Consider the following 144,179-nt stretch of genomic DNA (forward strand, 5'->3'; position numbering starts at 1 on the left):
GAGTTCCCTTACTCCTTGTACAATGAGGGTTACAAGAATTGGAGTAAGAGGTCTTCCAGCTTGACAGTATTTCAACATTATTTCAAAATAACTTCCTGCTATGTAGACGCAGACTAAGTTATTTCAAAATAATGCTAGTTATTTCAAAATAATGTTGCTATATAGATGTACCCTTATTGACTAATTGATGGAAAATCCATCAAGTGGTCAATTAGTTGATTAAACTAAATTTAACATCCCTAATTTGCATACTCCCATGTGATTCTGAGCTGATAATGTTAGGGAAAACACGTTGTACTGTGTTTATTTGGTCTGCCTTCCGCATCTTGTGGTTAAGGCACTGTTCTGGAACTCATGAGAACGCTATCTATTCCACAAACTGCCTGTATAACTTCTGTTTTCAATCTGAAAAGTATTACAAGGATGCATTAATCAATAACAATGAGCAATCCTGTGGTACCTTAGAGACTAACAAATATACTAGGCCATGAGCTTTCGTGGGTAAAATCTACTTCATTGGGTGAGTTGGAGTGGAAATTACAGAATCCAGTATATATTTAACAGCAAAAACCGTTACCTATCAATTGTAGGACAGTGCTAATGAAGCTAATTAAGTCAAGCCGGATGTGTTCCATACATATAGCATTTGGTGTGGAAATGTGAATATCAAAGATGGGGAAAATTGCCTTTGTAGTGCATTAACCAGTTAATATCTTTATTCAAGCCCAAGTTGATAGTGTTGAACTTTATACGGTTTCCCTGCAGCTCCCCTTGGCTGGAAACAACAAACAGGAGCCACTGGGAACCACAAGGCTTCATAGCTATGGACTCTTTAAGTAAACGAAGTGATGTGGGCCCGCTAGCCACTTTGAGGGACATTGTCCTAGACAGAGCTATGAGAATTGAATGCTAGTCCTCTGGAGCTATTCAGATCTGTCAGAAAGTAATTTCAAAGCAGTCCAAGAAAAGCAGTTGACAATATGTATAAAGACCAATTCATTCCTTAGAAAGAAGGGAGAAGGGCAGATCTTTCCCACTTGGGAATTTCTGTGGGCCAAATTCTTAATGGCTACGTCTACACTGCAATGCTATTTTGGGATACTGGAGTATCCCAAAAGAGCTATTCTGTGTCTTCATAGTAAGCCCGTTATTTTGCGCTAGCTAATCCAATGCCCCTGGAAACTTCATTCTAAGGGTATGTCTACACTGCCACCCTGGTTCGAACTAGGGTGGCTAATGTAGGCATTCCCTAAGAAAAGCAAGGGACATTTTGGAATAGCACTTTATTTCGAAATTTGGCACTGTTTGGAGAGCGCCAAATGACGAAATAAGCTATTTCAAAATAACATTGAAATAAGATACGCAATTTGCATAGCTCAAATTGCTTACCTGATTTCGAGTTACCGTGCAGTGTAGACACACTCTATGGCTACCTCTAGACTCACATGATTTTCCGCAAATGCTTTTAATGGAACAGTTTTCTGTTAAAAGCATTTGCGGAAAAGAGCGTCGAGATTGGCACGGACACTTTTCCGCAAAAGCACTTTTTGTGGAAAAGTATCCATGCCAATCTAGATGCACTTTTGTGCAAAAAAGCCCCGATCGCCATTTTTGATATCGGGGCTTTTTTGCGCAAAACAAATCTGAGCTGCCTACACTGGCCCTTTTGTGCAAAAGGACTTTTGCCCGAACGGGAGCAGCATAGTATTTCCGCAAGAAGCACCGATTTCTTACATGAGATCGTCAGTGTTCTTGCGGAAATTCAAGCGGCCAGTGTAGACAGCTGGCAAGTTTTTCCGCAAAAGGAGCCTATGGGTGTAAATTCAAACTGCCTATTGGAGACAACTGGCTGGATTTTAATTCCACACCAGCTAAACAGCTCTGTAACAGCACTGTTTTTAGTTAGAGGAGATGGGACTCAAGATTTGGGCAAGGAATAGTGAGCCCTGGTGGTTCTAAGGCCTCTCCCCTTGCATTGTTGCCTTCCTCTTCTTGCCTTGTCACTGCGCACCACTGCATTCCTTCTACCTTTTTGAAAGATATATTTAGTCAAGCACAAGTTACTAGGTTCAATACACTTGTAACTGGACGAAAATGGAAGGACTATGATATACTGCAGGGCAGACTAGATAATCTTATGGTCCCTTCTGTGCTTAAACTCTATGAACCTAGGAATGCATTTACATTATAATATTATATAAGCAAAACCTAAAATCAACTGTGTTCTCTTTGACCCAGACCTCTCCCTCCTAGGAAAAATGAAATGTGATATGGTCCTCTGTTTATGAGTGAACAGGTATTCTTCATTGAAACTGGGCAGATTAACCATAATGATTACCTTATAACACTTATCAGATTTCAGTCTTTTGTCCCCTTGCAGAACTGGATTTTCAGAACAGACACTAGAGATCTACGTATACTTAATGGAGAGAGCGTGCATAAACGTCATCATGGTTAAGATAAGCAACCCCTACATAATTCTTCAACCTCACAATTTCTGGAGGCATAATTCAGCTATTTGAAATTCATTATGCTTACGGGTCTTTAGGTTTGTAGCCCAGAAATGTAAGATTTTTTTCATCCTGAAATCCTGTGATTGTCAGAGAACAGTTTTAAGAGTGTAGCATTCTGTGAGTATTTAGGATTGTAATCCTTAAGTGTATAAATTAATTTATATATTATTTGTTTGCCAAGGTAGCTAGACAACTTGACAGCTGAAGTGCAGCAGTGTACACTTCTTCATTTTCACTTAACTGTTATAACAATTGGGAAGGTTATTATTGTCTATTTACAATTTATGCAGATCTGCCTGGGGGGAAGTGAGTACTAAGGACAATTTAAAGTAGTATCATTTTTCTTCCGTTTGTATGAAGGCAACAGTAGGGAGATAAAGCAGCATTGTGCAGTGAACACATTGCTAATGGTTCATATCAGGCTATCTGATTAAAAATATCTTCCTAAAGTGGCCGAAGGGCTATACTATAAACACGCCGCGCAGGCGCTCCCTCGGCCCCACACAGTGCCCTGGCTGGCACCAGGGAATTTAAAGTGCTGGTGCCGGGCTCAGGCTGCAGCGTGCCGGTGCCCTGCATATCTGCCGCCAGCTGACCCTTTGGCAGACAGCCCACTGGGCCAATCCGCCCCTGCCCCAGTCAGCACGCAACCAGCCCCTCCTCTTCCCTTCCCTCCAACACCTCACCCAACCCTCCCTCCCCCTAGCATGTGGATGCTGCTGCTGGTTTGGGTAGGGTTACCAAGTAGACCCCCCCCAAAAATGGACACTTGATCGTGGGTGGGCGGGAGGCAAAGCTGGGGGGCCATGAGGCTAGTGGGGGGCGGGAAGCAGAGCTGGCGGGGGGGGGGGGGTGTTTGCAGCGGCGCTGGCCGGGGGAGATCAGGAAGAGGAACAGGCTGGCGGAAAGCAGAGCTGGGGGATGGTACAGGGGGCCTGGCTGGGGAAAATCAGGAGGGAAAATGGGGGAGAACCATCCCGCTGGGAAGGCAGGAGTTCGGGGGCTGAGGGCACAGGGTTTGGTGCGGGGCATTAGGGTTGGAGTATAAGGTTGCAGGGCTGGAGTCAGGACAGAGATATGGGGGACTCTTGGTAAGGGGTAGAGGTTAAGATGTGTGGGCATGGGGCTGGAAGGTTTGTGAGGGCAGCTCAGGGCAGAAGGTGATAGAGTGAAGGCAGGAGGGGTGGATTCAGGGCACAGGGTCTGATTGGGGGGCTCAGGGTAGGGAGGTGGGAGAGCAGGAGTCAGGGCAGGAGGTAGAGGGTGCAGAACTCAGGAGGAAGCTGGAAGAGATTACGAGGCTTACAAGGGTGACAATGCTGTGCTGACAACTCCTCCTGGGGGGACAGAGCTTCACTTCCTGGGACTTCCCGCACCCTCCCACCTCCTCACAGGATGGCATCGCAGAGGTAAGTTGCTGGGGTGCAACAGCCTCCGCTGCTCAGGCAGCTCACACACCAACTGTTTGGGGAGGAGGAGTGCAGTTGCACACTTGCCAGAGATGCTGCAGGATTGCCAGGTACTAGTCCCAGCTGCCCCTGTTCCCTGCCCAGACCCCCCCACCAACACTGTCACCAACACCCAGCACCACCCTGTCCCTGGCTCCAGCACCCTGACAGCTGTTCCAGCATCCTTGGGACCGCATTAGTGAGGCTTGGGGTTTTTTTTTTTTTTTTTTTTTTTTTGGCATCTCACTTGTGTGGCCCCAACTGACTTTTCTGTGGGTCAGTGACCTTTGACTCAAAACAAGTTCCCTGCCCCTCTCGTATATAAAGACAATGCTAAAACCTTTTGAGTTTGACATAATATTTTATTTAAAAATGAAGCCCGGCCAACATCCCCCCAACTGGGGCCAAATCCCCATCTCACTGCAGCATCATAACACTCCTGCACCACCTGACCCCAAATCTGAGCCTATTATACACTGGAACCCCCTCTCCTGAGCCTCTCACATCCCCAAACTCCTGCAACCCCACTTCCTCAGTCTTCTGCCACAACATTCCTGCACCATCCCCACATGGCAAATGTGTGTCCTGAGTCCATCATACTCACAGCATCCTTGCCCTGAGCCCCACACATATCCCACACAAACTCCTGCACCCTCACATCCACAAGCCTGTGGCTTGCTCAGCACCCCAACCTTCTACCTGAGCCCAACACTCTGCAGCCTGGAGACCCCTCCCCGAGCCAGCATCCCCTTCTCCTGCATCCAAATTCCCTCCCAGAGCTTGCACTTCTCACCTCTTTACACACCCAAATCCCTCATTCCCACCCCACAGCCTTCACGTCCTCTCTCAACCAAGTGAGAGTGTACAATGGCTGGGGATAGCAAGTGATGGAGAGGAGGGGAACAGAGAGGACGGGGCCTCAAAGGGGTGAGGTCTTGGGCAGGAATGTGATTTTAATGTATTGTGGGTTCCTTTTTTTTGCTTGACAAACCTAGGCATAGGGGCACCAGTTTAATAATCCTGCATAGGGCACCATAAATCCTCCTCCTCCTGGTGACCCTGGTCCTCCTCCTCCGCTGTGACCTCCAGCCAGATGATGATGGGGGTCTCGAGGCTGGAGTCCACGACAATGGGTGGGGAAGATATTTCCCCACCCCCCAAGAATTGGTGAAGCTCCTGGTAATAGGAGAGGTGTGGGGTCCTGCCCCGAGCATGAGCTGCACTTTCTGGCCCTGACATATTCCTGGCAGAGCTCCTTTACCTTACTCCGGAAGTGTTGCAAGGCCTGGGGTGGGTGTCTGCGCTCTGCCAAGGACTTGGCCATGTGCCCAAAGATGACCACGTTGCTGTGCTTGGAGTAGAGATCTTGCAATGTCTCCTCCTCGCACCACAGCTCTAGGAGGGACAGGATCTCCACTTTGGACCAGGAGGGTTCCTGCCTCTTGGTCTCCCTTGATGGGACCTGGGAGCCCTGCTAGTACTCCCTTTGAGGGCCAGGAGGGTCGCGGGGGGCTTGTGGCTCTACCATGGGTGGCAAGGCCTGCGGCAGGGAAAGCCGTGCAGTGAGGTGCTGCTCTCAGGCTGGCTTCCTGCCACAAGGCTTGCCCAGGGTGCCTGCAGCTTTAAGAGCTGGAAGGAGACAGGAGCTGTAGAATTGTTATTTCCTGTTGGTCTCTTCTTTCAAAAGAAAACTCTCCTCCCTGTCGACACACGCCTTTTTCCAAAAGAGCTCTTTCAGAAAAAGGCTTCTTCCTCATAGAAAAAGGATTACCAACACCAGAAAAAATCCTCCTTTCTTTCGATTTACTTTCTAAAGAATGCGTTTGCAGTGTGGACAAAACTCAGATTTTGTTGGAAAAACATTTGTTTTTCCAACAAAGCTCTGTAGTGTAGACATACCCATACTGTGGCCAGTTTTGGTTCCTACTATTAAAGAAAGATGTTGAAAAACAGGAGAAGATTCAGAGACGAGTCACAAGAATGCTTAAAGAATTAGAAATCATGCCTTGTAGTGATAGTAGACTCAAGAAATCCATCTATGTAGTTTAACAAAGAGAAGGTTATGGGGTGTCCTTACAATGTCTAAGTACCTATACAGAAAAATATTTAATAATGTGCTCTTCAATATATATGTATAACATGACTCAATGTCTGGAAGTTGAAACTAGGCAAATTTAGACTGGAAATAAGGTGAACACTTTTAGCAATGAGAGTAATTAACTATTTGGGACAACTTACCAAGGTTTATGGTGGAGTCTCCATCACTGACAATTGTTAAATCAAGATCAGATATTTTTCTAAAAGATATATGATCAAGGAATTATTTTTGGGAAAATTCTGTGGATTGTGTTATAAAACGAGTTAAACCAAACCAGATAACAATAATACCCTCTTCTCTCCTATGAATCTGTTAATACTGTTGAATATCTATGACTGATAATTCCAAAACATTCACATGACTCTGGATTTTTCAGTTTATTTTGACACATTTCATTCAGGCTTTAGATTGTCTCATATAGTGATTGATCTCCATATACAATGGATAATAAAAAAATACCGGTACCCATTATGATGCATTTTTCAATTGCCATTGATATTACTGGCCATCAGCCACTATTGATAAAACAGGAGTCTCTAGTGGTCCCACATCTTAAGAGGGAGTGTATGTTGGGGTATACTAATTACATACTGAACCCAAAGGAGTTTAAAAGTCAGTACAGGGTCCAGATGCTCCACTGCCTGAGGCCTGTTGTGCATCCTCCCATTGGAGAATCAGCACGTTAAAAGGAGCTCAGACACCCAGGAAAGGCGTGGTGGACAGGCTTCCAAAGAGAAGAATCTTCCAAAGAGAAGAAGTCAGACAGATGGTAGAGCCTAAGAGGGGACCACAGAATATGTAAGGCCCCAAGCAGTGCCTTCTCGAACTACTGTCCACTTTGAGAACCATGGGTCATTTGGACCTTTTTTAATGACACTTTTTTACTGTTTGGACTATAAAAAGTCATACCACAACTGAAATTTAGAGAGGAAATAGCCTTTGTCAGCAAACTTGAACTCTGTATGGGGAGCGCATCTGGCACTTCGGAATGGGCCCTGGACTGGGTCCTTGTGGAAAGGCAAGGCCTGGGTCCCCCTTCCATGTCCCACTTAAGGGGAAAAGCCCAGATGCAGATGGGAAGTGCCAAGTATTGTATGCCTGTCCCAGAGGTCAAAAGTAGGCACTGTTACTCCTCCTTTCCCCTTTCGACTGACAGTGAATCATGGCGTTTGAGATCAAGTGAATCAACCATGGGCCAGCTAGCTCTCAGAGGAAGACTCGGAGCGTGATTACACTATTATCTTTCCTAGTTCTCTTTCACTTAGCATTCCCCATCTTAGGTAGTAACCTGTACTATGGTATCATATCCTGTTATTTTGCTATACGTATATGTGCAGCTAGTGAGGCAGACCATATAAAATATTACTTGAAGTTTTATCATTATGTTAGAGACATCTAACTTTATACCTTCTTTTTGATTGTTTCTCAGCTAATAAACTGCCTAGATAATAATTTTAATTGAATGAGAGACAACTGGATAAGTGAAAGCCTAGAGAAGATTGAGGTGTTCATGAGTGGAAACACTGAGAATCATTTGAAGGGGAAGCACTGAGAAGTTTGTTTGTCGTTTGTACATTCTTTTTATTTTGCTAGTATGGACATTAGTGATACATTCCATAACATGTGGGAGGGTATTACTCACATCTCTCATAGAATAGGTCCGTATCTGAGGTCACTGGGCTGAGAGAGGCTATTATATCATCACTAACTTATCTGGAAAAATCTTATGTATAGGTCTCACATGCCTCAGTCTTTAAAATAAGTTCTCTTTAAAGTATCTCTAGTGTGTTTTCTTTTGTTTATTAAAAAAATGACTTTGCTTCTATAATATTATTAGATCAATTTAAACACAAATTCAGCGTAGAAAATATTTACTTGCATCTACTGCGGGGTTGGGCAAAATACAGCCCAGGGACCAAATCTGGTCAGCGAAGCCACTGGATGCAGCCCACGGACCACCTTTGCAGGACCCTCAGGCACAAAGCTGCCTTGGGTTTAAGGCGCAGTCCAGAGGCTCTTTGCTCTGGAGGGAGGGGGATGCTTTGTGTGATCTTCCTGCCCCCAGCCCAATCCTCAGCTCCTAATGGCTAGAAACAACCGGCCAATAGGAATTGACCCCAGCCAGTCTCTCAGCTCCTATTGGCTGAAAACAACCTGCCTATAGGTGCTGAAAGATCGGCCTGGGGGATGAGGGCAGCTCAAACCTCTTCCCCCTCCTGGTGCTGAGAGCTACATAAATGGAATAGCCTACAGCTCTAAGGGTATGTCTACACTACCCCGCTAGTTCGAACTAGCGGGGTAATGTAGGCATACCGCACTTGCAAATGAAGCCCGGGATTTAAATTTCCCGGGCTTCATTTGCATAAGCGGGGAGCCGCCATTTTTAAAACCCCACTGGTTCGAACCCCGTGCAGCGCGGCTACACGGGGCTTGAACTAGGTAGTTCGAACTAGGCTTCCTATTCCGAACTACCGGTACACCTCGTGGAATGGGGAATAGGAAGCCTAGTTCGAACTACCTAGTTTGAGCCCCATGTAGCCGCACTGCACGGGGTTCAAACCAGCAGGGTTTTAAAAATGGCGGCTCCCCGCTTATGCAAATGAAGTCCGGGAAATTCAAATCCCGGGCTTCATTTGCAAGTGCGGTATGCCTACATTACCCTCCTAGTTCGAACTAGGAGGGTAGTGTAGACATACCCTGGGTGATCTGGGGTTGCAGCAGACCATTTGGAGCCCATTTGGGGGTGATGGCCAGGAGACGCTTAGGTAAGCTCCTCCTAGCTAGAGCATACCTCTGGCATCCCGGCCCCTCCTGCACCCCAACTCTCTCCCCCAGGTCACCATCCAAACCCTCTGCTCTCCCCTGCCCCAGTTCACAACTCCGTCCCAGGTCCTGTATCCTCTCCTACACCCCTCCCCCTGGCCAGAATCCTCTCTTGCACCCAAACACTTTCCCAGACTCTGCACCCTAATCCCCTGACCTCCTTCACCCAAACTCCCTCTCAGACCTCTACCGTCTCCTTCACCCCAGTTCTTTACCCCATGCACCCTTCTGTACCTAGCCTCCATCCTAGACCCCTCATTTCCTCCACAGAAAAGTGCGGCCCTTGACCACTTTCTAAAATCTAGGAGTGGCCCCCCACTAACAATTATTACCCATCTCTGACCTACTGTCACTATCTGGTATTGTCCCACTTTTTGAACAAACATCAATCTGCTGTGATAACATCTAATGGCTGAATCTAGGGTGATCAGATAGCAAGTGTGAAAAAGCAGGACAGGGGTTGAGAAGGTTGATGGTGACTATATAAGACAAAGACCCAAATATCAGGATTGTCCCTATAAAATGGAACAATTTGCATAGAGAGGGTGTGGAAACTTCTTCACTGGAGGTTTTCAGGAGACTGGATAGCCATATCTCTTGGATTGTTCAAATGCAACAAATCCTGTATCTTGGCAGAAGGTTAGACTAGATGACCCTGGTGGTCTCATCTAACCTTAAGATGCTATGAAAATTGGGACATCTGGTCACCCTACATGAATTCCCATGGGTCTAGGTAATGACTAGTCATTGTTCCTATGTCTGGGTTGCTAAAGTACATATGTCAGGTGTAGACCCTGATCTCTCTTAGCAGTGGGACCTCAGAGTCTGGCTTCCTAGATCTTGCCTCTTGTGTCTCAGCCTTCTCAAGCTCTCCAGTTGTTTAGACATGTTCTGTCCAAAGTCCACCTGGCTATGGGAGCTCTAGTTTTGACCAGCTTCCTGTTTTAGGCACAATGGCAGTACAGCAAGGACACATGGACTTGGCAAAGAAGTTTCTTTAAAAAAATCACCCACACATACTTGACTCTTTAAAAGCCCAAGAAAGCTGTAGATTTATTTAAAACAGCAAACTCTTGAAGGCAATTGCCTTCTGCTTGACCTTGCCTTCTTTCACAAACTCTTAGGTTTTGTCCACATTCTTCTCTACTGTGTCAAGATCTTTCTAAAAAATGGGTGATCTAATTTACACTGATGGTTACAATAATAAATCATGTTCATAAAATCAATGGAATTCATAGTTCAATACAGAATAGTGATAGAGATGCAGCTGTGTTAGTCTGGTCTAGCTGAAACAAAAGACAGAACTATGTAGCACTTTAAAGACTAACAAGATGGTTTATTAGGTGATGAGCTTTCGTGGGCCAGACCCACTTCCTCAGATCAATATGTAGAAGAAAATGGGCACAACCATATATACCAAAGTGATACAATCAAAAAAATGAACGCATATGAAATAGACAAATCAAATTTTAGAACAGAGTACGGGTGAGGGGGGAAGGTTAGTGTCTGTGAGGTAATGACATAGGGGTGATTATAGGGGAAGTTTCTGTGAGGTAATGATGTTAGGGGTGATAATTGTGGAAGCTAGCTTTGTAATGGGTGAGATAATGAGTCTTTGTTTAAACCCATATAGTCATAGTGCCCAAACTGTCTTATCTATTTATTAAGAGGATTTATTATCTAGACCTACAACTTTGTTGTTTTCTGTAACCAATGTAAGTAATTGCTATCTTACTGTCCAAAATATGACTCATTGATTTGATTCTTTGTGAAATTCCCCATTCTATATTATTTCTAGGTCCAGATACAAGGTACAGGCAGTCCCCGGGTTACGTACAAGATAGGAACTGTAGGTTTGTTCTTAAGTTGAATCTGTATGTAAGTCGGAACTGGCGTCCAGATTCAGCCGCTGCTGAAACTGACCGCCAGTTCTGACTTACATACAGAATCAACTTAAGAACCCCAGGAGTCCCCAAGTCAGCTGCTGCTGAAACTGATCAGCAGCTGATTCCAGGAAGCCCGGGGCAGAGCAACTCTGCCTGGGGCTTCCTGTAGTCAGCGCTGGTCAGTTTCAGCAGAAGCTGACTTGGGGACGCCTGAGGCAGAGCAGCTGGGGTGCTACTGGACCAACCCAGCAGCACCCCATCTGCTCTGCCCAGGCGCCCTGATTCAGCCGCTGCTGAAACTGACCAGCAGCGGCTGAATCAGGACCTGGGGCAGAGCAGCTGTGGTGCTGCCGGGTTGGTCCAGTAGTGCCCAGAGCGGCGCTGCAGGACCAATCGGCAGCGCCCCAGCTGCTCTGCCCCAGAGTCCAAAACAAAAGCCTGGTCTGCTGGGGGGGGGAGCACACTAGCTGCGCCCCCCCCCCCCAGCAGACCAGGGACACAGGGAGCAGAGCCGCAGCGGCAGCGGGGTGCCGCGCCTCTGAGGCTTTGCTCTGGCAAAGCCTCAGAGGCGAGGGACCCCGCCGTGGCTGCGGCTTCAGTCTGGGTGCCTGTGGTCTGCTGGGGACGGTCCCCAGCAGACCACAGGCACCCGGACTGAAGCCGCAGCCGCGGGGGGTCCCGCACCTCTGAGGCTTTGCCAGAGCAAAGCCTCAGAGGCACGGGGAACCACTTCTGCTGCCGCTTCAGTCTGTTGATGGCATCTGGCTCAGATGATGAAAATGAATGTGTATCAGTCTTCACTGATTTGTATCATTATCAAGCAGAAGCATTCATCAGCATGGAAGCAAGTCCCCTGAAATGGTGGGTGAAGTATGAAGGGACATGTGAATCTTCAGTGCATCTGGCACATAAAATATCTTGTGATATTAGCTACAATAGTGCCATGTGAAAGCTTGTTCTCATATGACACTGTAAACAAGAAGCTAGTAGCATTATCTCCTGCAAACTGAAACCAAACTTGTGTGTGTCAGTGATTGGCTGAAAAAGAAGTAGGACTGAGTGGACCTGTTAGTTCCAAAGTTCTCCATTGTTTTATTTTTTAATGCAGTTATTTTTGTACATAATTCTACATTTGTAAATTCAACTTTCATAATAAGGAGATTGCACTGCAGTGTAAGTGAAAAATACTATGTATTTTGTTTCTTTTTTATTGCACAAATATTTGTAATGAAAATAGTGAGCACTGTGCACTGTGTATTCTATGTTGTAATTGAAATCAATATATTTTAAATGTAGAAAATGTAACAGGGCAGCTGCCCTGTACTGGCCCCTTAAGAGCCAAACCCCAGCCTGGAGCAGGCCCGGCGAGTTCAGCCCAGCTGGGCGGCGTTGGCCAATTAAGGCCCAGCTGGGGGCTATAAAAGGGAAGGGCTGCTTCAGCTAAGGCAGTGTGAGCCTGGCTGCTGAGGGAGCAGAATGCTCTCTGGAGCTAGGGCCGGGCTAGAGAGTTAGGCTGGGCCAGGGCGCTTGGGCAGCCTGCGGACAGGCCTGCTGGAGAGACACCAGACCCCCGGAAGGGGGGCTCAGAGCGAGTGACTTGGGCACTGCCAGAGGGCAGTGTGGCAAAGAGAGCAACGCGACCGAAGATTCCAGAGGGGGAACGCCACATGAGCGGAAGCCGGTGCGGGTGGAATGGACTGATTCCGGGGACAGACGACGGACCCCCGCTACGGTGGTGAGTGACCCCCTCACAGAAAACATCCAAAAGTATTTAAATAAATATAATTCTATTATTGCTTAACAGAGCCATTAATCATATTTAATTAGCCATTAATTAATTTTTAAGGTCTTGACAGCTTTAATTAACAGTACTTGTCCATTTTCATTCATTGGTTTGAGATCATTGAGACTATAGAAGTGCTAAGTATTATTTTTATTATTCATAATTATGCAAGACCAAACATATATATGCTTTTTGTAATGTGTGTCAGAGGCAGATTATCATATCCTAAATTTTAATTTCACTGAAAATAATTGATTTGTGTTTATTTTCTATTAAATACATACATGATTTACTAATCACAGCTAAAAGACCTAAGTAAAACCAGCAAAATAAATGTCAGATCACAAAACCTTTAGTCCAGACTCATAAATTATTTTAAAGGCTAATCAGTAAAACTCCAGACAGAAACATCTATTGTTAAGGATTGGTTATAATTTATGACTTTGTACTGGAAGATTTGTGTTGCTTGGCAGTGTTGCAAGTGATACAAGCTAACATTTACTGAATACAATTCAAATTCTGGTGTGTTGGTGGAGCATAGGGAGATTGGGGAAGGGAGAAGCGCACTGAACAATTTATGTGCATTATTCCTCTTTTTTTTTTTTTTTCCCTGTCTCATTTTCCATTACTTTTCAACATGCTTTTGTGAACTCATGGGAAGGAAGTATAAGCATGGTAAAATCTATTTTTATGTCTTTTCTAGAGTTTTGTACTGTACAGTGCCACTCCTGACAGGGTTAAAATACATTACAAAGGAGTGTGAGTGACCTTTCCTTTGGTAGCAATGTTTGTCTGTATGCTTTAAAGTTTGACCACATACAGGGGAAAAGCTCCTTCTTAGAGTGCTTTATAGAGTGGATTTGTTTAAATCAGCTATCTAAATTACCAATTTTAATCCTGGTTTTAAAAGTAAGCAAGAAACTTTGATTAAATGTTCAGTTTTGGTCATGTTTTGTATTTGTACTTTTAAAATATTTTCCTAAGGAAGAAATAATCGAGGAAGCAATAAAACACATTTTCCACCTAAATACAGTGACGCTTTTAGCTAATATTACTTGTGGTATTTTTAGCTAATATGAAAGATACAATATATTTATATGCATTTAATTAAGCAATTCTGTTGCTTAGCTTACACTTATTCATATTCTTAATTTTTACTTTTTAAATTATTCTAGCCAATGGTGAATGTTGTATTTCTTACTAAGGGCATGTCTACACTATAGAGAAGAGTGACTCTCTGGAGTTTAATCTTCTAGCATTCGATTTAGCAGATCTACAGGAGACCTCCAAATCGAATGCTGAGAGCAGCCCTCATTGGCAGGGCTCGCCGTGGCGCGCTGTCCAGCGTTTTGCGCATGCGTAGATCGTTCTGTGTATGCGCAGATCACCCAAACCTGGCTCTTCCAGGATGTAATCTACTTGCCACGGGTGAGTAGATTACATAGATTGTCGAGCCCTGCTCATTGGCATCTATAATTGCCTGGATCACTTCTAGAGCCCTTTTAAATATTGGCATCACTGTAGCTATCTTCCAATTATTAGATACAGAAGCTGATTTAAAGGATAGGTTACAAACCAGTTAATAGTTCTGCAATTTCACATTTGGGTTCTTTCAGAACTCTTGGGTGAATGCCATCTGGTTCTGGTGACTTGTTACTGTTAAGTATTTATCAGTTTGTCCCAAAACCTCCTCTAATGACACCTCAACCTGGGACAATTCCTAAGTCCAGTTATAATTATCTCTTGGACCATATCCTGTGCTTCACTTAGGACTAAATCAAGAATTGTTCTCACTTTGTTGATCACAGAGCCAGTGGCTCCAAGAAGTAGTCATTTAAGGTATCAAGAAACTTTATCTCTGCATATTGTCCTGAGGTGATGTGTAATTCTGGGAATAGTTTAAATCCTTCACTATTATTGAGGCTTTTATTTTGATAGCCACTCTAATCTCCCTTAGCATTTCATAGTCACTGTCACTATCTTGGTCAGGTGGTCGATAACATATCCCTACTGCTATACAGGCAGTCCCTGACTTACGCGGATCTGACTTATGTCGGATCCGCACTTACGAACGGGGCTTTTCTTGCCCCGGAGCTCACGGGCGGCGGGTCGCCTCCCGTGTCCTCCAGGGCGAGAAAAGCTTCTCCCGGTCTCACTTCTCCTGGGTGGCTTTGCTTCTGTCCCCCTGGTCTGCTGGGGGGGGGGGGGGTCCAGCAGCTTTGCTGGACCCCCCCAGCAGACTAGGGAGACCAGGAGAAGCTTTTCTCACCCCGGAGGACACTTTCTCACCCCGGAGGACACGAGAAAAGCCCCGTTCGTAAGTTATTTTAAGAGGAATAAGGGATCTTCTGGAAAAGGCTTTATTTTCCGAAAGATCCCATCTAGACTGGTGCTTTTCTCCGGCAAAGCCCCAAGCCGGAAAAAAGCAGCAGCCATGCTCATGCAAATGCCGCGGGGGATATTTAAATCCCCCGCGGCATTTGCAATTCCGACTTGTCTCATTGGCACCCTTTTCCGGAAAAGGGATGCTAATGTAGACACAGCCGTTGTATTTTAATAATTTGAGAATTTTGAGCTTTGTGGAGGGAGCTGAGAAGGGGAAACACCTGGAATTATTTCCCTAATTTCTTTCAGAGATTCTGGATTTACAAGAGGATTATGCCTTTGTAAATGGGCATAAAAGTCCCTTGCCTGTAGGTGTGTGTCTGCAGATAAACCAAGAACCAGTATTGTCTATTTCCTGAAATGTATTGTTAACAAGTTTGTTATGTAGAAAACTAGGGAGAAGAGAACTCTGATGTGCTTTGAATGTTAATATTATGATTTTTCAGGCTCTCACTAGATGTGTTGAGTGCAGCTTTCCCTTTAATAATGAAAGAAGCATAGCAAGAAAGCCCTATATTCTATATGGAGTTTTCAGCCATGTCTCTCATAAATTACTGAGAGGAGACAATAATTGGTAAAAGCCTCAAAGGGTAGAGGGCTCCAACAAGATTAGCTGCCTTCTCTCTCTGTATGCTTGTTTTTAAAAGATTGACACTTGTGATCTCTAATGAACTCCTAACAAATTTAACTATCCTGAACTAATGGCCCATGGATTAAATTTCACTCCTTATTTCCTTTTTTGCTGTTGGGTTCCTAGAATTCTAAATGTCTAATGTGCTCTCATTTGTAAACCCATGGGAGAAAGTGCTGCAATTTACCTTTGCAAAGAGAGCACAGAAGATCCTCATCTGTCCAAGATTGCATCCTATTCTTTTCTAGCTCTTTAGGGATAATCTATTAAGTGCCATAATCCAATTCATGTCTTTTTTTTTTCCTTTGAACACTCCTCCGTAGCTAAAATGCGCTGTTTAAATTATACGAGGGTCGCTATCTAAGGAGGAGGACTTGAGATTCTTGATCTTCGGCTGCTTCATTGTCAGGAAGCCCAGCTCCCTCAATGTAAAATCCAGCACATATTATGCAGGAACTACCCAGTAGTAGCTAGACTGGGTACTACCAGAATCTAGGAGTAAGGTTTTTTAATGAACAGAATGGATTCCTAGCATTTAATATTTCTTCTCTGGTGCTATATCCACAAACCCATTCCCTAGTCAATACAGAGGGTGGCAGTGATACCCTGGGGTGGCCACATTGGACAAATGGATTCTTTGAGTGTACCGATTTCCCGAAAATGCTGTTCCAAAGCTTTTGGTCAGCTAGTCATCATGTAGCATGCAATCAGTGGCTTTCCGTGCATACAAAATTAATGTCTGCTATGCTCTGCATGTTTAAATTTGATTATTTTTTCCTTTGCCACCATCTTCTCATCACTCCTCTCCTTCCTCCCTTCCCACATTGAGTTGCTCACAGCCAGTGTTGATAAGATGTCCAATGTTAAGAAAATATATTGGAGGTATACACCGGGGCTGTGTCTAGACTGGCCAGTTTTTTCCGGAAAATCAGCCACTTTTCCAGAAAAACTTGCCAGCTGTCGACACTGGCTGCTTGAATTTCTGCAAAAGCACTGACTTCCTACTGTAAGAAATCAGTGCTTTTTGCGGAAATACTATGTTGCTCCCGTTCGTGCAAAAGTCCCTTTTGCACAAAAGTTTTGCGCAAAAGGGCCAGTGCAGACAGCTGAGATTTGTTTTGCGCAAAAAAGCCCCGATCGCGAAAAAGGCGATCGGGGCTTTCTTGCACAAAAGCGCATCTAGATTGGCCCCAGACGCTTTTCTGCAAAAAGTGCTTTTGCGGAAAAGTCCATGCCAATCTAGACGCTCTTTTCCGAAAATGCTTTTAACGGAAAACTTTTCTGTTAAAAGCATTTCCGGAAAATCATGCCAATCTAGACGTAGCCCAGGGTTGTTAACAGGTAACTGGTTACCCAGTAAGCATCTTTAATGAGTGATACTTGCTGGGTAACAGCTACCCAATACCCAGGGAGCAGCCTCCTACCCATAGCCCACTGAAGGCAGAGAGCTGCTCCAGCACTACCAAACCCCCGTGCAGGGCTGCTGATTCTCAGCTCACATGGGCTGAGAGCCGGCAGCCCCCCAAGGGGCAGAGAGTAACAGCTCCTTGTGAGGCTGCTAATTCTGGCTGCTAGCTTTGCCAGACCCATGCGGGGCCAGAAGGAGTCAGGCTGGAGCAGCCCCACCCCCCACACTTGCCCCGTTTAATCAGTTAACCGGTTAAATTTAACATTTACCTAGTTAACTAATTAAATGGGATTAAACATCTCTGTATGGCCTGGTATGGTATTGATTGAACCTCTCTGTTAAAAGATACCCTGCAGATATTGTCTCAGTCCTTGTCTTCTGGTCCAAGACTTGTTGTGCATTATGTTGTGGTGCATATGTGCCAACTCCATGGGTGCTCCAGCTCCAGAGGACCCTCAGAGATAAAATGGTGGGTACTCAGTCCTCCCTGGCAGCCAAGCTTCCCCTTCTCCTCTTTCCCCACAGCACCTCTCACCCACTGGCGGGCCCACTGATCAGTTCCTCCCCTTCCCTCTCAGTGCCTCCCACCTGCGGCGAACAGCTATTTCATGCATGCAGGATTCTCCAGGAGGGAGAGGGAGGGGCAAGGATGGAATGCATTGAGGTTGATTAGGCCTCCAGTGGAGTATTGTTTCCAATTCTGGGCACCACATTTCAGGAAAGATGGAGAAATTGGAGAAGGGCCAGAGAAAAGTAACAAAAATGATTAAAGGATTAGAAACAGGCCCTATGCAGAGGGAGTGTCAAGAGTGTAAACGCACCCCCCACTGTGGTCTTCCTGAGCCCAGTCCAACATAGCTGCATGCCGGCTCCTGCAACGATGACCCTCATGCCTGCTCCTGTCCCCCGCCTCACCCACAGCCCAGCTGACCTGAGCACTAGCTTCCTGCCTCCCCCCTCAGTCCAGATGAGCCACGTGCCAGCTCCCTGCCTGTCCCCTGCCCAGATGAGCTGCATGCCAGCACCTGGTCCCCTCTTGCAGCCCAAACCTGTTTGGCCCCCAAACCTGAAGGGGGAGAAAAGGTTTATTTGAACTTAAGAAATCGATGAGTTGGGATTTTTTTCAAAATTTGAATAAAAATGTTTGAGTAGACCAAAATTAATTTTCTTCAAGTTTTTTATTTTCTTCTGGTCGTTTTGGGTGTGTTTCACATGGGTATGCAAGACTGGATATTAATTTGGTCAAATTTCAGTAATGAAAACAAGCTCTGCTACACTCCAAACTTTTCCAGGGACCACCTTCACACTTGAAAAGTAATACTAACTTTACCTCAGCAAATAATTTTAAAATAGCTTTGTAACCAGAGTGGCAGACATTTTAATAAGGAAAGCTATAAGTTTCTCCCTAATATTTTTTTACATGTCTTGATGATCTTCAGAATTACTCTCACTATGAAATGCTACAGAACATTCATTTAAAAAATACTAATGGGGATAAAATCATCATTGAGCTATGGAGTTTCATGGTCTAATTCCTTAGCTGAAGTCAAGAGCAAATGGTCAAAAAGTCATTTATGATCTGATGGTTGTTCAGTCATGCACTCTTGTGGAATGAGATGGTGGTCTCAATTCACTTCCCAGTGCACATGTCTATATCAAACATGCCAACTCTATATTTCCATCTTGCACACATCACTGGAAACACCACATGAACTTCCTCTCATGAGTCTGAGGGTTGTATTTTAAGTGGTCTACCTTTCACAAGAAATAAATATAGGAAAGTTCTCTTCCTGAAGAGAGCTAATAGGTCAAAGAGTACCTTCTGCCCTATATCAGGCAGTGCTGACTGGTCCCAGTTTGGAGGAAACAGTGGGTTTGAAGTAGGTTAGTAGTTTCCAGTTGTCTGTTTTCAAACAAAAGAAATGACTAGCAATGAGCTTATGGAACATCCACACTGATTATCCCTCCCCAGAGCGCCAATCAGCTCTACACACCGTCATGAAGACGCAAGCCACATTATCCTAAATTGACAACTAATGTCACCAAGATAAAAAAGGTGCTCATGCATACAACAGTGCCAAGCCATAATTTCACTGCAACAAAAACTGGAATATTTTGGAATATTGTTTTTCATTTATGAAATTCCAGCAAGATCCCAGAAGGAAATATCTAGAAAACCTTTATTACTATATAAATATTTTTAGTATATTAAAATCATTTTACCAATCAGTTTCCACTCAAATTTTTCATTAACCTCTTACCAGCACTCATTGCATAAAACTCCTATATATTTTAAAAAATTGCAGTCTGCATTTACCAAAAAAAAGGACCCCCCCTCCCCCGCAGAAATTCCTGCGTATGGGCCAGAGAATACATGACCTTTTAGGGAAGACTGAAAGAACTGGGTTTGTTTAGTTTGGAAAAGAGAAGACTGAGAAGGGTCATAACAGCTTTTAAGTACCTAAAAGGGTGTTGCAAAACTATTCTCCTTAATGTTTGATAGGACAGGAAGCAATGGGCTTACACCGTGACAAGGGAGGTTAAAGCTGAAAATTAGGAAAAACTTCCTAACTCTCTCAAGCTCTCCATTTCTTTATCGGTGACCATAACTACCATTTGCAAACTCTGTAGAACAGTGGTTCCCAATCATTTTTATACTGGGTATCGGCAAACCCATTCATAAACTTTTGGTGGCCTGATAACATTTTATTTGCATATGCATTATGGTAATTCAATTTAAGTGGTCACATGTTGTTTTACATTGCTTAGGTACACACACAAAATCACACATCCCTGTTCCCCCTCACCCTCCTTATCTGGCCCCACCCCCTTCAGGCCCCTTCCAACACCCCTCAAGGCTGGTTCCCCTCACCCCGCACATGCTATGAGCTGGTGGCAGCTTCCCTAGGCCCTGGGCATGGATCGCAGACAGCTTTGCTGGGAACATCCTGGGGACAAACCCTCCCCCTACAATCCCAGGGTACCGGGGGCCCTGCTCCCAGTGAGGAGGGGATGAGAGGGGAGGCATTTCTTACCTGCCTCACAAGCACTGCCTGCACTAGGGTAGGGACTAGGCCAGGCAGGGGCTAGCCAGGCTGAGGATGCTGCCCTGGGAAAGGCTCCTGGGGGGCGGTGTGCCTGGCCCTGCTGAAGATTGTCCCTCCCAGCTGCAGCCTGAGCTCCAAGGGCCAGTAGCAGTCCCCACTGGGACTCAGATCTGGCCCAGAGTCCACATGAGCAGCGGCTGTAAATCACTTTCTGCTGATGGGCCTCAGCTAGTGATCACTTCCCCCAGCTCCTGCTGTTGCTGCTGGATCCTAGTGTGACCCCTGCCATGCTGCAAAGTGCTGTGGCCCAACAGCCAGCGGTTTGTGGCCCAGCATTGGTCTGCAGACTGGCGGTTGGGAGCCAATGCTCTAGAGTAGCTGTTTTTTCATCTTCTTGTTTGAGGCTCCTGAAAAGATCCCCTTTTTCATGTGTTTTACCCACTGATCCCAATGTTCATTCCAAGTCCCATAATGGCATCAAGTCCCACAAGGACGCTTTCCAAGTTTTAAAATTAAATTTTCTAACCCTGTCTACCTAACTCTCCCTTTTATGTTGTCTTTCCTTTTTTATCTACTGTATTCCTGAGTCCTACATTCCTAAGGTAGCTCATGACTAACACAGGAAGAAGGTGATGATCCTACTTCATACCCGTCTGCCAACTGCTGGATTTCTAGTAGTATCAATCATGCTCTTCCTGTTGACCTCTCCTGCTTGGCCCACCAAATCTGTTACCCTTCCAAGGATTTCACTATGCTATGGTAATCAGTTTTAGGAATTTCCCAAGGGCAAGGCATCTCCATCCAACAAGCAGTTCAAACACACAACACCTTTTATTAACATCTGGACTATTGCATCCAGTTCTGCCCCCCCCCCCCCCCCCAGAAAGGATGTGGACGCATTGGAGAGAGGCCAGCGGAGGGAAACCAAAATGATTAGGGGTTTGGAGCGCTTGACCTGTGAGGAGAGGCTGAGGGATTTGGGCTTATTTAGTCTGCAGAAGAGAAGAGTGAGGGCGGATTTGATAGCAGCCTTCAACTTCCTGAAGGGAGGTTCCAAAGAGGATGGAGAGAGGCTGTTCCCAGTAGTGACGAATGGCAGAACAAGGAGAAATGGTCTCATGTTACAGTGGGGGAGGTCTAGGTTGGATATTAGGAAAAACTATTTTGCTGGAAGTGTGGTGAAGCACTGGAGTGGGTTATCTAGGGAGGTGGTGAAATCTTTATCCCTAGAGGTTTTTAAGTGCCATCTTGACAAAGCCCTGGCTGGGATGATTTAGTTGGGGTTGGTCCTGCTATGGGCAGAAGGCTGGATTCAATGACCTCCTGAGGTCTATTCCAGCCCTAGGTTTTTATGATTCTAACACAGAAATCTTTATTGCATACGTTAGATGCCAATCACTATTATATACAATCAAAGGTGATGCTGATTGTGCACTTCTGATGGCCAATCATCCATGGGTCATTTGGAGAAAATGATTTGTGACAGTGGCTCTTGTTAGCAGTTTTAATCAACATCTTCTCTTACTGAGCATCTTCCTTCTCTCTCTTTTTCTTGTTTCTTTGCTCTTATTTATCTTTGTTAAGACTTTGGATGTGTGCCATCATTATGGTTAAGTACTTGCTGCTGCACTCAGTGCCATGACCTGCTATCTTATCACTGTCATTTTTCACAGAATTTGGGGTTTTATTCTGCACCAACTTGATGTCTGTGTGATCTGCCCATTTTCAGTTAATGGAGGTAAGGGTTTCCAAATGGAGTAACTTTTGTTTTATGCTATCCAGGAGCAGCCCTAGACAAGCTGCCAGCAACTGGCGCCCTAGGTGAAATGCGTGATCGGCACACGATCGGCCCCCCCCGCCTCCAAAGCCTTCAATGTCCGTTTATTTTGGTGCCTTAGGCAACCACCTAGTTCACCTATATTGACGGGCCACCACTGACGCTATCTACAGCTGTCCATTAATAAACAATTTGAACAATTTCATTCCAATTATATTCAACTGATTTAATGACTGATGCAGATGATTTAGGTGACGTTCAAAAATTGATCATTGTCACAGCTTTTAAAGGCTTTGGGTGCCCACTGCAAAGTACCAGGCACAGATGGGCATATCATTTAATTTCATAAAGCAAATTCTGAGACCCTAACACCAGGTTATTGGGAATATACAGTGCAGCCAGGAAAAATAGAACGCCCCTTCACGCTTTAGGGAAGTTGTCATTTCAGTGCCAAATCTGGTAAATATCCCAGGCCATATGGTAGCTATAGGCTAGTTTTTCCCTTATCAAATGTGACACCAAAATATTAACTAAAGTCTTTGCAGACAGGCTTGACAAGATCCTATGTCAAATTATTCAAGTCAAGTAGTTTGTGTTTCTCTCACAGACATGGATCTGACAATTTGCAGCAGCTGAGTGACAGAGGAGCTTTGAGACAACAGAATAGCAATGAGCAGCCTCAGCTAATGAGTAGGCTGCATGAGTGACCCTCCTTCATGTCAGTGGCTGAAAGATTGCTGTAACCCAAATGGTCTGCCAGGATAAGGTAGTTTTGCTAACTGCTCTTACATACCTAGAATTGATGGGGTACACCATTTGAAACATAGCAGCACTTTGATTGGCTGAAGAGGGAACATATGGCTTTCAGTCACGATAGTGTGCAATCAGCATGCTCCTCAATTCAGGTACCCTTGCTTTACACATATGCCACTTTAGTAATATTGGTAGGAAAAAATGTGTGGATGGAAACCAGCAGAATCTGCCAACTCTAGAGTGGGCAAAGGTGAACTAACTGTCTTGCAGGGCAGACATAGAGCCCTGATGAGCAGTATGTGGTCCACAGACCACAAGTTGCCCACCTCTGAAATAGAAGGAGCTCTTGCTGCCATTACCTTGGATGCAGAGGAGGCTATTTATTACATATGCCTGCTGAATTTAGATTTGGTATTCACTTTATTTCCTGGACTGTGAGTTCCTCTTCCAGGGGGAATATCAATGGCACTATTTCAGAACCACTCCTGCTTACAGGAGAATGAGTCAGGAATGGGTGGTGGGTGAAGCTGCCGCTTGGGGAAGCAAGTTCCCCAGTCCACCTCCTCTGCCTGAGGCCCTGCCCATACTCCGCTCCTGTTCCATCCCAAGCCCTGCCACCACTCGGGCCAGGCCCTGCTCTTCCTCCCTTCCTCCCCCCCACCACCACAGTCTCCCTCTTCTCTTCTATCCCACTCCTTGCTCTTTCCCTTCCTGCCATATACCTCAACCCAAATGAAGCAAATTATATTTGAAAAACCCCCCTGCTGCTTAGCATTTTCTTTCTCAAGAAATTGTACCATGTTTTTCACGGCATGCCAGATGGTGAATACTGGACATGCAGAAGGTACTTAATTAAGAGCACTAAACTTGGGAATAAAAAAATGTCAGTCACAGGTGTTTTATATACCATGAAAGTTCTCAGATTTATTCGCAAAAACTTTGAATACAACATTAAATGTTCCGAAATACATAATGCAGCTCTTTTCTGTTTTACATTTTAATTGAGTTGATTCTATATTTTAAGTATATTAAATCTTAAGCCTTCATAAAGTAATCATTCCAAATTACTACATATTTAACTTTCTGAAACAAAGACATTATTTTAAATTACAGGCAGTCCCCGACTTACGCGGATCCGACTTATGTCGGATCCACAGTTACGAATGGGGCTGCCCCGGAGGACACGGACTGCGGGACTTCGCGGTCCTGCTGCCTGTGTACTCCGGGGCTTTCTCCGCGTCTCCCTGGTCTACAGACCAGGAAGATGCGGAGCAAAGCCACGGGGGGGCTCAGGCAGCGAGGCAGCCCAGGCGCGCCTGGGCTGCTCCGCTGCTGGCTGCCCCGAGGCTTTGCAAAGCCGCGGGGGGGCTCGGGCAGCGAGGCAACCCAGGCGCGCCTGGGCTGCTCCGCTGCCGGCTTCCCCGAGGCTTTGCAAAGCCTCGGGGAAGCCGGCAGCGGGACAGCCCAGACGCCCCATGGCTGTCCCGCTGCTGGCGTCCTCAGAGGCTTTGCTCTCCGTCTCCCTGGCAGACCAGGGAGACTGGGAGCAAAGCCGCAGAGGACCCAGGTGGCGGGACCGCAGTGCATCTCGGTCCGCCGCCAGCATCTTCCTGGTCTGCTGGGGTGGGGGGGGGGCGCAGCTAGTACACCCCCCCCCTCCCCAGCAGACTAGGCTTTTCTCCAGCCGCCTGTGGCAGAGCAGCTGGGGCGCTGCCGGTTGGTCCTGCAGCGCCGCTCTGGGCGCTACTGGACCAACCCGGCAGCACCCCAGCTGCTCTGCCCCAGGGAGGCCAGGCGGAGAGGCAGGGGGCTGATGTGCACCAGTTGGTGCCAGGCAGCCTCCAGCCATTGCTGGCAAGCTTGCAGCAGCAAGTCCACAAACTGCACCAGAAACTGCAGGGTGAGCTCTGGCTCCATGTTGCCACCTGCAGCGGCATCCCCAAAGGGAAGCGCCAACACAGACGGGAGCAGAGAAAAACGCTTTGCTGTCCCTCAGCGAGGTAGGCAAGCAAGCGGAAAAGCTGAGAACCGGCTGTCCAGGGGGGTCCCTTTAAGCACGAGCCTCAGACAGCAGCCACACAAAGCAACTACTGACCTGATGCCCTGCCAGAACTGGTTTCAGCCGCCCTTAAATGTGCCCCTGCGTCCAATCGGTGTGGACACGCTAGTTTGAATTAGCAAAACGCTAATTTGAACTAGTTTTAAGTCTGGATGCGCTAATTTGAATTAGCTTAGTTTGAATTAGTTAATTTGAACTAAGTTATTTCGAATTAGCGCTGTAGTGTAGACATACCCTGAGTCTCCAGGCTGCTTCCCACCCCTCATGGTCATGACAGTGGGTCACTGGACACTTTCTTCCATTAGAAAAGGGCACCAAGAGCGGAGAGTGCTTCAGTTTGTTTGGAAAGAAAAACCTCCGTGAAAGCTGGAGATCCCAGCCAAAATGGGACAATCTTGGAATGAGACAAAATTTGTCAAACAGTTTGAACTCCAAAAAATATTTGACATTTTGCTTCCATAGTAAAACTTGAAAACAGATGATTTTACCTATTTTCAGATATTGCTATGATAATGCTGTGGTTGCCCTCTGGATCAATCTCTCTCTCTGTCTCTCTCTCGTGCGCGCATGCGTGCGCAGAACTGTAAATATACTCCAGGAGGCTTGAAGACTCTTCCCACACAATGCTGGAAATGAGCCAAAGTCAAATGCTGTATTTTATAATTGCAATTGTGAAGTGTATCTCATTCCAGTTCCATGTATGATTAATAATTGGATTGCTCATATATTGGACATGAAAGAAACTGCCACCTGGGTGATGAAAGAATGACTTATTTTCCTGTTTCTTGTTTTGTTTGAGAGTCTTTATAAAGAGCAGTATGTCATCCAATATATAAAGTCATCTGCTAACTTTAAAAAAAAAAAGAGTAGTTAAGAGGAGGAAATGTAGGCTAATCTGCTTTCCTTTATGAAGTAACATGATTTTGGATTGTTCATTTTAAAAGGAAAAATTCCTTTTGAAGAACAATTTCCCATGGTTTTCAACTATTGCATGTTACAATGTAATGACTCCTCCCCCCCCCCCCCACACACACACACTTTTCTCTGTAATTCTAACCAAGAAACAAAGGAATGGCCCTACCAGATCTGTGTTATGTCTAATATAGTATACTGCCTCTGACAGTGGCTAATAACAGATGTTTCAGGAGAAGGTGCAAGAAACCCCATAGCGAACAATAGTGGAATAACTAGCTTTCAGGTACCATTTCACTCTGGTATCAACAATAATAGTTTTTATCCATCCATAATTTTGTCAGCTTCTGTTCAGCATTTGTGGTTAAGACACATCTCTTTTAACCTCTGCCTCAATGTCTCTGCCAACAGAGAGGAGCAGCATCGGCACTGCTCAAGTTGCTTATGTACACATGAAGTTTTGATGACTTCATATTTCAATGCATTTTTCAGAATGTTACTGCTTTGTTGTCTTAGTATTTATTGTAAGTCCAAGAAGACAATACCAATTTTCTAAGACAACAAAGGTGTTACTTTGTCTGGAGTGGTGTATGACCATGAACCTCAGGGAGATTGTCAATATTTAAGGCAGAGACAGTGAACTGGTTATATGTTCTATAATTAGGTTTTGCCAACCCAGTAACAAGTGTGAACTCTGAAAACACTGAAACAGTCTAACCACAGAACCACAGACAGTCCTCATGAGTATTCCAGATTTGCTTGCCAAGCTACACTTAGTGATAGTTGGTTGTTACTTACCAAAGACCACAAAATGTTCCATTTATCCAAGTCCTAAGAGACCATCCAGTGATTTGTCCCTCCTGACATACCAGAGTCTGGAGGGATGGTGCCAGCAGAGAGGGTCAGCATGTGAAGCCACCTACCTGCCCCTGACCCCAGCTTCTAGGGACCACAGGGGCATGTTAGCCACATCCTGGAGTGGTGTGAGGCCAGCGCAGGCAAGAAATCTGCCTTAGCCTTGCTGTGCTGCCAACTGGGAACCATCCATGGTAAGTGCTTCCAGGCAGAAGGCCACACCCCAACCTCCTACCAGAGCCAGCATCCCATTACCCTCTCCAGCCCTGCATAACCACTGTACCCTGAACACTATTCTGTATCCCGTGCCCCAGCCCTGAGCCCCCTCCCAGAGCCAGCTCACCAAACCTCCTCCTTCATCCCAACCCCTTTCTGCACCCTGATCCCTTTCCCAGATCCAGCACCCCTCATTCCCTCCTGCAGCCCAAAATTCTGCCTCAACCTAGAGGCCCCTCTTGAAAACAAACATCATCCCAGTACTTGCACTCCAGTACCCTACCCCAGATTCAGCTCAGAGCCCCAGGCCAGAGCCTGCACCTTCTCCTGAACCTCAACCCTCTGTCCCAGGTTAGTGAACAGGAGTGAGGATGGGGGGGGGGAGTGAGTATGGAGAGAAGAGGGGATGGAGTGAGTGAGGCTGTGTTTCAGGGAAGGGGGAGGACCTCAGGAAAGGGATGGGTTAGATATTGGGTTGTCCTTAAATTCGAAAAGTGATCCTGGGTGTAAAAAAGATTGGAGACCACTGTCCTAGACTATGTGTTTTCTGGATACTTTAGCCAGGAGGTATAGGCTAACTTACACCTGCTTGCAGCTCTGCCTTATACAAAGCGCCAGAGCTTTAGACTGAGTGTTTGCCGGCTGCTTTACCCAGGAGGATTAAGCTAAGCTTGCTTTGTGCTCCTCCTCACCCAAAGAACCAGAGCCTTGGAATGTTAATTTGTGTTTGCCACAGTAGGAGGTTGTAGGCTAAAGACTGCATGTTGCCGTGGACATGAGCCCAAATGCTTTTACTTGACGCAACAAGGTAGGGTTGCCACTCGTCCCATGTGAGAGCAAGAGATCACTACATTTGATGGAGAATGCTGGCATTTTCCCTCCCCTGAGACAAGAGAACAAACCTAGGATAGAATTAGATTGAGCCCCTCTTCCCCGACCCTGCTCTGAGAATGATGGAGGTCAAGAAACTGATCAAATGGCTCACTGAGAGGCAACAGCAGTTGGCATTGCTCTAGCAGTAGCAACAGCTACTGGGATGGCTAGCAAATCAGTAAGGGTACGTCTACACTAGCCCCCTAGATTGATCTAGGGAGGCTAATGAGGGTGACCAGAATTGCAAATCAAGTCCAGGATTTAAATATCCCACACTTGATTTGCATGTTCCCTGCTGGTCACCATTTTAGAAATTGACTAGCCCGAAGAAACTGCCCGCGTCTACATGTGGCAGTGAAACGGGCTTCCGATTTAAAGCCCCTAATTTGAATTAAGTGGTAAACCTCATTGCAGGAGGAATACCACCTAATTTGATTTAGGGCTTTAAATCAGAACTCCATTTCACTGCCGCGTGTAGACGCGGGCAGTTACTTCGGGCTAGTCAATTTCTAAAATGGAGACTGGCCGGGAGCATGCAAATCAAGCCCTAGACTGATCTAGGGGGCTAGTGTAGACCCAGAGGTCTTCCTTATTACCATTTGAGGGCTGACTTGGTTGCTAAGTGACTCCTGGAGTAATAAACCGCCTTAGAGCAATGGGTTACCTTATTGGCCCTGTATTTGACAGGCTGTGCCCAGACTGCCTACCGGGGGCTCTCAGCAGGGGAGGCCCAAGACAATGGGCAGTTGAAGCCCATTGGCACACTCAAGATCACACCAGACATTCTGGTGGCAATGTCAGGAGAAGAGCTGCCCACCCGGGGCCAGACTGAGGCCTGTAATTAGCTAGCAAGCTAGTTAGGCTACTGTTTTTTGTTTTGTTTTGTCAGTGGAAAATTGTGCAATGTTTTACAGGTTGGATGATGACATAACCTCCTGCCAATGTCTGTCACTAAGCTCGGAAATGTTATCAAGCGTCCATCCTGAAACATGGTGGTGCCTACCCCTGGATGGGAGCAGTCTGGGCCCCCTCTGGGACTGTGGGGGAGGCAACAGTGCATGGACTAGCACATCCACTGGTGTTGGGGAGAGGTATTGGCAGGGCAGGCAGGCTCCCTACCCAACTCCTCCCAGCACCTGAGAAGGGAAGACTAGTCCTTCCCTCCAGTCCTAGTTCCATGTGCTGCCCCCACTCTGCGCCCCCCTCCCGCCCAAACATTGGCTCTGCAGCTACCACTGGCCGGGAACTACAGTCATTAAGAGCTGCTGGGTTGATGCCTGCTGGCAGAGGCAGTGTGGAGAGCTCAGAGCTGTGGGGAGGGACATGCTGCTCCCAGGGAGCCCCCCATTGTAAGTGCCACCCAAAGCCCTCACCCTCTCCTGTGCTCCAACCCCCAGTCTCCTCCCACACCCAAACTCCTGCTGCTACTGCAGGGTGGGCTGGTTTTGAATGTGCTTTGCCACCACAGTCAGCTTTTTTTTGGTAGGATGGGGAATTAAAATAAGTACTTATTCTAAAACCATATATCCAGTATATTGTCACTACTTTTTGACTGTTCTTGTTTAAATAACATGTCCTATTGTGATCCTCTTTAAATAAGAAACCTAATGAATGGGAACTTTCATGTTCAAGTGTTATTTTAAAGGTATATTTAAAAAACCTCACACTGAAGCTCAGATACATTCAAAGGCGTAAGCCTGCATCCATTGCTGTTAAGAACAAAACTCACTGAATTCTATGACTGTAGGATCAGGCCCTAAATAATAGTCTAGTGGTATTGTCAGCTCAAGCATTGTCACATCTGTACTTTTCAATGAGCAGCTGTTGAGGTTAGAAAGGAAAATAAATCCATAAATAATTTGAATACATAGTCAGAATTTTATTTATGGAGTTATGTATGGATAATTGTAGTGTAATGCCAATGTATTTTACTAAATGTATGCAACAGCTTTTTTATGGGTTATTTTCAGATGTGTATATAGAGAATACTACATATTGTATATACCACTGACTAAATCTTGTGGGGAAGGGACAAGGGGGCAGCATGGAGGTGTCACAGGTGTATGGTAGGAGGGAAATCTCTTTGATATCAGGGAAATTCATCTTTGTGTGTGTGCATGTCTTTAGACTGGAGGAATGGGGGTGTGTAGACAAGAGGAGTACGAGTACCTCCCACTGACCAGGATACACCTCTTACCCCATGAAGGGTTTCTCTTTCCCTCACTGTGACTAGAGTGTACGCACACTCTCCACAAAAAGGGGTTACCTGTGGGAATCTCATCTGCCTTCTGACCACTCCAGCTGCGGGTGGGGGACAGCAAGCAGGAGTTGGGGGTGGAGCAAATTCTTAGGAAGACTCACCTCTGGCAGTTCCCCAAAGCAGCTCCCTGCAGTTGCTCTCTGAGATGTGGCCATGGCTCCTCATGGGGCACATTGCCCCTGTCTGAAGGTGCAGCCTCTCGCAAATCCTATTGACTACAGTTGCCAGTCCCAGCCAGTGGGCTAGCTGGAAGCCATGGAGTCAAGTGTTGGGCAGGGGGGAATGGAAGCAGTGTGCTGAGCCTCTCCCATAGGCCTCAACATTTTTACCATGGACAATTGAATCTGTGTACAGACATATTGCCAACCCATGCTTCCTCTCGAGCACTTGTGATGTTCCCTGACCTCCCCCCACCATGAACACCTATGACACCTCCAGGCTGCTTCCTCCCTCCCACCCCCCAATATTTAGTCAATGGTATATAACATGTCATGGACAGATCACAGGCCATGACTTTTTGCTTACTACCTGTGACTAAAATGTAGTCTTACTTATTGCCCTTACCAAAAAAGACAGGTGTGACAATCTCTGGGGCTAGCAGGGTATTACCTCCACTTTATCTCCAATTTTGCCTCAGTTGATGGCGTTCCTGAGAGAGGACACCCCCGATACATGCATTGGACAAATGTCTGTGGATGGGACTTCCGGACCCTCAAAAACCAGCTGTGTTGAGCCAATGCTCTTCAGCCAGGACTTCACCAGGAGTTCCTTTTACAGACTGGTGCCTTGGAGGTGGGATTGGAAACCATCCCCTCCCTGGAGGTTAACAAGGAAGAGCAGCCCATCTTGCATATCAGCTGCAAATCATTCCCCTAAGAGTAGAACTTCTTGGTTATTGAGGAAGCTCTGGTGTTGAAGGGGATCATGGCTGCCTTGAGATGCTCCCTTCATGCTGTGCTTGACTGTGTCCTTCTGAAGTGACTGAACGCAATCAAGGAGACGAACCCCCAAGAGATACCTTGGTACCTCACCCTGCAGCCCTACACTTTTAGGCTGGTAGGGATCACACTAATGCTAATGTCGTCCCTCATTTGGGAGAAAGGTACTTTGCCATTTCCAGATTCCTAAGATGGACTTGAGAGAGTGTGTGTGGTGAGGCAGACTGGCATTTCTCCAGACTTGAGAGCAAGGGACCACTATCCTCCCTGTGGTGGGTAGGCAAGACCTACCTTGCCCTTCTTGCCACAGATACTGGGATGGGACAGGAAGTATAGAAGGAGAGCCCTGCAGCTCAGTTGGGTGAGAGCCAGAGTAAGAGACAAACCTCCCCAGTCATCTGCTGATTGCTGCCGCCAGGCTCCATGCCTCTGGAGGAGATCGATCCTAGAGAGATGTGGCCAGGCCTGCTGTCTGCAGGGCACTCTGAGAAGGTAAAGGCCCTCAGACTATGGTGCTCCCTCACCAAACAATGGTAGGAATCAACCCAGGGAAACCAGACTTCAGCCTGTCTTGTTGCTGGAGCAGGGGACAGCATGTTGTAGCGGAATTCCCTGCTGACCCTGTGGCAGAGCACTCCACTCCTGTTAGAGTCTTCAGCTAGGACATGGTGGACTTTGGTGGATCTGGGTTCCCCTACATCTCCACTGCCAATCCCGCTCCTGTGTGGCAGCTGATGCACACCTGTGCATCGCTTCTGGCTTGCTCCCTTCAGAAGATTGTGAACCCTAGATTGGGTGCCTTATCTGCCTTATCTAGAGCGGTTCTACTAAAGCCTGCTCTCTGCTCTGTTCCGCCCAAAGGACGAGAGCCATAGACTGTTAGTTACTGCCAGCCCCAGCCAGGTGACTATAGGCTAAAGACTGCTCAGGCCTCTGTCCCACCTAGGGGAGGGAGGGCTAGAGCACCAGATTGTTACTGGTTGTTTGCCAGAGGGATCCAGAACTCTAGTGGGACCTGAGCTTGAGTGCTGTTGTGACACAGTAAGGTGGAGTGGCCGTCCTCCTGACTTGAAAGTGACAGACAACTACAAACCATAGAAACTGAAAACAATTTTAGTCTCCATTTTCAATTTTTGCGAATCACCTGTTGAAACCTGAATATGTTATTAATGCAATTTTGGCCCAAAGTCGCTCAATTCCCTCACCCACTACTGCCTCTAAAACTGGCCTTCATCTGTTTAGTTTCATCATGTTCTTCCCAACATAAATCTTATATTTCTATGATTATTTCAATTGGCAAGCTCTTCTTTTTTCAAGATTGATGCAACTGTTGTCTTTGGCCAGTCTGGTATCTCCTCTTGTTCCCATATCCTCTTGTATATCTCTATTTTTCTAATGCTCTGACAGTGCTTGTCCTGCTGGCTATTTGCAGTTTGGGTGTGATATTGTCTATTCCTGCAGCTTTCCTATTTTCCAGTGCTTCTCTGCTCTTTCTGGGTATGTCTACAGTACAAAGTTAATTCAAACTAACGGATGTTAGTTCGAATTAACTTTCATAGGGGCTACACTAGCGCTCCGCTAGTTCGAACTTAATTCGAACTAGCGGAGCGCTTAGTTCGAATTAGGTAAACCTCATTGTACGAGGACTAAGTCTAGTTCGAACTTACTAGTTCGAATTAAGGGGTGCGTAGCCCCTTAATTCGAACTAGTGGGAGGCTAGCCCTCCCCAGCTTTCCCTGGTGGCCACTCTGGCCAACACCAGGGAAACTCTATTGCCCCCCTCCCGGCCCCGGACCCCTTAAAGGGGCACTGGCTGGCTACGGTGCCAGTGCCAGGTGCAAGCCTGCCAGCACCCAGCTAGCAGACCCTGCACCTGGCACGGCTCGAGCCAGCCACCTGATGCCCCCCAGCCCTCCCCGTCTTCCCGGGAGCAGGCTGGCGGCTCCCGGGAGCTTGCCCGGGACCGCAAGAGGCGGGCACCCGCCTGGTCCAGTGCGGACATCGTGGACCTCGTCCACGACCTCCGCACTAGGCACAGGAAGGTGGACGTCTAGGGCAGGAGAGCTGCCAGCCTGGCCACCCAGGAGCAGGTGTGCATGAAAATCAAGGTGGTCCACTGAGACTCCTGACCCTGAGCCCTGAGCTTACAATGGCCGTACTGGGTCAGACCAAAGGTCCATCTAGCCCAGTAGCCTGTTTGCCGACAGTGGCCAACCCTAGGGACCCTGGAGGGGATGGACCGAAGACAGTGACCAAGCCATTTGTCTCGTGCCATCCCTCTCCAGCCTTCCACTGGGCAAACTTTGGGCAGGGACACCACTCCTACCCCCTGTCTATTACCACTCCATGGACCCAACCTCCATGACTTTATCTCACTTCTCTTTAAACTCTGTTCTAGTTCTAGCCTTCACAGCCTCCTGCAGCAAGGAGTTCCACAGGTTGACTCTTTGCTTTGTGAAGAAGAACTTTCTGTTACTAGTTTGAAGCCTGCTACCCATTCCTTTCCTTTGGTGTCCTCTAGTCCTTCTTTATGGGAACTAATGAAGAACTTTTCTTGATGCACCCTCTCCACCCCACTCATGCTTTTATAGACCTCTATCTTATCCCCCCTCAGTCTCCTCTTTTCTAAACTGAAAAGTCCTAGTCTCTTTAGCCTCTCTTCATATGGGACCTGTTCCAAACCTCTGATCATTGTAGTTGCCTGACCCTCTCCCACCCTCTCTTTTCCCCTCTCCCACCTCCTTTTCCCAGTCTCTCCCAGTTTTGTTCAATAAAGAGAGATTCTATTTTTGACCACACGTTTTCTTTATTTTGTACATCAGGAAGGGGGGCTAGGGAAGGGTAAGTGGAAGGAGGTGAGGGAGGAATAGGGTATGAGCCCCCGATGGGGAGGACTGGGCTGGCTCTGCGGGCTTCTGGCGGTGGAAGCTCTCCTGCAGCCCCCCAATTACCCCCTCTCCCCAGATGGCAGCCTGCGGCAAGTGCAGCAGGTCTGATGTCCGAGTGCTGTGATGTGCCCAGTGTGGGCACTCAGGGCACTCAAAGGCAGGACTGCTTTGCAAGCTGAGCACCCCTGAGAACTGTCTGTCCAGGGTGGGGGTCGGGTCCCTTTAAGCACAGCCCTCGGCTAGCCTGAGGCAGCAGCTCTAAGTCCTCATCTGATGCCCTGCCGGCACTGCTTCCGGCCATCCTTAACCCCGGTTCAGGGTCCACTTAATGTGGACATGCTAGTTCGAATTAGCAAAACGCTAATTCGAACTAGTTTTTTTAGTCTGGATGCGTTAGTTCGAATTAGCTTAGTTTGAATTAACTAATTCGAACTAAGTTAGTTCGAATTAGCGCTGTAGTGTAGACATACCCTCTGTTTCTTCTGATGGTGATTCAGAGCTGACTTCCATTTTACCTTGAAAACTGCTCGGTTTATCTAGTGTGTCTAGAGTACTTGCACCTGGATCAACTTCAGGGCTTGGCACTTTATCAAAGTGCCTCTTTATTTGTCAGTTCCTCAGAAGCCATTTTGACTGCTTGGCTTCTTTCCATAAACTTACACACAAACGTTATCTTTTCTTGATGCGGCTTCTAGTTGCTTAGGCTCTTCTTTCCAAAACTTTTTGCATGTTCAATCTTTGAGTATTTTTCTTCCCCACTTTGTGTAATGCTTTTTACTTTTTCTGCTTTCCCAGTAATCTTACACTTTTCCCGAAATATTCTTGTTTCATTCTTATTTTTTTTTCCCTTGCAAAATGATGAGGAAGCTAGTAGATCATTTCCTTGAATATTTCACCTCTGGTCTGTAGTGATATTTGTTTACCATCACAGATTAATGGCCTGAAACATACCTCAAGCATTACCCTGTTTGCCTCTCTGACACAGCAATCCTTACTTTATCAGGATCAAATTTAGCTCCATTTGCAACCATTTTTAAAAAAATGTTAACTAATCTTAATCTTTCCTATTAGTAGTTCATGATCATTGCCACATGTGGAATTTTTATAGAGTGTAAAAGCCAGCAGTTATTGTCTTTTGTTTAATGTGGTCAGTCTGTTTTTCAGTCTGACCCCAGGATGAGTTCCATGTAACCTTGTACATATTTGGTGAGGAAACCAAGAACCACTAATAATCAGATTGTGCATCTGACACATTTTTAACCTTTCCCCGCTATTATATGCCATCCTGATGCCTTGTAGTCCAACATTAATCATTTGCTTACTGTGTTTGCTACTGACCTTTATATTTATATCTCCCATTATGGCACTCATATCATGATCAGGAATCTTATCTACAATTCTATTTTGATGCTTTGGGTTTTTTTGACCCGCTGCTCCTTCTGTTGGTGCTCAACAGCAGATCACTAATTCATATATATTGAAGGCAGTAGTATACTTTGCTCTTACAGTCTACTCAGAGAACTGTTCAGTGAATTGTTCTCCTGTCCACTGGTGTATCAACCCATCTCTATGCTTTTCTTGACCACTTGAATGTCTGGAAGCGGCTGCGGGTCCGGCCCCGGGTCCTCCGCCGCTTTGCTCCCCGTCTCCCTGGTCTGCTGGCTCCCCCAGCAGACCAGGGAGACGGGGAGCAGCTTTTCTCGCCCCGGAGGAGGCGGGCGGCAGGACCAGGCGTCCTGCTGCTCCAGTCCTCCGGGGCGAGAAATCCCCGTTCGTAACTGCGGATCCCATGTAAGTCGGATCCGCGTAACTCGGGGACTGCCTGTAGTAATGGTGCCAGTTTGGCCAGACAGCAAGTCTGCCATAGAAGTATTTTCAAAACAAAATTATATTTCTTTTGTCAATAAAGCCTCTTCAGACTGCAGTTGCAGGTCTCATTTCTGAGTGGGCTGTAACATTTAATATTATTCTAGGGGGGCAATAAAGTCTAACATACAGTGATAATTATTTAATTCTTTAGTAAACTTTTGACAACATGTTGTGCCATCTTGTTTTTGAATATGCAGATAGTGTTTTGGGATTTTGTTTTTATTAACGGTATAGAAAACAAAAGTACATGCAAAAAAGTAATAGTTTACAGAACACTCAAGTAGTTTAGGCCACAAATTGCAGTCTGCTGTAGGGCAAAATAATGATTTGATGGAAGTACACCTGTGTATTCTCTTCTCTTTTCCTTGCATTTTAAAAAGTCTGTTTTATCAATGGGGAATTTTTTTAAGTTAGTCACTGCTTCTCATTGGGTGCTACAATAAGCAAGGGCCAGATTCTGATTTTGGTCATCGAGGGGTAAATCTTGGTTAATTTAATTTTAATCAATGGAGATTTTTTAATTACAAAAATGGAAACCGTCAAAATCTAGCTCATTGTTTAGATTTCCATCTGCTGATTCTACAAACAATGTAAATTATATGCTGTTTCAAGAGTGGCACTTATGTTAGAAGTTGGATTCTGGAACACAGGCAAAGATTGCTGAGTATGATAAAATTAGCTGTTGCATCTGTTGCTAGTAGCAAAGCAGAGAGTTGCCTTTGAAACAAAAAGCCTGTTAATCTTCCCTCCATGCATGATAATTAGGAAGAGACAAAAGAGAACATTCACCCAGGCTGTGGTGGGCCTACCCCCTACTAGCTACTTAAGGAGGAAAAAGAATAAGCAAGGGTAGACTGTACTACGAGGCTCTACTTTGTATCCAAAAACACTAAAAGGAGGTGAGGGGTGTTGACCCAAAAAAAGGTTTATGCATAATTAAAGTACAGGTGATAACTGCCCTTACATAGGTTGTCTATCACTTTGCTTTTTAGGGGGGAGAGCATGGACAGCGGGTGGAGCTCCCTTTTGGGAAGGCTAGCCCCCAACTTGGTCTTTTCTGCCCACACTGTGCCCCCCTGGAGCATCATGCGCCTCTCCCTCTCAGCTGGAGGAGCCTCCGGATGGCCCAAGTGCCTGTCTTCAGACAGAGGCATCCCAAGCTGGCCAGGGGCACCAATTCAGATTTTGCTAGAGGGATAGAGACCTGAGCATGCTGTGATAATGGTAGGGGCAGAGTGAGGGCATGGGGAGGAGCAAAGTTAGGACAGAAGCTTCCAGGGATTTCCCTACACCTCCCCTATGGGGGTGTATATTCCCCCCCTCCCCGAATTTCCCCAACACATACACCCCAGTTTCGTGAGCCAGTTACATGCCAATTTAGTGATTGTTTGGAAATTTGAATTGAAATTGAAACATTAATACATACTTTAAAAGCATATACAGTGTATGATATGTGAATCTAAAAATATATAATAGATTTGAAAAGTATGAACATAGACTAGCTTCCTTATACAGCTGTTGTTTTTTATGACAATGTCAATGCATTCATTTTGGTGATGTTGGCCAACTTAATAATTTCAAATTATGATTTGTAAGCAAAGTCAAAATGAGCTCTCCCTGACAGCTAGTGATGAGCTGGGGGCTGCAGAGAAAGGCTTCAGGACCAGATTGTATTTACATTATCGTGGACAGTTCTCTGAAAACTTCCATGCAGTGTGCAGCGGCGGTCAAAAAGGCAAATAGGATGCTAGGAATTATTAGGGAAGGGATAGAAAATAAGACCCAGAATGTCTTACTGCCCCTGTATAAAACTATGGTACGCCCACATCTTGAATACTGTGTACAGATGTGGTCTCCTCACCTCAAAAATGATATTTTGGCCTTGGAAAGGGTTCAGAAAAGGGCAACTAAAATGATTAGGGGTTTGGAACGGGTCTCATATGAGGAGAGGTTAAAGCGACTGGGACTTTTCAGTTTAGAAAAGAGGAGACTGAGGGGGGATATGATAGAGGTCTATAAAATCATGAGTGGTGTGGAAAGGGCCGATAAAGAAAAGTTATTTATTAGTTCCCATAATAGAAGAACTAGAGGACACCATATGAAATTAATGGGGAGCAGGTATAAAACTAATAACAGAAAGTTCTTCTTCACACAGCATGTAGTCAACCTGTGGAACTCCTTGCCAGAGGTGGCTGTGAAGGCTAGGACTATAATAGAGTTTAAAGAGAAGCTAGATAATTTCATGGAGGTTAGGTCCATAAAAGGCTATTAGCCAGGGGATAAAATGGTGTCCTTGGCCTCTGTCTGTCAGAGGCTGGAGAGGGATGGCAGGAGACAAATCGCTTGATCATTGTCTTCGGTCCACCCTCTCTGGGGCACCTGGTGCTGGCCACTGTCGGTAGACAGGATACTGGGCTTGATGGACCTTTGGTCTGACCCAGTACGGCCGTTCTTATGTTCTTATGTTATGTTCATGGCTTTAAATAAGGCAATATGATATTTTCTGACTTCTTATTTAATCCATTCCTAATTATTCCCGATATTCTGTTAGCTTTTTAGATTGCCACTGAATATTGAGAAGATGCTTTCAGAGAACTATCCACAATGATTCCAAAATCTTTTTTGAGTGGTAACAGCTAATTTAGACCCAATCATTATTTTATGTGTAACTGTGATCATATTTTTATGTACACTACTTTGCATTTATCAATATTGAATTCCATCTGCAATTGTATTGTTGAATCACTACATTTTGTAAGATCCCTTGGCAATTGTTTGCAGTCAGATTTGCATTTAACTAGTTTGAGTAATTTTGTATCACCTGCAAATTGTGCCACCTCACTGTTTACCTCTTTTGCAAGATCATTTATAAATAAGTTGAACAGTACTGGTCCCAATACCCGTCCCAAGGCACACACTATTTATTGCTACCCTTTGTTTGCTGTCTTTTAAGTGTAGTATCTGGAAATGTTTTCATGATCATCTAAAGATCCTTGAATAACTTGAATAGCGAGCCCTTTGTTATCTTAATCAACCTGCATCCCTCTGTTTATAAACGAACTCCCTGCTGTAAAGGCAAAGCTGGAAGCAGCACAAGCGCTGTTGAAGTTGTGGTAAAATTCCTGTGTGGAAGAATGACTATTTATTTAAATAAGAAGCCATTCTTCTTCAAAAGAATTTCATTACCCAATTATAAAAAGAGTCTGCAGAACTATAATTCATCTACAGATTTGAAACTGTACCCCAGGCTTGAATGAAGACATTAACTGGTTAATGCGTTACAAAGCCAATTTCCCCTGGCTTTGACAGACACATTTTTGTATCAAAACCTATGAATGGGACACATCCAGCCCACTTAATTAGCTTCATTATCAAGGGCCCTACACTTGACAGGTACTTCTTTTGCTGTTGTTTCCACTCCAATTCATCTGATGAACTCATGAGACTATATTTGTTAGTCTCTAAGCTGCGACAGGACTACTCATTTTTTAAAGTTATAGACTAACACAGCAACCCCTCTGAGACTTGTCATTAAATAATTACCTGCAACTCTGAATATTTAAATAAGTAAAAATTGAAAATAAAACTTAAAATAAAGTTTTGCTCTCAATTATAAAGCAAAACAACAATTACAGATTAATCCTGCTAAACCTAGCTACACTGGTTAGAAATTCCGAGGATGTTTTTATACTAGCCACATGTGACCTCTAGCATATGTCACTCAAAAGTCCCTTATACACACACAACTTTTTTCCCTTAACACATCATAGGTAGGATCTAAAGGATGCCATTCATCCTATATTGTAATTTGATTTGGTGGTCTGCAGGAGATATCAGAAATATACCCATTGTGTGCTTTATCTGTCAGGACATTGAGAATAACTTTCTTCTGAGTTATCTGTGGGTGGGAAACAAATACAGTGAACCCTCGTTTATCGCGGTAGATAGGTTCCAAACCCGACCGCGATAGCTGAAAATCCGCGAAGTAGGGACACCATATTTACGTATTTATTTAACATGTATACAGTGAGCCCTCGCTACTTCGCGGTTCGACCATCGCGGATTCACGTATATACATACGTAATGAAAAAAGTCCGCGAAGTCGTGAATCCGTGATGGTCGAACCGCGAAGTAGCGAGGGCTCACTGTAATGGCATTTTTGACATCCAGTGCCGCTCCTTTGGCCCATTTGATCCTTCCTAAATAGTTTGACCATTAAGACCTATCAAAACAGTCCTGTGGAAAATACAAAAACATATTGCATTTCATGTCTTCATTGTAGAGTGGTGCCTCTGTGGAGGTCGTTAAGTCTAATCCCAAAGGATGCTATTTTATTATGCTTAATTGATTGGATTTATGCATTTTTAGGACTGCATTTTTGCACTGCTGTCTTATTTTATGATTTTTACATTTTTAAAAAAAGTTGGTGGATTTTTGTGAGTAGGTGGAAGGCTACCGCAATAAACGGTTGAATCCTTTTCATTGAGGACTTTAAAAATTTACGAGAACACTTAATTGAATGAGTGGGTAATTAAAAGCAATAGTAGACTAGTTAATTTTTTTCCAAAGATGGTAAGGAGTCTTCCTCTTAGGCAAAATATTCAAATCTGAGTGTCAAAAATTATCTCTTAAATCTATTAGATACCTGTGTAGAAGCAACCTGACTTTTAAAAGTGCAGCGCATCAAATAATGGTCCCAGTGATTTTAAATTACATTTTTAAAAATCAACTCATTTTTCTGATTAAGCATAGATTTAGGTGCTTATCAGTTCACTTAGATTTTATATGTTGGTCTTACATCCCAGTTCTTCTGACCTTTAGTCATAGATGTAATCTTTGTTTACACAAGTGTGTCTACTGAATTCCATGTGTTGTTTGTATTAGTTCCTTAGAGTAGGTTGACAAAGACCACCTCCAGTATAGAAGTATGTTAAACCATTTACTTTTATCCCAGAACAACCCAACTATTAATAATTTCCATTAAAATATAATGCTAAAAATTATTTGAGAAATGTGAATACGTGACCTTCTTCCCTTTTGTTCCATTATTTTTTATCTTTTCACTATGACAATCCTTTGACTTTCCTAAAATTTGCCATAGAATTAGACTCCAACAAGCCTCATAATCTGTATTTAGAAAGGAGAGGTCATTTAGTGCAGCAAATGTGCCATTTTATTTGTTTCTTTCAAAAAGCATATTCCATAAAACTATGGGGGAGTAGCATCACAATTGTCATGAGTAATGTGCCATTAAGTTCCTTGAATATTATTAATGGTCTTTATTAGCACATCTAGCTATATAAACAGGTTTATACTTCATTTTCCTAATTTCAAATACTGGACGGATTATTTTTTTATTATTAGTCCTCTTCGCTCCTGATGGAGCATAAGGCACCAAAGAATCTTCTCCAGCCTTCACAGTCCTGAGAAAGCCGTCTGACTTCTTCCCAGGTCGTGCCCTTCCTTTTCATGTCCTCCTCTACAGTCCTCCTCCAGGTGCCCAACGGCCTCCCTTTTTTACGCTTTCCAGGTGGAGTCCATCTGAGTGCCATATGAGGGAGTCTTGTTTTGCTCATCCGAAGGACATGCCCCAGCCATTTCCAGAGTCTCTGCTTGATCTCGTCCACAACATTGTTGATGCCAGTGCGTTGGCTTATCTCCTTGTTGGTAACATGCTGTTCCCAGCGGACTCTCAGGATGCGATGAAGGCACCGTCCTTCAAAGCCTCTGAGTCTGCTCTCAATATTCTTGTTAGTCCTCCAAGTCTCTACGGCATACAGCAGGACTGAGCGCACATTCAACCTATAGAGCTTCAGTTTAGTCCTGGTCTGCAACAGTGACAACTTCCAAATGTTGTTAAGCTTTTGGAAGGCATGCACTGCCAGGGCAATTCTAGCAGAGATCTCTTTGTCGATGTTGCTGTCCGCCGAGATACCTGAAGTCATTTACTTCCTCTAACTCTTCACCCATGACTGTGGTTTTATCGGTGTTAGTTGGTCTCAGTTTCATCACTTTGGACTTGCCAGGGTGAATTCTGAGCCCAACGCTTCTGGCTATCCAGTCAACAATGTTGGTCTTTTCTTGGATGTCTTGCTGATCATGTGCAAGAAGCGCCAGGTCGCAGTCCTCAAGCCAAGCAGTTGGTCCCCATAGCACCCCCCTTGATCTGCCCTCAGTGGCTCTGTGCATCACCCAGTCGATGACCACAAGGAAGATAACAGGTGAGATTACACAGCCCTGTCTGACCCCTGTCTTCACGTGAAACCAGTCACTCTGCTGTCCTTCATGTTGCACACAGCATTGATTCTCAGCGTACAGGTCCTTCAGGATGTTAATGACCTTCTCAGGGAACCCGTATGCTTGTAGAATCCTCCAGAGTGACGGGTGGTGGATGCTATCAAACGCCTTCTCAAAATCGATGAAGTTAATGTAGAGCAAAGAATTCCACTCTATTGACTGCTCCACTATTGTGCATAGGACGAAGATCTGGTCCATGCACGACCTTCCACTTCTGAAGCCAGCCTGTTCTTCCCTGAGGATTTTCTCAATGCCCTTTCTCATTCTATGTAGCAGGACTCTACAGAAAATCTTTCCCGGCACAGACAGCAGATTAATGCCTCTCCAGTTCCCGCAGATGGACAGATCACCTTTTTTGGGGTAACTTCACAATGATGCCCTTCTTCCAGGCCTCTGGTACCCTCTCTTCTTCCCAGACCCTGTTAAAGAGACCCTTCAGAACTTGCGCGCTTGCCTTGGGGTCTGCCTTAAGCATTTCAGCAGTGATCTGGTCTTCCCCAGGTGCTCTGTTGTCCTTCGTCTGTTTGATAGCGTCTGCTATCTCCAGCTCACTGATGTCCCCACATTCCATGTCTACTTGGAGGTTCATACTTCTAATGTCAGCCTCTTCCTCTGGATTTGGTCTGTTGAGTCTCCCTGAAGTGTTCCATCCACCTGCTGAGCTGTTCTTTTGCTGTCACCAGCATTTTCCCGTTCTTGTCTCTTACTACAGTAGACTTGTTGGTAAAGTCTCCTATAAGAGTCTTGGTGATCTTGTATACTGTCCTACTAACACCTCTATCTACTGCTGACTGGGCCTCCGTGGCAATATTGTCCACGTACGTTCTCTTATCTCTTCGTACACTTCTCTTCACGGCAACGTTTAGGTCCCTGTAGACCTGTACAGCTATTATTTTATCTTCGTCACTGCCTGCAAGTGTGCGCTGTTTAACCGCCTTTCTGTTCTCAATGAGCTGCCATGTAGCATCTGAAATCCACTCCCTTCTTTGTTTCTTCTTGTATCCCAGTACAATCTTGCTGGTTTCCAGGAATACCTTCTGGATCTCCTCACAGTGGATATTAATGTCATCTGCTATCAGATCTTCGAGCAGGCTGAATCTTTTGGACAGCTCTAGAGTGAACTGGATCTTTACTATTAGATGTTTTAGTCTACTGGAGTCTAAGAGCTTGCCACCAGTCTTTCTGTCTGTTCTTTTCAGATGTTTCAGCTTGAGCTGCAGCTTGCAAAGAAGAAGATGATGATCGCTGTTGGCATCTGCTCCTCTCAGCGCTTGGACATCTCTCATGGATCTTCTCCACTTCTGGTTGATAGCAATGTGATCAATTTGGTTACAAGTCCTATCTGGAGATATCCAGATCAACTTATGTATTGTCTTATGTTGAAAGACAGTGCCTCCTATCACCAGACCATTCTCCAGGCACAAATCTACAAAACGCTGTCTATTATAGTTTCTTTTGCCGACACCCTCTGGGCCGATGCAGGATTCGTAGCCTTCATTATCCGACCCGACTTTTGCATTCAGATCCCCCATTACGATCAAAACGTCGTGGCGAGGTGTCTTGTCTATCTGCTCTTGTAGGTTGCTATAGAATAAATCCTTCTCCCCCCTGTAGCTTGTTCTGTGAGTGCATAGCATTGAATAATGGTGGTTTTGGCATAGCTGGAAAAGAATCTTGCTCTGATGATGCGAGAGTTGACTGGTTCTCATCCCAGAAGGCTCTTCTTAGCCTGAATATCCATGATGATGCCAACTCTTTCTTGATGCTGTCCATCTGACCTTCCAGAGTAACAGTCTCCCCTGAACCAAGTGTTAGCATCCCTGAGTCAGTCCATCTCATTTCACTAATGCCCAAAATATTGATCTTGTACCTGGACATTTCTCTCACCACCTGTGCTGTTTTTCTGGTCTCATACATGGTTCTTGTGTTCCATGCTGCCACTCTCACTTGTTGCTTGGGTCTCGCTAGGGACTGTATCGGAGCAGAAACTTCCTTTTGGCTTTCATCTCTGCTCGTCATGCTAGGCATTGCTGCCTCGATCCTCAGCTGATCACCCCTTTGATGGCTTTTTAAATTTTTCATTGACATTTCTGTAGCAAGAGTTTTTTTTACGTAGTGGGTTGCTAGCCCAACGTACAACCCTCCTCCTTTCACATCCTGGACTTGGGACCAGGCAACGGCGGAGTTACTGGACAGATACATGCACACAAATAGAATATGCACATTTAGTGAACTATAAGCTTTTTAATGACAGGTTACATGTCACATTTTGCATAAAGCATATTTGAATTAAGCATATTCATATTCAAACACATTTCCATAAAGAATATAGAGGTGAAATATTACAGATATATCCTAAGCTGAAGAGGTTGAATGCTGCTCCCATTGAAGTGGATGGAAGTTTTGCTGTTAGCAACTGAACCAAAGCCTAATGGCCTAATCATGAGCCTGTTGAAATCAGTGGCAAATTGACCATTGACCACAGTAGGAGCGGGTTTAAGCTGATAACTTCGTTGATTTAGTTTACCCACACATTAAATATGTTAAGGCTTTTTACTGACTTTTCTGGGCTTTGACTCAAGCATTACAACAAGTCATTGGCAGATCTGGGAACAGAACTCAAGAATCTGTCTCTAGTCCTTTAAAGTAATCACTACAGTGTCTTACCTCTTGTGATGTAGGGTAACACAAGTGGGAACAGTGAAAGTAAGTTGCTTTTTGGTGAGACTAAAATAGAAAATAACAAATTCATTTTGAAAAGCTGTCTATTAATATGAATGGTTGGTATGCATCTTAAATCTGTTTTTATTGTGATAAAACAATGAGATTAGTTGTGAAGTAACTACTCATCATGAAAAGGTTGTCTGATTTTCATTCTCTTAACTTGATAAGCACTCATAATCCTGAGATAAAAGGCACTTTTGCTCTTTATCCAATACATCTACACGTAGAATGATACATTTAAATATTATTTATATTAAAATAAAAACAAGTAAAAACTGAAAGTTACAAAATGAGACAATTTCAAATTTTAACAGTGACCTTTATATTTTTTAAATCCATAAAACTCTTTAGTAAGTTTGTCAGAGAGGAACAAAGTTTATACTTATTGTTTAAAAACTATAATACAAAAACAGGAGAGCACTTGATGCATTTACTAGGCAGCAGAAGCAAATTTAATACAAACAAGAGGATCTACACTAGCTGAGAGTCTGATGTACAAGACACTAGCAAAGGGTCTGTTCCAAATTATTTAACTTCGAAAAATACAACACTTCTTGAGGGACCAGACATTTTGCAGTTTACCTTTCAAGGCCAGAGACCCTAAACAGTTCACTGTCAGAAGCAGGTAGAGGAAAATGGGTGAATCATGGCATAGTTATCCTGTTCCCTGCACCCTTCTGAAGCAGCTGGTATGGACCATTGTGTGAGACATGATAAAGAAGAAGCTGGATCATAGTTTGACATAGTTTGACCAGTTTTATGTTCTTATGTAATTAGAATTATATTTTAAACCCCATTTTAGAAAATTATCTCCTCCTTAATTGTCTGAGAATTCAGGGCTGCAAACTTCCCAGTTTCTCTGCCAAAGTGGCATGACAAGGACTATTACATTTTAAAAATTAAAATTTTAATTAAAAAAACCTGTCATGTCAGGGTAAGATTCACTTTTTTCTAACACTAAACAAGGAGCTTCCTATCCCTACAAGTATCACACTCCAAATGTGGCTGCCCAAAGTCATCCATAGAAACTGCACTTTCTGCTGCAGACATAAAAGCACAGTGCGCATATCCCCCCACAAGAACTGCTCCATTAACTGCCTGTTATCATTGCTTTGATTTTATGGTATTTGTGACTTCACTCTGGTGAGACAGACTCTAACCAGGAAATCTGCAGTTCCTATTTTCAGATATTCTTAAAAAAAGAAACCGCCTTTTTCCTCTTTTGGAATTCTATAAACAAGGTGACAGACGCTCAGCTAATGTAAATTGACAAGCTCCATAGCCTGCAATGGATGTGTGCTGATCTACACTAACTTCTGTTCCAAAGTATTTACCTTTGAAAAATACAGAGCTTTTTGAGGGACCAAAAATTTTGCAGTTGACCTTTCAAATTATGTATACACAAGGCTGAAGTAAAATGCCTGTAATTGTCCTTAATCCCTTACTGGTCTCATTTTTAAACACATGCTTTAAAAATATTAAATACATTGATGGGTTTGACATCATTTTCACATTGTTTTTCTCTGCTACCACTGAGTTTCCTTTTACTGATATTCTTTCCCTTAAGTTTGAAGTTAGTTTTGTCTTGGAAAACATAGTAAGGCTAATATTATTCCTGTTTTGTATAAAAATTTGATAGTTACTTTCCATATATGTGTCCAGATAAGGGAGAGTTGGTATGGAAAAAAATTAGTTAAATCACAGAAATGTCTTGCAAGTTCAATCATAAATTTAACATTTCAGTATAGTTCAGTTTAATTTACTGGATATTTCCTTAAGTCAGTCAAAATACTACCTGGTAGATGAGTTCTTCATTCATTTTTTTTAAAAAGAAACAACTAGAGAAGAGCAACACTGTTCTCAGAGTTGACTGAACTCCCATCAGGAATGAAGGGTGTCTATTCCAGTTAGCTATCATAACTTTTTCTATACAGTTTGCTGGGTGAGTTGATCCACTCTGAGTGGAATACATTTTTCCATTAATGCACAAACTGTTGAATTTGGTAACAGCCTTTTCATTGACTTTAGTGTGCAGGAATGATGTGAAATATGAAAGCCTTGTAGGTTGAGCTCTATTGTAGGAAATACTGAGTGCTTTTCATTTTTACTGAGTTCAGTTGCGTTTTATTTTTACTGAGTTCATCTGTCACATGAGTGAATTATTCTCTTTACCTGGGGAAGTGGGCTGAGACTCATCTCTCTTAAGAAGATCCAGCCACCTTATCACTGGGGCTTGAAGTAGTTAAAGGTCACAAGTTATTATGGAGAATCAGATGTCAATGACAACTGAGATCAAATCTTTTATACATTTTATTACTCATTTTGGGTATTACTAGTTATCAGGTTATCTATACACATATCACACTGATTTGTATGGGTCTTGTAAACAGTATAGCATAAAGCTACAACTGACATTTCTTTGACTCCGTTGTATTTCAAGTGATCTCTGTTTTGATGGGCTTCTTTAAGGCTTCTTATAAGAGCCTTTAATCAAAATAGGTTAAGTTTCATTGGCTGGGACAAATTGGGAAGGTTTACAGTCACTGGACTGGCACCTACAATTTACTCTGATTTAAGGCTAAGGCATGCCATGAAACTTCGCTCTGTGGAGGTGAATTTTGGAATGTCTGTTAACATTTTAAGACTGTGTCATAAAGAGCCATGAATGAACATGATGTTGAGGAATCTAGGAGGGAAGTCTGACAAAGTAGTTTATTAAGAAGGAGTCAAGGCTGTTCCCCATTTTGGCACTTCGAGTGCAGAAGGTGGAGGCCTGCAAGAGACCTTAACAATACTTTGCCTCTACAGGCTTCTGTTTAAAAAGCTCTGCAAGGTCACAGATTCCCTGACCTTGGGAGATATACTGCCACCACCTAAGTGGGGGAAAAAAAACACTTTCTTCTTGAACCCAAGAATATTCACTTGGGAACTTCTTCCAGAGGGGTACATCAAGCTCTTTTGCCAGGAGAGAGAGCATTAAAAAAAACCCCAAAATAACAACAAAAAGAAAAAAAAATTGTAATCTCCGATAGCTGACCTCTTAGTCTTAGGCATACATACACAGACCTCCTAGTACCTTCCAGGACACAGGAATCAAATCATAGCTTTAAAAAGGGTGATTTTATTAACAACACAAAAAAATGTACTTGGCAAAGCATACTTCGTTGTTGGGTATTATAGAGCAATTGACAAAAAACAGCTTAAAGCACAGAGAATTGCTTCTCTGGGATTCAGCTTTAGTTACAGTGTAGGAGGGAGGGACACATGAACTCAGCAAAGGACTTCCTCAGAAGAGGAATTTAACCAAACTACAAAACGAAGAAGATAACCTGATCGGGTCTAAATAAACATTCCCTGTCTGCTTACATCTGTTGCTTCGAGCATTTGTTCTCCTAGATACGATTATTACTGCATATTTCATATCTGCCTGCCAGGCTTAATCCATCTCTTTCACAGTCCCTCTTAATACTCTCACACAAAGGAGACTGAAGCTGGCAACCTGTTTTTCAATTCAAATCTTAACACTTTCTTCCCATTGACTCTCCTGGCTTCCTGCCACCACTTCCTGGATTTTTTTCAGGGATTTTTCTGAGTTTAACCCTTCACAAGGCTATAAACATGACCCATAAATATTTTTGGCTCAGAAGCGAATAGCTTTCAGTAAAATTTCCCAAGTAACTTTTTTTAACAGGTCCCCTGAAGAGGAAAAATAATGCTCACTTTAGTTACAGTATCTGACTGCAATGGCAAGAAACCCCCCAGCACTATTAGGCTATTTCTGCCAGGTATTGTATTATTACAAAATGGCAGAACACATTCACCTAAAATCTAGATCTAGTTTTCAACTTAAATATTTTTTCCAGCAAAAGAAAAAAATTATAACTAGTAAAATAAACTCAAATAATGAATTTAAGAATTATGATCAGATTAGTACATGCCTGACATCAGTGAGATGTTTTTCTTATTTTTCTTCTTGTTTATTACTCCAAAGTGATGTATATTTACTCCTTATGTAGCAAATGTAAGCAGGTTAATAATGTCATAGAATATAAACTATATATTGAAACAGTAATAGTCAATCCTAGATATATCATAGAACATTTTAACAAATTCTGCTTTTAAGTAAAGCTTATATGAACAAAAATCCCCTTTCAGTTAAGGAAATAAGTGTTGTTTTACTGATGTTGGCTATGATGTAACCACTATGCATTAATTGCGTATTTGTGGCCAATATGCAAATAAAATGAAAGTAATTTCAATTTTATACTGATTGATTGACTCTGATGTCAGGACTGTGTACTCAATGTAGTATCTGATCTTACTTCTGAATAGAGTTGTTCTCAGTTGTAAGTAAGTCTGTTTATATGAAACCCACATAGCAGCCTTACAACTCATAAAATACTAGGCAGGAAATCCCCAACTTATGAACCAATTATGTTCCAAAAGTTCATTTGTAAGTCAGTTGTTTAGAGCTTGGAATGCAGTTTCTCATAGAAACATTGACATAAATGGTAGCTAGGTTCCCAGGCTAGCCCACAAAAGCTTATTTAACCCATAATATGTAGCTGAAATGCTGCATATTTGCAATAAAAAAGTAGATGTTTTTGTATTTAACCTTGAATGCTGGTGCTTGAGGAAAAGCAAGTTTAATTAGAGGAGGATGAGGTGATAGGTGGACATTCTGAAGGGAACTTCTGGGCATCCCCTACCCTTCTCCCCTCACTATCCTGTGCTCCTCCAGATTCCTATGGCCAGGACTTGTACTACTTGCTGCCACCTATGCCTCTTGGCTGCTCCCCTGAGACTGAAGGTGAGTTTTTGTTTGTATGTGAGGATGTTTGTAAGTCGGATGTTTGTAACTCGGGGACTGCCTGCACTCATTTCCCATGCTCTAATGCTGTTTGATATGTAATGTTTTGGACTATTATTTTAAAATACAATAGTGTATTTGTACAGGAAACTTTGGGGACAGAAACATGCAGAGACAAATCAGAAAATGTCCTGGCCCCTGCAGAACCAATCCTGAATTACTCTGATGCTGCAACCCCTGCATTTTACTGGAGGTTCCAGTGCATTGTACTTTTGAATTAGACAGTCTCTGAACAGTTCATTTCTGGCACATTCTAGCGTGAAATTCAGACCAGTAAGAGGTTGGGTCACTTTCTGCCTTGTAAGCCTGGGTGCCTCAAAATGCTTTGCTGCCGCAACTCTCTTGATTGGATGCTTCCAGATGGCATGTAAGCATGCACTGAGTGTCAGCATGATAAGCCCTGGTTCAGTGCTCTGACCCCAGCAACATACAAGATCCCTACTCTTGTTATACCTTTTGCTCCTTGGTTCCACTTTTCCACAACGCCGTATCTAACAAAAGGAGATAGGATCTTAAGGACGTTCAGATATAAAGGTCAGAGTAAGAAAGGCTTAGAATATAAGTGAAAAATGTAGAGGTTTCAGAGAGGTAACCATGTCAGTCTGTTTCTGCAAAAACAACGAGTCCAGTGGCACTTAAAACACTAACAAATGTATTAGCGAGTTAGGGATTAAATGTGCTCTACTACCCTAAAAATGTGTTTGTCTTTTAAGTACCACTGGACTCCTTGTTTTTAAAGAGGGTGAGCCTAATAGATTACAGCCTCTATTCAAGGTCATTTCCTCACCAGTCTGACTTCCAGCCAAATGACTGACCAGCACCTCTGATTAGAATCTCCCACAGTGTTTAAATTGCTCCGTTTCTTGTGTTCTTAGGTGAAAGATAAGTTGAAGTTATATGCTGTTTTCTTGATAGTTCAGTGAATGTTGGAAATGAATTTCTCTGACGGGTATCCCCTAAAGTAAAATTAATTGAAGCTGTGAGGAAGGCAACATAGAGTCTTTTGCTGAAATTAATTTCATGCTGTTTCTTCCCTCCCAGTGCAAATTGATCTATTTCCTTCAATCTCCTTCTCCTTTTGGTTAATGGTCTCCTTTACTTTTTATATAATTTGCATTTGCCTTGTCTCTTAATACCTTCCAGGTGGCCAAACCACATTCCTTTGTTTAGGGTGGAGTAGATTTAATCCTGCTTGGCAGACGCACTTTACAAACATATTGGAAACTGTATTATCTGTTTTGAATTTGCACTACAGTCACACACCAGACAATAATATTAACGATCCATATATTACTAGCTTTCTATTGATGTCTTACATGACACCTTTTCAATACAGATTATGAAAGTGTTGGGGGACACTGAGCTGGTCAGTCTAGCTGAAGCTTATTGTTCCAGATATCAAGGAGTCTTTTGCCCCCTTTGGATTTGTCCACACATGCTATAGAAAACCAGGATGGTTTCAAAAAGGGCTTGATTCTATTCTTAAATCTATTCAACTCATAGCTAATAGCTCTTTTTACTTCCATGTTAAATAATCAGGTCTTATAAGGCTCACTATGGGCTTTTGGAAAAATCAAAAGGGCAGTGGTCTATTTTAGAGGGAATTCCAATAGTATCTTAAGGATTTGCTTGAAGAAGAGATACCACCTCGAATTTATGAAAAAAGAATTGTAAATTGATGATGAGCTACATATTAATGATGGAAAAAGACAAGTCAGATTTCATAAAGTATAGTAAGTATTCTAAAATTATAAGAACTAGGCAAACTGCAGATGCTGTATTCCTCTACAGAGGTTTTTGCTTCCAGCCATGATATTTCCAAGGGTATGTCTACACTACATGGCTCCATCGACAGAGCCATGTAGATTTGTTTACTGGGCAAAGGGAAATGAAGCAGCCATTTATATAATTGCCGCTTCATTGAAATTTAAATGGCTGCCGTGCTGAGCCAACAAACAGCCAATCAGCTGTTTGTTGGCTCAGCGCGCTAGTCTGGACGCTCCGCGGTCGACATCAAAGCCCTTTGTCGACCTCTCCGGTAAACCTCATCTCGCGAGGAATAATAGGGCGGTCGACAAAGGGCTTTGATGTCGACTGCGAAGCGTCCAGACTAGTGTGCTGAGCCGACAAACAGCTGATCAGCTGTTTGTCGGCTCAGCGCGGCAGCCATTTAAATTTAAATGAAGCGGTGAATATTTAAATCGCCGCTTCATTTCCCTATGCCTACAACCCTAATCTACATGGCTCTGTTGATGGAGCCATGTAGTCTAGACACAGCCCTAGTGAGCAGATTGAACATCTCCAGCATGAACTGCTTGATCTTGTCCAGTTATTTAGAATCTTCATCAGTTACATTTCCAAGATCCAGGCTACTAAGTAAAGCTGTTAATCCAGATACAAATTTAATCTTCCTATTGAGAAGGATGATGATGCTAAAAAAATAGGAATAGCAATTTTATCAGAAAAAATCGGAATATTGCATCTAACCAGACTAAATTAGGCCTATCAAGATTATGTTCATTTAGTTTTCTTCCACTTTTTGAAGGAGTCATGGCAGCAGAGAAAAGAGGGGAAAATGAACATTCCAAGAATGGTTCCACTGATATCAATAAGCCTACTCAGTGAATAAAGTACTATTCACCATAAGAAAATCAGAATATGGTCTTCAGCGATTCAAGGTTCCTTCATCTTGCTTCATAAATTCTCTGATCCAGCAGAGCACTTAATGAGTCTACCATTCTCTTCTGAAAAGGTTTTAGGGGATGGCAAGATCAGAGATAGTGAATCATGATAAGAATGAGTAATTCTTTCAGACTATTCCCTTGCAGAACTTGAACACATTCTTGAAACCTAGTGGAAACAAGGCTTCAACCTATGTCAGATGCATGGATTAGTTTCAGCCCACAAAAGCTTATGCCCAAATAAATTTGTTAGTCTTTAAGGTGCCATAGTACTCCTCGTTTTTCCTGAAACAGACTAACACGGCTACCCCTCTGAAACTTGTCAACACTTTAAACTCAAGTTCTGCATTTCTTCATTTTGGAGCATATACTTTTTTAACCTTAAAATTGCATTAAAACAGGTTGAAATACCATTGGGGTAGTTGGAGGGATTTATATTCAGGCTGTGACTGTAGGAAAGTCACCTTTTTATTCATGACATTTGACCTCTGTGTGTATTCCTTACTTTACTTTAATGGCAGAACAACATTCTACTATTTTTTCTTTTATAATTCAGTTCAGACTTCAAATCATCTTTGGTGCACCGGTTGTCAACCACCACTTTCCATCTTTTGCAATTGCAACAGAGTGGTAAAACTTCTCCTTCCCCTTTGGATACCAATCTATTTGGTGATGTTTCTAACAGAACTGGAGCCAGGATCAGCCGAAGAGTTTGTGGGGCCCAAGGCAGCATGTTGACTGCAAGGCCAGGCTAGTAGATGCCGCAGTGCAGGTGGAGCCCTGGGGAGTGGGGCCAGCGAAGGAAGCAGCAGCTGACAATGAGAACCAGGAGCAACAGATGGAGCACGGACCACTTCATGATAGGGGAGCGGAGAGGAGGGAGCACAGGGAGAGTGGGGTCCAGCAGGGCTTTATCCCCTTTGAGCATCATAGGAGCTGCTGGCGCTAATCACCACTCGTGGGCCTAAGCCCCAACACAGTGCTGCCAATTTCAGTGCAGAGCCTTGAAGATACAGGGCCTTGCTTGCCCTGCCCTAAGGCCAGGCCTGGTTGGGGTTCTCTTCCTCTTACCAGTTTGCCTGTGATCTTGTTTTATAGCATGCAAAGCAACTCAATTTCAGCACTCAGTCAATCAGCAATGTATCCACAGAGGGTATGTCTACACTACAGCACTAATTCAAACAAATTAGTTAATTCAAACTAAACTAAGTCGAATTAGCGCATCTAGACTTAAAAACTAGTTCAAACTAGTGTTTTGCTAATTCAAACTAGCATGTCCACATTGAGTGGACCCTGAACCAAAGTTAAGGCTGGCCAGAAGTAGTGCCAGCAGGGCATCAGGTTACAGCTTAGAGGGTGGAGCTGCTGTCTCAGGCTAGCCGAAGGCTGTGCTTAAAGGGCCGGGACCCCTACCCCGGACAGACAGTTCTCAGGGTTCCTCACTTGCTTGTCTACCTTGATGAGGGACAGCAAAGCAGTCCTGTCTTGGAGTGCCCTGAGTGCCCACACTCGGCACGGCACAGCACTCGGCCATCAGCCCGGCTGCACTTGCCTCAGGCTTCCATCCGGGGGAGTCAATCGGGGGGCTGCAGGAGAGCTTCCACCCCGAGGAGCCTGCAGAGTCCCCCCAGTCCTTCCCATCGGGGGCTCGTACCCCATTCCTCCCTCACCTCCTTCCACTTACCCCTCCCCAGCCCCCCTTCCTGATGTAAAAAATAAAGGACACGTGTGTTCAAAAATAGACACTCTCTTTATTTAACAAAGCTGGGGGGGGGGGGGATTAACCCCTGGGGGGACTGGGAAAAGGAGGTGGGAGAAAGGGTGGGGGAGGGGGAAACCTGGAAGGGGGAAGTCAGAGGAATAAGGAGGGGAAATATAAAACTGTATGGTATGCCCACATCTTCAGTACTGTGTACAGATGTGATCTCATCACCCCAAAAAAGATATTTTAGCCTTGGAAAGGGTTCCGAAAAGGGCAACTAAAATGATCAGGGGTTTGGAACAGGTCCCATATGAGGAGAAGCTAAAGTGACTGGGACTTTTCAGTTTGGAAAAGAGGAGAATGAGGGGGGATATGATAGAGATATATAAAATCATGAGTGGTGTGGAGAGGGTGCATAAAGAAAAGTTCTTCATTAGTTCCCATAATAGAAGAACTAAAGGACACCAAATGAAATGAATGGGTAGCAGGCTTCAAACTAATAACAAAGTTCTTCACAAAGCAAATAGTCAACCTGTGGAACTCCTTGCTACAGGAGGCTGTGAAGGCTAGAACTAAAACAGAGTTTAAAGAGAAGTTAGATAAAGTCATGGAGGTTGGTCCATAGAGTGCTATTAGCCAGGGGGTAGGAACAGTGTCCCTGGCCGCTGTTTGTGGAAGGTTGGAGATGGATGGCATGAGACAAATGGCTTGGTCATTGTCTTCGGTCCATCCCCTCCGGGGTAGCTGTTGTTGGCCGCTGTCGGCAGACAGGCTACTGGGATTGATGGACCTTTGGTCTGACCCAGTACGGCCATTCTTATGTTCTAAGCTCAGGGCTCAGGGTCAGGGGTCTCACTGGACTATCTTGATTTTCACGCAAACTTGCTCCTGGGTTTGCATGTGGCCTTTGGTGGCCAGGCTGGCAGCTATCCTGCCCTAGACGGCCACTTTCCTGTGGCTAGTGCGGAGGTCGTGGATGAGGTCATTGGAGGCCTCCCCCCAAACCTGGATGACGTCCACGATCTCTGCACTAGACCAGGCAGGTGCCCACTTCTTGCAGTCCTGGGCAGGCTCCTGGGAGCTGCCAGCCTGGTTCCGGAAAGAGGCGGAGGGCTGGGTGGCAGCGGGTGGCTGGCTCATGCCATGCCAGGTGCAGGGTGTGCTGGCTGGGTGCTGGCACGCTTGCACCTGGCATGGGCACAGTAGCCAGACCGTGCCCCTTTAAGGGCTCCGGGGCCGGGAGGGGGGCAGAAGAATTTCTCTAGTTGTGCCCAGAGTGGCCACCAGGGCAAGCTGGGAAAGGCTAGCCTCCCACTAGTTCGAATTAAGTGGCTACACAGCCCTTAATTCGAACTACTTAATTCGAACTAGGCATTCATCCTCATAGAATGAGGTTTACATAGTTCGAATTAAGCATTCCGCTAGTTCGAATTAAGATCAAACTAGCGGTTTGCATGTGTAGTGCCTATTAAAGTTAATTCGAACTAACGGCTTTTAGTTCGAATTAACTTTGTAGTGTAGACATACCCAGAGAGATATTATTCTCTTATCCTCAGAGCTCAAGTAATTGTGCTCTTTAAAATTAATCCTTCTTATCACCTCATCCATCTTAATTTGAGTTATTCAGCTAATTTTAACAGTCCTTTGTAACATCAATATTTAGAGGGCTCAGGTCATATTTTTAAAGAGTCCAAGTTCTCTTTCTTTAAGTGACCAGAATCTCCATATAGGAAGGTTGATTATATATTGCATTGAAGAGGCACTATAATGGCATAAATAGGAGCTGGGTTCTAAAAACACATTCATGAAAATATGAAGTATGTATAGATTTGTTTCCCTTTCCTACTATCTTTCATATTCATGCCTTGGTTTAGATCATAAATACTTCAGGACAAGAACTGAAGTGCTCATACATTGCCTAGCATAGAAGGATATTTATCCACAGTTTCATAAATAATTAATATTTGTCTTAAGCAGCCTCAATAGACACTTGAAGACTGTTGAAGTACCCCAGCCAAATTCTGCTATTTAAAGTTGTGCATCCCAACAGCAAATAGTGGAATTATTCTGTTTTAAATTTAGCTGTCCAAAACATTTCTGATGGTTTCGAAAACTGATAAAAATGCACTGAAGTAGATGGACATATTTTTGTTGAAATCATATAGCTTTGAAACAGTTTGGTAATGTGTGAAGCAGAAAGAATAACTCTTGATTTCCAAATCTAAGGGTAAGTTTGCAAGACTGTCAGAAAAACATCTTGTTACTTCTAAATTGAATACATATGAGAGAACAACTGAAATAAACCATTTTTAAAGAGTGACATTCCAGGGAAGAAACTTATTTCTGAGACAAAAATTCTTATTTACCCATGAGGCCAAAAGAAATCTGATGAGGTTCAAGAAGTATAGTGCAGAGTTCTGCACTTGGAACAGAAGAATCGGAAGTATTGTTACAGACTTGGAACTGATTAGCTAAGTAGCAGTTCTGCAGAAAAGGACTTGGAGATTGCAGTGGATGAGAAGCTAGATGTGAGTCAACAGTGTGCCCTTGTAGCCAAGATAGTTAATGGCATGTTAGGTTTCATTAGGAGGAGCATTTCCAGCAGTTCTAGAGAAGTTATTATTCCCCTCAACTGGGCACTGGTGAGGCCACGTCTGGAGTATTGCATCCAATTCTGGGCCCCCACTATAGAAAGGATGTGGATGAATTGGAGAGGGTCCAATGGAGGGCAACCAAAGTTATTAGAGGGTTGGAGCACATGACCTACGAGGAGAGGCTGAGGGATTTGGGCTTATTTAGTCTGCAGAAGCGAAGCGTGAGGGGGGATTTGATAGCAGCCTTCAAATTCCTGAAGAGAGGTTCCAAAGAGACTGGAGAGAGGCTGTTCTCAGTTGTGACAGATGGCAGAACAAGGGGCAATGGTCTCAAGTTACAGTGGGAAAGGTCTAGATTGGATATTAGGAAAAACTGTTTCACTAGGAGGGTGGTGAAGCACTGGACTCGGTTACCTAGGGAGGTGGTGGAATCTCCATCTGTAGGGTTTTTAAGTCCCAGCTTGACAACGCCTTGGCTGGGATGATTTAGTTGGGGCTGGCCCTCTTTTGGGCAGGGGGCTGGACCCGATGACCTCCCAAGGTCTCTTCCAGCCCTAGGATTCTATGATTCTATGTCTGAATCTTTTCAGTGTTATCTTAGCATTAACTATTCAGGGAGGATTTTAGTAGCTACTCCCCCAGTTCTCTTTTGGTGGGCTCTGTGAGACTGTTGATGTCATCAGTGTAAGGAATTACTTCAGTTCCTTCCTCCTAAGATGGGGGAAGTAGAGGAATGATAAATATAGTGCATATCCCTCCAGCTAATCAGGGGAGAAGGAAGTTACACCTATTAGCAGAGTAAAGGGAAACATATTTTTCTTCAGCTTTACCACCCTGTAAATTACTTCAGTGTTCAAACCACTTATAATTATCTGGAACTTTATACCAATCCTAAGAGAGATTATGTTTGTTAGTATATTTCTCATTTGTTTGTCTAGAGCCATGCACTATAATGCAACCCAATAAGAGATCTTGCAGAGAAATACTAATATAAATGCCCAAAGAAGGTAATATATTGTGCTGCTACAAGTAAGCCATAATACAAAATGTTTCTTTTAAAATTTTTAAATACCCCAGCCAAGAGTTTAGTGAGGACAATTCAGCAACATTCTGTTTTAATCATTTGTTTATAGTAAATTGAATAGTTTTTCCTCTTTTCTTTATATATTCATATATGAATGCCAAAAAAATATGAACACATCAGATGACTATGTAACTTTTATAGATTCTACAGGGGCTGTGTCCAGACTCAGGGTTTTTTTTGAAAAAAGTAGACTTTTTTCGAAAAAACTTCCCCTGCGTCCAGACTCAAGCCGCGTTCTTTCGAAATTAATTCGAAAGAACGCGGCTTTTCTTTCGATGGCGGTAAACCTCAATTTACGAGGAAGAACGCCTTCTTTCGAAAGTTCCTCTTTCGAAAGAAGGCGTTCTTCAATGTAAATAGGGCTTCTTCAAAAGAGAGCATCCAGACTCACTGGATGCTTTCTTTCGAAAAAGCAAGCCGCTTTTTCGAAATTTCTCCGTGCAGTCTAGACGCTCTCTTTCGAAAGAGGCTCTTTTGAAAGATGCTTTCGAAAGAGCCTCTTTCGAAAGAAGCCTGCAGTCTAGACATAGCCTTAGTGGCATACACAGGATTTCATACATGTTTATTTGAGATTATATAAATAAAACACAAAATGTATGCAGAAGTATTAAGAGTGAAAAATCAAACACTTAAAAATTAGAAAAAGGTCTGAAATAAAGTTGCCTGCATTTTGACTTCACTTTTTGAGCACTCAAACTCTGTAAATCTGACCCTGGATTATCATGTTAGGCTCTCAGGCTATGTCTAGACTACAGAGTTTTATCGGAAAAATGGCTGTTTTTCTGACAAAAGTGGAGTTGTGTCCACACTGCAAGCATATTCTTTCGACAGTAAATTGAAAGAACAGAGGGCTTTTTGCACAATTGGTAAACCTCATTCTATGAGGAGGAAGCCTTTTTGCAAAAGAGTTCTTTTGCAAAAAGGCATGTGTGGATGGGAAAGAGGGAGTTTTTTCAGAGGAAGAGGGAAAAGGAAAAAGCATGGATGCCCTGGTGGCCATTCTGTCCATAGCAATCACTGTACACATGCGAGATAGCGTCCAGGCAGTCTGGACACTATCTTTCAAAAAAGCTCATCGCTTTTTTAAAATGAGTTTTTGCAGTGTGGACATGCTCTTGCACAAGACTATCTTGCTGTGATTAATTTTTAGGATTATGAGATTTGGTGAGAATATTTTAAGTCCATGATATAAAAACATTGCACAAGTGTTGCTTACTTTAATGCCTATTTTGTATTTCATCATGTAAATAACACAGGAAATGTGATCTGGCAGTTATGCAAACAATAACAGATGGTCATGAAGACTAAATAAGTTTTTAAAATTTTATTCTGTAAAGCACTGTGCTGTTTGTAAGTAGCAGCATATGTAGCCTGATCCAGAGACTCTCATTTATCATTTTGAGGGTTGATGGGTTGTAGTCCCAGAATTGAACCCAGTTAAATTATTATTGCAATTATTGTGTGGCTGGGAACTGCAATATGACAGGTGAAACACTCACACTATAGGATTTTTTTTATATTTACAAATAAATAATTGATTTACATTTTTAGTAAAGTTACATACATTAACTCAGCAAGGTAGATAGAGATAATACAAAAAGTACATTTGGACATACCATCCTTTGATCCCTTTCAGAAGAAATGAAATGTTAGCCATTCTCTTCCTTGTCACTGTAAACTTCCCCATCTCTACCAATGACTCTCATTCTGGACCTCCCCTCCCTCTCCCAAGGTCTATGTCCCTCCCTTTGCTGCTCTGGGATGCCACTTTTATAATATACTATTATTACCTGTCTCATTGTGACGGTAGACATACATGTAGCTTCTTCCCTCCCTGCTGTTCCTGGGGGCAGAGAGGCTTGGGCCAGCTCAGGCCTCACGGCTGCCTCCTTTCCCACTACTCCAGGGCCAGGAATAGGGTAGCCAGATGGTTGCAACAGAAATACCTGGACACACTTGACTTTACCTCACAATATACATTACATCTTATTTAGAAAATACCGGACATTTATATTTTCTCAATTTGTTTCCTGAACAGAAAGCTAAAATACTGGACTGTCTGCTTCAAAACCAGACACCTGGGCTACGTCTAGACTGGCCCCAAATTCCGGAAAAGGGATGCAAAGCAGGTAAGTCAGCATAGGGAAATCCGCAGGAGTTTTAAATATCCCCCGCGGATTTAAATAAACATGTCCACCGCTTTTTTTCCGGCTTGGGGAAAAGCCGGAAAAAAAGCATCTAGACTGGCGCGATCCTCCGGAATAAAGCCCTTTTCCGGAATCAGAATAAGAGATCCTCCGGAAAAGGGCTTTATTCCGGAGGATCGCGCCAGTCTAGATGCTTTTTTCCGGCTTTTCCCCAAGCCGGGAAAAAAGCGGTGGACATGTTTATTTAAATCCGCGGGGGATATTTAAATCCCCTGCGGATTTCCCTATGCTGACTTACCTGCTTTGCATCCCTTTTCCGGAATTTGGGGCCAGTCTAGACGTAGCCCTGGCAATCCTAGCCGTGTGGCCTCTTCCCTCCCCGCTGCTCCCAGGCGTGAGGTGTTAGGGCCATGCATCCTCTTCCTTCACTGCTGCTCTGGGATGCGTGTGCGCTCTTCCCCTCCCCATGGCAGGGAGGGGCACACATATGGTCTCTTCCCCACTGCTGCTCATGGGGCGGGGAGGCTTGGGTCAGCTTGGGCCATGTGGCCTCTTCCCTCCCCACTGTTCTCAGGGGCAGTGGGGGGTTAGGGCCTCTTCCCTTCCTGCTGGTCCAGGGTTGCTTGGGGGTGCATGTGCATACTCTTCCCCTCCCTGTGGTGGGGGGTGGCATGCACATGCTCAGTTTTCTGCTCCTCCTCCCCTCCCTGTGGTGGGCGTAGGGCCTCAGTGGACTGGACGGGACTGTAGGTGGGGCTGGGGGCCTGCCTCCCCTTAGAAACTTCTCGAGTTTTCTCAAATGTTCTCTGTGACAGACAGTGTGACAGACACCTCTCCTTTTATAATAGCATAGATTACACTGATGTTACCATGTCTAATGAATATTCAGGTAGGGTTTTTCCTCTCTTCTTATTTGTATTTCCTCCCCTTACCAATGTTAAGGTTCCTTTTTCTTTAGATTAGTATATCTATGATTTCTCTTCATTATCATATACATCAATTCATTGCATGACACATAGGCAGTTGGATTTCACATCCATAGCCTTCCAGAAGTTGGTGTCCGCTCATGTTCTGTTGTCAGCTGATGTCATATGTACAAAGCTCTCTTTTACATTCTACTTCCAGTTCCATATCACTTATGAGTTACCAAGTTTATAAATACCAAATTTTGTAGGCCTCGAGCCTCATATTAACTGCTAAAGCCAATGTCTCACTGGATACAAACCTGTAGCTTCCTTGAATTGCTGCTGACTATAATGAAGCAGAATATGTCGCAAAGCAGTGAATTTAGTGGAGGTTTGTCCACTGGACTAAACATGAAACCTTCGAGCTAGTTTCTTATACTCTGACATGCACTGAAAAAAAGTACCTGAGACAAAGGACTTTTCTACACTATATAGTTTGGTAGCAAATGCCGCCTTTTGCCTACAAAACGGGAAGTGTACACACCACAAAGCTATGTTTGGCAGCAAAACTCTGTTGTTTTGCCAACAACATAAAACCACCACAACAAGAGACATAAAGCTTTTGGTGGCCACGTGGAAGTGACAAAGCATCAATGAAGAAGCTGCTGTTCGTTATGTTGACATAATTGGCCTCCCTTAGTATCTCACAATGCCCACCACTGTTGAGCTTGGCTGCCCTGCATCTAGCTATGCAGGCATTCAACCCTCCCCTTTCAAAGCTCCAGGACATGGAGCTGCTGATGATGTTGCTCTGGGAAGCTGAGGAGGCTGCGTGAAAATTCAGAGGAAAACTGCTTCTATGGGGATGGGGGAGTGAGACAGAAATATGAGGGGTGGGGAGAGCAAGAGATAGCTCAATCTGCTGAATGAACTTAAAGAGACAGCATGGCAATATGCTCTCCCCCAACACACACTTCCCCAACACACACACTGTTTCTGTCTCTCTCCCTCACACACTCACAATCCCTGTCAGAGGCGACTGTTCAGCGGGGATATGGGGGGGGGAGGGGCACACCACCTCAGTTTCTCCACCAGGGAGACTTAACTGTCTCACATGTGCCTGAGTCTTTACTACTAGATACCAAGAGATTTCAAGGTCCCAAGGGCACCTTATCTCCAGCTCTCACCTCCCCCATTATGCCTCTCCAGTGAGGCAGAAGAAGACATTGAAAAGACACAATATTATTTCTCTGTTCAGACACATGCTACTGAGGGGACGTACTAATGCAAGATCCTCATATCCCAGGAAATGGCCACACTGGTACAATCACCCCTGGATGGGATGCTTTCCTGGCCACTGGCCATACCGGAATCCAAGGGACTATTACAGGAGACCCTCTGGGGTCCATCTTGCTTCCCAGAGAGAGGTTAAATCTCCTGCCTCTACTTCTTTTGTAAAACCAGAGCAACAAGCTGACGAGTCTGATCAGCCAGTAGAAAACATGGCTTTCAGTACCTCTCCTATGCTAAGCAATCACCCATTTTACAAAAGGAGGCTAAATTACCTCTCCCACCTACATCTATGGACGAGCTCGCACACTTCCATGACCTCTTCAACAGGATAGCTGATGATCTCAAGATGACTCTTGAGGAATACCCGAAACCCAGCATGAACTCACTGATGTCCTACAAGCCACCGCATCTTCCAAAATAGCACTGCAAATTAACAGTGCCATCATGAAACCAGCTAAAACTACTAGAACCCCCACTAACGAGAGTGGACAGGAAGTATTTTGTTCCATCTAAGGGTTCTATATTCCTACATACATACCCAACACCCTGTTCACTGGTGGCCAACATGGAAAATCAGAAAAGTAAACAACAGTATCCCTGGTCTGCCTGATCTGACAAGGAAACCAGGAGAATGGACTCCTTCAGCCAAAAAGTATATTCATTTTGTACCTTACAATTTAGAGTGACAAATCTTGCTATGCTATTAGCAAAATATGACCACAGAAACCACTCCAAAATCTTGGAATTTATTGAGCGCATCTCAGAAGACAATTAACTATTTAAAACATTAGTCTCCAAGGAACAATTGATCTCCCATACAGCTCTTCAGGCGACCCTTGATGCTGCAGACTTGGCCACTAGATCCACAGCCACAGCTGTTGTCATTCAACGGGCCTTCGGGTTTGTTCCTTTCACCATCCCATGTTAAATACAAAATATCATTGAGGAGCTCCCTTTTGAAAGTGATAAGCAATTGACAGCTACAACCAGTGATCTGCTGCACATCACAAAACTCATGTGCCACACTCAAATCACTTGACATTCAACCACCTACCACAAAAAAGACAATATACATATCAGCCATACCGACAGCCATGGTATCCCGCCTACCCACAAAAACACCGAAGCCAATATGTTACACATCAGCAACACCACAGACCCAGAACCCAATGACATCACCCTCCACAATAACAGTGACCCAACCCCATACCATAAACAAATAAATTTGAAGCTTTAGTTGAGGATATAGAAGACATCGTTCCTTACCCAGCATCTACTGTAGCCATCCAGTCATTTGGACACCATCTGCACCCATTCCTCACCAACTGGGCAGCTATCACTATAGGGTACAGTTCTTCATACCAGGGGGGCAATCAGGCTGTGACATTTATACACTACCACCCTTAAAATGTTAAATAATAATAGCAGTCTCTAAGAATTATTACCACTATCTACAGAAGCAAATTTTTCAGATGCTACTCATTTACAAAATCTCTAGAGTTTTCTAAATGATAACTTCATCAATACATAGGGTTGCCACGTGTCCAGTATTGAATGAGACAGTCCAGTATTTGGACTTTGTGTCCAGTAAACAAATTGAGAAAATACCAGACATATAAATATCTGGTATTTTCTAATTAAGTATGTTTTTCTGCTTTTCCTGTGCCCAATGGAAGCTCGCTGGAGACACATGGCAATTAAAGGGGTCATGACATGAGGCTTTTTTTTTTTTTTGCTCGGCACATTTTTTATATTTTTAAAAACCATCTGGCAACCCTATCAATGCAGGAAAACAGACTGTCACTGCAAAGGTCAAAGTGTGGGTTTACAAATGAGTGGCTAACAAATAAGTCCCTATCTGTTGTCTTTCCCTTTCTCTATAGCAGTGTCAAAGGCTGTGTCCAGACTCAGGGGTTTTTTCAAAAAAAATAGCCTTTTTTCGAAAAAACTTCACCTGCGTCCAGACTCAAGCCGCGTTCTTTCGAAATTAAATCGAAAGAACGCGGCTTTTCTTTCGACGGCGGTACACCTAATTCTACGAGGAAGAACACCTTTTTCGACGGAGATCCGTCGAAAGTAAGTGAGTGTGGACGGGGGGAGCCCTTTTTTTCAAAAATATTGGCCTCCAGGAAGAAGCCCTGGTGGACAATCTGGGGCATGGGTTGCATGTCTGTGGTTCCTGTCTGCAGCCATTCCTTAAAGGGACAGGCACCCTCACAGCCACTTGTTGCAGAGAAGGAGCCAGAGCACACGGCTACTTTGCTGCAGCATGTCCCAGCCCCAAGACCGTCCTGGCCCTTCCACAGAGCCTTCTGGGGACCCAGCCAAGGGCTCCAAACGCCGGGCACCATCCTGGTCTGGCCCAGAGATCAAGAGCCTGCTGGAGCTCTGGGGAGAGGAGGAGGCCTTACAGGCCCTCAAAAGCCGGCGGCAAAATGCCGATATTTATGGCCGCATGGCTGAAGCCCTGGCCCAGAAGGGCCACTACCCCCGCACCCAGGACCAGGTGCGCTCCAAAGTGAAGGAGCTGCGCCAGGGCTACGTCAAGGCCAGGGAGGAGAGCTGCCATTCTGGGGCAGCCCCCTACTACTGCCCTTACTACACGGAGCTGGACCAGATCCTGGGTGGCAGTGGCGAAGCACGCACACCACGGCGGTTCGTCCAGTCTGGATTGGCAGACCCCGTGGTGGACGCTCCCGAGCAGGACCCAGAGCAGTCTGGAGACGGGGACATGGTGCCAGAGGAGGACAGTGAGGAGACGGCGACCCTCACCCTGGAGCCAGTCACCCAGACCTCAGAGGCCTCCCAGGCATCATCTGGCGCAGGAGAGGAAGCAGCAGGTGAGTGCAGTGAGGTTGTGTAACACCCGGGGGGGGGGGGGGAGGTAAGTGGGTGCACAGTGGGTGATGCACAAGGGAAACCTGTCATGCTCAGGCTGATGCCCAGGTCTCACATACACAGTGTTACCTTCAGAATGTCTGATTCCCCTGTCTCAAGGGAGAGGGCATGCCCTTTTGGACAGCTGTTGCACACATGACTGATAGTGATAGAAATGTAGCCGTGTTACTCTGATCTGAGGAAGTGGGTCTGGCCCAGGAAAGCTCATCCCCTAATAAACCATCCTGTTAGTATTTTAAGTGCTACAGAGTCCAGTTTTTAGGACTGATTGTGTCTTCTTCTTTTCGTCCACAGCCAGACCAGCCGTGGAAGAGGGCCGCAGCACCCCAGCCCCACCTCCATCTCCATCTCGGGGACATGGGAGCTGCAGACACAGGCGTGTCTATGCGGACATCCTCAGGCAGCACGTGGAGGCCGTGCAGGAGCTGAACTCCATCCTCAGAGAGAGGGCGGAGGCAGAGGATCGCTGGCGTGACCGGCTCATGGAGGAGCTAGTCCTGCAGCGCACGTCCCTGTGTGCCACTCAGGGAGGTCTGCGGCTTGCCTGCTCCTGTGCCTGGTCCTGCTCCTCCAGCACCCCATGACCCCACCCCACCAAACCCCCCTTCCACAACAGCATCCCTTTCCCCCCTTGGACCTCCCTCTCCCCCAGCCCCCACAGTTCCCCAGCCCCTCTCTCCCCCGGCCTTCCTCTCCCCCAGGCTTCCACGTCCCAAGAGCACCCCAGCCAGCCAACCGACAGGTGCACCATCCGATCCCGTAGCTATGGAGCACCCCGAACACGAGGCCCAGGCAGGAGAGGGAAATCAGGCAAGCACCGTGCAACCTGATCCCCTTCTCCCCTCCAGGTTTCAAGTCCCCTTCCCCCCTCCAGGTTTCAAGCACCCCTATCACCCCAGTTAAAGCACAAAGAAAGGGTTCAACAAGATGTTTATTGTAAATAGTTTTTTCAACAACAAAAATGAAAAAAAAATTTGTTATGTTTGATACAGGTATACTATTTTTTGAGAATATGTAAAAAAATTAAACAGAACATTTTATTTTGCAACACACCCTGGTGTTACTGATTTGTCCAAACAGGGTCAGGAGATGGGTTGTGGAGGGAAGCTTCTATTGGGCCAGGGCCCAGTCCCCAGGCAGAAGCCCCTCAGTACAGTCAGTGGCCTCCACTTGAGAATTGCTCCCGGAGGGCCTCCCGTATGCCAACAGCAGACCGGTGAGCCTGGCGGATGGCAGCTGTCCGGGGCTGGGCAAAGTGCCTCTTCTGGCCATCAGCACCTCTACCCCACCCTGGTAGGAAGGCCTCCCCTTTCCTCTCCACCAGGTTATGGAGAACGCAACACGCGGCCACCACCTCAGGGATGTTGCTCTCCCCCATGTCTAGGCGTGTGAGCAAGCACCGGAATCTGCCTTTTAAACGTCCGAACGCACATTCCACCTGGTTGCGAGCCTGGTTAAGGTGAGCATTAAACTGCTCCTTGCTCGCATCCAGGTGGCTGGTGTAGGGCTTCATCAGCCACGGCATCAGGGGATAGGCGGCATCAGCCACTATGCACACCGGCATGTGCACATCCCCAACCGCAAACTCGCGATGCGGGAAAAATGTTCCTGCCTGAAGCCTCCGGTAGAGGTACGAGTTCCTGAAGATGCGGGCATCATGTGCCCGCCCTGACCACCCAACACAAATGTCTGAAAACTGGCCACGATGGTCGACCAGGGCCTGGAGGACCATAGAAAAGTAGCCCTTTCTGTTGATGAATTGGGCTGCTCGATGGGGCGGTGCACGGATTGCAATGTGTGTCCCATCGAGCGCTCCTCCACAATTCGGGAAGCCAAGGGCAGCAAAGCCGGCCATGACGCTGTCCAGATCTGGTATACAGATGAGCCTGTTGAGCAGCTCCGAATTGATGGCCCTCACCACCTGCAGAACGAGACAGACAACAAAATGTTAGAAGGGGTGCCTTATCTCTTAGGAGGAGAACCCACCGCCCACCTTCCCTCTCAAACACCCCGGGAATCCCCTCCTCAAACCCCCCCCCCCCAACAATTCAGGGTGAGTGGAGGAGCTCCCTCCCACTCCCACTCCACTTGGCCCTTCCTGACAGTCTCCTTTCCCTCCACCCCAAACTGTGACTGTCCCCACACAATGACTTACCTCCATCAGGATGGATCCAACGGTAGACCTGCCCACTCCAAATTGGTGTCCCACGGAGCGGTAGCTGTCGGGGGTTGCCAGCTTCCAGAGGGCAATGGCGACCCTCTTTTTCGGGGGGATGGCGGGCCGCAGGTGGGTGTCTTGCCATTGCAGAGCAGGGGCGAGCCAGGTACACAGCTCCTGGAAAGTGGTCTTTCACATCCTGAAGTTGCGTAGCCAGTCTTGGTCATCCCAGATCTCCATCACGAGCCGGTCCCACCAGTCAGAGCTGGTGTCAAACCTCCAAACACGCCTGTCCACAAAAAAGTTTGGAGGCAAGGGCAGTGCGGCTGCTTGACGGAGGAGCCCCTCGTACCTCTGGTCTGGGTCCAGCTCGGGAAGTAGCCTCATGACTGTGTCATGCAGATGCAGTAACAGCTGCAGTATGGTGGTGTGGGGCCATCGCCTGCCCAGGGGCAGCTCTGGCTCCATGCCACAAAAATGGGTCTAAACCAGAAAAACCTCCAGAGAAAAAAGCTGCTGGGGTGTCCCAGGAAGCTGAGCACTCCAAACCAGCACTGCAATGCCTTGCTTACCTCCTAGAGGGACAGCAAAGGCAGCTGCAGGAGCAGAGTAACGGGTGTTCAGGAGTGTCCCTTTCACCACGCGTCTCTGCAAAGGGCAGGCAGGCAGCATCCGGAAGGAAATGCTGCCCCCTTGCCCTGGCAGAAGCAGTTCCGGGTGGCTTTGAATTTCGAAAGAGCGTCCAGCAGTCAGGACGCTCTTTTTCAAAAAAGCTGATCGATTTTTCCGATCCGCGTATTGTAGTCTAGACGCGCTCTTTCGAAAGAGGCTCTTTCGAAAGTATCTTTCGAAAGCGCCTCTTTCGAAAGAAGCCTGCAGTCTAGACATAGCCAAAGAGTAGCCCTGGCTTGACCACCAAACTGTGGCAGGCTGGAGCATGACAGGCAGGCCTGACTGTTTCCCTCCTTCACAGTCCCTAGAAATAGTCTAAAGCATCTTTCTGAGTACAAAGAGCTGTTGTGTGATTAGTTTATTATGAAAGAAAGTCCTCTGCACATAAAACCATAAGAGAAAAAGCCCCAGCATTAAGAGTCATAGTCATAGTCCAGCACAGCCACAGCATCCCTTGCCTCTCCTCTAGGTTTCCAACTTTTGTACCTTTCCAGCTGCAGTCCACTGACTCTGGAAGGACCGCTAGTTAGCTACTCCACTAGCTCCTAGCTCTCACCCTGTTCCCACCACCCAACATTAGCGTTGACTCCTGAAAGTCTTGAGATTAACCTTTCTAGATGACTCCTTCTTCATTCCAGAGAGGATTTACAGCTTTTCTTAGACACTTTCTCAAGTCTTGGGCAGCCCTATCTCATTGGGAGCGGGTGCCTGTGCCGCAGGGCTAAGTCTGGCTTTCATTTTCATACACACTAGCTCTCTGTTGCTTAGTGACTCTATCCTATTCATATTCTCCATAATCTTGTATAGCCCCTGGTTGCTGGCCCAGACTACCCTCTTAATCAGCCAAATGAGAGCACCATTCCTGCAAGAGGGGGACTTGACCTGCTTCATTTACGTGTAACTAGCCACCCTGTGATCGTTCTGCCTCACCAAGCTCTCCATCCATTTTCAGATCTTATCTGAAAACACTATGAAGATACAATACAAAAAAGGTTCCAATCTTACCCTTCGTGAAGTCAGCAAGAGCTGGAGCAGGCCCTAAGCGGCATTGTCTTTAACTACCTTGAAATGTAGCACTCAACTACGAACCATTTGTCATGCTCGTGCACGGGATCAACTCTTACTTTCCTGCCTGGCTCCCTCATGTTGCCAGCTGGTACACGGAGAGGAGAGCAACCTCTGTAAAAGGTCTGCTGTTCTCCCTTCTACATAAGTGACACGCATTGAAAGTTCTGGCCAGCTCAAACAAAAAAGGAGAAATAGAGACCAAAAAGTGATTCAGAGTAACTCCTTGCTAATTAAATGCATATGTGATCGTTACAAAATCTCTATGGCTATGATCCCACAAACACTGGTGCACTTGTATAACTTTACTTATGTAAATCATCAGACTCCAGTGGTACTACTTCCGTTAACACAAGCATGCAGATATTTGTGTTCGTATGACAGGGACCCATGATTTATACAAAACTGATACTTCAAATTTCTTATTTTTGAAGATGTGATGCTTTCATAATTTTGCAAAGGGGGTAACTGTCAGGAGATATTTTTGTCACTACATTTGAATGGCATTTGTAAAATTCAGAAAATGACAAGTCCCTTTGATTGTTCCCATCACAATTCCAGTCCCATATCTGGTAGGCCATACTCTTAACCACCTGCACTTGTTCTCTAGATTCATCTCATCCTGCTTCTCCATAATTACACGGCTCTTCTGGGGAAACTTAGTAATATCATTATTGCAATAAGGACAAGGGATAGGTTGAAAAATTGAAATAGTTTTGGAAATAATTCACTTTGTGACTTATGTATCTTCTCTCAGAAACATCAGACAGAACCCTGGAAAAAGCATATTGAAGAAGGATGTGTAAGGCTTGAAAACATGTTGCTAGCTCAAGCAAAATCCCCATGCCTGTCACTATTCAGTTGAATCACATAGCTAGACTCAGGCTGGCTCACCTACATGTTACTGTGATTAAAATAGATATTAGAATTATAAGAATGTAATTAGTATTTAGACTTCATGGAATACTTATAAGTTGCTTCATTATTATTCTCACTTATCCATATTATAAATTTATATCTGAATGTTTGCATTTCAAGCCATACTTTGTAACTGTGTAAATCACCACATAGGAGACAGATTTTAACTAGCATGAAATGCTAGTCTCCAACAAAAGGTGTTCAGGAAGGACCATCAACACCAGACAGACTACCATGGAATATGAAAGAGGACAAAAGATTTTGTTGTGAGATCATAAGTGCAATTGACTTAGTGGAAATGACTGGTCCTTTGAGACGGGGGGTAACCTGAATGTTGCTGTGATCTGTAGTGTAAGAGATCGTCTAGCACAAAAGGTAAGATTAGTTGTGTGGCAAAACAGATCAGATTCCCAAGAGAACTGTTTGTGATTCTATAGTTATCTTGTGATAACCCCTGAGAAGTTTACACTTGATAATTGGTTGGTAAAATCAAAGTATGGAATTCTCAACTGATTGGGGGTATGTACCCTGTTTCCTTAGACTATGTCTACACTACCAGGTTATTTCAAAATAAGTTATTTCAAAATAATAACTCCTGAAATAACTATTTTGAAATAAGCTATTTTGACAGCAGCTCCAGACTCCACCTCCCGGTTGTGAACGTCACTGCCCCGGCCCCCTTCGCCTCCCACAGTGGCACTCAGTAGACTTCTGCGCCACTCAGCCAGGCCGCTGCGTGGGAGCAAGTGGTGCAAGTGACTGTTTGGGCTCCACACTCCCCCTGCAGCACAGGGAGCATGGAGCCCAAACAGCCATTGCGGGACCATGGTCCCTCAAGTGAGAGGCAGGAGGGGGAGGAGAAGAGAAAGAGAGAGACAGAGAGAGAGGCAGGAGGAGGAGAAGAGCTGAGAGAGAGAGGGAGGGAGGCAGTAGGAGGAGGAGAGAGAGAGAGACGGAGCGAGAGACCAGAGGCTCAGGAGAGAAGACCAATGTAGAGGAGAGACCTGAAAATTCCATCTTATGACGGGCTAATTGGCTATTTTTGCAGTGTGGACACTCACCTTGTTATTTTGAAATAAAGGGAGTTATTTTGGAATAATTCCACAGTGTAGACATACCCTTAAAGTCTTCCCTGAGGCTGTTGCTCATTTTCTGAAGTCACTGCGGGACAACCTGATAGGATGGATGACAGTTTATGGATTTGATGTTTCATAAAAATACACAAGAAGACAACACTGGTTCTTTTGTGATTTTAATATTGCTAGATTCTTATATTTAAAGCACATCCAAATATTCTAGGCCCTGACAATCAAACTAAAAAAACCATAAAAGAATTGCATGATTTCAAGTATAAAGAACCCACCATTAAATTCTGGATATGATGCAGTGAGAATAACCAAATAACCAATAACCTAGGGACATAGGTTAAAGAGAGACCAAGAGTTACTATAATAACACAATTATAATATTGTATGACAAACTATAACAAGGGACAGGCAATATTTATTCTGTATCATAGAATCATAGAATAATACGACTGGAAGGGACCTCGAGAGGTCATCGAGTCCAGCCCCCCACCCTCAAGGCAGGACCAAGCTCCGTCTACACCATCCCTGACAGATGTCTATCTAACCTGTTCTTAAATATCTCCAGAGAGGGAGATTCCACCACCTCCCTTGGCAATTTATTCCAATATTTGACCACCCTGACAGTTAGGAATTTTTTCCTAATATCCAATCTAAACCTCCCCTGCTGCACTTTAAGCCCATTACTCCTTTTCCTGTCCTCAGAAACCAAGAGGAACAAATTTTCTCCTTCCTCCTTATGACACCCTTTTAGATATTTGAAAACCACTATCATGTCCCCCCTTAATCTTCTTTTTTCCAAACTAAACAAGCCCAGTTCATGAAGCCTGGCTTCATAGGTCATGTTCTCTAAACCTTTAATCATTCTTGTCGCTCAGTAGTAGCCTAAATGAAAATATTATGAAACAACTTTTATATTTTGGCTGCATAGCCAAAACCTGTTGTCAAGTTCAAAACCATTATATTTCCAATGGCCTTTCAAACAAGTCCTTGAAAAACCTCTGATAAAGAAGACCCTCAACTTGTCTAGCCCTCTGGACATCACGTAATTGGTTAAACCGAATAAGATGATGTTATTCATAGGGGATAAAACATTGCAAGCATTTGTCTCTGCATTTCAAGCTGAGCTCTGTATTTGCTTTGTGTATGTTTTCAATATTGGATTTCCGCTAGTAGTTACATACTGCCAAAGTTTTGCACAAAATGGATGGTGGAGGAAAGTAACTCATGCATATGTCAGGTTTCATAAGTTTCCCAGCCCAGGGAATTTGAAGTGTCTTTGTGGAGTCTGAAACCAGGAGCATATTATACAATAGATTATTTTTAAAGCAGATTTTTAAATTGAAATGTCTGTGATTCATTAGTGATTAATACAGCAAATGACCAGTAGTGCTAGTTTTACTAAAGCAGGCCCTTTGCAAGCTCACTCGCATAGATTTGCTAATGCTCCTGAGTCTCAACCTGGCCCATAATAGACCTGCTCACTCTAGTATTGGGGACAGAGGGTGAACTGGGCCAATTTATAAGCAGGTTTTGTGATGCAGACTTATCTTGGGACTAAGATGAGAACTTTGGACACAATAATTAAAGATACAAAGCTATTTCTTAGCAGAGAAGTTAATCTGTGTATTGTCGATAAGCCATGGGAGCATACTACTTACATAGATATTGGAATATATAATTGTAAGGCATGTTAGGGCATTTCTAGTTCCACCACTAGTGTACAATATTAGTCAGATCCTATTTAATTTCACTTAGGATGAAGAGAACTGCCATAGTAAAAATATGAAAGGTTAGTGTGGAAAATAAATGAAATGTTTTCATTATTTATATAGTTCAAAAAAGTGCACTTTAGATAAATATAAAGAGTTTAGCAATCTAAGAAAGAATGGCAATTAAACATGTTCACGCTCTTTAAATTGGAAAAGTAGTTTTGGGGAGGTACTTTACTATGTTTCCTAAGTGCTCATCTACTGATACTTTCCACTCCTCTTTCTCACTCCCTGCCCCTTGCAAATACTTGGATTTCCAATATTTTGCTTCACTTTTTTTCTTTTAAATGTTCTTTAAAATACATGGTAATTGCATCTTCCCTACACAGCTCTCACAAATTACCCTTGTAATTACCCTTGCAGGAGGGGAAGGGGAGGAGAAGTGAGAGAGACAGAGAGAGGCAGGAGGCGGAGAAGAGCTGGGGGGGGGGGGAGGAAGTAGGAGGAGGAGGAGGAGGAGAGAGAGAGAGAGAGACGGAATGAGAGAGCGGAGGCTCAGCAGAGAAGACCGACGTGGAGGAGAGACCTGAAAATCCCATCTGATGACGGGCTAATTGGCTAGTTCATAATAAGAACATAATTACTGGGTCATACCAAAAGTCCATCTAGCCCAGTATCCTGTCTGCCAACAGTGGCCAATATCATAGGTCCCAGAGGGAGGGATCACAACAGGTAATCCTCACATGATCCCTCCCCTGTCTCCCACCTCCAGAGAAACATAGGCTAGGGACACCTACCCACCCTGGCTAATAGCTATTAAGGGACCTAATCTCCATGAATCTATTTAGCTCTTTTTGGACCCTGTTAAAGTTCTAGCCTTCACTGCATCCTCTGGCAAGGAGTTCCACAGGTTGACTGTGCTCTGAATAAAGAAAAACTTCCTTTTTCTGGTTTTAAACCTGCTGCCTATTAATTTCATTTGGTGACCCCTAGTTCTTTTATTGTGGGAATAAGTAAATAACTTTTCCTTATTCACTTTTTCCACACCAGTCATGATTTTATAAACCTCTATCATATCCCCCCTCAGTGTCCTCTTTCTGTCAGCCGACGGTCAGGGCAGTGAGTGGTGTGTGTGTGTGTGCTATACACCCGAGACTTCAACTGCTGAGACCGGGGTCCCTTGCAGCGGGCAACCTGGAGGAGGTTGACAAGCGCCCCAATAAGTTTACAGGGAGAGCTTATTACACTTCAGATTTTAGCTGCTAGAATCCGTGATTCCTTCGCAGCGGGCAGCCTGGGGGAGGCTGAGAAATGCTCCAACGGATCTGCCACCTGGGAGTGACACAAATCCAAACACCCAAGCTCTCCCTATATCTGTCCCTTAAGACCGGCTGAAGTTCTTTTAAATTGTGCCTGGTTCTGTTACAGCAACTGAAGGAGTCAGGTTAAAGCTTAAACAGTTACAGGTTTATTGAGGAAGCTTATAAATCATATGGTTGCAATGGCTATTGTTCTATTTCTTAACTGCTAGCAAAATATAGATCTTAAAAATGGTTACAAAGAAGATAAAGATAGGAAAACAGAAATAATAGTACCAAGTAACAGCTTAATCTTTAAAGAGCTCTAAGTCTGTGTACACTTAAGACAGAGGACCACATCCAAGTACAATTTTTATCCCCTTCTGTGCCTCTCGACTCCAGCGTGTCAGGCCAGGGCCAGTCCCTCAATTCCTAGGAAAGACAAAAATACGAGGTGGGCGTCCTCATAGAACCTCGGGAGGTCAAACACCTAACCCGACCAGCAGGTAGAGGGTAGAATGACACTCAAAAGTGAGTGTACTGCTGTACCCATCTTTATACCCATGGGGTCACGTATTTCTCTTTCTTATCTGTGATGCCAAATAGTACTGGTCTGCCTTTTGTGAGACCAGTTCTTACAAGGGAGTTATGAACTTAATTTACACTTGTAAGAGAGAGTTGAGAGGATTAAATTGGAAGTACTAAGCATCTTTTCTCAGTGGGGGATTCCTCTCCCAGGGACGGCTGTGTGTGTTCATATCAACATGGGTCACTTCTTGTAGCCTCGAGCTCAGCTTATTGCCTTAATTGTTCTCTCCTCATATCCATGTTTTCAGCTTCTCAGGATCAGATGAGCCAGCATAGACTATGCTGCTTTTATTGCTCCTTCTCTATCCTGTATGCTTCAGGAACCTCAGAGAGGCAAAATAAGATGGATGAGATGGGGGGGGCTGTCTGGCTACACTTTCTAAGCTGAAAAATCCAAGTCTTTTTAATCTCTCTTCATATGGGACCCATTCCAAACCCCTAATATCTGTGTTGCCCTTTTCTGAACCTTTTCAAATGCCAATATATATTTTTTGAGATGAGACGACCACATCTGTACGCAGTATTCAATATATGGGCATACCATGGTTTTATATAGAAGCAATAAGATATTTTCTGTCTTATTCTCTATCCCTTTTTTAATTAATCCTAACATTATATTTGCTTTTTCGATTGCCACTGCACATTGAGCGGATGTTTTCAGAGAACTATCCACAATGACTCCAACATAGAATCATAGAATACTAGGACTGGAAGGGACCTTGAGAGGTCATCAAGTCCAGTCCCCTGCCCCCATAGCAGGACCAAATACTGTCTAGGCCATCCCTGATAGACATTTATCTAACCTACTCTTAAATATCTCCAGAGATGGAGATTCCACAACCTTCCTGGGCAATTTATTCCAGTGTTTAACTACCCTGACAGTTAGGAACTTTTTCCTAATGTCCAACCTAAACCTCCCTTGCTGCAGTTTAAGCCCATTGCTTCTTGTTCTATCCTCAGAGGCCAAGATGAACAAGTTTTCTCCCTCCTCCTTATGACACCCTTTTAGATACCTGAAAACGGCTATTATCTCCCCCCTCTGTCTTCTCTTTTCTAAACTAAACAAACCCAATTCTTTCATCTCTCTCTCGAGTAGTTGTAGCCAAATTAGTCCCCATCATATTGTATATATTTGTAAGCAGGGGCTAAACTGCTACTTGCTGTCAGCCAGCTAAAAAGAGGGGTGGGTGTGCCCACTCCAGTTGTTTAGCTCTACAAGGTAATTAACTGTTAACTGTTGACATGTAAATACTGCTCAGGAGAGAATCCAAGGTGTGGCTATGTAAATCCCATTCAGCCAGGGCTGATGGAGGGTCAGTGTTGGAATGGAAAGTGGAGAATTGTATATAATTTGGGACTGTTGTGGGGGTAACTAATCATGCTACCCCTAAATGTGGGAACTGTAAAACATGCCACCAGTGCTTGCAGGAGAGACACCACCATCATGGTAAGAGGTCTCGGAAGAACAAGCCTCCCCCCTTCCAGAGTTGAGTGAACAGAGCTGGGGGAAAGGGTTAAAGGACTTCAGTCAGCCTGCTTCACACCTGCCAGGTGTGAGCTATAAGACTGGCCCAGCCTGCACCTTTCCCCCTTTGTTTTAAGGACAGACCTAAAGCAGACTTCCTGAGGAGTCTTTTTGTTTACTAGTCCAGTAAAAGCTGGAGTCATTTGACAGCCCAGCTGGTGGCTAAAGAGTTGAAATCACTGGTTTGGCTGAGAGTTGAAATCACTGAGCTGAAACCACTGGTTTGGCTGAGAGCCAGACCTATTGCATCCAGTAAAGATATTTTCAGGCAATCAGTGGCCTGGCGTGGAGCAGTGGCAGGTGAAGAGCAGCCATCAGCGGCATGGCGTGGAGCGGCGGCAGGCGAGGAGCGGTGACCAGCGGCGTGGCGTGGAGCGGTGGCAGGCGAGAAGCGGTGACAGGTGCCCAGCGGAGGTCCAGAGGTCTGGGACGAGACAGCTGGTGAAGCGTGGCGGAGTTTCGTAAAAGGTGCCCCCTATCTTTCCCCCCACCCCCATTTCTATCCTGGTTGGGAGGTGAAACCCTGCGGGTGAACTTTGGGACTCTGGGTGGCACAGAGACTTGTGGGGACAGAGACTTTTGGGGAGTCGGATTCTGTGGACTTTGGGCGATTCTTGGCTGGGGTGGGGGCTTGGCTCATGTTTGGGTTATGAACTCTGTTTGTGGTGTTTTCCCCAAGCTAATGCCGTATGAATTTTCTCTCTGTTTCATTAAATGTTCTTTTCGTACACTCAGACTCAGTGCTTGCGAATAGGGAAGCATTGCTTCTCAAAGGCACCCATGGGTGCGTGAATTTCCCAGATCACTGGGTGGGGGCTCGAGCCGGTTCTTTGTGAGATTGACCCCAAGATATTGAACCCAGCCCTGGTTACTGCCAGGCCTACCCGGCAGAAGGGTTACATATAGTTGGGATTATGTTTTCCAATGTGCATTACTTTACATTTATCCACATTAAATTTCATTTGACATTTTGTTGCTCAATCACTTAGTTTGGTGAGTTCTTCACTATCTTGAGCAGTTTGGTATCATCTGCAAATTTTGCCACCTCACTGTTTACCCCTTTCTCTAGATCATTTATACATAGGTTGAATAGGATTGGTCCCAGGACAGACCCTTGGGGGACCCCACTAGTTACCTGTCTCCATTCATTCCTCCATTCATTACCATTTATTCCTACCCTTTGTTTCCTGTCTTTTAACCCATTATCAATCCATGAAAGGACCTTTCCTCTTATCCCATGGCAACTAACTTTACTTACGAGCCTTTGGTGAGGGATCTTGTCAAAGGCTTTCTGGAAATCTAAGTATACTACATCCACTGCATTCCCCTTGTCCACATGTTTGTTGACCCTAATGTGCACACTTCATACTGTTCTGGTTCTGGCTCAGTCTTGAGCAGTGTTCCCTGTAAGTGAAGTGCTTGGGCAGCCAACCAGGAAGAGTCAAATTCTGTGCAGCTGATTAGGAGAGCTCCCACAAGCCAGCAGCATGTGTTCCTATTGGTGGAACACCTCTGCACATGCCTCGGTGCATGTAACAAAATTTATTCTGCACATGGATGGAAAAAAATTAGAGGGGACATTGGTTCTGAGCATAATTGTGCCCAATACTGTTACTCTTTGTGGGGGGCGGGGGAGGTGCATAAATGGAAACTAGGATGAGAATCTTTTTCACTTGTCCCATAAATCAGAATCAGATTCTGAGGCTGTCTAAGATGAAAATGGAACTCTCTGAACTAAATGTGCTACGTAGCTGTTTATAGAGGTCAGGTTCAGCCTTAGGGCATGGCAGTTTCCTTGCGTCCTGCACCTTCAGGGCCCCACACTGCCCTGTACCTGCCTGCCTGGCAACTTACTCGCTGCCCTGGCTGGGAGTCTCCTAGCCACACAGCGCAGCCAAACAAAGCATGCCACCTTAGGCCTTGCAAACTCTTTGGTTGGGCCTGACAGAGATGATCTAGTCATACTGGAGTGGGTTGTTCTCTGAGGCAGCATCATACCTTTAAATTGCAGCCCTTCACTGGATGTGGGGCTGAGCTTCGCCACTCAATCAAGAGCTTTGGAATTCTTTATGGAGTTCCCTGGCACACAACAGAGTGCACCTGCTGCTGTATCCGTATTTAGAGTGTTGCATCCCACCTCACTCTGCAGTCTGGTCATGCTCCACCATGGACCAGGGAAGTTACTCCACAGCCCCTTCTGCCTTGCCCACTTTCAGATTCTGGGTACCCATGGGAGAGTTTGGGTGGAATAGCAGATGTATTCCCAGGCTGTCATTGTGATTGGCTCTTACATGGCCTGCACAAGGTTGGGAGGACTCCTTTTGCCCTTTCCCCTGTCTTCAATGTTCTCTATAAGGTAGCAAGCCCCTATATATATATTATAACTGAGAATTGTTATGTATGATATGCCTTTTCTATCACGGCTGTGATGCTTGTATATCCATTCTGTCTGGCAAATCAATTTCTAACTAAAATTTACTAGGATGTAAACTACTTTAAGCGGTGAACTTCCATAGTGCTAAGCATCATTGCTATGCTTGACCTGCTGAAATTGGCCTAGCTTTAGCACAAAGAGGAGCCCAGCACATAATCTGCTTATGTGCTCTAGACAAAAGACACTAAGGATGTTAAGTATCAGGTAACTGACTAATCAAATAGTCAATGCATTTTGCATCGACTATTTGATTAGTTGATAGGGCACCTCCGCCTTTGAAGTGTTGCAACAGCCCTAGGGCTGTTGCTATTCTTCAAAGGCGAAAGCACCACATGGAGTCTCCAACTGATCCTGGTGCTGCCATTTTGAAGTCTCCCTTCTTTTCTTCCCCACCTCTTGCTGCCTCTATTTGATAGGGGGGAGAGCAACTAGTTGACTAGTCCTTCACATCCCTAAAAGACACAGAACATGTCTGTTTTCTCCCCAGTAGAATTGCTTCCTATATTTGAAATGTTTTATCTAAGAGAAAACCTACAGATGTTCAGTAAATTACATTTTCTTTCAATCAATATGGTTTACAAAAGGAGAGAATACATTTACTCTTCCATTTAAAAGGTAACACAGTCATCCCCCAAAACACTCATCTACCTTTTATTCAAACATCACTGATTCCCTCACAGAAAAAGTGTAAAGATACCCAATCCTTGATTCCATTTTTATTAGGTTTTTTTCCAGTATTTTATTACATATTTAAAGATCTAAACATTTTTCTCATGGACAGTGAAATATTGAGATTATATATAGTTTAAATAATTCATTTAACTTCTTATCCTGAAAGTGAAATAAAAAAATTGCTGTGGGAATCTGGAAAGCACCTTGTTATTGGTTGTGTAAAAGATGCTTTCCCATTTTACTGGTTGATTCTTACTAATTAAGGGTCCAGTCTTGCAGTTCAAAAGTGGTTAGCATACAAAGGTCATGATTGGATCCAAAGTGTCTTGGTGATTTCCAAGTTCTGGTCTCTCTAAAGGCTAAAGTTCTTAAACAGATGTAAAGCGAATAAGTGCAAAGACAAGTCTTTATCTGGCATCAGCTGAAGCTTGATCAATCTGAATTAATGAAGCTTCCCCCAATTAAAGTTGCATTGTCAATATTGATAGGACATAAAAATACTTAAACATGACTTTTGAAAGAATTTTGCTCTGATTTCTAAACATGACTGTCCACAATGAGAACCAGAAACATGTTACGAAAGAGTGAATTAGTCTATTGCTTTTAATTAGGAACCACTGTAAGGGATTATAAAACGCACCATAAAATCCAACTAAATCGCTAAATATGTATGTCACATCCTGAAAATTAAGTTATTTAGAATCTGTGGTATTTCTCAACTTGTTATGTTCAATTTGCTTTTAGCATGGCACATGAAGTGTATTTTTTTATTGCAAAATGGAAGTGCAAATACTTTATTAAAACATGTGTATGTAATTCATCCACACATATGCCTCACATGCTTGAACTTATTAAAAATGTTGTGGCTTTGTATATGACAGTAATTAAGGAGTCACATTGGTTTGCATGCAAAAATCCACGTACTGTTAATAAGATTTAAATAAAGAAGTAATTTCTGGGTAATTATAGTATGCCTTGTATAGCATTAAAAGCATGAGACCAAAGGTACAGACATTTTAAAGATATAAATTGGGAGAAGTAAAGTGTATTGGCAGAAACTGGTCCAGTAAAAGGTATCACCTCTTCCATCTTGTCTCCTTAATTTTCTGGGATTAGCACAATTCCAACATCACAAAAGACTTTTCAGAGCTTATAAAATGGGGGTTCTCAGATAGTGGGTTGCAATCCCAAAGTAGTTCATAATCCCATTTTAATAGATTTGCCAAGGCTGGTGTTGGCTCTGGGACCCAGCAACTCTGAAGCTAAGCACCATCGCTCAGAGCTAAGGTTACATGCCCTCACCCAGGGCAGAAACTTTTGAGCTTCAGCTTTTCCCTCTGCCCTGTCCAGAGCAGCAGGGCTCAGACAGTGTGGCTAGGAGAGGCTCAGTCTTCTGTTCCCCCTCTGGGGCTTGTGTAGTAATTTTTGTGGTCAGAAGGGGATCACAGTGCAATGAAGTCTGAGAACCACTGATCTAAGAGTTTTTATAGTAACCTATAATGTGTTTTGTAGACTGGATTCCAGCTTTTTTATAATTGCCTTTGACTGCACTTAATTATGCTGGAGGAACCAACAGCTCTGTAGAAAGAAGTTCTAAATTATTAGCTACATCTGTGCAAGTAGTTTGCACTTGTTGCCATGGGTCGGCAACATGTCTGTACATGGATACAAGTGTCCGTGGCAAAAATGATGAAGCCCATAGGGCTGGCTCCTCACACGGCTTTCGTCCCCCCTTTCCAACGGCTGACTCCACAGCTTCCAGCCAGTCCATTGGTCAGGATTAGAAATCATGGCCAATGTGGGCCGAAGTGCGCAACTCCTGCAGATGGAGGCATCATACTTAATGTGGAGCCATAGCCACCTCTCTCTGCCATGAGCAGCATGGAGCTGCTTTGGGGAGCCACTGGAAGTGAGGCGCTCCCCTTAAATTTGTTCTACCCTGTCCCTGCTTGCAATAGACCCTTGCCCACAGCTGAAGCCTGACACGTGGGGAGATGCCATGGTCAGGAGGCAGAGGAGATTCCCAACCACCCTAGGATTCCCCCTGCTGTGGATGGAAAGGTGCCCTGGTCACAGTGAGTGGTAGGGAAGACTGCTCCACTGAAACACTCTTCCCCCACTTCCTGTATATATTAAAGAGGGAAATGTAATTAGAGTTTTCTGCTCTGGTTTTAAATGTAGAAATGGGCTACTGTAGTTTCTCCACCTCCCAAAAATCAACCCTAAGCTCTTCTTAATTGAAAGAATATGAAATTATTATTGTGGAAAATGTATTGTTACTCAATTTTAAAACTTTCTGTACCCAGTTCTGCATTTTCTGTAGATCAAAACCCTATTTGACTTTGAGCTACAATTAAACAGAGGAAATCAAAGACTAAATTCCAAGCAAGTCTTGCTATTAATCATTGGAAAAGAACTAATAGGCCAAGTATTTTTATTATAGTTTCTTTCTGCCTGAAAACTACATTTTAATTTAAAACTTCCTTTCTTTAATACAGACTGAATTGCAGATGAAGCAATTTAAATAATTTATACTACAATAGTACGGAGGAATGACCCTGTTAGTCTGTAACTGTAAAAACAATGAGCAGGCCTATGGCACCTTAGAGACTAACAATTTTATTAGGTCATGAGCTTTCATGGCTAAAACCTTCTTCATCAGATGTGTTGAAGTGGAAATTACAGAATTCGGGGTATATATAAAAGAGCCCAAAGGGATTGCTGACATGGTGGCTGATTAAAACTGACTCTTTAGACAAAGACTCTTGTTTCAGAAACCTTTCTCACAAATTTTGTGTTCATATCCCCTCAGCATCCATTTTGATAGAGCCCAACCATTTTGAGCAGCCTGAGACTGCAGGAGCTAGGAGCCTACCTTGGGGTCTTGCAGAGCTGCTGGCCAGAAGTCACCTAGGTAAGCACCTCCCGGACAGAGACTGCCTCTGGCATGCCAGCTTCCCCACCTTCCAACTCCCTTTCCCAGGCCACCACCAAAACCCTCTGCATCCTCCCCTTCAGATCACAGGTCCCTCCCAGACCCTGTATCCCCTCTAACACCTCTCCCCCAGCCAAAATCTTCTCATGCATCCATATCCCCTCCTGGGTCACCCCCTCAAAGCCCTATCCCAGATCACAATCTCCTTTATCCAAACTCCCTCTCAAACCCCAAAACCCTTTCCTTCACTCCAATTTCCTATTATGAGCTCCCTTCTGCTCCTAGCCTTCATTCCTGACCCTGCACCTTTTCCACTGAAAAACCCTTGACTTCTTACCAAAATCTTGGAGTGGCTCCCCATCAAAAATTATTTCCCATCCAGTGATAAACCCTTCAAACTGCACCACTCAGTACATCATATCTTTATATGGGGGATAGATGGGTACATCAAGGAGAGGATACACAATAGAGCAGAAGCTTTAAGAGTAGCAAGAAAGAGCTGAAATGGACCTTATTCATTGCCTGCAGCTATAACTATGAGAGATTTTTCAGATGGTCTGAGTGAACAGGCATAGGTGCAACTGTCACTTCATTTGATCAGTAGGAATTACCGGTGCTGACACCATTTTGTGGTAGCAGAGATCATTTAGGCACATATGCCAAGATTGTAGGAAAGAAGAAATAACCTTACCTATAAGCTTCTCTTTTTAGTAACGTTACAAACAACAATCCAACATTCTCCCACCAAGTTCTTGGTCCTCTCTAGGATCTGTAGAATCAATAACTTTTACAGTTTTGAATTAAGTCTACATTATTCACTCCAAATGGAATTTCTAACTTCAATAAGACCATTTACTTATATGAGAAGATTACAGGATCAGATCTTTATGGCAGTAAAGATATAACTAGCAATGGCTATTCATTACAATTTCCTCTAAATCCCATTCACTTTTTGAAAGATCTCATTTGTGAAATACAAACAAAAGCAAGAAAAATATATGAATGTCACCCCAATACACTGTTTCTCCACCCCAATCCTTTCTCCTGTTCTCCATTGTGAGTATTTTTTTAACTTTCATTTTATATTTTCTGATGTTTTGCCAGCACATATGTTCCCAGGGCAGTATGATGGTTGCAGTTAGGTGATAAAAGACAATAGACTGAAAAGCAATCTCCATAAAAGGGAAAGAATAATAAGTATGCTGTGGTAAGTCAGTGACAACTTAATAAATAGAAACATATTTTTAATATTACAACCTTATTATAAAAGAAACTAAATTGAATTCTGCCCTGCAGCATTGATGAGATCAAGAATGTTGTGTTTTCCCTGTAATGTTAGTGGTAAACAAAAATGTCCCACTTCTACATAATTCATCACCTGTGCCACTGTCTTTCATTGATTCATTATTGTAGTATTAATAATCAACTTGGTTCTGGTATTAATTTAGAAATCAGATCTGTATAAATCCTCCAAAAATGTTTTTAAAGAACACTCAACACTCTAGTGAGCTGGAGTATTAAGTTCCAAAGACTGCTTTGTTCATCTGCCCAATAAGCTCCATTTGCTTTGCCATTGCCAGAGCCAGCTTGCCTTGCATATTTCTTATGTGTGCTAGGCAATTTCCCGTGACACTGTCCAGGCCTTTCTTCTTTTAGGAGTGCCATGGGTATCCCTGATTCATGATATTGTGCTAATCTTCAGCTGAAAAGGGAGGCTGGCATTTGTTCACTATCTCATCGTCTGTGCCATTAAGACCTGCACTGAAATCAGTTGACTCATTCATTTTGACTATATCTGTAAACCAGTCTTATCCACAAGAGACTTTTTGTTTCTTTAGAAAATAGCCTACTAGTGTAGCTTCACCTGCAGGAGCAATGGTGGAAACTTTAATGTAAACAAGATACCATTAGCCCTCAGGATTTTAACCACCTCGCTGTGTGAGCAGGTTTAGGGGATAATGGCTTGGTTAAACTGTGATTATCTGATCAACACAGTAGCATTCACATCATTCTTTCCAACACTGGAGCTTACCCAGAGGTAAGCAAGCACAGCCTCAGGTGTAATTGAAGGCCTCTTTCTGTGAACTGTTTGGATTTCATTTTTGCTAGGGTACTTAGTCTTTGAATTGAGGGAGTTTTGGAAACATTGGGCTTTGCAGTGAGGTAGGACTGGGCACAGGAGGAAAATGGACTGGGAGAGTGGACAGTCATGTGCAGGATAAACACCAAAATAGATGCAAAATAATTATTAATAAAATTATAATAGCTTATCATTTTAGGGTATAACAGCCTGCCTTTACCATATAGAATTTTGGGAAATATTTAGGAAATTGCATGATGCTTAGAGAATAATAGCAACATGAATATGGTTTTGTTGGCTTAGTCTATTAAATGTTCATGTTAATTAAACTCTAGGAAATCTCTGCTTTCTCTGAATGAGTGACAGACATGAAGAAGATTCATGGAGAATACTTCCTACTTAGCCATAAATCTGTACTTGTCACTACCAGCTCCAGTTGGCCAGACTCTGAAATACAGCCATGCTGCTGGCAAACCAGGTGCCTGCTTATGCCAAGATACCTGTGTACCACTTAAACACTGACAAACATTTACCTGGAATCAGTCTGGATTGCCTATGTGTAAGTATTGGTAACATACTTAATAGACTTATAAAATGTTTAGTGTTTAGGCTTTATTAAATGCTTGTAAATTGCTTCATGCATTTAATCTCTCTTAGATCATCTTTATCCTGTATTATAAGATAACTAGGGGGTGGTGCCCCCTGCTCACTACACTTGCCAACACCTCTCTCTGGTGGTAGGCAGCCCCAACTCTTCCCCCAGCAGCCTGGGCGGGCCAGGCTGAGGTGTCGCAGATCCCAGCCAACCCCAGCTCTCTCCCACCAGCCACCAGGGGGCCAGGCTACCAGTGGGCCTGGCCAGGCTGAAGCCGTCACTGGCCTGGCTCTCTCCCTCTGGCCGCTGTGGGGTTGGGCTGGTTGGAGGCTGTGATTTCCCCTCCTCCCCCCCTCCCCCCGCAAGGGGAGAGAGTGTAAGGCTCTGGGCCCACCCGCCTATGAGGGTGGAAGGCCATGCAGCTGGTGGCTCCAACCCTCCCACAAGGGGAAAGGCTGCATGGCTTCAGTCCTGGTCCTCCATCCCCCGCGACTATGTGCAGGGTGGTTGAGGGTGGAGAGAGGGGCTGAGGGCAGAGGGAAGGGCTGTGGGACGCAAGAGTGAAGTGATTACATCACTCTGTCATCCCATAGGAAACGTTTTTTTATAGAGAGAGACATATAAAGCATTTCTATTATATGCCTCTGTAACTGTGTAAATCTCCAAACAGGAGGGCGACATTAACTAGTGTGTAATATCGGTCTCTAGGAGATCTAGGCTCCAATGTAATAGTCCCCTCCCCCAGTTGTGCCTGCTGGAGTGTCTCACTTGGCCCCAAGTTGCTGTGGTGAGAGAGGGCTGGTGTAGTCCTATCTCCTCAAGGGAGCCTGTCTACTGAACTCCTCATCCCCAGCCCCACACCATAGCAATAATTCAAATAAAGTATGTACATTTTCATTTTAATTTCCAAAAAACAAAAATTAATCGAGTTAAAGACCCAGGCAATGCCAAGTAAATCTTATCATAAGGTAATATTTAAGTTTTTGTACTATATGCCTTTTGAAACTATAGGTCACCAGACAGGAAAGAGACATTTTCTAGTGTGAAATACTGGTCTCCAGCAGACATTGTCTCCTGCCTGACAGAGAAGACCTATTGACACTAGACAAACTATTGTGGAACATCAGATGACAAAAAATGTCAAATCCCCCCCTTCTTCCCCACACCAACAAAAAGGAGAGATTCAAGAAAATTCCTCCAATCCTCTTATGAAAGGGTCTACAAATATTCTAAGTCTGATGTATGGAGCCTGGTTTAACAAGACTACCAAAGTTGAGCCTAGAACTTCTTGTAATCCCTGTTTCATCACCTTACCCTTCAAGAAGAAAAACCACTTTTAAACCCACAAAAGAATTCTAGAAATATTTTTACTGAAACAGATTGCTTTTATGCATGCTAACGGCTTCCGTTTCACTATTTCTCGATTTGTTTTTAATTAATTTTCATAAAATAGGCAATGAAAAAGCACAGAAAAGAAAATAACTTACAGCTTGTAGATAGCCCCAAATAACACACACTTCACGGGATTTCCAGTAAAGCTATGCAATTAGGCAATTTTGTAACTCACCAAAACTGCAAGAGCAGACAATTTGGATGTGTCTACACAGCAGGGTTAACTCGAAATAAGCTACACAAATTGAGCTACATCAATTCTGTAGCTTATTTCGAAATAGCTTATAGTAGAGTCCCACTTATCCGCCCTTCGCTTATCCGACATTCCGCTTTATCCAACATAGCCGGATAAATCCTGGGGTTTGGCAAGAAATCCCCAGCCAGCCTAGAGTAGCACGAGTATGCGGCCCCTAAGGCCAGCTGCCCCGTGTTGCCATGCTGCATGCAGCCTCCCCGGCTGAACAGATTCCAGCAGCAGCCCCTGAAAGCAAAACTAAAGCCCCACACTGCCACTGGCCTCCTGCCATGTGACCCGCCATGTGACTGGACCCCTTTCCCCGCCCCAGTCGCTGACGTCCCTTGAATTGCAGTGCGCGGCAAGCGATTGAGAGTCCAGCCCAAGGGTCAGAGCCTCCTGCCGGCGCCGCTTAGTCATGGGGTCATTCCCATTGCCCCCCGTGCCCACCTCCCAGCATCCCCATTCCTGCCTGGCCCCTTCCCTCCCTGCAGCCCCCAGGAGCAGTCTGGGATAATGGCTCCACTTGCTTCCCCGTCGCTCTGGGCGCTGCTGCTGCTGCTGCTGCTCCTGCTGCTGCCACCCTTCTCGGCGGCCTCCAAGTGGAACATCCCCAAAGTGCTGCTGCCCTTCGCCCAGAGCACCTGAATCAACTACAGGTAATGTTCTGTACTCCGTATTATCCGACATTTTCGTTAATCTGACCACCTGTCAGTCCCGTTTAGATTGGCTAATCGGGATGCTACTGTATTTTGAAATTGTCAAACAATGAGGATTACAGGAGTTGGAGTAAGAAGTCCTCCAGCTTGATAGAATTTTGACAACATTTTGAAAATAACTGCCTGCCGTGTAGACACAGGACTAAGTTGCTGTGTAGACATGCCCTTTCAGACCACATAATATTACATAGATGTAATGTGTTAGGGTATGTCTACACTACAAAGTTAATTCGAACTAACGGACGTTAGTTCGAATTAACTTTGATAGGCGCTACACAAGCGTCCGCTAGTTCAAACTTAATTCGAACTAGCGGAGCGCTTAGTTCGAACTAGGTAAACGAGGACATTCTACGAGGACTAAGCCTAGTTCGAACTTACTAGTTCGAATTAAGGAGTGTGTAGCCCCTTAATTCGAACTAATGAGAGGCTAGCCCTCCCCAGCTTTCCCTGGTGGCCACTCTGGCCAACACAGGGAAACTCTATTGCCCCCCTCCCGACCCTGGACCCCTTAAAGGGGCACGGGCTGGCTACGGTGCCCCTGCCAGGTGCAAGCCTGCCAGCACCCAGCTAGCAGACCCTGCACCTGGCATGGCTCGAGCCAGCCACCCGATGCCCCCCAGCCCTCCCCCTCTTCCCGGGAGCAGGCTGGCGGCTCCCGGGAGCTTGCCCGGGACCGCAAGAGGCGGGCACCCGCCTGGGCTAGTGCAGACATCGTGGACCTCGTCCACGACCTCCGCACTAGGCACAGGAAAGTGGCCGTCTAGGGCAGGAGAGCTGCCAGCCTGGCCACCCAGGAGCAGGTGTGCATAAAAATCAAGGTGGTCCACTGAGACCCCCGACGCTGAGCCCTGAGCTTACAATGGCCGTACTGGGTCAGACCAAAGGTCCATCTGCCGACAGCGGCCAACCCTAGGGACCCTGGAGGGGATGGACCGAAGACAGTGACCAAGCCATTTGTCTCATGCCATCCCTCTCCAGCCTTCCACAAACCTTGGGCAGGGACACCACTCCTACCCCCTGGCTAATACCACTCCATGGACCGAACCTCCATGACTTGATCTCACTTCCCTTTAAACTCTGTTCTAGTTCTAGCCTTCACAGCCTCCTGCAGCAAGGAGTTCCACAGGTTGACTCTTTGCTTTGTGAAGAACAACTTTCTGTTACTAGTTTGAAGCCTGCTACCCATTCCTTTCCCTTGGTGTCCTCTAGTCCTTCTATTATGGGAACTAATGAAGAACTTTTCTTTATGCACCCTCTCCACCCCATTCATGCTTTTATAGACCTCTATCCTATCCCCCCTCAGTCTCCTCTTTTCTAAGCTGAGAAGTCCCAGTCTCTTTAGCCTCTCTTCATACGAGCCCCCGATGGGGAGGACTGGGCTGGCTCTGCGGGCTTCTGGGGGTGGAAGCTCTCCTGCAGCCCCCCAATTGCCCCCTCTCCCCAGATGGCAGCCTGCGGCAAGTGCAGCCGGTCTGATGGCTGAGTGCTATGATGTGCCCAGTGTGGGCACTCAGGGCACACCAATACAGGACTGCTTTGCAAGCGGGGCACCCCTGAGAACTGTCTGTCCGGGATGGGGGTCGGGTCCCTTTAAGCACAGCCCTCGGCTAGCCTGAGGCACCAGCTCCACGCTCTAAGTCCTCCTCTGATGTCCTGACGGCACTGCTTCTGGCCATCCTTAACCCCGCTTCAGGGTCCACTTAATGTGGACATGCTAGTTCGAATTAGCAAAACGCTAATTTGAACTAGTTTTTTAGTCTGGATGCGTTAGTTCGAATTAGCTTAGTTCGAATTAGCGCTGTAGTGTAGACATACCCTCAGTAAGGCGGATACAGTAATAAAAAGGGAGATATGAACAGGAAGAAGAGGGAAGAAGGGAGCATCAAAAGGAGGTGAAAAGAAAAGGGAAAATCGAGACCTGGAATTCTTTGAGGGTATGTCTACACTACACTACCCTCCTAGTTCGAACTAGGAAGGTAATGTAGGCATACCGCACTTGCAAATGAAGCCCGGGATTTGAATTTCCCGGGCTTCATTTGCATAAGCGGGGCTCCGCCATTTTGAAATCTCCGCTCGTTCGAACCCTCTGCCGCGCGGCTACACGCAGCACGAAATAGGTAGTTCGAACTAGGCTTCCTAGTTCGAACTACCGTTACTCCTCATTCCACGAGGAATGCAAATGAAACCTGGGAAATTCAAATCCCGGGCTTCATTTGCAAGTGCGGTATGCCTACATTACCCATCTAGTTCGAACTAGCGGGGTAGTGTAGACATACCCTGAGAGTCTTAACGTATCTAGAAATGGGGTTGAAATGTCTTCAGACATAAATAACTGACCTTGTCACAATAAGCTATTCATTCTTTGGCTTCTAACTCAGGTCTGAATGCCACTGTTCTATTCTGGGCATAAGCTTAGTCCTCCATTTTTGTAAAATCACGTGCTCGGTGATCATTGCAGCCTTTAAGAACTAAACTCTTTGTCACAAAGTTAAACACACCTTAGCAGGTAGAAATCCTTGGATATAATTTTCAGCAAAGTTTTGGCTGCTGAATTCCATTTTAACTCACATCTGCCTTTTTCAACAGCTGTCCTGTTTTCATTATTACAGCACCAACAGGTATCAAAGCTTATAACCTTTTTTGTATAACCTCTGTAATATCAGATATATTTTGAATAGAATGTTTTGTTGTTGTATCAAACACAGCTGTAGATACATGGGGCATTTTTAATACAACATAATATACTCTGCCATTGGGATTCTTTAAAGGGTTGTGGTAAATCTCTTGCTTTCACACAGAACTCCGGGCTAAGTAAGATCCTTTTCATTAACAAAATAGACATAGTGGACATGGATCTTGTGAGTTTATGAAGCATTTTTAAATTTGCCAGTGGTTCTGGGGCCTCTGGCAGACCTAGGGTATCTCAGCTAAATTGACCTGTTAGCATGTGCTAAATTGTAGGGGCAGCAAATCACAGTGCTACTTTGGCATTATAAAAGGAAAAGCCCCTTATTATTGGTTAATTAATAATGATATCTAATCACTAGCCAGTTCTTCCAAATTACAGTTTTATTCCCAATTTGTAAGTCTCGCTTGTCCCAGGCTATGTCTGGACTGCAGGCTTCTTTTGGAGGAAGCTTTTCTGGAAGAGATCTTTCGGAAAAGCTTATTTCAAAAGAGAGCATTCACACAGCAAAAGTGCAACGAAAAAGCGATGTGCTTTTTCAAAAGATAGTATCCACATTGATTGGATGCTATCGCATTTAAGTTGTGATTAGTCTGGATAGAGTGGCCACCAGAGCACCTGTGTTATTTCCTGGAGTCCTCTTCTTTCGAAAGCATTCCCTCTTCTGTGTCCACACACGCCTTTTTGGAAAAAGCTTTTTTGGAAAAAGGCTTCTTTGCAGAATGAAGTTTACTGCTGTTGGAAAAACCCCTCTGTTCTTAGGACTTTCTTTCAAAAGAACTCAATGGCAGTGTGGATGCAAGTATTGTTTTTCTGGAAAAACAGCCATTTTTCCAGAAAAACACTAGAGTGTAGCTGCACCCCCATATAGGTTCTTTTGCCTGACAGTGAGGATGAAATTGGTACCTCTTAGCTAGGACAGCCTACACCCTTTATATAGCCATTATTGTATGCACTTTATTTTTCTCCATGAAACAAACCGAGGAGCCAAGGAAACCCGCAGGGGGAATTGGGAGCATTAATACGTGTTCCGTTTCTATCTACCTGAGTATAAAGATGTTAACATGCTGGAACCAGTTTGACATGTGTGACACAATAGAAGCATCATAGCAATTTCATAGATAACTTCAAAGGAAATATGTATTATTTGGATGATGTTTTGGTTACATCTAATCTACCCGGAGGTGAAATCCTTTGTTAGTTAATTCCTTAAATGCTTAAAATGCTATAAGCTTCTTCTGCAATGCTCATTTGCACATGCTTAGTGTCAAAATACAACTATCTAATGCAGTGTTTCTCAAAGTGCATGGACCCACTCTGCTCAGGTTTATTTATTTACCAGCACTGCAGTCAGAAAGCCTTGTGGCTCCCATTGGCTCTGGTTTACCATTTGCAGCCAAGGGGAGCTGTGGGGAGCAGTGGCCTGGGCTATGCCACTTCCTGCGGCTCCCAATCACTGCAAACGGTGAACCGGAGCCAATGGGAGCCATAAGGCTCCATGGCTGTGATCTGGGAAATAAACATATCGGAGCAGTCAGTTAGCAGCTTTCTCAGTGTGGTTCCATGGACCACTTTGAGAAACACTGATCTAATGTAACCACTTACTGACACTACTTCTGTGTGACTACTAAGATGTTTTATGCAAAATTTCAGAGCTTGGGCTCCATCCTGAACCTGAATGTTCAAACTGAGGCTTTAAGCCCCACAGCCCAAGCCCCCTGAGCAAGCCAGTTGTCCTAGATCAGGCGCTTTTATTGCAGTGTACACATACCCAATATATATAGTCCTCACAGGGGAACTGCCAGGGAAGGAAGCAGCTGCTTCAGAGTGACTCATCTTCTCTCTTTCAGGAAATCTATTAGCTGGTTAAACTACTCCATTCCCTGGCTCATCCTCCTCTTGAAGAAAACTACTGACAGCTGCCCTCAGGCCTATAACCAGAGATGTGTGAGTAGGGCACCTGCCCAGGAAACACTACTGTGGGGCAGAATTTGAAAAATGATGAAAAAAAGCTGGTACAGAGCACAGATGTGCTTGCGTGTCCCAGGCACTAAAATGCCAAGTTCTGGCTCGGACTGATTTGTTGATTTGTTTTCTTGAAGTGGAAGGGAAAGTTTCCTTAAGTACCAACAGTTTCTGGGCATTGTCCATGATACTGGCTCCTCGAGATAAGTGTCCAAAATTCAGGAATGTCCTGATGAAAATTGAGCTTGTGTGTAAGTATCATACTGAGGACGCACAGGCATGTGATGATAAAATAATGAGAGACTCTTATCACAGCACATGGAGTTCCTTCCCCACTGCCTAATCATGGTTCAATTTTATTAATATTTTAAATTCAAATTACATTATATTTTTTGTTTTGATCAAAGAGCATTAAAACATTTCCCCTACTCCAGGAGTTCTCAGCCTTTTGAGGCTCAGGGCCTATTTGTATATGTTTATGACCTCTTGTGTCTCACTAAATAGTCTGAGGGTGGAGGCCCAGCATGATTTTGGTGAGATCCTGTTCTCCAAGAGGGTTGGGGTCTGCTTGGCACTCACCCCACAATAGCTGCTTTTGCAGTGCCTGTGCTGCGGGATGGCTGGGCTTGGCTTTCCAACTTCAAGTATTGCAACCTCTTGGATAGCAGTGCAGATTTGGCCCCATTCCCCATAACTGGACCAAATTTGTGTGCGTGGAGCTGCGACCAGGCTCATGGGGTTGCAGTATCACTCACTCAAATTTGGCTTCCTGGGATTCCTATCATGATGGGTGGGTAAATTTGAGTGGCACTGGGACCCGAAAGTTTGCAGTGCCTGGAGCCAGGAGGTGAGCCTGGCCAGTTGTGTGGGACAGGAACCACAAGAGTGCCATGTGGCCTTTGTAACTTTCTGGTAACCCAATTTTGGGACCCAACTTATAGGTTGAGAATTCCTGCCCTGGGCAATTCATCTGTGGCCTATCTTCTCTCTCATACATGCCAAAAAGGCTCTGCTTCTTGTGGCATGTTTTATGGTCAGTTGTAGAAAGCATTCTTTAGACATCCTTTCCCAGATCTGAAGCATGCTTTCTGCAATGGCTCTGAAAATAGTTTTGTTCCATCCATGCTTGTGGATGAATTGGTCTCAGCACTAATGCAGGAGCACTTAATGCTGACAACAGTTGACACTAAGGGTACGTCTAGATTGCAAGCTTATTTTGAAAGAAGCTTTTTCAGAAGAGAGTCCAATTGAAAAGATGACATTCTAAGAGGGGATCAAAAATAATCCTTTGAAATAAGACAGATCAATTGGTATTCACCAAAAGCGAATTGAGATGAAACCGATCTACTTTTTAGATCAACAACTTTAATAAACTTCTTCTGATTCATATTTATTTGAATTACAGCAGGGGTTTCTCAAATTCTTTCACTGTATGGCCCACCCATACCAGCTCCCACAACTTCCACTTCACAGGTCCATGGTAGGTCCAGGTTAGGAACACAACGTCCTCCCCTCAGCACCCTTCAAAGTCTCTGGCCATTCTGGGAACATTATTCTGCTCTTGCAAGCATGCAGGAAACAGAAAATAACAGTTAATACCTTCCTGTAGCAGAAGTGGTGGTGGCGCTTGTAAGCTTTTCTTCTCAAAACTCTGATTTTTCCATTATAACAAAGCTGACAGTAAGTTTAAAATGAGCATTCTGTTTGAAGCTGAATTCTTCAAAGTGCTCTAAATCCTGTATGGTTGATCAGATTCCCTTGAAACTAGGCGTGGCTGGTGGAGGTGCAAGGAACAATCACTATTCCAAATTTGGAGTAATTTGACCAAAGGGATCCTGAGATACAATCATTGGAAAAACAGCTTGTTTGAGAGGTGACAGTCCAGCAGTGTTCTTTTTCTTCACAGAGATCAAACCAGGACTCACATCTCAAACACTCATTCTTACCCCAGAAAGGTACATGCCACTCCCTAGCCTTTGGGGAAAATCAAATTGTATTATTAGAAAAAGAGTTTGCATCTTGTGTTAGAGTTAGACATTCTTGTAAGCACACTCAGGCTGTGTCTAGACTACATGCCTCTGTCGGCAGAGGCATGTAGATTAGACACATAGGCAAAGGGAAATGAAGCCGCGATTTAAATGATCGCGGCTTCATTTACATTTACATGGCTGCTGCGCTGAGCCGACAAACAGCTGATCAGCTGTTTGTCGGCTCGCGCGCTAGTCTGGACGCACCCCTGCCGACATCAAAGCCCTTTGTCAGCATCCCCGTTATTCCTCGTGGAATGAGGTTTACCGGGGCTGCCGACAAAGGGCTTTGATGTCGACAGGGGGAACGTCCAGACTAGCGCGCGAGCCAACAAACAGCTGATCAGCTGTTTGTCGGCTCAGCGCGGCAGCCATGTAAATGTAAATGAAGCCGAGATCATTTAAATCGTGGCTTCATTTCCCTTTTCCAAAACAACAAATCTACATGGCTCCGTCGACGGAGCCATGTAGTCTAGACGTACCCTTAAGTCTCAGGAGCATAATGGATCACACTGCACATAGACACGGAGCCTAAGTGTATGCTACTAACTCCTACCAACAAGTTTTCTTTCTGTTAAAAAAAGAAAAAGAAAATTAAATGTCACCGAAACTTCATTCATGCGGAGCTAAGGGTTCCTGGTGAGTTCATGTTCCTCCTGAATGTTGAGTTCAGTGAAACTCTAACTTCAGAAAACCAGGAAATAGACTTAAGGTACACGACCTCGTAACCACCTAATGCAAAATCCATACCACTGAAGGCTGTAGTTAAGCTGACCTATCACCTGGAGTAAGTTGGCGGAAAATGGTTTTGGTCAACCTAACCACTGCTACTTGAGGTGGTGTAGTACCTTCGTGGAGGAAGGGGGAAGAGGGGAAATGTTCCATTGTATGAAATAGCTACACTACTGGCACTACCGCTGCAGCTGTGCAACTGTACTTTGCATAGTATTGCCATGCCCTGAGATGCTACACTCCTTTGCAATAGTTCCTCAAGAGATACATGTTCCCTTTCCTTTACTCATCCATGTGGTGGGTGTACATCTGATTGTCTCATATTTCATTCACAGTCCTGTGTTGCTCCTCAAGCTAACCCTTATCGTCTCAGATCACAAACATGCCTCTACCAACCTGCCCAACCTAGTGCCTCCTCTGTTCAAACCATTCAATTGAGAGCAGCTGCAATGCATATAGATAATTCCCTGGAGTTGTTGTCAGCTTGGTGTTGGAGAGGGGCAGAAGAACCATTTCAGATTTTGGTAGGGGAGGCCGTCTTGTACATGCCGTGATTGGGTGCGTGGGTAGACTGAGGGTATTGGGAGGGGCAGACTGAAGGCACTGGCTTCAGCACAAGCGAAGCAGCAAATTAGGGGGGACTGACCTCACCCACACTCCACACAAACATACACATACATAGACACACATCACCTTTTTCCAGGGTCTAGTAAGGCACTGGTTTTTTGGCAGTTAACTTAGCAATTAGCTGAAAGGAACTCTGTATCTAATTCTTATGTAAAAAAGAAAATTAAATAAATATTAGAACCAGTCAGCGCTAGTATTAACATATTCTGACATGTTGTGGCAAGTCACTTAAGGGACACTGATTAGGCTTAAAATTTTAGTACATATTAATTTGTTACTATGAAGAGACAGAGAGAGAGGACTCCTGGGCTTTATGTCAGCTCTGGAAGGGTCTTGGGGTCTAGTGAGTTACAGCAGGGGGCAGATACATTTGGGCTTTGTATAAAAATATCAGAATTGCCATACTGAGTCAGACCAACGGTCTATCTAGCCCGGTACCCTGCCTTTCAACAGTGGCCAATACCAGGTGCTTCAGAAGGCATGAACCAAAGGGGCAATCATCAAATGATGCGTGCCCGTCCCCCATTCCTAGCTGCTGGGAAACAGAAGTTAACAACACCATCCCTGCTCATTCTGTCTAGTAGCCATTGATGGACCTGCCCTTCTTGAACTCATAGTTTGAGTCTTTCCACCATCCCCGGGCAAAGAGTTGCACAGGTTGACGGTGAAGAAATAATTTGTTTAGTTTTAAATCTGCTGCCTATACGCTTCTTTTGTTATGTTAATGAAGGAATAAATAACATTTCCTTATTTATTTTCCCACACTATTTGTGACTTGCCAAACCTCTAATATAGTCCCAGTATTGATAATCTCTCCTCATATGGAAGGTGATAATTATCCCTAATCATTTCTGTTGCCCTTCTCTATACCTTTTCCAAATCCAATATATCTTCTTTAGATGGGGTGACCAGATCTGCTTCCAGTATTCAAGTTGTGGGCATACCATGACTTTAAATACAGGCAATATGATATTTTCTGTCTTATTATCTGTTCCTTTCCTAATGATTCCCAACATTTTGTTAGCTTTTTAGACTGCCACTGCACATGGAGCAGATGTTTTCAGAGAACTATCCACAATTATTCTAAGATCTCTTTTCTGAGTGGTAACAGCTATTATAAACCCCATCATTTTTGTATATGTATCTGGGATCATATTTTTCCATGTGCATTACTTTGCACTTATCAATATTGAATTCCATCTGCCATTGTATTGCTGAATCACTAAGTTTTGTGAGATCCCTTTGTAACACTTTGTAGTCAGCTTTGGACTTATCTATTTTGAGAAAAAACTTAAAAAACAACAAATAGTCTAGTACAGTGGTCTCCAACCTTTTTACACCCAAGATCACTTTTTACATCTCAGAACAGGTGAAGATCTACAGCCCCGCCCCTTCCTTGAAGCCCCGGCCCTTCCTTGAAGCCCCGCCCTCTCTATTCTCCTCCTGTCCATCACTTGCTATCCTCAGCCCTTACTTATGCACTCTGACAAACAGTTTATTTTTAAATTATGCGATATATAAAATTAAAATCATGTGTTTATAGTTATGAAATAAATGGTCTGTTTTTTATTCATGCTATTTAAATCTAAAATTAAGCATTTATAATTATACATTTTGTGGGGACAGAGTTCTGCAGCTGGGGGCAGGGGAGAGGGAACAGGGTGCTGGGAGGGCACAGGACAGGGTTCTGCAGTAGGGGACAGAGTGCCAGTAGGGTCAGAGTTCGGGGAGTGGGGACGGGAATAGGGACAGAGTTCTGTAGCTGGGAACGGGGAGTGGGGACAGCATTCTGTGGCTAGGGACAGGGGAGTGGAGTCAGTGTTCGGGGAGTGGGGACGGGAGTGGGGTCAGCGTTCTGTAGCTGGGGACAGGGGAGTGGGGACAGCATTCTGTAGCTGTGGAGTGAGGGCTGGGGAGTGGGATGCCAGTGGAGGCAGAGCGCATGCCTGCCCTGGCGCCGACCCTCCCCCCGCCCTGGTGCTGGGAAGCCTCGCGCGCGCCTGCCCCGGGGCTGCCCCCCCCCCCGGGCGCCTCTCCCGGGGCTGACTCACCCCTCCCGTGCAGTGCAGGGAGCCGATGCTCCCTCCCGCAGTACACCCAGCAGAGCAGCTAGCGCACTTCCAGAATTGCCAGAAGTGACGCTAAGCTGCGGGACTTCAGTCCATTCCCAGGAAGCCGACACTACCTCCATTTTCACTTGAGGTAAGTAGTGGGGCTTCTCGGGGGTGGGAGAGAAATGGGGGCGGGGTGGACAGGATGCCTCGCAATCGACTGGTTGAGGCCTCTGTTGGCAGAAGCATGTAAAATAGGCTACCCAACATAGTCAATGAAGTGGGGATTTAAATATCCCCGGATTCATTAAAATAAAAATGGCCGTCGCACTGCGCCGGAACAGCTGATCATCGGCACAGCGCGGCAGTCAAGACACGGATCAGTCGACAGGGGAAACCTTTGTCGACTGCTCCCGTAAACTTCATTTCACGAGACATAAGGGAGCAATCGACAAAGGCTTCCCCTGTCGACCAATCCGTGTCATGACTGCTGCGCTGTGCCGATGATCAGCTGATCTGGCACAGCGCAGTGGCCATATTTATTTTAATGAAGCTGGGAATATTTAAATCCCCGCTTCATTGACTATGTCAGGTAGCCTATTTTACATGCTTCTGCCAACAGAGGAATGTAGTCTAGATATACCCAAAGTCTGTTGCAGTTAAGAATTGTCTCTGGAGCTAGGACAGAAGTCATCAACCAGTAGCCCGGGATCTGCTGGTACATCTTGGAGCCTCAGGTGGGTGATCTTGACTATTTGGCCAAGAGTCTATAAAGTGCCTGCACTTCAGCTGCCCCTCTCCCTACTACTGTGCATCTCTTGCCCTTTGCCTTGGAGCTGCCCCGCCCCTGGGATCCTCCTACTTTCTGAGCAGGACAGGGGAGGGAGAAGAGGGGCACTGATGTTAAGGTGCCCACTCCCACTGTATCCTTTCTCCACTGAGCAGAGAGGGGGCACAATAGGGCTTGGGATGGAGTTTGCTGGCTGCTTTAGGGAGTGGTCCAGGGCCAGGGCAGCGGTGAGCCTGCCTTAGCCACACTGCACCACCAATTAGGAGCCACCAGCAGTGCCCAGCTGAAGCCCACATCCCAAACTCCTGCTGGAGCTGCCACATGGCTCCCAAGCCTATCCCCCTGGCTCTCAGCTGCAGTACAGGCCAGGTGGGCCCCTTATCCCAGGAGCTGCTGGTCATCAGGCTTGGAGTGCTGGGCAGCACTGCCCCAGGCTCCCCCCTCTCGTCCCCCAGTTGAGGGAACTGGGAAGCCCATCCCTAGCTCTTCCTCCCATAAAGAGCTGCTAGCTAACTAGGGGTCTTGATAGGTATTTATATTTGAGATAGCTCTTGGACTTGCACTTAAATTCAAAAAGTGATCTTGTGCTCAAGTAGGTTGTAGACCACTGAGCTAGGGTATGCACTTTAAGCAGACCTCAAGTATGAAATCCAAAGGTTCAAACTTTAGGGGGAAACTACAGACTCCTATAGCACCCCATAAATAGCTCCCTTGGAGATGTGCAAAATTAAAGCTAAATGGGCATGTCCTTTAATTCTGTATTGCTTGGGTGTTTTTTGAGAAGATGCAGATATGTATTCCACCCTGGTGTGTGAGCACTCAGCACACCACAGCAGAAACCGTCAGGGGGTGACATGCAGCTGTGCTTCCTGATTGCCTCTCCTGAGGCTATATGGGTATGTCTACACTGCCACCCTAGTTCGAACTAGGGTGGCTAATGTTGGCATTCGAACTTGAAAATGAAGCTCGGGATTTAAATATCTAGGACTTCATTTGCATGTTCCTGGGTGCCACCATTTTTAAATGCCCCGTAGTTCGAATTACCTGCCCGTGGCTACACGCGGTATGCACTAGGTAGTTCGAATTAAAGCTCCTAATTCGAACTACCATTATTCCTCCTGCAAGGAGGTTTAACAGTAGTTCAAATTAGAAGCTTTAATTCGAACTACCTAAACCATGCCGCGTGTAGCCGCGGGCAGGTAGTTCGAACTACGGGGCATTTAAAAATGGCAGCGCCCAGGAACATTCAAATGAAGCCCGGGATATTTAAATCCCAGGCTTCATTTGCAAGTTCGAATGCCTACATTAGCCACCCTAGTTTGAACTAGGGTGGCAGTGAAGACATACCCTATGAGAGCAGAGTCAGAACTCTAAGGCAGTTTCTCCTCATGGGTCTTTGACCTTGTAGTTAGAGAGTTGGTTTCTACCATATGTCAATAGTTTAATAGCTGTTTGTACTCTGCAATTAATTTTATTATTATTATTTTTGTTTTATCATTTCCAGAATCAATCAGTGGTGCTATACACTGTAAAGCAGGCTCTGCTCTCTTGGATTAGATGGAGTTGTTATCCCCAATAGTAACCACCCACACACATTGTTTGTTGTGACTTGTGGGAGGAAGCAACATTCATTACAAAGAGGTGCAGCAGCTGTTATTCATTTTAAAACAAATAGATTTCTAGAAATTTAGGTCTTAAACAGCACCATGTGGCGCCGGGATGAGACTTGCCTCAGCACAAGGTACTTCTTTGGAACATCCTGCTGTCTGCTGTTGGGAGCCATGTGGCAGCTCCAGCAGGAGTTTAGCATGCGGGCTTCAGCTGGGCACTGCTAGTGGCTCCTAATTGGTGGTACAGTGGGGCTAAGGCAGGCTCACCCTGCCCTGGCCCTGTGGGAAGTAAGACTGCCCAGGTAGTAAGAGAAACGAACAGGTACAAGCTAAACATCATGGGAATTAGTGAGATAAGATGGGTACAGTCAGGTACAGTACAAGTTTCATCGGGAAAATAATGCTCTACTCAGGCCATGAAAAGGTAGATGCACCACATACAGAGGAGGTTGCACTCTTGCTGTCACCAGAGGCACATAAAGCTCTTATAGCATGGGAACCTGCAGGGCCAAGAAGTATCCTTGCAACATTCAGGACCATAAACAGGGAAATTAATATGCATGTCATTCAGTGTTATTCACTGACAAATGATAAAGAGGAATCAATAAAAGAAGAATTTTATAACATACTACATGTGCTTGACAAGACAAAACCAAGAGATTTCATCGTAGTCATGGGCGATTTTAATGCTGAAGTAGGAGATGACAACACAGGATATGAAGAGACTGTGGAGAAGCATGGGATAGGAGTTATGAATGAAAATGAGGAAATGTTTGCTAATTTTTATTCAGTTAACCAACTTATTACTGGAGGAAGAGTTTTTCCACATAAGAACATCTATGAAGCAACATGGATATACCCCAATCATCAAATGAAGAATCAGATCGACCACTTCTGCATTAATCAACAATTTAGATGATCCTTACAGGATGTTAAAATATACAGAGGAGCTAATGTGGCCTCAGATCACCATCTACTGATGGCCAAATTGAAGCTAAAATTACAAAAGAACAGGACAATACAAAACTATAGACCACATTATAATGTAGGATTTTTAAAAGACCAGGTCAAGGAAGAAATGTTCTGTATCATGCTTAGCAATAAATATCAAGTACTGGAACATCTAGATAAAAATGTAAGCATTGACAGCCAGTGGCAACAAATAAAGGTGCCTGAACCAGTATATGTGAAGAAGTCTTAGGCAAAAAAAAACAAAGAGTGGATATCAGTAGAACACTTAGGAGGATCAAAGAGGAGAGAGAAGAAAGTATTCTTATATAATAGTAAAACCAGAGCTGCCAAAATTATAGCCAAAGAGAACTATAAAAATGCAAACAAAGGGGCTAAGAACAGCATTACAGCAGATGAGAAAAATTATATTGACAACTTGGCAAAAGAAGCTGAGGAAGCAGAAGTTACAGGAAGTATGAAAGGTCTGTATAATTTAACCAAGAAACTCTTAGGAAAATATCTACAACCGACTCATCAAGGATAAAATGGGGAGAAAGATTACAAATGTAGAAGATCAGATGGAAAGATGGGTAGAACATTTTAGCAAACTTCTTAATAGACCAGTTCCTGAAGATGCCCCAGAAATCCAGCCAGCTGAAGAAGACTTCTTTGTCGATTGTAGCAAGCCAAGTAAAGAAGAGATAAAGGAAGCAATTCAACTTCTAAGAAGTGAGAAAGCTGTAGGTCCTGATGGAATACTGGCAGAAGCTATAAAGGTGGACTTAGATAAATCAACAGAAATACTCCACAACTTTATTGGTAACATTTGGGAAAAGGGAGAATTACTGAGAGACTGGAGGAAAAGATATTTAGTAAAACTGACAAAGAATAGTAATGTACAAGAACGCACAAATTATAGAAGAATCATGCTTTTGTCAGTGCCAGGCAAAGTATTAAACAGGATAGTTCTAGAAAGACGCAAGAAAACTAGATTCCAAGCTAAGAGATGAACAACCAGGCTTTCGTCAAAATAGATCTTGCATATAATTATTGAACAATGTTTAGAATGGAATGTTTCTTTGTGTATCAAATGTGTGGACTATGAAAAAATGTTCGACAGCTTGGATAGGGAAACGTTATGGAAATTATTACAGCATTATGGGATCCCTCAGAAGCTCATAAATCTCATAAAAAAGACCTATAAAGATACGAGCTGTACGGTCGTGCATAAGGGTCAACTTACAGAACCCTTCAGAATAAAGTCTGATGTTCAGCAAGGTTGCCTGCTGTCCTCCTTCCTCTTTCTTTTGGCTGTTGATTGGATCATGAGAGAAACAACAGCTAATGAGAGGAATGGAATCCAGAGGACCCTGTTTAAACAACTAGAAGACCTTGATTTTGCAGATGGTTTAGCTCTTCTGTCACATAATCAACTTAAAATGCAAAATAAAACAGTGAAGCTGGACAAGATTTCACAGCAGATGGGACTGAAGATCCATGAGAAGAAGACCAAGATCATAAAAATGAATGCAGCAAATAACAGCATCCCAATTGTCCTGTGAGGAACGACACTGGAGGAAGTTGATACTTTTACTTATTTAGATAGCATTGTAAATAAAGTGGGAGGTACTGACGAAGATATTAAGACCATAATACAGAAGGCAAGAGGTTCTTTTATTATTTTGAGGAACATATGGAATTCAAGAGAGATCAAGCTACAGCCCAAAATAAGGATCTTCAGCTCATATGTAAAATCAATACTTCTATATGGCTCAGAATCATGGTGAACAACAAAGACAAACATCAAAGGATTGCAGACTTTTATTAATAAATGCTTGCATAAGATTATTGGCCTGAATTGGTCTGTCAAGGTTACAAACATTAGCTTTTGGGAAAGAGCAGGGCAATGCCCAGTAGTGCAAGAAATTTTGAAAAGAAGATGGCGATGGATTGGCCATACACTGAGGAAACCACCAACTAGCATTATCAGACAATCCTTATCCTAGTACCCACAGGGAAAAAGAGGAAGAGGAAGGCCAAAGAATAGTTGGAGAAGAGACTTGGATGTGAATGTGAGGAAAACGGGCAAAAGCTGGAGAAAAAGGTGGCACAAAACAGAGAGGCTTGGAAAGAAATTGTTGATAGTGTATGCTCCCATAGGAGCTAAGAGCAAAGAAGAAGAAGCTTTTTGAGTTTGGCATCCACCTCAGATGTGGTAATTCCTACCTCCATATCCTTGTTGCCATTAGTTACCCAACCACTCTCTCTAAATTCTTCATTAGCCTCACTAAAAACTGAGGCAAAGTTATATGTTCAGTTGTGGGGCCATGCCTAGATAATCCTCAATGGTCCCTCTTCTTTCCTTGATTTATTTTTATTTATATGGTTGTGGAACCTTTTATTATTGGTCTTAACTTCCTTTGCAAGGTCCAACACAGCTTGGCTTTTTGGCAGTTCTCACATAATCCCTACATTTTCTGGTAGCTTTCCTTGCTGATCTATTCCATCTTCCATTCCTTGTAGGCTTTCTGCTTTCTCTTAATAACCTCTTTGAGATGCTTGCTCATCCAGCTTGGTCTGCAACTGTTTCCTATGAATTTTTCCTATTGCTTGGGATACAGGCTTGAGATAGCTTCTGCAACTTTGATTACAAGTAATTCCTGATACTTGAGTTCTTCAGTCCTATATAATCCCCTTAATTTTTTAAAGTTTCCTTTTTGAAATCAAGGATACCAGTTCATCTTTCTTTTGAAAATTGAACAAATTATGAAATCTGCAACATTATCAAGAGATTTTCTTCCTATATCCCTACAGAGATTCATACACTAATTTCAAACAAGATTCCTCTTACTTTTATTAATATCATGAAAGCTAAAGGCCACGTAAAAATCTTTAAAATATAGGAAATAATTGAAATATGACAGGCTGAATTTCTGACATACTTTTATCTCTAACTTATACTACAATTTCTTAGGAAACTCTTTTAATGGGAACACAAAATCATAATCTAATTTACAATGTTTATTGTCAAGGATGCACAATTCATTAATGGAAATAGTTCCAAAACAATCCTTAGCATAAAATCAGAAATGAAAGCCACGATCCAAAAATCCTATCCAAATATCACAGCCAAAGACAGCAAGATCATTTGGAAATCTAAGTAAAAGGACTTATTTTCTATATATGTCTCAGGAAATATAAATTAAGTATTTTAATTACATAAATAACACATAAGTAATTAGGTGTAATAAATTATGACATTTCAGAGAAGTGCTGGGATAAAAATGTAATAAAGTTTTTGTCCATATCCTTTCAGGTCAAAGGTCAATGATATACACAAGAACACATGATCCCAATGTTAATTCAATCCAGTTGTTTCTCTTCTAGGATTCTATCCAGCTAGTTCTCTAAACATTTGCAAAGAATGCTACAATTATCTTATTCTCACAATTTAAAATGTTACTGGCCATACACAATAAAGAAATGTCTCTTATTGATTACTGGTTTTGCTAGATTTGATGTACCATGAAAAATTTAACTCTTTGCAGGGCAGAAAGATATCAGAACTCAGCCCCAGTTCACCAACTCATTTAAGTACACAGTTAAATTTAAGCTCATGTTTATGTCCATCCCTCTTATAGAGGTGGGGAACCTCAGGCCCAGGGGCTAAATACAGCCCTCAGCTTGCCTGGATCCGGCCCCTAACACTCAGGGTTCCCACACCCCAGCATTGGGGAGCCCATGCTGGCCCATCAGCCCCTCTGCCGTCCCATGGCAGAGCTGTAGCACACAAAATCTATTAGGCTGCCCCCCACCCCCACCCCGGCTCTGGTGTGTGATGGGAATATAGGGAGTGCCTTTCTTCTTCTCAGTCAGGGGCCACATCACTAAGGTTTTGGAGGGGGGGAGTTGTTGCTTTTCACTTGTGTGTGGCCCTCGACTGATTTTTTCTGTGAGTCAGTGGCCTCCTACCCTTAAAAAGGTTCCCCACCCCTGCTCTTGAGTAAAGCACATAAACACATGCTTAAATCTTATTGAATTGGCTAGAGCATTTTGCTGATCTGAGCCCTATGTAAGTACATGGAATCCTTTCTGTAATAATACCTTAGTACGGGAAAAAACAAAGCTTCTGGGCCTGATTCTCCATTGCCCTACACTTTGTATACCCATTTAAATTCACTAGCAATGAGAACGGCAGCACTGGGCACTTATTTTATTTATCTGTAAATGTCTGCACATGGTTGATGGGTATTTTGGTTGGTTGGTTGGTTGGTTTGTTTGCTTGCTTGTTTGTTTGTTTGTTTTGTTTTTTATTACCAAAGCCCTTATAAGCCCTAATCATGGACCAAGACTCCATTGTGCTAGGCGCTGTACAAACTGAGAACAAAAACACTGTCTCTGCCCCCAAAGAGTGGACAGTCTAAGTGTAAGACACCAAATGTCTGCAGGAAGAAATGGCAAAGGACAGTTCTAAAGGAGACATTTGAAGGAGAGCGGTGAAATGACTCTGCAGATATTTTTGGGAGGTCTTCTCAAGCATGAGAGGCAAATGGGAAAAGGCTCAAAGGTGCATGTTTGAAAATGTTACAGTTGGACAATGGTGGCTTACCCTGTACCAAATGAGGCAGAGATTTATCTGAATGAGAATTGATAGATAGAGTGGGTGTTGACCATGAAGGACCTTGGAAGGGACAACAGACAGCTTATGTTTGATATGATAGCAAATGCCCATGGAGGGATGAAAAGAGGGGGGTGAATTGATCCAAATGATGAGCTAGGAAAGTGATCATTGCACCAGCATTCTGAATAGATACAAGCAGTGCAAGATGCATTTATAAAGGCCAGAGAAAAGGTTTTTGCAGTAATAGAGAGGTGGAATAAGATCCTTTGCTATTTGAATGGGTAGGAAAGGCCACGCTTTAGGGTGCATCTACACTGCACCATTATTTTGAAATAACAATATGATTTCAAAATAAGGGATGGATTATTACAAATTCTGTAAACCTCATTCTACAAGGAATAATGCCTATTTCAAAATATGGTGTGTGTAGACGCTCCACTACTTCTATTTTGAAATATCCGTTCATCAAGGCCATTCTAAGTTATTCCTCTCCAGTGCCTCCTGGGACTCTAAATTCAGATAGCACGTCTACATTAGGGAGTCTGCCTCGGATTAATTTTGAGGCTTCCCTGCAGTGTAGACATGATCTTTCAAAATAAGCTTTTTCAGAATATCTATTCCGGAATAGCTTATTTTGAAATAAGCATGAAAAACCTGAATATGAATCTGAAGATCTAAAGACTGAATATGAGGACCTAAAGAGAGTCCACATCAAATATGATGCCCTGGTTAAGGATGGTGGTATTGATCACCATGATTGAGAAAGGAAGTAGTGGGAAGGGCTTCGGGGAAATTAAGAGCTTTGTTTTAACCATGTTGAGTGTGACTTGATGGCTAGATGTTCACAAGGAGATGCCAGAGAGAGAGACCACAGGAAGGTAGATCTTGGAATGTAATTGAATTTACATGGCATTACCCAGTGAAAAGGTGTAGAGGGAGGAAAAAAGGGGAACTAGCATTTGGACTCTGTGGACTTCAATAGAAAGTTGATGGATTAGAAGTGGCAGGGTATGGGGTGATGGCAGTTGATGGGCAATGCAGAAAGAAACTAGGTGATGGTCACATAGTGTTGAGGTATTCAGGGCTGTGAGCCACTGTGTTACTTATCTGGCTCAGCAAGAATGAACTTTGCTGATGATACTAGATTATAAATCATCTCCCTGCCACAGCAGTCTGTTTTCCTCACCAGCAATTTCCTCAAGGCTCTCCCAGCCCAAATTGTACCTAGCAAGTGGTAACCCTCTGGGCTCCTCATATGTTTCTCTGCAATGCACTGCTCCTAACACTGTACATGTACAGTAACTTATTACATTTGCTGCTCTTCTTAAGGCCCAGTTTATTAATTTAACTGTAATAAATATGCCCTTCCGTTCAAACACAGCACAGAATTGGTTTATAATAAAAGTAAAACAAGTTTATTAAACGATATAGGCATAAGTGGTACCAAGGAAAAGGAATAATGGTAGAAAGGATAAACAAAAGCAAAAAATATATTTTAATTGATAAGATTTAGCTTCACAAGTCTTTATTCCAGGTATTTCCTCACCAGTCTTACCTTTCCCCTTTCAAACTCCAGGACATATCTGGCACCTCAGTGTGCTGCCCCATTGGGGGAACAAATAGTGAATCGTTCACATGGAATGGTTCTGCTCTGCCCTGCACTATGAACAAAGCAACAGGCAGGCTGCTGCTGTGGGGATATAAGATGGCTAGTAGGAAGTTTAGACTTGAGATTAGACAAAGGTTTCTAACCATTAGAGGAGTGAGGTTCTGGAACGGCCTTCCAAGGGAAGTAGTGGGGGCAAAAGATCTATCTGGTTTCAAGATTAAACTAGACGGGTTTATGAAGGGTATGGTTTGATGAGATAACATGATCTTGGTAACTAATTGACCATTCATTATCAGTGGTAAATATGTCAATGGAGGGATGATAGGAGTTACTATAGAGAACTTTCTGGGTGTCTGGATGATGAGTTTTGCCCACATGCTCAGGGTTTAGCTGATCGCCATATTTGGGGTCGGGAAGGAATTTTCCTCCAGGATAGATTGGCAGAGGCCCTGGAGGTTTTTCGCCTTCCTCTGTAGCATGGGGTACAGATCACAGCTGGAGGATGCTCTGCATCTTGGGGTCTTCAAAGTATTTGAAGGCTTCAGTATCTGAGATATAGGTGAGAAGATTATTCTAGGAGGGGTGGGTGAGATTCTGTGGCCTGCACTGTGCAGGGGGTCAGACTATATGATCATAATGGTCCCTTATGATCTTAAAGTCTAAAGTCTATGAGTGAGGGGACTGCTGTGCTGCTTTGATGTGGCTCCTGGCAGCTGAGGAGGCTGTGGGAGAATTTGGAGGAAATCACAGACCCATAGGTAGGCAGGCAGAGTGGGCGGCTTTGCGGGAGACTGCTGCGATGAGCAAAGCTGATGGTATCTCCTTCTCCCTGCCTCAGGATAGGTCAGTTAGCTTTCTATATCCCCTGCCCTTCTCTCTCCACCTCCCACACTTCAGTTGAAAAAATGGCTGACAAGCTACTAGGATACCTGATAGACTAAGGGTATGTCTACACTACCACCCTAGTTCAAACTAGGGTGGTAATGTAGGCAACCGGAGTTGAAAATGAAGCCCGGGATTTGAATTTCCCGGGCTTCATTTGCATCTCGCCAGGCACCACCATTTTTAAATGTCCGCTAGTGCGGACTCCGTGCCGCGCGGCTATACGCAGCATGGACTAGGTAGTTCGGACTAGGCTTCCTATTCCGAACTACCGTTACTCCTCGTTTCACGAACTACCCAGTCCGCACTACCTAGTCCGTGCCGCGTGTAGTCATGCGGCACGGAGTCCACACTAGCGGACATTTAAAAATGGCGGCGCCCGGTGAGATGCAAATGAAGCCTGGGAAATTCAAATCCCGGGCTTCATTTGCAACTCCGGTTGCCTACATTACCACCCTAGTTCGAACTAGTGTGGTAGTGTAGACATACCCTAACTGAAGTGTAGGAGCATAAGCTTTCATGGGCAAAGACCCACTTCGTCAGATGCATAAGGTGCCACAGGACTCCTCGCCGCTTTTGCGGATTCAGACTAACACGGCTACCCCTCTGATACAAGCTACTGTATTGTACTGATGTTCCTGAAATGATAGGATTGAGAAATCTGCACCTGCTCCATGAAACATTGGAAACCCTTCTCAAAGCCCCCTATGTCCAGTTGCCCAGTGGACTAGCTATCCATAGTGCACTCCTCTCTGTGTTGGTGCAAAAGCTGTTAGTTTGGAAGCACTCTGCTGATTTAAGGAGCTAGTGTGGACATGCAACAACAATTTTAATTAAAGGACTTTAATTAAAGTGGCATAACTTTTGCCAACAAAACTTTATAGTACAGACAAGGTCTATGTGTTTCATACTTTAACCAGGGCCCTGAGGCGAGGACCTTATGAACTGTGTATTGTAGTTGTTCCTGTCCTGAAACCTTATTAAAAGGGGACATGCTCTTTTGTTTCTATGTGTTGGCTTCTCCTGGTGTTGGCTTCTCCGGGCCCTAGGCCAATAAATGGAACCTATTACTGCCCAGTTGAAGGAAACTAAGGAGAGGCAAAGCTGACGTGCCAAACAGAGTTGCAAAGGAGTTCATGGTGACTGCCCTCTCCTTTACAATAATGCCCAGGATCCCAAACTGGGAGTAACAACCCCTACTGGTGTTGTGTCATCCGCAGACGAGATCAAAGAACCAGCAGGACAAATTAGCTTATGAGATGATGCCATCTTTCCTGAAATGTGTCTAGACCTGCTCCACAAACACTGCACCCAGTAGACCACATGCAGTGCATGAGAGATCACATTGTGTAGAGGCTGCCATTTTGGAGATCAAAACAGCAGTCTCCTGGTACAGTGCTTGTGGAGCTGAGCTAGACACATTGGCTGTGCAGAGGAGGCTGTGCAGAGGCCATTTTAGCCATTTGCACCATCTGGCTGTGCATCAGGTGCAGCCCATGCGTATAGGCTGACTCAGCCGTCGCCTAGGGTGCTGCATTAAATGGGGCACCCAATGATGATGTCACACCATTGAGGGCTGTGGAGGCAGAATCGGGCATTCCGCCTGGGGCGCCAGCTGCCGGAAGCCTGCCTTGGGCCACCCCTACTGTGCAGGCATTCAGCTCAGGGACTGGAATTCAGAAGATCCTTATCCATGAGCAGCAGCCTCACCAACAGAGCTGGGAAGAGCCTTTGACAGCCTTTTCTGAGATGGGAATCTGCAGTGGCTTGTAAATTCCTTAAGGCAGGACCCATATTGTCTCTTATGCTACCCTGAGTACTCTATTGGCACTCAAGGATAAAGAATACTTGTCAGTCCCTGTCTCTGTGTTGCTCTGGCATCACTGCAGGGCCTTCTTAAGTCCTGGTATCATTGGATTAACAGTGACTGCCTCTTTCTGGATTGTGAAAATAGGCACAATGGACTCAGACTATTTTTACACAGACAGTCTACTTTAGCTTCCAGCAGTGAGTCTCGTGATTCAGTTACACATGGAAAATAAGAGTTCAAGACACATGCTCACATACATAACAAGCTTTTTTTGATAAAAGGTCAAAATGCCCAAAGGAAGTTGTACCTTCTTCTCTGCCTCCCAGGCATCTTTGTGAAATGTAATGAATTGAATATTGGTCTGCAATAGAAAGAACACCCAGATCTTCAGCTGAGTGATTGAATCAAAAGATCTATGAAGGAAATTGTTTTTTGGGAGGATAGTCTATTGAGCACAAACTATTCATCTTTGCAAGTCCCTGGCTGTCAGTCAAATTATTCAGCCTCCTATGCAGGTGATGGCTGAGTATCCCACCCTCCTGGAGAGACTGTTTTCATGACATGGCAAAGAATGATTGGCTTCAAAACCCTTTTAGTTCAAGCCTGAGATCATGGATTTGCTTGCATCTAAAATTGAAGTGCTCATCAAAATTTCCCACAGTTGATTCCTGCAAGGAACATATGCCCAACTTTCTCTCCCAGGGTTCAGATTCACTGTCAAGAGTGACTATTGTGCACTCTCAATATGCAGCTTGAAATATGTATCTTGTCTTTTGCAAGCCCATCATTTGTAAGTCTATATTTGTTTGTAGCTGGATTCAGTTCACTTTTGTGCATCAAATCTCAGTATTGATCTACCATTGATGGTACCTTGCCGTTGGACTTCAATAAGCTCATGTCTCAACACACAAACCCACGTGTTACATTAGTGAGCATTAAATAATATACTTCACATGCAAACATGTGCATTAAATAGCATACTTTATGGATTCCTTGTGTTGCTTTGTTGTTCTTTGTGGTCACTGGAAACTGTAAGTCTCAAAATAGGGACATTCAGGTAAAATATTTTTGATCCCCTCTGGTAATGCTTATTGAAGCTCCCATCTACACCCCCATGCACCCTAGTAGTAAAAAGGGAAGAATGCAGTTGGGCTCTACCATTGTACAAATCAGTCCTTCTATGCCTTTATTGAGACTGAACAGTCTGTTCCAGACAAAGACCTGCAATACAGTAGTCGGGGGAGAATGCTGAAACCTAAGAGTATAGCTACAGAGCCAGCAAGTAAGCAAGAAAGGCCTGTGGCTGTGAGTCTCAGAGTCTTGGTCTCGTGGGGCTCACGCAATGAGGGTAAAAATAGCACTGCAGACTTTCAGGCTCAGGCTGGAACTCAGCTGACCTAGGTTCTGAAACTTTCTGTACTTTCCCAGTCTTTTCCTAACTATCGGACTTCTTGATCATCCTTTATTTTCCTCACAAATGTGTTTAACTGTGCTTTTCTACAGCTGTTGTAGAGGAGTTCCATATTACAATCATGTAGCTCTGCGCTTGTGTAGAGTTAAATATGGATCTTCTTTTGCAGCCATTGCTTTTATGAGAAAGTTGTTTCTTGCTTTCCATGTTTCTGTCTTTAGCTAATTTGATATCTGTGACCTTTTCCCTTGCTGGTTAGCTATGGTCCACAGTCACATACTCTGTGCCTTTTTCTAGGTATTGTATTTTGTTTATATTGGTTCTGTTCTTGTCACATACATATTGCCCTTTCTAGTGACAGACCACCTCCCTTAACAATGGTTACAGAATTTTTTTATTGTTACATACCAAGCTAAACTGGTCTTTCCTGAGAGAGTCTTTTAATGTCCCGTATTCTCAGGACTGACTTTTTAGTTTTAAATCTGTGACTAACCCCTGCTGCAATCTCATCCTGAACATTTCTCTCTCATAAGTAACTTTATTCTCTAGGGACATAATGATCCTCAGATATTTTCATGACTCCTGAAAATCTTTCCTTTCTCACCCCACCTTATATTATATACACTTGGCACTTCTATGCCTGCCACTACTAGCAGAGCAAACTTTTGCTTATCCCCTAGTTTATTTTATATGTAGCTTAAATTTCTGTTTGAGCCTTTTCCAGTCATTCTCAGTATTTCCTCTTGTTCTCAGGGCTGTTGGGGGATTTATTTGCAGTTGCACAGGGTCTGTAGCAGCCATTTCTATGTTTCATTGGGTCTTCCAGAACATCATTCCACCCACTTCTGAGACCATCCATTTTACCAATGAGCAGACATGCTTCAAGATAAACCCTTATTAGATATGGAAAGTATGTACACTAATAAGATGACAAAACCTCCTACTGTTCTTCAGTGGTAACTTGCACTTGCCCTGTTCTGGGGTTCTTTCTTTTCTCTGTCCCAGCATTCAGTACCTCTCAGGAAAATAGACTGCATAAAGTATGTCCAAGAAGTGTGGCATCTCTATGCTACCTGGAGGAGTTACTCTGTAGCAGGAATATGAGAGAATTCTGCATAGGGAGTATTTAATATTGTCAAAAATTATCCAGTTATGTTATTTCTATAGCTTTACAGTGTATGTGATGTAAAACACAGTGAGGAAGAATAATGCTTCTTATGTCACTTGTAATGTTATATTACTGTTTTGTGTTTTTGTATTACATATTTTATATATAAGTTGATTTATGACAAAATATAAGGGTAGTATTTTAGATTGTTTAGTCTCATGTGTTCAGATGTTTATATTTGTATACTCATACATTCTCTTGCACCCTAATGGTGTTTGTGCTGTGTACTAATTTTAAGCTGGTTTGTCAATGGTGGGGGAGGGAAGAAGGGAGCAAAAGATCAACTGCCCTGGGGCCTGGTAATTTAAAAGAGCTCAGGGATCACCGTCATCACTTCTGTAGGAGTGGCAGAGGCTGGAGCCCTGGGCTCTTTAAAATGCCATTGGAATGTTGCGCTGCATGTTCTGGGCGGTACCGAGGGCTGGCTGACCCAGCCCAGCCCCTTCTAGCTGAGGCCCTGCCCCTTCTGGGATCGCTGGCAGAAGTCTCTTGCCTCTCTTTCCCCCCTCCCCCCACTGGTTTCCTCCATGGGTATACAGATTTCTGTTAACTTTCTCATTTCTGTTTTGAAGTACTGTATAACAATACAGTTCTTAGAAACAACATTATTTTTAAAAATGTAAAGTACTCTACCTATAAAGTATAGATGTTTAATTTTTTTTCCACTCCATCCACGGGACTGAGGAACAGTAAATAAAAGAATTAATTTTTCCTTGAAACAACTTTCATCACTTACTTTTATTCCTTCTGCTCTGCATCCCACTACTTGTGCTCTGCCTAAGCCCATTTGCTGATGGTTCCCTTTGTCTACAGTGCTTGCTTCTTACTTTGTGTCTTTTTTCTTTGCTGAGAGCTGCCTCATGGTTTATGTTTATTAAACTCTCTTCCTCTTTGTCAAAAATATTTTAAAACCTCACCTGTTCTTTACAAACTATTACATACTAAAAATTACAATAAAATAATAATATTAAGGTTACACAGTCAAGCACTCACAAGTTAAAAAATGCCCATGCAGCCTTAATTCTAGTACCATTGTGCACAGTCATTACTGTGCACTCTTCGTTACCTGATCTTGTACTGTACTTTTCACGGGACTCCACACACATTCAGTACATGAGATGGTGCTCATTAGATAAGCAGATATTTAATTTTTTTTTCATTCACATTATTTGAAGTGTGGCTCAAGGCCTTATTTAGTGTACACTATTCAAAACCCACTATGAAGACAAAATGGCTAATTTCTTCTGGGCTTTTCTGTAGCCCTCATCACTTACGGTGGTATTGTCTTCATTTTATAGATACAGAACTGAGGCATGGAGAGAAAGTTCAAAGTTTCCACCACATTTGGGTGCCTAATTTTAGTCATCTAGGACCTAATTTTTCAGAATACTTAATAGAATGTAACACTTGTGTATGCTCAAAGCACAGCTCCCATTGCCTGGACTTTGGGGCAGTTAGTGCTCAGCAGTTGTGCATATCTGATCCAGAGCATAAAGCTGAACACCCAGAGAATAAGGAACACACACTGTGACCATCCATGAAAAGTTTAGTTTTAAATTATTTGCTTAGCATCATACAGGACCTCTGGAAGACACAGGGATAGAATCCAGTTCTCTTAGGCAACATCCATCTGCTTTAACAACAGCAACATCCTTTCTGTTCCTTCAGTCCCCTTCCTCATTTGCTATACACCTTCCAGTTTCTACAAATGAGGCAGGGATCCTACACATGACACCCTCCTCTAAAACATAAAACAATTCCCAAGCAGATCCAGTATGTGCACACAAAGGGCTAGATTTTGCCACCTTTATTCATAGACAAATTATTTTGTAATATTTTATCACTTGCATTATTTCATTTGGAAAAACATGGGATTACATATGAATTTAATCTGCTATTCACTATGCAAAAAGTATCTCATCCTGGCCCTATATGTTTACCCAGAGATGCGTTCCTGAAATTGCCTTCTAACACAGGCTTCCATCACAGAAGGAACTGTATTACTCTAATATTTCTCAGTTTGTATATGTCTTTGATACAGGATTCATGGATTTTTTTAGAACTTGATGGTGTGTGCTGGAATATGCCAGTATCCATTTAATTTTTGAGCCTTTTAACAGCACTCACAGTGTTCTGTCAACATCCAGAGCAACATTGTGTCTATGTAGCTAATCCCTGCTTCTTATAAACATAGTTGTTTGAACCCCATCACATTTTTATATTGTGTAAAGAGCAAAAGACACAATATTTGCCAAATGCACCCAGGGCACTCAATACTGAAATGTTCCTTTGTGAACTAGGGAGAAACGTGGAGATTAAGCTACTTGTGATATCATTTTGCTGCTTCTCCAGTTCTGAAACCCTTATAATGTGGCTGGCATTGGGAACACACGGCATTTACAAATTTCAAGGCCTCTAAGGGTACTCCCTTTAAAAAAAATCATTAAGAAAAAATAATGACAAGACTACCTCATGCTTTCAGTCATATGACCTTGCAGAAGCCAAGAAAGGCCAAGTTACTTAGATAACATAGTGGGACCACCCTTTGTTTCTTTAGGAAATGTTCTCACTCAGGAAGTCTGGAGTTAATTGCTTTGACTCAAAAAGCTGGACAGGCATATCCGTCCAGCCTGCATGTTGGTCATCTTGTGGGATTATGAAGTTTTTCAGGTGATTACTATATAGGAACACATTAACACTGGTACTTCTGGTTTTTTAAGTTACTAATGATGTATAATTTCTCATATGAGTCACTAATGTAAGAGTCACAAATATATGAATTAAAACCACCTTTTGATTCATATGATCTTTTCATTTATTAGCCCACATAGTGATATTCCGTGTCACATAACATATGACTAAGAGAAGAAGAAACTGTTTTGCAAGGCATGTTTGGTAAGGATTTTAAAGCAGTCATGTTTATTCTCTGTTAAATCAAAAAATGTGGGCAGGTGCTTGTAGCTGCTTTTTGACTTTAGGAAATTTAATTCAGTGTGTAGTTGTGTATGGAGCTGCTGTATGAGTGGGTGCTGTGTTTGTTATTTTCATGATCTCCCTGAATTTGGTTCTTCAGTTTGCATTTATTTTTAGAAAATTGTGAGTGGACAAAAGGACTAACTTCTCCTTTGGTTCCAAGTTATTAAATATATATCACCTTTAGCGCTAGATCCACAAAGGGATTTATGTGCCATCATAGGTGGCGAATTATATAGGCCCATGGCCCCAGTATCAGTTATAGTCCTAGCCCAGGGGCTGGGATCCACCAAAGCTTGCCACCTGCCACTCCCTGTACTCCCTACCTCCTTTGTCCTCTGGCCTTGTCTGACAGCCCCTGCAGATGACTTAAAATGTCACAGGGACCTCACCACCACCAGCACAGTAGGGCTGGAGTGCCTTCCAGCTGAGGAACTTCCAGAGAAGAAGCAAGTTCAATTCAAGGCCATTTTAAATGAAAGCCAACTTGTCACTTGAAATAGCCCTTCAAGTATCCTTAGACATAGTGGACACAGCAGCCATGACCATAGCCTCCATAGTGATGCACCAGGCATCCTGTCTGCAATCCTTGGGCATTCCCAAAGAACCTCAAACAATGTTGAAGACCTACCCTTTGATTTACTTTCAAAAAGATTCTCCTCTTGGTGTAAAAAAAACCATTTGATGGCCTCCACTACATCTTTACTATTAGTGTTAGAATACCTACTGGATCTGAAATACTCAGGTTCACTGATGCACACGATTAAAGTCCATCCTGCAGTCATTACAGCATTTCATCATGAGATTGACAAGGCCTTGATCTTCGCACACCCAGGGTATGTCTACACTACAAAGTTAATTCGAACTAACGGACGTTAGTTCTAATTAACTTTGATAGGCGCTACACTAGTGCTCCGCTAGTTCGAACTTAATTCGAACTAGCGGAGCGCTTAGTTCGAACTAGGTAAACCTCATTCTACGAGGACTAAGCCTAGTTCGAACTTACTAGTTCGAATTAAGGGGTGTGTAGCCCCTTAATTTGAACTAGTGGGAGGCTAGCCCTCCCCAGCTTTCCCTGGTGGCCACTCTGGCCAACACCAGGGAAACTGGTATGCCCCCCTCCCGGCCCCGGGCCCCTTAAAGGCGCTCGGGCTGGCTACGATGCCTGTGCCAGGTGCAAGCCTGCCAGCACCCAGCTAGCAGACCCTGCACCTGGCACGGTTTGAGCCAGCCACCCGATGCCCCCCAGCCCTCCCCCACTTCCCGGGAGCAGGCTGGCGGCTCCCGGGAGCTTGCCCGGGACCGCAAGAGGCGGGCACCCGCCTGGTCTAGTGCAGACATCGTGGACCTCGTCCACGACCTCCGCACTCGGCACAGGAAAGTGGCCGTCTAGGGCAGGAGAGCTGTCAGCCTGGCCACCCAGGAGCAGGTGTGCATGAAAATCAAGGTGGTCCACTGAGACCCCCGACCCTGAGCCCTGAGCTTACAATGGCCGTACTGGGTCAGACCAAAGGTCCATCTAGCCCAGTAGCCTGTCTGCCGACAGCGGCCAACCCTAGGTACCCTGGAGGGGATGGTCCAAAGACAGTGCCCAAGCCATTTGTCTCGTGCCATCCCTCTCCAGCCTTCCACAAACTATGGGCAGGGACACCACTCCTACCCCCTGGCTACTACCACTCCATGGACCCAACCTCCATGACTTTATCTCACTTCTCTTTAAACTCTGTTCTAGTTCTAGCCTTCACAGCCTCCTGCAGCAAGGAGTTCCACAGGTTAACTCTTTGCTTTGTGAAGAACAACTTTCTGTTGCTAGTTTGAAGCCTGCTACCCATTCCTTTCCTATGGTGTCCTCTAGTCCTTCTAGTATGGGAACTAATGAAGAACTTTTCTTGATGCACCCTCTCCACCCCACTCATGCTTTTATAGACCTCTATCCTATCCACCCTCAGTCTCCTCTTTTCTAAACTGAAAAGTCCCAGTCTCTTTTGCCTCTCTTCATATGGGACCTGTTCCAAACCTCTGATCATTTTAGTTGCCCTCCCCTCTGCCACCTCCTTTTCCCAGTCACCCCGAGTTTTGTTCTATAAAGAGAAATTCTATTTTTGACCACACGTTTTCTTTATTTTGTACATCAGGAAGGGGGGCTAGGGAAGGGTAAGTGGAAGGAGGTGAGGGAGGAATGGGGTATGAGCCCCCGATGAGGAGGACTGGGCTGGCTCTGCGGGCTTCTGGGGATGGAAGCTCTCCTGCAGCCCCCCAATTGCCCCCTCTCCCCAGATGGCAGCCTGCGGCAAGTGCAGCCGGGCTGATGGCCGAGTGCTGTGATGTGCCCAGTGTGGGCACTCAGGGCACTCCAAGCCAGGACTGCTTTGCAAGCGGGGCACCCCTGAGAACTGTCTGTCCAGGGTGGGGGTCGGGTCCCTTTAAGCACAGCCCTCGGCTAGCCTGAGGCAGCAGCTCCACGCTCTAAGTCCTCATCTGATGCCCTGCCAGCACTGCTTCTGGCCATCCTTAACCCCGGTTCAGGGTCCACTTAATGTGGACATGCTAGTTCGAATTAGCAAAACGCTAATTCAAACTAATTTTTAGTTCTAGATGCGTTAGTTCGAATTAGCTTAGTTCGAATTAACTAATTCGAATTAAGTTAGTTCGAATTAGCGCTGTAGTGTAGACATACCCCCAGGGGCAGCCTGTGAGCCTAGGCAGACTAGGCAGTCACCTAGGGTGCCACCGGTCCAGGCGCCCAATGATGATGTCAAGGCATGGCCCGGGCGCCCTTTGATTACATCACGGTCATTGACGGCTGTGAAGGCAGGGGTGCCGATCACGCCTTCCGCCTGGGGCGCCAGCTGCTATAGCCAGCCTTGGGCCACTCCTGAACACACCCCATAACTAAACACTTCCTCATGGGTCGCCAGAACATTTATCCAAAGGTTTACCAACCTACTCTGGCCTGGGACCTCAATCTGGTCAATTGCCCTCTATGGGGCTTTTTCAAAAAAAGTGACCTTTTTTCGAAAAAAGTTCACCTGAGTCTAGACTGCAGCCATGTTTTTTCGAAAGTAAATTGAAAGAACGCAGCAGTTTTTTTGATCGCGGTACACCTCATTTTACGAGGAATACCGCCTTTTTTCGAAAGTGCTCTTTTGAAAAAAAGTGCTATTGAATGCAAACTGTGCTTTTTCAAAAGAGAACATCTAGACTCTCTTTCAAAAAAGCAGCTTGCTTTTTCAAAAAATCTGCTTGTAGTCTAGACCCTCTCTTTCGAAAGAGGCTTGTAGTCTAGATGTAGCCTATGACTCAAATGAACCTGAAATCCCTTCTGCTTTGTGAGGGGCACTGCTCTACAGTCATCTGCAAGGGACAGCACTTGAAGAAGAAAAAGAGAAGGTTACTCATCTTATGCAGTAAAAGTCGTTCTTCAAGAGGTGTATCCTTGGGGGTGCTCCACTACCCATCTTCCTCCCACTCTGGAGTTCTTAGGAGAGAGAAAGGAGGAAGCTAGTGCCTGTGTGGCTGAGGTTATAGGTAGTGGCTATGTCCAAGGGGGTACTTCCACTGTGGGGCCCAGCCATATGTCCCTAGTTAGCAGAGTGGGGTGAGCTCTGTTCCTTGTGGCTATGTACAGGCTGGGCTGGGCCAAGCCATATCTTCCTACATGGTCACTGGCAATCACTTCTGTCCTCACCCTCCACCAGTCCAGCTCCCACCTCACACCAATTCTGCCCTACCTGTATCCAGCCCCTACCTTGCATTAGTTCTGCTCTCACCCAAGTCCCACTAGAGCTGTCCCAATGGCTCCCTCAACTCACATCTAGCTCCCAGCCCCCATTTCAGCCCCCCTGACATCACCTCTGCTTTTTCTGAGGCTCTTCTCCCCTCAGAACTCTGGCAGGCTGCCGCAGGATCCCTGCTCCCCTTTCAGGCTCTTCCCTTCACCAATGGCTGCAGGAAGGTGTGGGAGGGGCAGAGCAGGAGAGGGAGACTGAGCTCTGATTGGTTGTTTTTCCCTGGATGAGGTGAGGTAATAATGCAGATGGCCAATTGGAAGGTGACCTTCTCCTCCTTCCTTCCATCTCGCTTGTACCCACACCTCTGCTGGTTTTTCAAAAAATTCTGTGGCACACCAGTGTACCATAGCACATGGGTCAGAAAACACAGTTCTGTGATGAACTATTGACTTGCAGCTGATTTAGATTTTTTTTAATGACACAGTTCCTAGCATCAATTTCCTAATGATTGGTGAACAGCTGTGACATCATAATTTAGTGTGATGAAACCTCACAACCAAATCTGGCAATCCTATTCCCAGATCTGCTATATATAGTATCACTTGTACCTGCTGTGGTAAACTGGCTCCAAACAAAGTTTTAGATAACGAGGAGTCCTCTGGCACTTTAGAGATGAACAGATTTATTAGGATGTAAGCCTTCATGGGTAAAACCTGATTAATCACCCTGACTGAATTGGCCTCATTAAAGTTGGACTTACACGTGATAAATAACTTCCTTGTAACATGATAAGTAATTTCCTTCTTGTTTTATTTATATATATATATATATATTATATATATATATATATATATATATATATATATATATATATATGCCCTTGCCTTTGTAATTTCCACTCCAATTCATCTGAAGTGAGTTTTACCCATGAAAGCTTATGCCCTAATAAATCTGTTAGTCTCTAAGATGCCACAGGACTCTGTTTGTTGTTTTTGCAGATACAAACTAACACAGATACCCTCTGAGACAGTTTTAGATGTTAATTTTGTATGACCAAAAATTAATTAGAGCGCTGCAAATCTGTGGATATTCACTTTATATCCTTGGCTATCTGCATCCGTGGATGTGGATATCTGTGGATCATTTCTGCAGACGCAGATACCAATTTAGTATTCATGAAGAACTCCAGACTTAAAGCTTTCTCATAACCTTGAAAGCTGACACTATGCTGGCACTGCAAATGCTACAGTGGCACAGCTGTTGTGCTGCTGTGGTGTGAAGACTAGTGATAGAAGGGTTTTGCCCTTTGCTGAAATACATATACCTCTACAAGAGGAAGTTAGGTCAAGTGATGTTTTAGGTGCAGTCCCCAAGGGTGGCTGAGGGTTGGAGTCCCACCCTCCCTAGAGATAATCACCTCTAGTTTCTGGAGGGACGGATCTGGCACCTTTGGAACAAAGGATGGATAAGGGGAGCACAGAAGGTAGGGAGGTTGGGGGCTTCTCCAGTGGTGCAGTGGATAAGGTACCTGCATCCAGAGCTAAAGGTAGAGAGCTCACCCATCTCCAGAATAGTTATTCCAAAATAGCTTATTTCAAAATAGCACATCTACAATGCAGAGAAGCCTCAAAATTAGTCTGAGACAGACTTCCCTAATGTGGACATGCTATCTTGATTTTGATCCCCAGGATGCAAGCGGAGGAATAACTCAGAATGGCCTTCGTGAGGAGCTACTTCAAAATAGCAGTAGTGGAGCATCTACATACGTCTTATTTTAAAATAGCTATTTTTGGAATAGGTGTTATTCTTCATAGAATAAGGTTTACAGATTGTGGAATAAGCCACCCACTATTTTAAAATTATTTCGAAATAACGGAATGGCTGTGTAGATGCTCACATTGTTATTTTGAAATAATTCTAATCTCAAAATAACGCTGCAGTGTAGATACACTCTGGTTATGTCTAGACTACGTCCCTTTTTCATAAAAGGGATGTAAATTAGACGTATCGCAATTGCTAATGAAGCGGGGATTTAAATCTCCCCCGCTTCATTAGCATAAAAATGGCTACCGCTTTTTTTCCGCACGGAGCTTTGTCGGAAAAAAGCGCCAGTCTAGACACTGATCTTGTGGAAAATAAAGCCTTTTCCGAAAGATCTCTTATACCTTATTTCAAGAGGGATAAGGGATCTTTCGGAAAAGGCTTTATTTTCCACAAGATCAGCGTCTAGACTGGCACTTTTCTCCAGCAAAACTCCGTGCGGAAAAAAAGCAGCAGCCATTTTTATCCTAATGAAGCGGGGGAGATTTAAATCCCCACTTCATTAGCAATTGCGATACGTCTAATTTGCATCCCTTTTATGAAAAAGGGATGTAGTCTAGACGTAGCCCCTGAGTGCCCAAGGAACTTTCAGATCTCACCAACCTTCACTACCTAAACCCCGTTCAGAATTTCATAAGTCCTGCTTCTGCACATTGTCCCAAAAACTGTGACTCCTGACTGGTGAATGAAAAATGAACAGGAATGATAATAATGAACAAAAAGACACACAGAATTTCAGTATAATGAATTTTATTTTATTTAGTCTTCTAATATAAACACACTGGTTATTGTTTACACATCCACAACACTGCTTATATGAGGAGAGTATAAAACCCGCGCAGGTCAACGAAGAGTTGACAGTAGCCTGAGCACTCAATTAGCCCACCTTACTGCACTGGAGTCCTTGTCAGGCTCAATTCAGTATCAAAGCCAGCTGTGGAGGAGTTGAGTGTTTTCCTCAAAGGAAGTAGTGGTTCCTAGCAGTAGCATTGGAAGACTGAGAAGTAAAGAGATCTATATGCTCTCCTAAGTCCTTTTCTGGGTGGATAACTGAAAATGCAAAGCTGTAGGTGTGAGATATTACTTTATTTCAGTGAACAAACTGAAACTGAGGTAAAATTTCAGATGGGTCAGAAGACATTTTACTTTGCTACCTGCATTTTAATATTGATTAAGGGCATTGAAAAGTAGAACTCCAGAGGAACCTGGCTGGAGGGTGAATACCCCACTACATAAAATAGATGATCATGCTCCATGGGAGTGATCTGAGGAAGTGAGTGACTACCCCAGAGCAATATCACCAGAGGGTGCTCTGGAGTGATAAGAACATTACACTGCCCTGGAGAGCTCTGGTCTAAAAACAGAAGGGGTGGGATGTGGTGCAATATAAAAGCAAAGTAACTAAATAGCTAAGGGCTACTTAAAGATTAGTTTAGAGGTGTTTTAAATTATTCTGGAATGTTCTCTAAAGTACTACATGGTGCATAGAGAGCAGTAGTGACTGGTTATTGGTAGAAAGTACTTTTTATCAGAGACTGCAAGTAGGAGAGTGAAATTGCTAAGTGTGCTAAAGGAGAGAAACATAAGTACCTTCTTGAACTTCACTAGAAATATACAGCTGCTTTAAAATATGCATGGTCATAAGCATCTGCTGAATTGTGGTCATAGGAACTAAGTGGGAGGGGAGGAAGAAGAGGTACTGAGATGTAAGTGGAAGGAGATGAAAGTATCAGGGAAATTTTCTAAATACAGAAGTTACATGGATATTCTAGCAATGAAAGTTGCTAAACCAGTGCAATTCTGAGTGTATTCCAGGCCAGAAATGTCAGCAGAGTTGATCCTGTAATGCAGTAGAGGCACTGTGCTGCACCATGTGCTCTGGCTAGCACTAAGGACTGGGGGAGGAGGGTGCCTCACAGTGTGGGCCAGCTACCCTGAGCACTACTCTTCCCGCTTTCAACTCCACTTCCATTCTGGAAGCACAATACTGCCCCTGCCACCTTGCCCAAGGGCCCACAGATGCTGTGGGTTCTGCTGTGGCAGGCTCTGATTGAGATAAACTCAGTGTCATAAGTGCTTAACCTACACTAAAGAGGGTTTGTTGTTATAGCTATACCAGAAAACCTGCCTAATGTAATTGCAGCTCATAGGATATGTCTACAGTACAGCGCTAATTCGAACTAACTTAGTTCGAATTAGTTAATTCGAACTAAGCTAATTCAACTTAGCGCATCTAGATCTAAAAACTAGTTCGAATTAGCGTTTTGCTAATTCGAACTAGCATGTCCACATTGAGTGGACCCACATTGAGTGGACAGAGGTTAAGGATGGCTGGAAGCAGTGCCAGCAGGGCATCAGAGTAGGACTCAGAGCATGGAGCTGCTGTCTCAGGCTAGCTGAGGGCTGTGCTTAAAGGGACCCGACCCCCACCCCGGACAGACAGTTCTCAGGGGTGCCCCGCTTGCAAAGCAGTCCTGGCTTGGAGTGCCCTGAGTGCCTACACTCGGAACATCACAGCGCTCGGCCATCAGCCCGACTGCACTTGCCGCAGGCTGCCATCCGGGGGGAGGGGACAATCGGGGGGCTGCAGGAGAACTTCCACTCCGAGCAGCCCGCAGAGCCAGCCCAGTCCTCCCCATCCGGGGCTCGTACCCCATTCCTCCCTCACCTCCTTCCACTTACCCCTCCCTAGCCCCCCTTCCTGATGTACAAAATAAAGGACATGTGTTTTCAAAAATAGAATCTCTCTTTATTGAACAAAACTGGGGAAGAGAGGGGCTGGGAGAGGGGAGGGCAACTAAAATGATCAGGGGTTTGGAACAGGTCCCATATGAAGAGAGGCTAAAGAGACTGGGACTTCTCAGCTTAGAGAAGAGGAGACGGAGGGAGGATATGATAGAGGTCTCTAAAAATATGAGTGGTGTGGAAAGGGTGCATAAAGAAAAGTTCTCCATTAGTTCCCATAATAGAAGGACTAGAGGACACCAAAGGAAAGCAATGGGTAGCAGGCTTCAAACTAGTAACAGAAAGTTATTCTTCACAAAGCAAATAGTCAACCTGTGGAACTCCTTGCTGCATGAGGAGTAACGGTCGTTCGAACTAGGAAGCCTAGTTCGAACTACCTAGTTCGTGCCGCGTGTAGCCGCGCGGCACGGGGTTTGAACCAGCCGGGATTTAAAAATGGCAGTGCCCGGCTTATGCAAATGAAGCCCGGGAAATTCAAATCCCGGGCTTCATTTGCAAGTGCGGTATGCCTACATTACCCTCCTACTTCGAAATAGGAGGGTAGTGTAGACATATCCTATCAGAGTTTAAAGAGAAGTTAGATCAATTCATGGAGGTTGGGTCCATGGAGTGGTATTAGCCAGGGGGTAGGAGTGGTGTCCCTGCCCAAAATTTGTGGAAGGCTGGAGAGGGATGGCACGAGACAAATGGCTTGGTCACTGTCTTTGGTCCATCCCCTCCAGAGTACCTAGGGTTGGCTGCTGTTGGCAGACAGGCTACTGGAGTAGATGGACCTTTGGTCTGACCCAGTACGGCCATTCTAAGCTCAGGGCTCAGGGGCGGGGGTCTCAGTGGACCACCTTGATTTTCATGCAAACCTGCGCCTGGGTGGCCAGGCTGGCAGCTTTCCTGCCCTAGACGGCCACTTTCCTGTGCCTAGTGCGGAGGTCGTGGACGAGGTACACGATGTCAGCACTAGACCAGGCGGGTGCCCGCCTCTTGCAGTCCTGGGCAGGCTCCCGAGAGCCGCCAGCCTGGTCCCGGGAAGCGGCGGAGGGCTGGGGGGCATCGGGTGGCTGGCTCGAGCTGTGCCAGGTGCAGGATCTGCTGGCTGGGTGCTGGCAGGCTTGCACCTGGCACGGGCACCGTAGACAGCCCGTGCCCCTTTAAGGGCTCCGGGGCCGGTAGGGGGGCATACGAGTTTCCCTGGTGGTGCCCAGAGTGTCCACCAGGGAAAGCTGGGGAGGGCTAGCCTCCCACTAGTTCAATTAAGGGGCTACACAGCCCTTAATTCGAACTACTTAATTCGAACTAGGCGTTAGTCCTCGTGGAATGAGGTTTACCTAGTTCGAACTAAGCGCTCCGCTAGTTCGAATTAAGTTCGAACTAGCGGAGTGCTAGTGTAGCGCCTATCAAAGTTAATTCGAACCAACGTCCGTTAGTTCGAATTAACTTTGTAGTGTAGACATACCCATATAGACAAAAGAGTTGGAAGTTTTTTGGTTTGGTAGATTTTGATTTGTTTTGTTTTGTTTTGTTTTGTTTTCTGGCATATTTTTTATCAGTTCCTGGAATAAAATAAGATTATACTATGGCTCTTGCGAGTCACTGGCCTACACGAAAAACATAAGCAGTATTAAAATATTAGCCAGGAGATGCTAACATCATATAGGATCTTTTTCAAATAACTTGTTACAAGTTGCCTTATTTATTAAAGGGAGAGAGAAACTCTGCACCCTTGTATTGAAAATGATTCTTATAGAATCATAGGACTGAAAGGCCCTGTGGTCCAGTCCCCTGCACGCATGACAAGACTAAGTATTATCTAGACCATTCTTAATAGGTTGTCTGACCTGCTGTTAACAATCTCCAATGATGGAAACTACATAAATTCCGTAGGCAATTTATTCCAGTGGTTAACCACCCTGAGCATTAGGAACCTTTTCCTCATGTCCAGCCTAGACCTCCCTTCCTGCAATTTAAGCCTGTTGTTGTTCAGAGGTTAAGAAAAACAATTTTTCTCCCTCCTCCTCATAACAACTTTTTATGTACTTGAAAATGTTTACTGTGTCCAGACTAAACAAACCCATTTAAAAAAAAATCTTGCCTCACATGTCATGTTTTCTAGACCTTTAATCATTTGTTGTTGCTTTCCTGAAAGGTGGCAAGCAGAACTGGACACAAGACTCCATTTGAGGGCTAATCAGTGCAGAGTAGAGCAAAAGAATTACTTCTCATGAGCTGCTAGTACATCCCAGAATTATGTTAGCTTTTTTTTGCCACAGCGTCATACTGTTGACTCATATTTGGCTTGTGATCCACTATGACCCCTACATCCGTTTTCTCATTAGTCCTTCCTGTGTAGTCATTTCCCATTTAGTATGTCTGCAACTGATTGTTCCTTTCTAAATGGAGTATTTTACATTTCTCCTTATCAAATTACATCCTATTTACTTCCGACCATTTTTTCAGTTCATCCTGATCATTTTGAATTTTCATCCTCTCCTCCAAAGCACTTGCAGCTTCAGCTTAGTACCATCTGCAAACTTTATAAGTGTACCTTATCAGATTGTAACCTATTGCTGTTGGGCCTCTGTGCCTACACTAGAGTTTTGTTTCCAGTCAGTAAAGACTCAACAAGAGGGCTGGACACATACCTTCATGCTTGTGACTGCTGGTTTTATTTGTGGTGAATGTGTTTTAAATGGTGTTAATAGGAGAACATTTATGTTGAGGAATTTTGAGAGGTGGAAAAGGTTAAGATTATGGGGACAGGGATGGATAAAGATGAGGCATCCATGCTGAATACGAGACCTATCAGATGCTTTCAGTACAGTTGTCTAGAAGTGGTGCCTGAGGTCCCTGGCAGAAGCAGACAGAGCTGCTTTTCAGGGGCTTCATTCTTTTTTCTCAGACAGATCTCAACTGGTAGTTGCTGGATATTCTTCCTGATATGCTCTCATGTGTGGCATTCTGTCAGATGCTATTTTCGTCAGCCTCTTCAATGTGCCTAAGGATTAGTAAGGAGGCATCCAATGGATGTTCTCACTATGCTGACAGCACCCTGTGAAATGTCGCTGTCTCATTTACCTCAGATAAACGCAATTCAGTCCCTTTGCCTGTGTTCATGTGAGGGTAAGGAATAGATGAGAGCAAGCTGACTGAAGCTCAGTCTAAATGAGACTGAGGTGATTATGGTGGGTTGGAGAAGCAGCCAGAGGAGATGGCAGAGCTAACTGGTGCATTCCCTGTGAGGGAGTAACTCTACCATTAATAAGTAGGGCTCACAATTTAGATTATAACCCCAGCTGCTGGTCAATATTTCAAATGTCGGGAGTAATCCAATCAGTTTTTTATCATCTGTACCTGGCAAGGAAGCTGAGACCTTTTCTTTTGGATGAATGCCTTGCTTCTGTTATCCATTCTTTTGTTATCTGCAGATTAAACTAGAGCACTAGGCAGTCTACTTGGGGCTATAACCTGCAACCAGACTGAAGTGGTACAGAAGGTAGTGTCTCGTTTCCTGAGTAGTGTATTTTGCTAGGAGCATATGCAATCTGTACTTCCCTAACCATACTGGTTGCCTATTGGTTTCCACATGGAATTTAAGTTTGACTATAACCTCTAAAGGCCCAGCTGGTCTGATATTTGAACACTGTCTCTAAATTCGGCAGCTGTGCTCAATCTTCTCCTAGCAATACAATGAGTTTTAATTTTCACAAAATTTTGAAGACACAAAGTTCTGTAATAGTGCTAGGTGTGATAATGGTTGAATGACAAAGGTTTTAGGAACTCCAAATAAAATGGAAGCAAAATGAATACAAACATAAAAAAAATTCTGAGAGAATACTAAAACTGCTTTCCAAATATGTTGCATAACAGAGTGCTGTTGCTTTGTCATGGAAACACAATTTCTTTAGTATATGTTATTACTAGCATGACATTAAATGTGAAAAAAGAATGGATTCTTATTTGCAATAAACTTCTGTTCAAAGAAGATAAATACAAATAACAAGGAACTAGACTGATAGGTTCTTATTCTGAAAGCTGAAATTGTGCAATGGGAAAATATTTCTTATTATTACAGACGCCTTTGAAATGTCTGCAGGGAAAATTAAATGATATTTGTTGACATCAAAAGGGCTGTAATTAACACCTAAGAGTGCTAAACAAATAATGTAAATACTCACTTTCTTCTATTGCATCAGATAACTAGGACTTTTTCTGGTAAATGACTTGTTCATTTCCCCTGTAACTCATGCATAAAATTTGACTTGCAGTCATTAAAAATAGCTTACTAAATAGCATGTAAGCTCTTCCATATTAAAATATTAATCCTCTCTCTCTAAAATGTGTACTTCCCTAAAGCCAGTTATTCAAATGGTTTTGTAGCACCTACAGTACTGTTTCCTTTGTGGGATGTTCTTTAACTGAAAACAAAAATGTAAACAAAATGAGGGGGAATATCCTATATCAAAGTACTACAGAAATCACAGAGCTGGATACTAATCATCTGTGAAGATTATAACTATAGAAGAATATTAGGAACCATATTTTCAGTGCTAGCCTCTTTATCCCTGAAATATTGAATACTACAATTAAATGTAGGTACAAATCCTACCACTAAGTCTAGCCTCAAGGTGACAAGACATAAGAGATCTGTTGTTCTTGTTTCACTACCTGTAGATAGAAAAAAATGTGCTTAGCCACAACTGTGATCGAATTATCTAGCAAGAGCCTCTGGTCCAGCCAGATCCTAGATTGCAAACCTGTTTTACTAGTGCTAGCTTTATTTTCTCAATCAGGGGTCCTAAATAACATCTCCTCCAGAACTTGCAGTTGCTTCTTGCAACCCACTAACTTTGTTCCAGTTCTGTGGATTAAACATCAATTAGTTAAACTTTATCAGATCCTGAAAAAAAACTTAATCAGATCCTGAAAGTAAACCATTCTACTGCATTGATGGGTTCTGATAAGATGGACATGTCTAGCTTTATCCTCTGTATACTGAAAACAATGTAGCCCTTGATCTCCAGTTTTACCCTTCCAGCAGCTTTCTAAGCTGTGCAAAAGAGGTCTTGGTATTTATTTAAAATTATCTTCTGGGTCTTTCCTACTAAAAAGGAATGAAGCACTGTCCACTCCTGCAAGGGACTTCAGATATGTTAACAGTATCTCATTATCAACAGTGCCAAAACTTGCTGAGAGTTCATATAAAAGACAACATGGACATCTTAACCATTGCTAAGATTGCTGTGTAAGTCTCTAAGGGTATGTCTACACTACCCTCCTAGTTCGAACTAGGAGGGTAATGTAGGCATACTGCACTTGCAAATGAAGCCTGGGATTTGAATTTCCCGGGCTTCATTTGCACAAGCGGGGAGCCGCCATTTTTAAAACCCCGCTGGTTCGAACCCCATGCAGCGCGGCTACACAGGGCTCGAACTAGGTAGTTCGGACTAGGATTCCTATTCCGAACTACCGGTACACCTCGTGGAAATTCAAATCCCGGGCTTCATTTGCAAGTGCGGTATGCCTACATTACCCCGCTAGTTCGAACTAGCGGGGTAGTGTAGACATACCCTAACCTTTCTACCCTGATAAATTTGTATTCAACCCCACTGGTTTACATTAAAGCTAACTGGAATATGAGTTGTTTTTGCTTCTAACAGGGGAAAATGTCTTAATTGACTTTCTGGTGCTGGTGTTACTACTGGATCTGAGGAAGTTTTACAGGTTGAATTTGTGGTCACTTGTGATAAAAGGGGGTTCAACTACATTAGTCAGTTGGTCTGTTACTAATATTTCTCCCTGTTCTCTCCCTATTTCTGCGAGTTTTTACCTTATCGATATCATTTGTCTGAACATTGAGATCATAGAAACAACTCATGTTTTCAAATTGTGTGTAACTTGAATTCATGATCTTTTCCACATACATGTTCTCCTCTTTTTCTTAGATCCTATCTCATATCTTTTCCTTCCTAAATATAGTGATATTTCCTATTTTTGCCATCTGATATAAATCCTCATACCCCAAAGAAGGTTGTCTTCATTTTCGGTTTTTCTTTTCAAATACAGTACAGGATTAAGCTTTGTATATTTTATTGTAACTTCGTCTTATGGCAGTCTTCCAGTACAGTAACAAAATACCATCTTTGTCCTATTGGGAATACTTGCACTATTTCTCCTGTTTGACACAGGCAGATAGCTGACAAGGTAGTCAACATCAAGTTTCTTGAACAGGAGATGAACCATTGCCTCTTTAGATTTGTCTGAAAGCCCCAGACATCCTATTTTATAAGGGGGTAAATTGGCAATTTCTAACAAAAATAGACTCAGTGGCTACCCATTGATTTTAACTGCCAGACAGAGTGGGCCAAATCTAGTGTTGGTGAACACCCTGCCACTTCCAAAATTCCACAAGCACACATGGCAAGAGCGTATACACCCAGAGGGGCAAGGGCTCATATGGAGAGGGCAGGTAAGGGTGCTTAGAGTACCCCTTTCCCTATTCTTCCCAAGCCCTGCCACTCACTTGATGTTCCTCTTCCTATTATCTCATCCCTTCACTCCCTCAAGCCATCCCCAGTCCCCAACCTCTTTCATCTCTTCTGCCGCCATTCTCTATTTATCCCCCTCCTCATAATCCTACTGCAGACCCCAAACTCTCTCCTCCTATTTCCCCTCTTTCCCCCCTCTAATTATCCTTTCTTGGAATCAATTACATGTCTGATTTTCCTCCCAAGACTTTGAGGAGGCATGGGGGTTTGGGTGCACTAGCAGCACTGGGGATTGCAGGAGGGTTGGAGTAAATTGCAAATACTGGGAGAAACTTTTGTTGTGGAAGAACTAAAGCAGCAGCTATTAGCAACCAAGGTTTTTGCCCCAAAGTCTCAGGGGATTGTTTATGGGATTTATTACCATTGCCACCAGAACAGCATGGGTAATTCTGTGCAGTGACAATGCCTCAAATAAGGGGAATAGGAAGAAGTTTCTGACATGCCTGCAGTGTTTCACTGTAGCAGATAGCAATTTCTACTCAATTTCTGTGAAGATAATGATGAATCTGCAAAAGGCAGATTGTGCGGTAATTTCAAGATCAGGGAGCCCCGTTGTCTGGAGTTGGACACCCTCTCTATCTCCTTTCATGCTTTTGGGAAGATCTGAGGACCCCTTGCTGTCTTTTCATATAAACTGGGATTTGGGAAGTTCTGCTCTTTTGAGACAGGAGCTGAGATTAGGCATATTTTATGCCTGTCACAGGCTCTAAAGTATTCTGAGAGGAGGAAAGGAACAGCTATTGAAGTGAATGGAGCTATCTGAACTTCTCAGAGCTTACTATGGACTAAGGCAAACAAAATGTGGAGTATCAGTTGTTATGTACTGAAAAAAACCTCAGTATGAAGGCAAACTGCCCTGCACACATAGCACACAATACTTGCAAACATGGGAATTGGTTGACATAGAAACAATCATGGTGAAAATGTACAGCCATTTTTGTGATTACAATATTCAGAGAAGAACACCAAAGTGTTTTTGAGTTTTTTGACATAGAAGGGAAATAAGTATTGTGATAGGTGAATGCAAAATGGCTATCCTGTAACCCACCAGTTGATCAGCTTTTGAGAAACTGGCCAGCAATTACAGCCTATTTCGAGTCAGTAGGGGAGTCTAGTCCAGTAGCATTAAAGAATGTGTACACAGAAGATATTGAGTATGCTTGGATTATGGAAATGTGCATGTGGTTGGTTTTTTTTTCCACACTTTGGCTTGTCTTCGGTGTACTTGTGGGAAAGTTGGGAAGGAATCAAAGCTATGCTATCCTCATATGTACATAGAGATGTGCCATTTTAAGACGAAGAGTCTAAATTGGAAAGAGTATTGTTTTCTGGATTCCAAGCCAACTGATGGGAAGGCTATTGTCACAACAAAAAGCAAAGGCAAAGCCTGACTTCATTCAGTTTTATGACTGATCAATAAATATTTTGTATTCTCACAGTGGTGAAGCTGAAAGCCACTGGGCTCTAGGGGTATGTCTACACTACCACCCTAGTTCTAACTAGGGTGGTAATGTAGGCAACTGGAGTTGCAAATGAAGCCCGGGATTTGAATTTCCCGGGCTTCATTTGCATCTCGCCGGGCGCCGCCATTTTTAAATGTCCGCTAGTGCGGACTCCGTGCCGCATGGCTACACGTGGCACGGAGTCCGCACTAGCGGACATTTAAAAATGGTGGCGCCTGGAAAGATGCAAATGAAGCCCGGGAAATTCAAATCCCGGGCTTCATTTGCAACTCCGGTTGCCTATATTACCACCCTAGTTCGAAATAGGGTGGTAGTGTAGACATACCCTAAGAAACTTGGAGTCTCAGACCTTGAGGATGTAACAGATGCATTCAAAATGAGGGATATCCTAAATATGGACCATTTCTACAAGGAATTCTGCACCAGTCCAGATGTGATCAAATCATCAAGAAATGATATTTCTAAATCTATCAGTGAATATATGTTTCAGAAATGTGGAAAAGAAAACTTTAAAAACTTGCTCTAAATAGGGTTGTTTGTATTTAATACAGCAGAACCAAACACATTTGTAGAGAAGGTTTTGTCTCAGCATGACAAAACCCTGGCTGGTTTGATCTAGTTGGGATTGGTCCTGCCTAGAGCAGGGGGCTGGACTTGATGACCTCCTTGATGGTCTCCTTGATGGTCTCTTTCAGCTCTATGGCTCTATGATTCTATGATTCATGAATGGGGAATAATGCTTCCATGCATGGAACAGATACAACATCGATTTAATTAAAAGCCAAGTCTAATTTACATTAAGTTCTCGTTATCCTACAAATATTTCCTCATCTCTGCATAACAAGACTGGTAGTTGCTGAGTGGTGCAAAAAGCGTCGAGAAATACCCTTTGTGTGTATAGTTGAGTATTGCTTCTTAATTATGATAATATCAGGATGAAGGGTGGGGCATAGTTGCCAAGAAAACAGTTCCTTATTTTGTAAATATGATATTGGCAACCTTAGTTCCAAGTGTCTCCCCTGATGGGGTAGCCCATGAACAAAATGAGGAGACTTAACACGAACTGAGTTCATGGGATAAGGGGAGAAATGCCTCCCTCTCACCCCGGTCTACATTAGGATCTTAGTCCAAAATACACTCCCCACCAAGTTAGAATTAGTAAGTGATATGTCCATAATACCAAGCCTGTTATTTCGGAATAATGGGCTGCAGAATTTGAACTCTCTAGTCCTGTTTTTCATGAGGAATGACGCTATTCCCAAATTTGTAAGTCCAAAATAACGTTAGTGTGAACACTCTGGTGCCTCTAATGCCAATTAATTGGCCTCCGGGAGGCCTCTCGCAGCTCCCCAAAGTGCTTCCTGGGGTTCTGAATCCAAAGTAGCTTATCTATATTAATGATGCCTGCCTTGGACTACATTCCATTCTTCCCCATAGTGAGAACCCACAAGTTCTTAGTAATTTAGTAATTTCAAAATAATTTCCTAGTGTACACGTGGCCTCAGTGTGTATCTGCAACAGGCCCTTTCTTCCCGCAGGGAGGGTTCTTCAGGCAGTTCTAGGGAGAGATCTTTCCTTCTTTCAGCTCTTTTCTCACGAGCAGCAAATAGCAGGTTTTCTCCCAAGTGAGTTTTTCTTCTCCTTTTTAATTCCTTGTCTGGTCTGTGCTTCTTTTGCAGGTATGGTGGGACAGGGCAGGCTGAGATCAGAGGAGAATATTAATCACTTGTTGCCCAACCAAGAAAGGAGTTAAAGAAATCAAGGCATGAGTTGAACAAGGTGTGGGCCTCTTTGCAATGATAGTAGTGAGGAAAGGATAGCATTTGATTTTATCAAAGAGGGGAAATCTATAGGGTATTACATAACACTAGATAAGAGGGGAGAGGAACTAGAGATGTTACAGAGCCTGAGGATTTGGTAGACATGAACAAACAACATTGTGGGAAAGAAGTGAAGTGGAATCAAGAAGAGAAGTGGAGTTTGGGAGAGATTGAGTGGTGGAGGAATAGCCCAAAACAGATGTTTGAAAGGCATTTGAAGATGTGACACTAGGCAAAGGGGAGAAGTCAAGTATAGAGTCGTGAATTTGGGAATCATTCACATAACCATGGTAGCTGAAGCCTGTCAAATATTTGGGACAGCAAGTTTAGAGAATGAGGAGGAAGAAACTAAAGAATAGAAGCATGAGAAACACAAAGAAATGGAATAAGAGGGAGAGAATGAAGAGACACAGAAAGAGATAAAGGAATTATGTACAAGGTAGGAGGTGAACAAGAAAAGCTGAAAAAGAGTAACAATAATGATAAAATAACCTTTTACACATAGCCAGGAGATAATCTTTTTAGAGCCTTTTACAGCAGATTTTTATAGGGATTTCTATTTACATTTACACAATGGCTACATCTAGACTGGCATGATTTTCCGGAAATGCTTTTAACGGAAAAGTTTTCCGTTAAAAGCATTTTTGGAACAGAGTATCTAGATTGGCACGGACGCTTTTCCGCAAAAGCACTTTTTGCGGAAAAGCATCCGTGCCAATCTAGACGCGCTTTTCGCAAAAAAGCCCCGATCGCCATTTTCGCGATCGGGGCTTTTTTGCAGAAAACAAATCTGAGCTGTCTACACTGGCCCTTTTGTGCAAAAGTTTTGCACAAAAGGACTTTTGCCCGAAAGGGAGCAGCATAGTATTTCCGCAAGAACACTGACAATGTTACATTAGATCATCAGTGCTTTTGCGGAATTTCAAGCAGCCAGTGTAGACAGCTGGCAAGTTTTTCCGGAAAAGTGGCTGATTTTCCGGAAAAAATTGGCCAGTCTAGACACAGCCAATGAATAAAACAAACTCTTTGAGGTAACTGTTAATGGCCATATGATGCTGACATATTTAATCATTCTATGGATGATACCATATGGAAGTTTATATCCTATCTGCAAGGATTGGAAGGCCATTTCTTTGAGAATGCTTCATAATGGGAGATTTTTAAAAAATCTCTTGGCAGGCTGACCAGAATTCACTGAGTAGCACTCTAAAAATGTTGAAAATTATGCATCTTCCTCTGGAATAGAGATGGAAAAGAGTCAATCCCTGTGAAATATACTTCTCAGTATCAATTCCAAAGCAAAGCAATTTATGTTGATATTTAATTTAATCTTATGTTAATTATTGTTTCTGTGTCTCATATGCTCTCCACACAGGGGTCATGCCAGGTTTACATTTTCCTATTTACTTTAAAGGCAGCTATGGCTTTTCTGTAGCTTCTGATTTTGTATGTCTGCTTCTCAGATGTCATTCCTCTTGACAGGTAAGAGTTTCTCAGTCTCTCTGGGATTACTCTTGTTTACTGTTACAATATAGTCTCTTGCCATAGACCAAATCATCACGTTAATTTTTAATCCTCTCAGGTAAATTCAAAGACAGTAACTATCTTCTATAAGATTTTTTAATGTGACCTGACTGACCTTATTAGCTCCATATTAAGACCATTTACCTTGGCAGATAGAGGTGCCTATGCTCATTATATATCTTATTAGCTGCTATTGTAACCACCACCACAGCAGATTTGTACCTGGGACCTTGGGAGCTGACTATAGGGAACCTCTACCCTCTGAGCTAAAAGCCAGCTAGCTCCCAGCCCATGCTGTAGAGGTCTCTTGATCTTAACTATTGCAGTGGTCTATGTGCCACTTGCATTACTCAGTAACCACACTAGGGGTGTGTCTAAACTACATGGCTCCATTAATGGAGCCATGTAGAGTAGGCTGATCATCAAAGGGAAATGAAGCCGCAATTTAAATAATCGCGGCTTCATTTAAATTTAAATGGCTGCCGTGCTGAGCCGACAAATAGCTGATCAGCTGTTTGTCGGCTCAGTGTGCTAGTCTGGACGCTCCCACGCCGACCTGAAAGCCCTTTATCGACCTCCCCGTTATGCCTTGTAGGATGAGGTTTACCGGGGAGGTCGATAAAGGGCTTTCATGTTGGCAGGGGAGCGTCCAGACTAGCGCGCTGAGCCGACAAACAGCTGATCAGCTATTTGTCGGCTCAGCATGGCAGCCATTTAAATTTAAACGAAGCCGCGATTATTTAAATGACTGCTTCATTTCCCTTTGCCCAACAAACAAATCTACATGGCTCCGTCGACGGAGCCATGTAGTTTAGACATACCCTAGGTGTGTGGGTTACACTATCAACAAGGTATGTGACCTGAAGACACATATTTTTCTAATCTACAGTTGGGCTCCTAGGAATATGTATTTTCTTTCATGAGAAATACCTTCACTATATTTCAAATGAGACATCAAACAATGTATACTGCTCTCCTCTGTGAACTCTTCTTACTATTCACCACAAGGCTGCATAAATAAGAGCCTTGGTAACTCCTGTCAAAACAGTGCCTAGCACCTTCCAATTTTTGGTATTTGGAACAGCTCTGCTCTGTGTGATCAAAACATAAGTTTCCACAATTATTATCAAGAGTCCTAAGTTTAGATTCATTTTTCTTTTTCAAAGTCTACATTCTTGACAAAAAGAAATCCAAACAGTTGTGAATCTTCCTGACCATTGCCACTAACTCCATCTCAATAAAATCTGATAGGGTATGTCGACACTTGCATCCTTTTTCACTTGCTGCAAATGTAGGCATTCGGAATTACAAATCAAGCCCAGGATTTAAATATCCCGTGCTTGATTTGCATCTTCCCAGCCGGGCACCATTTTTGAAATTGACAAGTCCGGAATAACTGCCCGCCTCTGCACGCGGCAGTGAAACAGGCGTTCAAAATAAAGCCCTATTTCGAACTACCTGTTAAACCTCATTGCAGGAGGAAAAAAAGGAAGAGTAAAATATAAAGGCTTTAGTCCGGCAGCTACTCATGTCTTCCTTTAAGGACTTCCTTTAAGGTCTATACAAGATTTTTTTGTGGATTCTGTATCTCAAGATCATACATTTTAAGAATCTGACTAAAGCATTCTGTCACTATTAAGCATTTTGTAATAGGGACAATTCATCCGACACTGGCCACTCCAACACCTTTGTAATCAAAAGGCCTGATCTACACTTGGGGATAAGTTCAAATTAAAATATGCAACTTCAGCTATGTTAATTGTGTAGCAGGAGTCGATGTGACTGAATTCTAACTTTGGCACCATCATCACAGACTTCTGGTGCATTGACCTGGCCTAAGAGTTCACACAATTTGGGGAATACAAAATAAAGACAGAAGAATTCTATTACATGGAGGCTACGTCTAGACTACATCCCTTTTTCGGAAAAGGGATGCAAATTAGACGTATCGCAATTGCTAATGAAGCAGGGATTTAAATCTCCCCCGCTTCATTATCATAAAAATGTCTGCCACTTATTTTCGGCACGGAGCTTTGCCGAAAAAAAGCGCCAGTCTAGACGCGGATCTTTTGGAAAATAAAGCCTTTTCCGAAAGATCCCTTATCCCTTATTTTAAGAGGGATAAGGGATCTTTCGGAAAAGGCTTTATTTTCCGAAAGATCCACGTCTAGACTGGCGCTTTTTTCCGGCAAAGCTCTGTGCCGAAAAAAAGCAGCAGCCATTTTTATGCTAATGAAGCAAGAGAGATTTAAATCCCTGCTTCATTAGCAATTGCGATACGTCTAATTTGCATCCCTTTTCCGAAAAAGGGATGTAGTCTAGATGTAGCCGGTGTGTGCATAGGTATGGGTGCTAGAAGTGTAGGCTGCGGAAAGTAGTTGTGCTCTGTTCCTGGCCCTATATTCAGGTTCCTAGCTCCCAGTCTCTCACACAGGCTCCTGGCTCCCAGCCCTACATACAGGCTTCTGGCTCCCAGCCCTGCATGTGGTCTCTACTGCTGGCCCCATATATGGCTGTTGGCCCCGATGCCTATTCTCAGCCTTGGCCCCTTTACCTCTGTCCAGGTCTGCCCTTCCCAGAAACACAGCCCTGATACTCACCCCAGCTAGGCAAGAGGTGCATGGGCTAAGGGTTTCAGCACATCCACTATTAAAAGTGATCCAGTGCCTCTCTCTCTCACTCTCATTCTTGCAGCTTTGCCCAGGTATTTCAATAGCTTTAAGGCTTCATATATATCTTCTACGCTTGACTCTTTTCGGTGCTTCTTAAGAGTTTCCTTTCTCATCCCTACGATATTATCAGTTTTCAGTGATCCTGGTCAGCTCCTCTGCTCTCTTAAGGTATGTCTACACTACAAAGTTAATTCGAAATAACAGCCGTTATTTCAAATTAACTTTAATAGCGTCTACACAGCCAAACCGCTATTTCAAAATAAATTTGTCCCAGGGGTCCAGATTCAGCAGCTGTTGAAACTGATCAGCGGCTGATTCCAAGAAGCCCGGGGCAGAGAAACTCTGCCTCAGGCTTCCTGTAGTCAGCCGCTGGTCAGTTTCAGCAGTGGCTGAATCTGGACGCCAGTTCCGACTTACGTACAAATTCAACTTAAGAACAAACCTACAGTCCCTATCTTGTACGTAACCCGGGGACTGCCTGTAGTGGATCACTTATTTTGAATTTGGTAAACCTCATTCTATAAGAAATAAGACCAAATTCGAAATAGCTAATTCGAAATAAGTGCTGTGTAGACACTTATTTCAAATTAGGGGGCCTCCACCCCTTCCGAGGGAGCCCTGGTGGCCACTCTGGGCACAACCATGAAAACTCATCTGCTCCCCCCTCAGCACTGGAGCCCTTAAAGGGGTAGACTCTGGCCACAGTGCCTGTGCCAGTTGCAAGCCTGCCAGTACACAGCCAGCAGACCGTGCACCTGGCACAGCATGAGCCAGCAACCCGCTTCCACCCAGCCCTCCACCGCTCCCCAGGACCAGGCTGGCAGCTCCCAGGAGCCTGCCAGGGGTCGCAAAAGGAGGGCTCCTGCCTGGTCTATTGAGGAGATCATGGACCTCATTGAGTTTTTGGGGGGAGGCCTCCAATGCCCATGATCTCCACACTAGGTGCAGGAATGTGGCCGTCTACAGCCGCATGGCTCCCAGCCTGGCCACCAGAGACCACATGCACAGCCAGGAGCAGGTGCGGAGCAAGCTGCAGCAGGGCAATGCCAGGGCCTCCCAACCAGGGGCTGACCCGGAGGCCTGCCCACAGTACGAGGCCCTGGACCGCATCCTGGAGAGTCAGATGGTCCGTGACCGCCTGGTGGTCATTGACCCCGGGCAGAGGGCCCCGCCCCTGACACAGAGGAAAAGAAGGAAGAGGAGGAGGATGGCAGCCAGGAGCCTGCAGGGAGCATGTCCTGCACTCAGGACCCCCAAGCCGTACTGGAGAGCCCATCAGCAGCCTCATCTGAGGCCGGGAAGGCCTCCACATGTGAGTGCCATCACAGTCCATTTATGAGGGGCGGCGGCGGGGGAGGGGGCCAGGGACCATGCGCGTGGTCCTTGCTGACCATCGAGCAGGCAGCAACCTGTGCATCTGCTGTGCCAGCCAGGACATGTGGCCCCAACTGGGTGCCATGCAGGGGCCCTAGCCAGTTCCCCACATGCGTCTACGTGTGAAGGCACATGACAGGCTCCTGTCCCCGGGGAGAGACACTGCACACTGCCCTCCCTCCAGATGCCCCCTGTACACAGAGGCAGGGCACATCTCCCCTCCTCCTCCCCCACACACCACACTATAGGCAGCACAGGGGCTGGGGTGCAGTCCTGGGCCAGCTCACACTCCTGGGGATAGCAGGACGTGATGGTGCAGAGACCTGCCATCCTCACCTTGCAGAGGGAGGCGGGGTTTCACTCACTGTGTCCCCAGGGAGAGATCACCACTTCTCTTGTTTCATCACAGCCGGAGCACCTGCGAGTCCAGGATGCACCACCCTGCCTGGACCATCCATCCGCGCCCGGGCCAGCAGGCGCACCCACAAACAGGAGATGTCTTGGGATCTTCACTTGTCCTCTTAGAATATTGTAAATTCCTGGCATCCTGCATAGATCTTCCACCATTCCTGAATCATCCCTTTCACTGCCTGTGATGCTGGCTGAGCAGGTGCCAGTTCATGGCCAAGCCCCAAGCCTCACTAAATGCTTGCTGTGATATTCTCCAGGGTACAATCTGAGCTGAAGGACAGCTGTGTCTCCTCTATTCTCTACATGGGCGTGTCTTTTACACTGCTTTGCTCTCAAACCTACCACTCCTGGTCTGCTCTCACACAGCCTCCAACATGTAAATCACTCCCATCTATACTGTATGAATGCTATAGCAAACCACCCATGCCAGCAAACTCCCAGTTCCAGACTTGTCCCCAGAAATGTGCTTCTTGAACAGTCCAGCATCTTCCTGGACATGGGAAGTTCATATAAAATCCTGCATTTTATTAATAGAAAATAATGTGTACAACCCATGATATCTCAAATGGACTTTCTCAAACACTTCAGTCCAAACAAACCCTGGTTTTAATGAGACAATAAAACAAGTTTATTAAATACTGATAGATCTTTAAATTATTACAAGTGGAGGCATAAGAGGCAGAATTGCTTATAAGAAAATAAAAGCTAAAATGCCGTTCTGCCATTCATCTTTACTTTCACAAGCTCTTACCACATACATCAATACTCTTACTGGCTGGAATCCTTTCAGCCAGGCTCCTTCCCTTGTTGACAGCTGGCTGAGTTTGCCTTTGTCTCTAAGGAACTGCTTCGTGCCTGCTTTTCTAAACCTGGAACATGTCTTAGCAATACCAAAGAGTAATTTTTTATAACTTTATTTTTGGTGTAAGTGACCTTTTTATCATAAAGTCCGGATGTCTGATCAGTTGTCTGTACTGAGAGTCCAAGACAAAAGTGGTCAATAACTGTACATGAGCTGGATGTAGTTCGCCAGAGTTAGCCCCTGAGGGGTAACCAGATGTTTTATTTGCCTGTGCATCTGCAGGTTTGGCTGCCTGCAGCTCCCATTAGCCACAGATCACTGTTCCTGACCAATGGGAGCTGCAGGAAACTGCACGGACCAGGATACTGCTTTCTACAACTTCCATTGGCCAGGTATGGCCACTTGTTGGTCCCACTGGCTGCAGATTACTGTTCCTGGCCAATGGGAGCTGCAGGAAGCATTGTACTAGTCCATGATACTTCCCGCAGCTCCCCTTGGCTGGAAATGGCAATCCAAGACCAATGGGAGCTGTGAGTGGCCATACCTGTGGATGTGCAGGTAAATAAAGCATCTGGAACCTTGTCAGGGGCTAACCCTGGCAAACAATGTCCTGCCTTTGGATCACTTATTGCCCAGCCCTGATTCAAGAGGATTGTCTGTGACACCTTTGTAAGGCTGTTAGAGTGACCCAGGAGTTCCCATTTGCTATAGACTTGGTGAAATCTAATTAAAGAACACACCATGAGGTTGAGGTGTCTGTCCTGTTTTCTGACCATCTCCCCCGAAGTAGGCAATGCTTCAGATTGAAATTATTCCAGCTGCCTTAACTGACCTAACCATATCTCAAGTTCCCTGGAGACTGCTTCCGAAAGATTGGGTCTTTTATTTCCTCTGATATTTTGCTGCCTCCTGAACTTAATACATCAGATTTATAGTGTCTCTTCATCCATTTCATTATGGGAGTTGCCTTTTTCTGCAGCAGCCTCTGTTTATAACTGAGCAGTTTGCCCAACTCTCTTTGCATTCCTAGGACTTACAACTCACTGCAATATTCTTGTTGCCAGGACACTTTGTAAAACACTTGACTCTATTTTAATGTACATCTATTTCTGGAGCAGTGCAATGAACATGCTGTCTTTGTGGTAGTTTATTTTGCTGAGACATTTATTTGGAAGTTATTAGTCCTGCAAGGGTTTCCACAGCTGCCTCGTTTGTTCATTCAGCAACTTGTAGTAGACCAAATATGGCCAAGACCAGATACTCACAGCTGAAATGTGAGCTAAACTTATCTCTACTACAAAAAGGCTTATGTCCCATGCATGTGGTCATTTCCAAGAAATGTGTACTGATAATACATCTTTAAACATGTAGAGTGTGATTCTCATTTGCTTTGCACTTGGTGTGGTTGTTTGCACCTGTGGAAAGTGAGATTTAATCACTATAAAATGGACTTCTGGGAAGGTGTGAAGAACTCTGACTCAGTAGCATTTTTATACCCACTTTGAGTAGATAGGACTGCTATTGCTTTAGGTCTAGCCCAGCAGATGTGACACAATGCAAAGTCAAGCTCGTGCAGTTTAATAATAATGCCCCACTGTCTGTAGTGTCAGCTCTTTCTTGCTCAAGTGGACATGGTGAGCTCTGAAATGAAGTTGCACATAGCTCAATGGAAAGAGGCTTCTGGAGCAGAAACTCATAACATTTCTGGTCTTTGCTATATGTTTGCTGTTAAGTTACTGCATGGTGTTGCTCAGTGGGGCAATGAGGGCCTGAAGGCATGGAGAGACACAGATATCCCAATCCTGCCACAACCACACTTGGAAATTTGACCGGTCTATATCACTCTGCAATGGAGAGATGTCAGGGCCAAATCTGAATGGCACTACAACCCCATATGCCTGCTTTCACTGCTGCTCCCCCACCTAGGCTAGACCACTGTCCACGTGCTTTGAGAAACCTCACTGTCCAGGAGGGTGAGAAGACTGGATCCTGATTTTTGTGCTTCCTGAAGAAATAGAGACACGGAAAGAAGACGGAGTCTGGAGCTTCCAGAACTACCTAGCCCTAGATAGGCAAGGTGCTCTTCAGCCTGATGGACTCTCTGGGTCAGAGCTCAGGGTTGGGTGCAGGGGGAGGAGCATGGGGGTTGGTTGTGGGGCAGGAGGGGAGTATGTAAGCTGGACACAGAGGGACAGTGTGGGGCTGAGTGCTACGTCACCTTCAGAGAGCTCAGATTGGGGATGGGGGAATGTGGTATGTGAGACCTTGTGGGAAGGTGCAAGGAGAGTGAAGGGAATGGAGTGTGTGGAGCTGGCCGCAGGGGGAGATTGTGGGGGACAGTACTTGGGGTTGAATAGGAGAGCAAGAGCTCTGGGTCACCTACATAAGAATATTTGGTGGCATCTCGGGAGTCCTTGTCTGTATGCAGGCAAGTCTTGAAGGTTAATAATATGGTTCACAATACACACTTCCAGTTGTGATAGTCCGATGCTTGATGTTGAATAATCACATACTGGGCTAGTGAACAGGAGGGGCTACATATGGAACAATATGTCTTGGATTACCTGACTGGAAAACTAAAAGAGGGATAATTTATGGCTCTTGGATCCATTAGTACCCAAATCAGGGAAAGCAGTCATAAAACTTGAGCGCCCCATTCAAGGGAAGGAGAGGCATTATTCTCATGTGAGGCAGAGGCAAACATAGTGCTTCCAGAAGTACAGGAATGAACTCTTGTCAACATCAGAAGATATATCCTTCAGGTAAGTCTGTTTCCAAACCTGGCCTCCAGGTAGCTGCTGGAATGGAGGGTGGAGAGGGGCTGGACTAGGCCCGTTCCTGTCCGACACACACACAGTATTACTAGGTTCTCTTCTTCTGCAGGAGTGTATCTCAGAGTGAGGGTATGTCTAGACTGCAAGGCTATTTTGAGATAACAGAGGTATCCTGAAATAGCTATCCTGTATCCAAGATGGGAACTGTCGCAGAAGTCCTGACCATCACATTATGACCATCTACTGTGAACAAGCTGCTGAAAGGAGAAGTTCCTTCCATTCCTTCTTTTAATGTACCCATGAAAGAGCACATATTGTGTATATATATATTGTCAAGTAAAGTGTAACGCTTAATACACAGTACACTATATTGTTTGGGAGGCAAAGTGGTCATCAGAGCTTCTTGGGAGCTATGTGTAGCAGTGTGATACAACTAAAGGAATAGCCATCACAATAAATCATATAATTCAACTCAGTTTGGAAGGTTAATTGGCTCATTTTCCTCTAAACAGATTGTATTTGATTATCTCAGTCAATGTTAGAAGCAAATATCTCATACTCTGTAGACTGTTGTGAATGTGGTAATACACCCAGAGGATGTCATTTATCACTGTAATAACAGTTCCACTATTCCCTGACCACCCAGGAGAAAAGATTTAAATATGTCATTAGTTCTGGATAAGGGACATTCTTCTAAGGCCTTGCAATCCAAGTCTCTCATTAGTTTTGCAATCTCTTGGAGATCTAGTTCCTGTAAGAAAGCCTTTTTAAATCATCGACCCATTCTCTCATGAAGGATGGTTAATATCTGTAGTGCACATTAATCATATTAGTTAGGTGCTGCTATGAGATATTAAAGGGATGGTGCAACTTGATAAATAGTTTCAAAACATGAGTTAAAAGTATTTTCAGCTACCATGTGCCAATTTTTCTGGGGTTTTATAATTACATTCCCCTATTTAAAATATTTTTCTTTCACCCCCGTTGTATGAAAGACCCATACAAACAATCTGGGTAATTAAGTAAGAAGAGCTCTGCTCTTGCAATGTGAAGTTGCTGGGTCTCTGCACAGATTCAGGGGTCTACCCACATGCATCATACTCCAGGACTGGTGCTTAACTATCTACAATGTCCTGTCACATGTGCAGAGGAAATGGATGGCAACAATACAAGGTTTTTTCCATTTTCTAAATTACTAAATTGATGGTGTCTTTGTAAGGAACTAAATGGGGGGGGGGGGGAGCTTGGATAACTAAACTGAAATCTGAAGTAGGTCACAAGTGAAATGTATTTGGTGGGAATCAACCTTGTACTCAGTGGACATGTGTTCACATCCCAAAACCGCAGAATAATTTTGAAACTTTACTTATATATTTTGAAACAGCCCTTGTGGGAGAGTATCTGGTCTGTGAAATGCTAAGTCCAGGAGCAAAGCCTTTGTAAATACCTACTCGTCTTACATATACAAAACATTAGTTCACTGGATGGCTCGAGGCTTCGAGGTTGAAGTTTTATTAGTTTCTCATCCATTTGGAGTCCTGAACTGGAGACCGGATTAGATATAAAAAATATTATATCAGGATCATCCTGTTAGGAATTAGGAGTGTTGTTAATTTTAAGCATTTTTAAAATCTATTTTCCTTTTTCTTGTCTTCAGTCTCCCCTCTTGCGTTTCCTGTCTGCCCTCTTTGAGACTTAGCTGCAGCCAAAGAGTAACACCAATAATGTTGCCAGTTCTGAACATTAAAAAATTATGAGTTCGGCCCTCCTAAATAATGAGATCAGGAGATTTCAAAATCAGGAGGATTTTTTCTTAATTTTTGGGGGGTCCCTTCATAGAAAGGTGGCAGCCACATATGCAGCCCCATTTATTCCTTTCAGAGACCTTGG

At 44.2% G+C, this 144,179-nt stretch overlaps 1 long non-coding RNA gene across 2 annotated transcripts; it reads left to right on the plus strand.

Moving 5' to 3' along the window:
• Positions 1-12,308: 12,308 nt before the first annotated feature.
• Positions 12,309-93,477, plus strand: LOC142830023 (uncharacterized). Of its 2 annotated transcripts, none has more exons than XR_012905026.2 (5): positions 12,309-12,503; positions 81,557-81,658; positions 84,190-84,318; positions 86,476-86,640; positions 91,237-93,477. It is a non-coding gene; the product is annotated as an uncharacterized LOC142830023 (long non-coding RNA). The 2 variants fall into 2 exon arrangements; XR_012905032.2 differs by lacking the exon at positions 12,309-12,503 and adding an exon at positions 48,947-49,253.
• The last annotated feature ends 50,702 nt before the right edge of the window (positions 93,478-144,179 follow it).

This window comes from Pelodiscus sinensis, chromosome 1, assembly GCF_052426305.1.
Source record: "Pelodiscus sinensis isolate ZL-2025 chromosome 1, ASM5242630v1, whole genome shotgun sequence".
Classification (NCBI taxonomy): domain Eukaryota; kingdom Metazoa; phylum Chordata; order Testudines; family Trionychidae; genus Pelodiscus; species Pelodiscus sinensis.